The sequence below is a fragment of the Mesocricetus auratus genome, unplaced genomic scaffold (genome assembly GCF_017639785.1).
Source record: "Mesocricetus auratus isolate SY011 unplaced genomic scaffold, BCM_Maur_2.0 Super-Scaffold_4256, whole genome shotgun sequence".
Lineage (NCBI taxonomy): Eukaryota > Metazoa > Chordata > Mammalia > Rodentia > Cricetidae > Mesocricetus > Mesocricetus auratus.
Genome location: NW_024429182.1, coordinates 94,192,993 through 94,319,656, shown reverse-complemented (window position 1 = coordinate 94,319,656; position 126,664 = coordinate 94,192,993). Strand labels below are relative to the sequence as shown.

At 42.4% G+C, this 126,664-nt stretch overlaps 5 protein-coding genes and 2 pseudogenes across 8 annotated transcripts; 1 reads left to right on the top strand and 6 right to left on the bottom strand.

The window, feature by feature from the left end:
- Positions 1-7,277: 7,277 nt before the first annotated feature.
- LOC101823628 (tripartite motif-containing protein 34A-like) lies at positions 7,278-18,668 on the top strand. Its single transcript, XM_040757321.1, has 8 exons — positions 7,278-7,801; positions 11,068-11,686; positions 12,425-12,520; positions 13,121-13,351; positions 14,943-14,965; positions 16,739-16,839; positions 17,123-17,149; positions 17,529-18,668. Exons 2-8 carry the CDS (start codon positions 11,264-11,266, stop codon positions 18,086-18,088), a joined length of 1,461 nt encoding a protein of 486 aa, XP_040613255.1. The 5' UTR covers positions 7,278-7,801; positions 11,068-11,263; the 3' UTR covers positions 18,089-18,668.
- Positions 18,669-23,717: 5,049 nt separating this feature from the next.
- On the bottom strand, positions 23,718-23,817 carry LOC121135568 (annotated as a pseudogene).
- A 134-nt stretch (positions 23,818-23,951) lies between these two features.
- LOC101822541 (tripartite motif-containing protein 30A) lies at positions 23,952-39,150 on the bottom strand. 2 transcript variants are annotated; one of them, XM_005087277.4, is made up of 8 exons: positions 39,059-39,150; positions 33,485-33,957; positions 31,815-31,910; positions 30,588-30,818; positions 26,782-26,804; positions 25,473-25,573; positions 25,216-25,242; positions 23,952-24,990 (listed from the first exon to the last, which is right to left on the bottom strand). In XM_005087277.4, the coding sequence occupies exons 2-8, from the start codon at positions 33,899-33,901 to the stop codon at positions 24,386-24,388; spliced, it is 1,500 nt and encodes a 499-aa protein (XP_005087334.1). In that variant the 5' UTR covers positions 33,902-33,957; positions 39,059-39,150; the 3' UTR covers positions 23,952-24,385. The 2 variants fall into 2 exon arrangements, with proteins under 2 accessions (XP_005087334.1, XP_021079372.1); XM_021223713.2 differs by having other exon boundaries at positions 38,948-39,067.
- Positions 39,151-43,052: 3,902 nt separating this feature from the next.
- LOC101822815 (tripartite motif-containing protein 30A) lies at positions 43,053-59,501 on the bottom strand. Of its 2 annotated transcripts, XM_040757244.1 has the most exons (9): positions 59,335-59,501; positions 54,317-54,438; positions 52,586-53,061; positions 50,028-50,123; positions 49,154-49,384; positions 45,956-45,978; positions 44,411-44,511; positions 44,114-44,140; positions 43,053-43,869 (listed from the first exon to the last, which is right to left on the bottom strand). In XM_040757244.1, exons 3-9 carry the CDS (start codon positions 53,003-53,005, stop codon positions 43,271-43,273), a joined length of 1,497 nt encoding a protein of 498 aa, XP_040613178.1. In that variant the 5' UTR covers positions 53,006-53,061; positions 54,317-54,438; positions 59,335-59,501; the 3' UTR covers positions 43,053-43,270. The 2 variants fall into 2 exon arrangements, with proteins under 2 accessions (XP_040613178.1, XP_040613189.1); XM_040757255.1 differs by lacking the exon at positions 54,317-54,438.
- A 2,422-nt stretch (positions 59,502-61,923) lies between these two features.
- On the bottom strand, positions 61,924-77,023 carry LOC101823081 (tripartite motif-containing protein 30A). The gene is made up of 8 exons (XM_040757232.1): positions 76,819-77,023; positions 69,806-70,284; positions 69,033-69,128; positions 68,177-68,407; positions 65,071-65,093; positions 63,549-63,649; positions 63,249-63,275; positions 61,924-63,001 (listed from the first exon to the last, which is right to left on the bottom strand). The coding sequence occupies exons 2-8, from the start codon at positions 70,223-70,225 to the stop codon at positions 62,409-62,411; spliced, it is 1,491 nt and encodes a 496-aa protein (XP_040613166.1). The 5' UTR covers positions 70,226-70,284; positions 76,819-77,023; the 3' UTR covers positions 61,924-62,408.
- Positions 77,024-87,653: 10,630 nt separating this feature from the next.
- On the bottom strand, positions 87,654-106,023 carry LOC106022651 (tripartite motif-containing protein 30A). 2 transcript variants are annotated; one of them, XM_040757223.1, is made up of 9 exons: positions 105,860-106,023; positions 100,328-100,449; positions 98,583-99,058; positions 96,369-96,464; positions 95,527-95,757; positions 91,269-91,291; positions 89,854-89,954; positions 89,558-89,584; positions 87,654-89,309 (listed from the first exon to the last, which is right to left on the bottom strand). In XM_040757223.1, the coding sequence occupies exons 3-9, from the start codon at positions 99,000-99,002 to the stop codon at positions 88,591-88,593; spliced, it is 1,617 nt and encodes a 538-aa protein (XP_040613157.1). In that variant the 5' UTR covers positions 99,003-99,058; positions 100,328-100,449; positions 105,860-106,023; the 3' UTR covers positions 87,654-88,590. The 2 variants fall into 2 exon arrangements, with proteins under 2 accessions (XP_040613157.1, XP_040613152.1); XM_040757218.1 differs by lacking the exon at positions 100,328-100,449.
- Positions 106,024-108,502: 2,479 nt separating this feature from the next.
- On the bottom strand, positions 108,503-120,456 carry LOC106022655 (annotated as a pseudogene).
- Between the last annotated feature and the right edge of the window lie 6,208 nt (positions 120,457-126,664).

Below are 126,664 nucleotides of genomic sequence, written 5' to 3'. Positions count from 1 at the left end.
AGCTTGCCTCAGTATCCCAAGTAACTAGGTTTACAGGCTTATGCTGCCTCTTCATCTCACCCCAGAACGTCTACTTTTGCACAAATTCAAGTTCTAAATGGGTGAGCTGCTATGATGTTGGTGGAGAGGTGCTACAAGCTTTCATATTCGACTGTGAAAAAGTTACAGATGTAAGGGTAAAAATTGATGTCGGGGAGACAGTGGCTTTTGAGCACTAATCAGATATACTGTAAGTGTAAAACTACACTCTGCATTTCCATAAAAGCAACGTAAAGTAATCTCACTAGTAACTGTATGACAATGATGATATTTTGGATGTATTAAATAAAACTTACTATGTACTTCAAATGTTTGTTTTATTTCAAGATGGAGTCTCACTCTATAGCCCATGTTAGCCCAAAATTAACCATGTAGCCCAGACTAGCCTCAAACTCGTGGTGGTATGGGCCTCCTGCCTTAGCCTTCCAACTGCTGGGGTTACAGGCATGAGCCACCACACAAAGCTTTCATTATACTTTTGTTTGCTTGTTTATTTGGTTTGGTTTGTTTTTAGTTTTTTGACACAGGGTTTCTCTGTATAGCCCTGGCTGTCCTGGAACTCGCTCTGTAGACCAGGCTGACATCCATCAAACTCAGAGATCCATCTGCCTTTGCCTCCAAAATGTACTACCACTGCCCAGCTCATTGTAATTTTATTTTTTTATTTTTTTTTTTTTTGGTTTTACGAGACAGGGTTTCTCTGTATTGTTTTGGAGGCTGTCGGTCCAGCCTGGCCTCGAACTCACAGAGATCCGCCTGCTCTGCCTCCCGAGTGCTAGGATCAAAGGTGTGTGCCACCAACGCCCGGCTATTTGTTTTCCTATTTTTAATCATGTGTACAGATACAGGCCGGGTTCATGCTGACCTGCACTGCTGAAGAGAGAATGGCCAGGTGGGCCAGGAGGACTGGCAGAGGTTCAGAGAGAAGAAAGGTCTGCTCAAGTAGTTACTCCCTTCTCATTTTTCTCATGCAATAAGTTCCAGGCCAAAGGAGTCAGTCCAAATCTCTAAACCTTAAATTGATTTGAAGGCTCCAAAGAGGTATCCATAAAGTGACCCTAGATACCAAAATAATTCTGTAAGCCTCGAGGAAGGCTTGCTTAAACAGGCCAGAGCAAGCTTCCAGCCCTAACCATTTCCAGGGGGATCTTAAGGCAGAAGTCTTCTCACCTTCGTCTTTCTGGGTTATGTTAAACTACTGTGAAAATGAAATGCATGTATCAAATGGTAACATGTTTTTTCTTTTTGGTTTTTCGAGACCAGGTTTCTCTGTGTAATAGTCCTGTCTGTCTTGGAACTCACTTTATAGACCAGGCTGGCCTCAAACTCACTGAGATCCACCTGCCTCTGCCTCCCGAGTGCTGGGATTAAAGGCGTGTGCCACCAACGCTCGGCTGGAATGTTATTTCTTATGTAAAGAAAATAGCATGCGTGTTGAGGTCAGCCCAAGCAATAGAGCAAGACTGTCTCTAAAAATAGGCATCGCCATGAGTGGCGGCACACCTTACATTCAAGACCAGCCCGGTCTGTATGGGGGGGGGGGTTCTATGACAGCCAAATATGTAGACTATCTCAAAAACCAAAAAGTAAATAAAAGTATAAAAGAGAGCCGGGCGTCGGTGGCACACGCTTTTAATTCCAGCACTAGGGAGGCAGAGGCAGGAGGATCTCTGAGTTCTGGGCCAGCCTGGTCTACAGAGTGAGTTCCAGGACAGCCTCCAAAACAATACAGAGAAACCCTGTCTTGAAAAACCAAAAACCAAAAAAAACTATAAAAGAAAGACAAGGGGGGCGGGGACAGGGGAGGAGGGAAATGAGAGGGAGCTGGGATTGACATGTGAAGCAACCTTGGTTCTAATTTAAATTTAAAAAATCTTTTAAAAAGTCTAATAAAGAAAGACAAGGAGAAAAGAATTAAAAGTCTTCTTAATGCTAGATCAAGTGTATTTCTTATTTTTCTACATATTTTATAATTTTAGGTCTTACATTAACCCCATGTTCCTCATTGAGATAATTTTCATAAATTGTGTAAGGTGTGGATTAAAATCCATCTCTTAGTTGGGCAGTGATGGCACACACCTTTAGTTTTAGCACTCTGAAGGCAGAGGCAGGTGGATCTCTGTGAGTTCAAGACCAGCCTGGTCTAACAAGAGCTAGTTGCAGGACAGCCTCCAAAGCCACAGAGAAACCCTGTCTGGAAACTGGCACCCCCCCCCAAAAATCCTTCTCTTTGTCTATGTAGATGCAGTTTTTCCAAAATCACTTGTTGAAAGCCTTTGTCCGCCAACTTGGTTATGCATGGGAGTCTATTTCAGACTCAAGGCTGCTCTGTTCATTTACTCAGCTATCAAGCTGCAAGTAGGCTCTATCTGTCACTCCCCTGTGTCCTGCAATAATATCCTTCTGGGGTATTGCAGAGATTAAGTAGCTCATAACTAATGGTCCAAAGTACTGTCAGTTATATTATTCTGGCTTTTCTCTGCAATTTAACATAGTAGTTTGTAGAATACAAATTAGTTTTCTCTAATTGTGGTTTAAGAGTGCACAGGTAGGCTGTGTTAGCATGTGTTAGGAAGAAGCTGGTTTTCATCCTGAACACCACCCAAAAAAATCAGTGGCAAGACAAAATTAAGACAGGGCCTGAAGAGATGATGGCTCAGCAATTAAGAATGCCTGCTGTTCTTGCAGAGGACCAACAGTCTGTTCCCAGAACTCATGCATCCAAACGCCCACAATCCCCTGTAACTTGCTCCAGAAGATTTGGAGCTTTTTACTGGCCTCCCTGCATTCAGGTGTACTAGCCTACACACAAACACAACATTTATATGTAACTAAAAATAACCAAAAATGGAGACTCGTGACTTTAATTCCACACTTGGGAGGCAGACACAGACAGATCTCTGGATTTAGCACCATCCTGGGCTGTATAAGGAGTTACAAGCCAGGGGCTACACAGTAAGACCCTTTCTCAATAATAACTGTTTTTAAATAAATTACTACATGTACCTTCTTTGGAAAAGAATTGCTTTATTACAGGGTGACTTAAATTTTATCTAAGTTTTAAAATAATTCAATGTAAAGAAATCTTAATTTTAAAGCAAAAATTTTATTATCATATTAATAGCTCCTCTTTTTAGTTTACTGACATACTACATAATTAAAGATTAATTTCAGATGGGTGGTGGTGGCACACGTCTTTAATCCCAGCACTCAGGAGGCAGAGGCTTGGTCTACAAGAGCTAGTTCCAGGACAGCCTCCAAAGCCACAGAGAAACCTGGTCTCAAACCACGCCCCTACCCCCATCTCCACCCTACCTCCTCACTCCCCCACCCCTAGCAAAAAAAAAATTAATTTCAGGAGGAATTCAAAGGAGAGACAGCATGCTCAAGGCCCTATATTCAGTTCCTTGTACCCGCTAATAGGATATTCTCTTTCCTGACAACACTACTGTTTGCTTTTTTAAAAAATCTATTCAACTGGATGTTATGCTTTGCGAACTTGTGATTTGGTGTTTGACTCTAAATATTCCTGCTCCCATCCCACCATCTTTATCCTTTTTCTGCCATTCCAGTGATGCATGTACTCTCTGGGGTTGTCTGCTTACAGATATGCTCCTTTCCCCCCTTTGCATTTTACTATGGGGAATTTCAGTTGCCATCTCTTTAAGTTCAGACTCTTCTTTGGCCATCCCCAGACAGGGGCTTGGGTCACAATACTGACAGGTAGTTTCTACTTGTCTGTTACACTGCTGCTAAGCACATTCAAGGTAGCTTTCATTCCTGCTACCTCAGGCTTGATGTCCAGCCCTCTTCTGTCTTAGACCCCCCTTGATGTCCAGCCTTCTTCTTTCTTAGACCCCCCCCCCATCTCTCTGCTTACATTCCACAACAGTTTTCTACACTTTTTACACTCTAGTCTTTGACATCTTAGTCGTCGCCAACAAAACTCAAAAAGGAGCTGCACCTCCCATTGCACCTTTGCAAGGCTGATCGATCAGCATGTCTGTGAGTGCTGCAAATTTGGTGAAGCAGTTAGCGGGGTTTTCCAGAGGGCCAAGAAAAAGAGAACTGAAAAACTGTGTGGTCTAGCCAACATGCTTACCTGGGGCTTTGCCATGTTGCCCAGTGAACGCCTTCCATTTACAGTTTCAGGACCATAACCTGATGAGTTGGGATACCCAGTCAGATTGTACTTCATCATATATGGAGACACAGATGTCAAAAAGGTAGCCCCATTGCACTCAGAGCTTGACCCTTGCATACTAACGTGCTGAGCCTGCATGCAGAGATAGTAAAATAAACTGTCTCTTACAAGAAAAAACTTGCCTGTCTCATTTTCCTCCAGGAGGAACTCTGAGACATTGGAGTGCTACAAAGTTCACAATCAAGTTATTTAGGGAAGTCTTTAGCCCTGTTCCTAGCCATGTACTGCCCGTCTCTGCACCAGACTTTGTGCCCATTGCATAAATGATTTGAAAAATGCAAACAGAAGCACTGGGTTTTCTAAGAGAGCAAAAGGCATGACGTCTGTAGCAGAGATTTCCCCTCTGATTAATCTGCCCACCTATTTGCACCAATGTATGTGAAAATGTATTGGTTTATTATTTTCTTTGTTCTGTTACTATAAAAACTTTATCAAAACTGCTTGCACATTGGAATATGGAATTTGGGGTAACCAAAATTGGTGTTCCTAAGCCAAGGTCACTCATCAATGGCTCCCGAATAAACCCTTAGCTCCTTTGTATCCACATCAGGGCTACTTTAGATCCTCTGTCTGAACTTCAAAGCTCTGGCAGAGCAGAGCCTGATGAAGCCGCTTCTCCCTTGCCGTGTTCCAGTCTCCCTGTGAACTAACTCCTCCTGACACAGGACTTTTCCCCCTTTTGATTTTTGGCATTTTCCTTGTACAGCTCATGTTCTAGGCGGTTATGATGGTGAGACTGATGCATGTAGCTACTCACAGTCCTGGGAGAGAGTCTCACAGCCAAGTCCCTGATCCTTTGGCTCTTACAATCTTTCCTTCCCCTCTTCAGCTGTGTTCCCTGAACCTTAGGTACAGGAGTGTTTTATAGATGTGTCAGTTAGTACTGTACTCCACAACTCTGCATTTTGATTGGTCGTTATTTCCTGTAATGACCTCCATCTGTTACAAGATGATGAGGAGTGAGTGTTAGGTCTCAGTTCATACATCCAGAAATGACAGTCCTAGCCCAATTCAAGCAGAGCCAGCATTCCTCAAGAACTTGTGAAAAGGACTGATTTCCCTTGGTCCCCACTGACTTACACCTGTGGCTGCATATCAAAGCCCACGCTGGCCTCCATGCTCCTGTAGTCCCTAGTCTCAAGTAACCTTAATACATTTCAAAGACCTCATGCTAGCATTCTGATCCTTTCTTGCTTCCCCAGGCTTACCCCTGCCCAGATACCTCTTTTTCTCTGTATAACTGGTTCCCCACCACTACCATTATCGTGCCATATCCACTATGCTCTCCTCCGGTTCTCCTTCGACTCCCTTCTCTCTAAGACACACGTGATCACGTCCAGTCTGTTTCTGCTCTGGATTCTTTCCAACTGCCTCTGAATGTTATCTCTTACCTATAACACAAACCTTCCCGTAACCATGAAGCAACCGTTGCAGTTTCTTTCCTGCACCCCTCGAATACAGCGAGGACTTCTTTTATCTGTGGGCAGAAGGACAAATGCTGAGATGTTGTTAGGGATTGTGCTGGGTTAGTAAAGTAGTGGTTGTAGCTTCTCCAAAATCTGTTATTTTTTTTTCTTTGTTTTTTCAAGACAGGGTTTCTCTGTGGCTTTGGAGACTGTCTTGGAATTCTCTTTGTAGACCAGGCTGGCCTTGAACTCACAGAGCTCTGCCTGCCTCTGCCTCCCGAGTGCTGGGTCTAAGGGCATGTGCCGCCAATGCCTGGCGATCTGTGACTTCTTTAGCACTGAGTAATTAGGTAAGTTTCCAATATCAGGGATGAGTTCCCTCTTGTTGAGTGGGTTTAACTTGGTAATTTTTTTGTATACAGAGCTGTCTCCGCATTTAGCAGCTTCTGCAGCTTGGGTTGCGGGGAGTGGAAAAGGTAAGAGTGTGGGAACACCAGACCTTGAGCAGAGACCCACTTCCCCTTCTGCCTGGGAGTTGGCAGCTGTAAGACAATCTAAAGACATGTTTGCTAAAAACAATACAATGCCTGGGGGCATTAAGTTCCTGGAAAAGGCCTGCCTACAGAAACCACCCTGACCTCGACCTTGTCCAAAGACTAACCGCCCCTTCTGCCACGCCCAGATCAGTTTCTGGGGTCAGAGCAGAACCAGCCAGGGGAGAGGAGAGAGCAGAAGCTTCTCTGGTGGGAGCCTTTCTTAGGAAGTTTTCTTGAACCTTTTTGGAGCCTGCTTAAAGTTTTCTTTACATCGTTGAACAAGTCTCTGTGTTGTCAATCCCCGACACCCTCCGCACGTTCTCGGACACAGGCCGCGCAGCAGACGCGACATAAGAGAGTTTATATAATGCTAAGGTAGCAAGACAAACCGTAGCCTAGAAGTAAGTCAGCTGGTTTTACCAGTTAGGCTGAGAGTCCTGCCTGTTGGTTAAAAACCACTATGCAGCCAGGTGTGAGTGGTGCATGCCTTTAAAACCAGCACTTGGGAGGCAGAGACAGGCGGATCTCTGTGAGTTCGAGGCCAGCCTGGTCTACAGAGCTAGTTCCAGGACAGTCTCCAAAACAATACAGGAGAAACCCTGTTTCGAAAAACCAAAAAAAAAAAAAAAAAAAAAAAACCCAAAAACCAGCACTCAGGTCTACAGAGCAAAGACACAACAGAACAGCTAGGGCTGTTACACACAGAAACCCTGTCTGGAAAAGAACAAAAAGTCACTATGCCTTGGGGGTGTGGGAGCCGGGACACTGTTACAGTCCACAACGAACATGCTGCAGATCCTATTTTCACTACCAAAAGGCTATATTGTAATCCAGAAACACCTATGCATTTTATGGCTACAAACTGTCTTCCTGTGAGTTCTGTTCCTGAAAACCTGCCTAACTGAATTAATTTCCTTTAATGACTAAGGAACTCAAAGACCACCCTCAGAGAGTGTAAGGGACTGTAAAGCTCGCTGGACCATTTGTTTTATTTTCGGTTCACACATTAATAAAGGTTTCTCCGCCTCTCCCGAGTTAGTGACTGCCTTCTTAACTGAATGGAATCTTCCCTTAACATGGCCTCTGCCTACCTAAAGTCAGCGACAGCCCTTGGCTACAATCACCAAACAGCTCTTGGCCACTAAAATTCCAACTCGTCCTCTGTTCCCCTCTGGATCACCAAGGTTGTTGCATCGCCCTCTATCGGCGGCCTAGAGTTTTGCCAGCCCTTGGGCCCAGAAGTTTCTTCCTCTTTCCTGCTCCCGCTGGTCTGGAGTTTCAGTTTCTTTTCTCCGGTATCGGGAGAGGGAGGGGCTGCTGATAGGCTGAACTCAGGTGCTGAGCAAAACCTGTCCTTGACTTTTCCTCACCGCTTCAGCCTGGAGGAAAGATTTCTCCTTCGGGCCCAGAAATGAGGGTCCAAAAGTGTCTGCGAAAGTTTGTGCAGGGCTGAGGGAGGGAGACCTTAGGAGGTGAGAACTCAGTGATGTTTGGGGGGAGATCTTTTCGTCCGCAGAAGCCGTTGTGATTTGAAGGGAGAAAAGGACTTAGGGGAGGAATCGTCTTGAAAGTTGAACAGGAAGACTTGTTTTCTGGAAGAACCCTTCTTTCTCCGGGTAAGCCCTTCCCATTTCCTCTTGCTCCTCAGCTGTGATATTCTACCTTGCAAACAGGTCTGGAATCTCAAGAGCTCTGCACCCTCTCCCCTCCCCCTTTCTCTCCCCTCCTCCCTGTCTTCTTTCTTCTCCCCTTTACCTAATAGACTGGGACTAAGAAGAGTCTCTACTCCCCTCCTACTCCCCCCTCCTACTCCCTCTTAAGGGTGTCAGTGACTTCCTGACATCCCGAGAGCCCTTGACCTACTTGAAAACAGCATGCTAAACAGAAGCAAGCAAGATGGGGGTAGGGGCAGCTACAGGCTTGCAGTCCCAGCTACTTAGGAGGATCATGCAGGATGATATTTGCGCCAGGAAAGCTCGCCACCCTCAGCAATGCAGTGAGTCTCAAAAATGAGTAAATGAGCCAGGAGGTGGTGGCGCACGCCTTTAATCCCAGCACTTGGAAGGCAGAGGCAGGTAGATCTATGTGAGTTCAAGGCCAGCCTGGTCTACAGGGCGAGTTCCAGGATAGGCTCCAAAGCTACACAGAGAAACCCTGTCTCAAAAAACAAAACAACAAAAAAAGTGACAGAGTTTAGTCATGACCAAACAGAAGATAATGCAGATTTGTGTATTTGTATCTTATACAAATAAAGCACATTTCTGGTATTTAAAAAGTGCAGTAAGCATCCATTCGACATTTACTAACTGAAATAAATATACAAGCTTACACTCTACCTAGGAATAACAATAAAAAATTAAGTAACTATACTAATGCTATGGGATAACAGATTTCTTGTTTGTTTTTTGTTTTGTTTATTTGCTTGTTTTGTTTCCTGGTTTGGTTTTGAGAGACAGGTTTTCTCTGTGTAATAGCTCTGGCTGTCCTGGAACTCACTTTGTAGACGAGGCTGGCCTCAAACTCACAGAGATCTGCCTACCTGTGCCTCAGAATCACAGTTTTCGAAGATTAAAGCTTTTCAACTTCAGTTTTCAAAGCAAGGAAACATAAGTAGACTCTTTGAGTGTGAGGAATTTGAAGGCTTTAATACAGGTTGGTTTTCCTTAGAATTGAGAGGAGGGTATTTCATTCCAGAGGAGTTGCAGGGTAAGAACCAGGAGGTGGGCATGGGAGATGCTACAATGAGACCATGCCTCGTGAGGAAGGCTGGGGAGGTCTCAAAGGCGGAGTGAGCCTGTAAGAGACCTCTGCCTGGTGTCTCTGGGTTCTTGCTGAGTCAGAGAAAGCATCCAGACAGACACTGTGAGGAGTCGCAGGAAGTTTTATTATAGAGAGTAAGTACACATTCAAGAGAAAGTGTGGGCTGAGTGGATGTCTATAGTCCTAGCACTTGGGAGGTGTAGGCAGGACGGTCAGAAGTTAAGTTCCAGGTCATGTTTAGTTATCCTGCCAGTTTGAGGCCTGGCCCAGGCTACTTGAGACCTTGTCTCAAAAGTACAAATTAAGCTGGGTGGGTGGCACACACTTTTAGTCCCAGCACTCAGGAGGCAGAGGCAGAGGCAGGAGGCAGGAGGCAGGAGGCAGGAGGCAGAGGCAGATCTCTGTGAGTTCCAGGCCAGCCTGCTCTACAAAACTAGTTCTAGGACAGCTAAGGCTACACAGAGAAATCCTGTCTTGAAAAAACAAAAACAAATAAAAAATTTAAAACTAATAAAAAGGAAACGGAGGATGGGGGGATTAGAGAGAGAAAGAATATGTGTGTGCTTTCGGAGAGCAGAAGAAGGTTTCAGACCCTGTGGCACATGAGTTATGGATAGTCGTCAGTCACTATATGGGTGCTGGGAATTGAACTTGAATCCTCTGGAAAGAGTAGTAAGAAGTGATCTTTACTTACAGAACCATCTGTCCAGACCTCTTAGTGATTTTTAAACTTTTCTGTTTATTAATGTACCAGCCAACAGGAGCTTGAACATTTATCTTATTATGCTTTTTCTTTTATTAACTTTTAAAGATAAAGCTGTGCGTTGGTGGTGCACACCTTTAATCACAGCACTCGGGAGGCAGAAGCAGGCGGATCTCTGTGAGTTCGAGGCCAGCCTGGTCTACAGAGAGAGTTCCAGGACAGCCTCCAAAACAATACAGAGAAACCCTGTCTCGAAAAACAAAACAAAAAATAAAAACAAAAAACTTTTAAAGATAATATATTTTGTTCTTTTAATTGCTTGCATTTCCACAATGTGTACAGATTATATGCATCCACCCCTCTTTTTTTTTTTTTCTCCTTTGGCTAAGATATTTTCAACTTGTTTATCCTTTCAAAGAACTCCGTTTATTTTTTTATTTTAAATAGTTTTTTAAGATTTATTTATTTATTACATATACAGTGTTCTGCATACATGCCGGAAGAGAGCACCAGATTGAATTGTGGATGGCTGTGAGCCACCATGTGGTTGCTGGGAATTGAATTCAGGACCTCTGGAAGAGCAGTCAGTGCTCCTAACCTCTGAGCCACCTCTCTAGCCCCAAAGAACTCCGTTTAATTGATCCTTTTTATTCTTCTAGTTTCCATCTCATTAATTTCATCCCATATTTCTTTCTGCTAATTTTGGCATTGGTTTGTTCCTGTTCTTAGTAAGATCTTGATTTGAAATATATTATTTTTAAAATTAAATTAAATTAGTAGATGCTAAGAAGGGCCTCTACTCCCCTCCTACTCTCAGTAAGGGGCTGTCAGAGACGTTCCTGACAGCCCAAGCCCTTGACCTGCTTGAGAACAGCAGGTTGGATAACCCTCTGTCACTTTTTTTATTTTGTTTTGTTTTTTGAGACAGGTTTTTCTCTGTGTAGCCTTGGCTGTCTTGGAACTTGCTCTGTAAACCAGGCTGATCCTGAACTCACAGAGACCTGCCTCTGCCTCTTGAGTGCTAGGATTAAAGGCATTCACCACCACTGTCCAGCTGTTTTTTGTTTGTTTGTTTTGGTTTTTTTTTGTTTTTTAAATAATGGAAGTAGGAAAGCATACTCCCAAACTTGCCAGATCCTAATCAGTGTGACACCAACACTGTTCTTTGCGGCCAAATTCTAGGAAGAAAAGAGAGACATTGCCCATTGATAGTGTACTACACAGCTCCCAGGTCTCCTGCAGAGAGACTGCACTTCTGCACAGTGCTTAGGCTTGTGTTAATTTTGTTTTCGGAGTTTCTCATTCTTCTTTGGTTTTGCCTCAGTCTGTATATTTTTTTTCTGTGCTGCCACTACATTCTTTATCTGGAGTATTTCTGTTCTATTCACCAAAGTAATATTGGTTTGTTCTTTGTTTCAGGTTCTATCTACTCAGAGCTGAAAAGTGCTTTCTGCCATCACGTCGCCCACCTTGAAGGATACATAATGGCCGTGCTGTTTTAAGTTGCCTTTTCAGACTGCTGTACCATTGTTTTCTAGTCTTCTCAGCCATCCAGTAGTCCTTAAGAAAGAAGAGTCTCAGAAGTTAGGACAAGAAAAAATAGGGCAGCAGTATAATGGCTTCAGCAGTTCCGATGAATATAAAGAAGGAGGCCATTTGCCCTGTCTGCCAAGAGCTTTTGAAAGTACCCCTGAGTCTAGGCTGTGGCCACAATGTATGCCAAGCCTGCATCACCCTGAGCAAGAAGAATGCAGGGGTCAACCGCAGAGGGAAAAGCAGCTGTCCTGTGTGTGGTACTAGATTCTCATTTAAAAACCTACAGGTTAATCGGCATCTGGCAGATGTAATAGCCAGACTTAAGGAAGTCAAGTCGAACCCTGGCACTGGGACAAAAAGAGATCTCTGTATACATCACGGGGAGAAACTCCTTCTCTTCTGTAAGGAAGACAGGAAGGTCATTTGCCGGCTTTGTATGCATTCTCAGGAGCATCGTGATCACGACACCTTCCTCCGGGAGGAAGCAGTCAAGGAATGTCAGGTGAGGCCATGAGGGAGCAAGATAGGGCAGAAACTGGTCCCTGGTGAGAAATTGTCCCCTCTCAGCCAGGCGTTGGTGGCGCACGCCTTTAATCCCAGCACTCGGGAGGCAGAGGCAGGCGGATCTCTGGGAGTTCGAGGCCAGCCTGGTCTACAAGAGCTAGTTCCAGGACAGCCTCCAAAGCCACAGAGAAACCCTGTCTCGAAAAACCAAAAAAAAAAAAAAAAAAAAGAAAGAAATTGTCCCCTCTCATCCTTGATTCACATTACCGTCATAGTATTGAGCCCTTACTTTATGTTTGATTCCGAATGCCTAGAAATGTCTTTTCTTTCCATTTATATAATGGGTTGGCCTGCAGTACACACAATCTCTTGACCAAGAGCAGGTTTCGGGGTTCCCTTTCCCTTGTGTTGCATGGGTGAGGAATGCTACCCTCTGCAGGGCCACCGCTGGGGAATACTGTGAACTGGTTGTGGGAAGAGCATCAGTGTGAGGGAAAGATTACACCTGCTACATGGTGTGTCCTTACTCTAAGGAAAAAGATGCAGGCTCTGGCTGGTGTGCAGGTAATGGCTCTAGGGATAAAGAATGCATTCTCTGCAGATGTTCGTCTGTGTCATAAGCGCTAAGCATCAACCTCACGACTTCTATACACTGATCTTTTCGGGAACAACCGGGTTTCTTTGTTAGCTCTCTGCCCAGGTGGAAAGCATGACAGATATGATTCCCTTTTCACAGGAAACTCTCCAGAAAGCTCTCAAGAGGCTGAGGGAGGAGCAGGAGAAGGCAGAGAAATTGGAAGCTGACATCAAAGAAGACAGAATCTCCTGGAAGGCAGGACATTCTTCCTGAGTGATGCTGAAAGGAACCCTAGCTTTTGGTCCTAATCCAATTAGGCCCCTCATCTTTGTTCCCTGGCATTCAATAAGTCCAAAGCTATCTATAAGTTCCCTTTTAGGGATGAGGGGTGGGGAGCAGACTTGTAATTACATGTAAACATTTGGAATTGAAGGCAAAGATAAACTGTATAAGGCTGAAGGCTGGAAGAGTCTTCCTTCTTCTCTTTTACCCTGAGGCTCTGATACTTCTGCAGGAAGACACTGGGCAAAAAAAGTTATCTCTAGGTTTCAAAACCAGGAGTGCTAATTCAAGGAGCCATGAGTACCCAAGACATTTGTCTACAATCTGAGTTTTATTCCAGCCTTGTATTATTTTGGAGGTTGCCTAGATAAGACAAGAAGAGGGTTGTTTGGTTTTTGTTCCTATTTGGAATTTGTTTGTAATAAGGGGAAAATAGAAGATAAAATAACATCCCCAGATTGCTGTTCTATTTCAGTGTTTGCCCTGGTTTGAAGGGCTACTATCTTACACCGACATCTTACCCCAGCCTGACAGACTCATCACATCTCTCTCTCTCCCTGTCTGTTCCTGCAGTATCAGATCCAGACTGAGAGACAAAGGATACAAATGGGGTTTAATGAGCTTAGGAGAATCCTGAACGAGGAGGAAAAGAGAGAGCTGAGAAGACTGGGGGAGGAGGAACAGCTGATAGTGGACAGCCTGGCGGAGGCGGAGGCTGAGCTGGCTCAACAGAGCCAGTTGGTGAAAGAACTTATCGCAGATCTGGAGCGTCGGTGCCAGTGGTCAGCGACAGAGCTGCTGCAGGTAGGAATGAGCACCTTACCTCAGGGCAGAGACGCTGCCTCTTCCTGTAGCTAGGAACGCTCAGTGTTGAGTGGAACTTGTGGAAGAGAATGTTCTTGCCTCTTTTCCAGTCTTAAGGGAAACCAGTTTTCTGCCATTAAGTATGATATTAGCCGGTGGGTTTATACATCTTTGACAGGCTGAAGATGCTGCTGCCTTCTAATCCTGCCTGCTCTCTTTCTTGTTTTTATATCAATGGAGGTGGAAGTTTGTCAGATGCTTTTTTTTTCACCATCATTAAGATGGTGTGATTTTATTCTTCTATTAATTTCTATTAATCTGGTCTATCATATTGACTGATATATTTATGTTGAACCTGACCTCCATTTATGGGATAAATCTTATTTGGTCATGATTATAATGGCCATAAGTTTTAATTTCTGTTTTTGGGATTTAATTTTTTGTTGTTTGTTTTTTTTGTTTTGTTTTGTGTTTTGTTTTTCGAGACAGGGTTTTTTGTAACTTTGGAGCCTGTCCTGAAATTCTCTCTGTAGATTGGGCTGGCCTCAAACTCACAGATTTGCCTGCCTCTGCTTCCTGAGTGTACTACCACTCCCAGTTGGGATTTAAAAATTTTAATTGCATTGTGTGTGTGTGTGTGTGTGTGTGTGTGTGTGTGTGTGTGTGTGTGTACGAGCACATGCATGCATGTATATGTGCTCTAGCCCACATGAAGAGATCAAAGGACAAGTTGTGGGAGTCTGTACTCCCCTTTTACCACATGGGTACCAGGGACTGAACTCAGGTCATTGGGTTTGGCAGCAGGCGCCTCTACCCACTGAGCCATCTTGACTGCCCTTTTTCATTTTTGTCCCCAGCACTCTACTGCCAGGCTGTATCCCCAATCCCATGGTGCTTTTGTTGCTTCTTCTTGTGATGCCTTAACAATTTCAGTGTTACATAAAGCCATTTTGTATTTTTTGGAAGAATTTTAAAGGTTTTACTTATCCTTTTAAACTTTTAGGAAAGATTCCATTTTTTTTTTTTATGGGACAGCATCTCACTATGTAGCCCAACTCCTTCTTCTGCTTCTGAAGTGAGATTGAAGGCACATGCCACCACAATTCTTTTTTAATTTCTTCAAGGTTAGTAGCAGTGTCTGTCTCATCTTTTTATCTTTTTACCTTTTTTTTTTCTTTTTGAGCTTGTCCTGGAACTCTTACTCTGTAGACCAGGCTGACCTCGAACTCACAGAGATCTGCCTGCCTGTGCCTCTGGAGTGCTGAGAATAAAGGCGTGTACCAACACCTCCTGGCCAATGTCTCATCTTTTCTTCCCCATTTGAAAATTGCACCTCTTTTTTATTTTTTCCTAGTTTTGTTACCAGTTTTGTTGATATTTTGACATAACTTTTAAAAAAGGAGAAGGAAAGAAACCATATTTTTAGCCGGTTTTGCTGGAGGTTATCTGTAACCTTGGCACTGAAGCTATCTGGAAAGCAATACACATAAAATAACTTATTCTTGATCCCCTCCTCCTGCTTTGCATTTTTCACTAACCCTGCTCTGATTCTCACACTCCCTGACTTGTGTTTTTATTTTCTTCTCCCTAGGATATGAGCGGTGTCTTGAAATGGTGCGTATGGGTGACTCCAAGTAGTGCTTTTTGTGTACTAACGACAGATTAGTAGTTGTTCCTATTAGTTTTGTTTTTTTGATAGTTTGACACAAGCTAGAGTCATCTGAACAAAGGGAACCTCCATTGAGTAAATGAACCTATTAGATTGGCCTGTATGCAAGCCTATGGGACATTTTCCTTATTAATGGTTGATGTGGGTTGTATCGTATGGTCCTGGGTTGTATAAGACAGCAGACTGAGTGAGGTGTGAGGATCAGGCAGCATCCCTCTGTGGTCTCTACTTCAGTTCCTGCCTCCAGGTACCTGCTTTGAGTTCCTGCCCTGATTTCCCTTCATGATGGACTGTGATCCAGACATGTAAGCTAAAATAAACCCTTTCCTCCTCAATTTGTTTATGGTCATGCTGTTATCACAGCAATAGAAACCTTAACTAAAACAGGAGCCATTATCAATATTTTTTATACCAGTGGGGAAAAGCTTTCCAAGATCAAGGACATATGGATGCCTCATTACCTAGAACTGCTGGTCCTAGGTAAAGTCTTGATTCGTCTCGTCCCCACAGAGAATGAACTAGACTCAATGGTAGTGAATGTGGCATTAGAGATTTCAGAGTAGTCATTTTCCTGTGACTTAATGTCACCGTTTCACATTCCCTTCCTTCTGCCAGTCCTGGATCTCCTAACTCATAGGTGTTTTGTACCCAGAAAGCCTGACAAAGGCCTAAGACAGGCCACCTGCTCTTCACACCTAAGGCAGGCCAAGAGGACTGCTTTTCACTCCCAAGTCAGGCCATGGGGATTATTCTTCACACTTATTCACTGAAAATAGAAGATTTCTACTGACTTTTAAAAACAGGCACATACCTAGGGCTTTGCCATTTTTATCCAAGTTTCCAATAATCAATCTCTTGTTTGGCAAGGTTTACATACTCTGATGTTAAAGTATAATCCTTGAATCCGTAGTTGCCAATCTGCTAGCATCAACTTCCTTTAAATGCACCTGAAATTAGAACTAGGCTCATTTGGGGGTCTGTTTTCGGCTTTTTGAGACAGGGTTCCATACAGCCAAAGCTGGTCTTGAACTTGCTGAGTAGATGAGGTTGGCCTTGAGCTGCTGAGCGTCCTGCCTCTGCCCTCTGTGTGCTGGGATTGCAGGCAGGAGCCACTATAACTGGCTGGCAATGCTCATTTTAAGCCGTAACATTTTGTTTTTTGGTTTTTTTTGGTAAATTTTCCCCACTACAATCTGTTATTACAGATGTAGGTCACCACTGGAGTTCAGATTTTGTTCTTCCACTAACCATCTTTTCTCCCTAATGTGGGGGCTACCACTGGAATCCAGGCTTTGGACTGCTCACAAACTCACCAGCTGTCTGTGCAGTGTCCTACGTAATAGTCAGGACCTGCAGCTTTGTTCTTAATTTCCTTGAGGACTCATGTGTCCGCACTCTACCTTCAGTGAGGCAGCCAAATCTTCCCTTTGCTCTCCACCCAAATTTGTATTATTTCTATGAGATTTCAAGGGTGGTGAAAGTTACCCTGTATTTAGGGGAGGCAACTTTGATCTCAAGAAGTATAGATCCTCCCAGTATCCACACAGCATGTAAGTGGGACATTTCACAGAGGCCTAGGGCTTCTATTCAGAGTCAGGGCTTTCCCTGAGGCTCCTCTTGTATCAAGTACACCAATGCTGTGGAAGGGGATAAAGGCAGTGTGTTTGAGAGACAGCAGCTCAACAGATGTAAAGGTTAAAACATTTCTTCATCCATAGGAGTCAGATCTGGACACTGAAGAAGCCAAAAGTGGTTTCTAAGAAACTGATGAAGGTGTTCCAAGCTCCTGATCTGAGCGACATGCTCCGAAAGTTCAGAGGTGAGTGAGGAATGCTGCGGGGAGTGTGCATATAGGGCTCCGGTGGCATCAGGGAGCAAGTTTAAAGGGAAAGGTGAAGAGAGCCAGGGGGTCAGGGAGGGGCACTCTGTGAGGATGAAGATGCAGTTGTGTCTGTAGGAGAACTAACTGTAAAGGATCTGGTTTGTCCTCTCATTTACCAGTTTATAGCTTCACTATATCAGCCTTTCCTACCGCTAGAGAGAAGTGTTGCTTTCCACATGTTTGCTTCTCATGAAAGTCACCAAATCTTTTATCGTTTCAGAGCTAACAGCTGTCCGGGGCTACTGGGGTAAGAAGCTGGATATCTTCAAATCACTGCGCTGTGGTTATCTTTCCAAAGTATTGCTTCACTGAGGTCTCATCACCTCGTGTCCCGTGTTCCCACATACACATACTATGTTCCTCCAGGGCTCCGTATGGTGGTACATGCCTATAATCTGAGCACTAGGGAGATGAGGCAGGAGAATTGCATGTCTAAGGCTAACCTGGGCCACTTAACAAGACCCTGCCCTAAAAACAACAACCATATAACATGTTTTACCATCTCCCACAATCAATCAATATTATTTTCTCCTAACCCTTCCAGTGTTTGCTTTTCACAATGTCATCAAATAGGCTACCGCTGTATCTGTCACCTGATCTTTTTCTTTCTTTTTTCCCCCTTACAGTGGACTTCACATTTAATCCAGAAAACCTAAATTTGAATCTGATTCTTTCAGAAGACAACAGACAAGTGATATCTGTGCCCATTTGGCCATTTAAGTGTTATAATAATAGTATCTTGGGCTCCAAATGTTTCTCCTCAGGAAAACATTACTGGGAAGTGGATGTGTCTAAGAAGAGGGCCTGGACCCTGGGAGTTTACGCTAGAAAATGTACTTTAAAGTTTGATGTTCGACGAGGCAAAAATCAGTCAAATGTTCACCACAGATACAAACCTCAGAATGGCTACTGGGTTATAGGGCTACAGGATGGATCAAAGTATAGTATTTTTGAGGATTCTTCCAACTGTGATCCTGCAGTCCTGACCCCCTTTGTGGCTGTCCCTCTCCATCGGGTTGGGGTTTTTCTTGACTGTGAGGAGGGCATAGTGTCCTTCTTCAATGTCACGAACCACGGGTCACCCATTTACACGTTCTCTCACTGCTGCTTTTCCCAGCCTGCTTATCCATACTTCAATCCTTGGGACTGCCCAGCCCCCATGACCCTGTGTCCTCAGAACTCCTGAGTTTTCTCATTCATCCATTTCTGGAATTACTTCCCGCCTTGAGGCTCCCCTCCATCTGGACATACCTGTGCCATTCAGGCATCTTTTCCTGTGGCCTCTCTTCTGCACTTAAAAACTTGTGGTCATGCTTAGATGTGGTGAATCTGGAATCATTTAGGAGAGATGCTTATCCGCTCTTGTTAATAGCCTCAAAGACAGCTAATCAAGCCGAAAGCTAGCTAGATCAATCAGTATAACATCCATGCTCTCCAACTTCTGTATTTCCCTCTGTCTTCAAGAAATGTGACAAAGCCTGCAAGCCACTCATCCCTATTACTTAAGACAATTCATAAGAACTGGCCTGCTGGCCATCACTAATGAGAATATGGTGATTTGCCCTAGGATATCTCACATTCCACAGCAAATCAAAGAATAGAAAACAAGCAGTAATGTGTAGCCTAGAGTCGGTGTTATGTCTGGTATACAAATTCAAATTCTGCCTCTTATAAACTGTAATTTACTCAGAGGTTTTTTAAACTGAAAGTTGAAATGCATCTAACTTAATGTAAGAAACTAAGTATCAGTAAATATAAAATGCTCATTTGACTGTCTTGTGTTTAATGTTTATGATTTTTGAACATTATAAGTCATGCCTGTTTTATGTAATAGTTTTGTGCCCTTCTGAGCAATTACTGAGATTTCAGCTTGTAAGTTCTGAAATTTTGCTCTCAGCTCTCCTGGTTTTAGTTTCTTTTTTAGTAACACATTCATTTGTCTATTTATTACTCAGGTGTGCAAGCCACATCCTTTTTTTACATTTGAATCACATTTATTTATTTATTTTGCCATTTCTCCTCCCAGCCCCCAGCTGTCCGGCTTCTCACCTACTCCCGTCCTTTTCCACCCTTCCTCCTCCTCCATTCAGAAAGAGGCAGACCTCCCGTGGGCTTGAGCAAGGCATGGCACATCAAGTTGAGGCAGGACCATGGCTGGGCAAGGTAATCCAGCATGGGGAACAGGTTCCCACAAGCCAGCTAAACTCCAGGAAGAGGTCTTGATCTCATGCTAGGAGTCTTACAAAGAGACTAAGCTACACAACTGTCACACACATGCAGAGGGCAAGGGCAGTCCCATGGAGGCTCCCTAGCTGTCATTCCAGAGTCTGTGAGCTCCTATGAGCCCAGGTCAGCTGTCTCTGTGCCCCTCCCCCATTATGACTATCCCTGCTCATACAATATCTCCTCCCTTTCTTCAGCAAGACTCTAGGAGCTCAACCGAGTGGCAAGCCAGATCCTTGTGTGAAGGTCAGAGGACGACATGCTGACAATCAGTTTCCCCCTTCCACTCTGTGAATCTGAGGGTTGAGCTCAGTTGTCAGACCTGATGACAAGTGCCTTCACCGTCTGAGCCATCTTCCCAGCTCACTAGTTTTATTTTGCAAAGCTTTTTGTACAGATGTTAGTACATTCCTAAGGCCCTTTTTTAGGTTTTAAAAACTGCATAAGTGTGAGCTTCCATCTTTGTTTGAGTAGATGGCACCATACTTAGGAACAGCTGCTACAAGGGATGGTTCTCAGTGTTCAGGGCTTGACCTTGTAAAACACTTGTGTACACTCTCGTTAGTTACCATAACCTGTGCACTTGCCTTTCTTTTGAGACTAAGTTAAAACCTGAAATGAGTAGTAACAGACTCACTGAAGATAACAACAGCCCCAACCTTTTTGGTGAGTTCTGCTCTGTAGATTAGGACAGTAAGTATGCTTTATACAGTGTTTTTAGCGCAACAGAGTTTGGATTCGGAGGAGATGCTGATCCAGACTAGACTGCAGCACATACTCTTCCCCTCCTCCTTAAACAGCCAAGATACAAGCCTTTTTAAAAAAATCTACGACTAAATTCACTTCTAGGTGTTTTATTTATTTTATTGGTAATGGAAATGACATTATTGTCTCAGTTTCCTTTTTGAATAGATTTTTTAAAAAGATTTATTTATGTATTATGTATACAGTGTTCTGCCTGGGTGAATGCCTGCACACCAGAAGAGGGCACCAGATCTCATTACAGATGGTTGTGAGTTGCCCCATGTGGTTGATGGGAATTGAACTCAGGATCATTGGAAGACCAGATGGTGGGTACTCTTAACCGCTGAGCCATATCTCCATCCCCAGTTTGTTATTTCTGTAAGTTTTACATCTTTAAACTTTATTCAAACAGTTCTAGTCTTAGTTTCACTTCCTGTTGCTGTGACAGATCACCCTGAGAAAAGAAAATTTAAGGGAGAAAGGGTTTTCTTTGACTCCAATACAGCCCATTATTGCAGGAAAGTCAAAGAGGGTGTTGTAGAATATTTGTGAAGATGTGTCTATGTTTTGCCTCACCTTCCTAAGGCACCTGATTGGTTTAATAAAGAGATGAATGGCCAATAGCTAGGCAGGAGAGGATAGGTGGAATTTCCTGGGAGAAGGAGAGGAAGAGATGAATCTAGGCACACAGGAGATACCACCAAGATGTAGAGCAAGTCAGACATACAGACTAGGAGAGAGGTAAAAACCACATGGCAGAACATAAATTAATAGAAGCAGGTTGATTTAAGTTATAAGAGCTAGTTGATTCTCAATAAATAGTAAATATAACTAGTAATAAAAGAAAAAAGAAGCCAGCATTGGTGGTGTATGCCTTAATTCCCAGCACTTGGGAGACAGATGCAGGAGGATCTCTGTGAGTTCGAGACCAGCCTGGTCTACAAGAGCAATTTCTAGGACAGCCTCCATAGCCACAGAGTAATCCTGTCTCGAAAAAACAAAACAAAACAAAAACAACAACTAAAAGAAACAGAAAAAAAAAAAGAAAAAAGGTCTAGTTGGGAATGAGCCTAAGCTAAGGCCAAGCTTTAATAATTAATAAGTCTCTGTGTCATTATTTGTGAGTGGGCAGCCCAAAAGAAAGCCCCACTACAAAGGAGCTTGAGATGGCAAGACACATCTGTTTTTTGTTTGTTTTTTGTTTTTTTGTTTTTTTCTCTGTGTAGCTTTGGAGCCTGTCCTGGAACTTGCTCTGTAGACCAGGCTGGCCTTGAACTCACATAGATCCACCTGCCTCTGCCTCCCGAGTATTGGGATTAAAGGCATGTGCCACCAATGCCCAACTTCCAATGATCTTCCTTGCCAGTTTGATCCCATATGTATAACCTCATGTGGAGTAGTTCTAATTTCATCTGTCTAATTTGGTAGATATCTAATCGAATCCAGATAAGATATATCTAGTATTTTATTACTAGTTTTATGATCATAGTCCCATTAGACCAGTACATTACTGGCAAGTTGATGAAGTTGAGAAACTCTATCCATGCCTGAGTACTGTAGAGAGGCTATCTGACAAAATGTACATTTCTCCCAGTAGCTCAGAACTGTTGGGGAAGAGCTGGAAATTAAATGTTAAAATACATGGACAACCATCTAGCCCTGTGTGAGCTTCTCTGCAGACACAATTCTCCTGTCCCTGTAAAGGAAACAAACTTTGGGCTGGGGAGTTGGTTCAGTGGTTAAGAGCACTTGTTTCTGGAAAGGACCTGGGTCTGATTCTCAGCACTCACATGGAGGCTCGCCACCTTCACCGGCACCAGGCATGAAGGTGGTGCACAGACACACACGCAGGTAAAACAATCATACATCCCAAATAATTAAATAAACCTTCAAACGACAGACTTTGTCCTTCAGGTCTGCCATCAACCTGTAACCTCTGTGAAAAGGCTGAGGGTGACCAGACAACCACAGCCACACTGTCCTTGAGAAGTACCAGAAATGCATGTGATTCTAACTGTGCACAATACACACTGAAGTTTATTACAAACAGAGGAAAGTGATTCCCATGAAACACAATTACTGAAGAAATATTTAAATAAAAGAAGATGGGACAGCTCTGGAGTTAAGAATATTTTTTTAATAAACAGAAACATTTATTTACAAATTGTGAAAAAATCTGGGGTTTTGCAATCTAGTTCTATTTCTTAAAACAAAGTGGAGTAATGGTTTTGGAGTAAGCATATATATATATATATATATTTTTTTTTTTTTAAAGGAATCTTACCCTGTATTCGAGCCTGGTTTCAAATGCGTAGCAATTGTGCCACAACCTTCCAGGTGTAGGGATGGCACACATGAGCTACCATGAAAGGTTCTGATACACAATCTTAATAATCATTTATTTTAGTCACAGTGATAAGGGCTAGTCCCCCTGGAATAAGACACCATGCTGGATTGCTGAAACAAGGCAAGACTCTGTTGTTAATGGGCCTTTCTTTCTTTCTTTCTCTTTTTTTTTTTTGTTTTTGTTTTTTTTTTTGTTTTGTTTTGTTTTTTTCGAGATAGGGGTTCTCTGTGTAGCTTTGATGTTGTTTATGTTTTTTTTTTTAAGATTTATTTATTACATATACAGTGTTCTGCCTACATGCCAGAAGAGGACATCAGATTGAATTGCAGATGGTTGTGAGCCACCATGTGGTTGCTGGGAATTGAACTCAGGACCCCTGGAAGAGCAGTCAGTGCTCTTAACCTCTGAGCCATCTCTCCAGCCCAATGTTGTTTATGTTTTACAATACACTGGAAGATAAATTTGCCAATATTGTCATCATTACTAAAAATAACCTGAATATCACAAAATTTAGTAGTTGATAAGACACTAAATTGCCCTTAAGTGTGAAAAAGAAGCATACATATACATAGACAGTAATGAAAAATCTGAAGTTATCCTGTCATAATAGTATTTATCCAGGAACTAGGAATAAGACTTGTAGAGAGCCGGGCTTTGGTGGCTCATGCATTTAATCCCAACACTCAGGAGGCAGAGGCAGGCGGATCTCTGTGAGTTCAAGGCCAGCCTGGTCTACAGAGCAAATTCCAGGACAACCTCCAAAGCAATACAGAGAAACCCTGTGTCGAAAAACAAAACAAAACAACAATAATAATAATTAAAAAAGACTTGTAGACAGACAACCCTTTTCCCCATTTGCCGATGGGTTCCTGGGACACTAAAATACAGTGTGTATCTCTGGTAAGTTATAGAACAAACACTGAGATACTTCAGCAGATCCTCCATACTTACCAAGTTTCTAATTTTAAAAAATTGAATTTATTTATTTTGTGTTTATGTGTGTCTGGGCCTCTATATGCCACAGTGTGTGTGGAATTCAGAGCAAAGGTTGCAGGAATATGGGCTCAGAGGATTGAACCCAGGGGCCCAGGTTTGGTGACAAGGGCTGAACTGTATCACCAGCTTCATATTTATTTTCTTACGTGGGCTTGAGGCACCTGCAGTATTTATGGCAAAATTATAAGAGAATAAGCACATCTGTCAAATGTGTTATTCATGCTGGGACTGCTGGCTTGCTTATTAGAACCAGGACTTGAACTCAGGTACTCTGGATACACATTGTCTACGCTCTCTCAATCTGTGTAAGATGTTTTAGCACATTAATGGCCTTCAAAAATACGGAACATGTGCCAGGCAGTGATGGCACTTGCCTTTAAATCAGCACTGGGAAGGCAGAGGAGGCAGATCTCTGTGAGTTGAAGGCCAGCTTAATCTGATCTACAAAGTGAGTTCCAGGACAGCCAGAGCTGTTACACAGAGAAACCCTGTCTCAAAAAACCAAAGGAACACTTCACACTTCATGAATTTATGAGTCATCCTTGGGCAGGGGCCATATTAATTTTGTTTGTATCATTCCACTTTTGGGAGACATGCTACTGTCTACTTTCAGGGTGTATCACTTGTGATGTTTTCTCCTTAATTCCTTGATGAAGAAGCACCATGATGTAAATGGCCTACTGCAACGGGTGCATTTCTTTACCATGGACTCCCACATACAATGTTCAACACTAAAAGACAAGTTGTTGAAAACTTTATTTCATCTTCTTCCATGGATGAGTAGAATGAGGTTACAGAGACATGGCAGAGGTGAGGCAAGCGGCTCAGTGGTGGCGCAGCTCTTCAGTGTGCACGAGGTCTTGGGTTCCGTCTCTCGCATGGAGAATAAAAGAAGAAGTTGGCAGTAGTGTTGTCTTACACAGTGAGGACTCTATACACTCGTCTTTGAATATATGGGAAATGATTTACTATTCTCAACCAAAAAAAACACAAAGAACTCAGAATATGGCCCAAAGAAATGAATATATCCTCTTTAGCAGTGAAAGATGTTCATACAGGAAGATCAGGGACAGCAAATATATGTATATGTTAAAGGCTAAAATGCTACCCATGAGCTCAGGCATATGAGATACGCACCAGAGCCAGAGGCCCTGCACAGAAACAGGTGAAGGTTTAAGAGTCTGGCCAGCCTACTGTCATTGGCTCTGAACATCCTATAGGATTAAAATATGGAAAAACCCTATCAGGAAAGGAACCTACACAGAATCTATAGATGAGAGTCCCAAGGTGGGAAATATTGTAAAACGAGAGAGTGCCAGCTTCATAGTCCAGGAAAATACCAATGCGGCAGGGAGGAACCATCAGGGAAAGGGTCAAGACTCTGGGTTTGCCTGTGAAAGGACACTCCTCAAAAGCATTATACACGCACTTGTTCCACAACCCTATGACCCAGAAGCCATATTTAGGTTGATAATGTGAGTCATTTCTGATTCCCAAACGAAATAAGGGATCTAGGCGTCTTTCAGCATTTGAACGAAATATCGGATTGAAGAGGTAGCTTCCATCACTTAATCCCAGAACCCAGGCACCTTTTCCAGACACATCTACTTCCCAATACTGCTTTCCTGATTGGATAGCTGGGTAGCCCAGGACACCTTCATGACAATTCTCACTCCCAGATGCAGAATTTTTTGTTTGATGGTCTTCATATCTTATTTGTCTCCTGTCCGCAGTAATGGCAATGTTTGGATGGTTGTTTTGAACCAATGTCACTTGAACTGCACAAAAATGACAGGAGTATCATGAGGACAGGAAACAGCCTTATTTGTGATGTTATGAATAGAAGTTTGAGAAGGGATGAACTTTGTGTGGAAATCACAGTAGAGGCGGATTGCAGAAGCATAGTACATATCTTGGGAGAGGCAACACGAGCTCTAACAGAAGCATAAGCTCTGCAAGACAGTGAGAAGGGGGTGGCTTATGGTTCTGTGTTTTCTCCTTACCCCAGTAGCGTTGGGCTTCTATGAGCTCTGAAATGATAAAAATTCACAATATTAAATACAAGCAAAGGTATTCTAAAGTCCATTTCTTCTCTAGATCGGGAGGGGGGGAGTAGAGTTGAAAACCACAACAGGATCAAGGATGGCCAGGTCCCATCAGAGATGGTTAAATCATCCATACGTAGTATCTACCCTTCCTTGTTCATATCTAGAAGCCACTAGAATCCCAAAGCCAAGTCATGAAACATAACTCTCCTCACCTTGCAGCACTTGCAGCATGCCTTTTAGATCGGGGGCTCGGAACACTCTTCTTCGTTCCTTGGGGACGGTTTTGGGCTTTGTGAGTGAAAAGGCATGACTCCTAGGGATAAAAACAGTTGACCTCCAGTCCCTCTTAAGGACCTCCAACCACCACTGACTTCCTCTCATTTCAAACCACAGACACACTTGAGCTCTCTTGAGGATATGGAAAATACAACCATGTTTCCCTCCAACTTACTTCCAGTGTGGTGTTGGGAAGGCTGTATGGTCTCAAAATCATGGTTCTTGCCATCTAAATTTAAGGAATTTATTTTCTCCTACTCTGCTTCCTTGAACTCACAAGAGATGATGAAATAATAAAATCTTAAAGCAAACCAAAACTAAGCTACTTGGGTAAAAATGTGTGAAAAAATATTTTCATGAATGTGAGTTCTTGGGAAAGGATCAAAAAGCAGGGTACAGAACCCACACCCAGATGCTCAAAGCAAATCAAGTATAGGGAATACATCTGGAGAAGTCCAGTGTCTTCAAACCTTTAGCTAATATAGAGAATCATAGATAACAAGAATAGGTAATATATCTGGAGAAGTTCAAAGTCTTCAAAACCTTTAGCTAATATAGAGAATCATAGACAACATCTGATTTTTTAGGTTCTCTTGGAAAAATTACAAACAGCTGGAAAAGATGAAGACATCAAACTAAAGCAAATGCGATCCCTGTATCTTAGGAAAATCCTTTGTGTGGCCATGCGGGTGTGCTATCTAGACACAAGGATACTGTCTTTCCACACTTCTGTAGCACATAGGATGGAAACAGGTGAGTTGCTCATGCCTGTATCAAAGTGTTACGTGCAGAGATTCAAGACTATTTTTGTAAACCTAAGTACATCCAGAAAGACTGAATGTCTTTTAGTCTCAGGAGAAAATAATGTGAACACACAGGAATTTTCCCAAGGACAGTTCTGTGTACTTTGCAGACATCGAAGCCACCTCTCATCTACCATAAACCAAGCACCTGTTAAATCCAGATCCACATGCAGGCACACGGGATGAGTAAATGCTGAAATTACAGTGGAGGTAAGAGGAGCCTAATCTTTTATCCCGAATCCCACTGCTGACCCAAACGGTTCCCCACAACCCATTTCTCTATCATAGACTCTAATCTTAGTGGCAAAACACTCAGTCACTGTTTTTAGTCAGAAATTCAATACCTCATCTACATTGCCCCAACCTGGAAGAAATTATGTTTTACTTGAAAACTAAGTCATTTTTACCACACAGAAGGACTGCCACTGGCAGCCATACATACCATTTTATGATGCCATCTACACCCTAGATAGGAAGAGAAAAAACAGGAGTTACGACTTTTCATTAAGATGGCCGGTGAGAATCCTTGCAACTGAAACTCTGAAAGAAAACAGTCATGGTAACACATGAGGAGCAATTTCCTGCAAGTGGTAGTCTGTAAATGATCTGATTAAGGCAGCAGAGATCACACAAATGGACTCCCAGAGCCAAGTCCACTACCAGAGTGCATACCAAGCTGGAAAAATGAAGCTGCCCACGGCAAAGAGTCGGACACTACTAGGACCAGAAGACATCATGCTGGAGTGCAGGGGTCTGAAGGAACCACTTGGGAAGGAGTTAGAACATATCCTTCCTCACACACCAGAATACAGGGAACATGGGAGCTGCAAAGATCTATGTAAACCACTAGCTGCTCTGACACAGCACCAAGTAGAACTTTCTAGAGCCAAAGGGAATCTGAGAAGCTCATCTTTCAGATCAATACAGCTGTGTCAGAAATTCACTCCAACAGTATTCTTTTTACTTATTTTCTATCATATATTCCATTCTTTCATATGCCAGACTATGGCTTGGTTTTTATCTGTGACTTTGTCAGTTAGGCTTTGAGATTGTTTTTTCTCCACACAGTCTACTCAATCACATTCTTTGCAAGATTTTTTCACCCACTTCTCATGGGCTTCCCTTCTTATTCCTATTTTTTCTTTCTCTCATTATTATCTCTCCTATGTGTGTTTTGCCTGCATGTATGTCTGTGCATCACATGTGTGCCTGCCTGGTGCCCATGGAGGTCAGAGAGTGTCATGGTTCCTGGAACTGGGGGTGGTAGTGAGTTACCCTGTGGGTTCTGGGATGGAGCCTAGGTCCTTTGCAAGAGCAGCATGCATGCTTAATGACTGAGCCATCTCTCTGGGCCTGCATTTTTACTTCTTAATTATAGCCCTTCATAGCTTTAACAATGTCTATAATCTGTGGACTCTGACATTATCCCAACAGATACTTTTCCAGCTTGGGTTTTTTTTTTTTAATTTTTAAAAAAACTCATACTTGAACTGGAGAAATGGTTCAATGGTTAAGAATGTTTGTTGCTATTCCACATGGTGGTTCATAGCCATCTGTAACTTCAATTCCAGAGGACCCAATGACCTCTTCAGGGCTTCAGAGGTACCAGGCACATGCATAGAGGCAGGCAAAGCACTCACACACATAAAATAAAAGCCACATTTATATAAAAAATTATTCACTGGGCGTGGTGGTGCACACCTTAATCCCAGCACTCAAGAGGAAGAGGCAGGTCAGGAGTTCACGTTCATCCTGGACTGCATATTGAGTTTCAGGACAGCCAGGGTTATAACATACTGTTTAAAAAAAAAAACCAACATACTCCCCCAACCTGTGTGTGTGTGTGTGTGCATATTTTGGATAATGAGACAAGATCTTGTTCTGTGGCTCAACCTGGTGCCTGGGGTCAGAGGAGGTCAGAGGGTGTCAGATCTCATGGAATTGGAGTTATGGAACTTACTATGAAAACCATACTGGCTTGGAATCTGTGTCAATTCTCTTGTTTTGTCTCCAAAGAGCTAAAAATAGGGATGTGTGCTAGCATAGCTGGTTACAGTAAATGTAACATTATATATATAATATATCCCTAATCATTTCAGTTGCAGCTAAATTCTGGAGTGAAAACATCCTATCCTAGAGCCATTTAAACACTTGTGTCTCCTGAAGCATTATATCAATAGCTGATATATGGACTCAACCTCAGCAGAAACCAATCGCTGAATGGACAAAAATAATGTGGTACACATACACAAGAGAGTACCAGACAGCTTTTATAAAACAGAAAGTGCTATCATTTGTGGTAACATGGATGAACCTATAGAGTTTGCTTCACATGAAACAAACCAGGTTCAACCAAATAAATACTTCATGATATCATGTGACTATGTGGAAGGTATAAAAACTGATCTCATAGGAGAATAGAATGGGAGTAGACAGTAGTTGGGTAGGGGGATAGATATTGCTCAAAAGATAAATTTCCAGTATTGTACAGTACAGTGAGTGGGTATAGTAAATAATATATTCTTCAAATTACAAAAAGACTCCAACTGCTGCCATCTCATACAAAAAAGCACTGTAACGATGTATGCAATGTATTTGTGAATCAGCTCCATGGAGCTATTTCACAATGTACACATATTGCAAAATACTACCTGATATTTACTTTTTAAAATTCAGAAGAACACAATAGGAAAGTAAGAAATTGAAAAGATGGTGAGGATTTCCTGTAGCCAACATTACCTGTAAATATTACATCTTAGATGGAAGAAACACATTCCCAAGGAGACATATAAAACCAGAAAATGATGCAAGAAGCTAACTCTAGGCTAGCAAGATGATCAGCTGGTGAAATTATTTGCCATATAAGCATGTGGTTCAATCCCAGGAAGTCATGTAAAGGTGGAAGGAGAAAACAATCTTTCCAAAGTTGTCTTCCAACCTATACACTGATACATAAATCACACACACACACACACACACACACACACACACACACACACACACACACACGTTTTCGTGAGACAGGGTTTCTTTGTGTAGCCCTGGCTATCCTGGAACTTGCTCTGTAGTCCAGGCTGGCCTCAAACTCATAGAGATCCATCTGTCTCTACCTTCTGAGTGCTGGGATTAAAAGCATACACCAACACCACCTGGTACATAAAATATTTTTAAGGCATGTAAATGACCTAGATAAATGTGATACAAAATAAAATGTTTACATTTCTTTAAATAGCAAAACAAAACAAAAACTACAATGTGTAGTGCCTTAATTAGTTGAAATGATTTTTAAAAAATAATACTAATTTATCTTTTTTAACTTTTGTTATTAATTTGTACATATGAACATTTGCTTGCACATATGTTTGTGCACTACTAACATGCCTGGTACCTGTGGAGGTCAGGAGGTGTCGAATTCCCTAGAACCAGAGTTACAGGTGGGGTTTTTTGTTGGTTTTTGTTTTGTTTTGGTTTGGTTTGGTTTGAGACAGGGATTCTCTGTATAGCTTTGGAACCTGTCCTGGAACTCGCTTTGTAGACCAGATTGGTCTGGAACTCACAGAGATCCACCTGCCTCTGCCTCTCTGCCGCCCGACTGTGAGATTAGAGGTGTGCATTACAGATGGCTTTGGACCACAGTGTGGGGGCTGGGAACTGAACCCGGGCCCTCTGGAGCAGCCAGTGCTCCGAATTGCTTAAACACCGCAGATGGGGGAACCCTCAACTCATCTTATAGTGGACAACACAAACATCTCTCATACAAGAAGCTCCTTGTTTGCCAGTGACTAGCTGGAGTTAATAAAAGTACATGAAGCCGGGGGGTGGTGGTGCACGCCTTTAATCCCAGCAGAGGCAGGGGGATCTCTGTTAGTTTCAGGGCAGCCTGGTCTACAGAGTAAGTTCCAAGACAGGCTCCAAGGCTAAAGAGAAACCCCGTCTAAAAAAAAAAAAGTACTTGAAGCACACACAGCTATGTGAAGAGCTGACATAGATGCCCACACATCCAACTGATCTCCTCCCCAAACTTCATCTTTTGTGCTGCACTTGACAAGCTAAATGAAAATGGAATTCCCCTCCTTGACATTTATACATGCAACGATTCCCCAGCCTCTAAAACTGGCTCAGGAAAGAGTTCAGGGAGGGCACAGAGAGCCCTGTTGTCATCACCAGGAAGTCCACAGCAGCACAGAGGGAGGGCAATGGCTTCCAGGTCTCCTGACTCTCAGATGCTGGGACCTCCTGCAGTCTTACCTGCAGCATTTCCATGGTTGAGCACTGCAACTGATGCTCCACATCTGAGATGAGGTCTCCTAGCAACTTGCTCTGCTGGGCATGCTTATCTTCAGCCTCTGCAAGGCTGTTCATGATGTCTTCCTTCTCTTGCATCAGCTTCTGCAGCTCACTCTTCTCCTCGGAGTCCAGAATGTCTCCCAGCTTTCTAAACTCTGTCTGAACATTTTCTACATCTTTCTGTATTTGATTCTTCAGAGAGAAGAAATAGGAGAATTATTCAGTCTGTTAAAATGTCCTCCGTGGGAGGTTTTTTGTTTGTTTTCCTAAGGGTTTCTCTGTGTAGTCCAGACTGTTCTGGAACTCACTCTGTTGAGAATGGGCATGAGTCCTGGGATCTGTGGTGGGATCCATTAAAATCAGAGATCCATCTGCCTCTGCCTCCCGAGTGCTTGGACTAAAGGCACATGCCACTAATGCCCAGCTAAAAAGATAAACCAATCTTTAATTAAAAAACAAATTTTAAAAATGTTTTTATTTTATTTTATGTTTGTGTGTCTTTTGCCTGCTTGCATCATGTGTGTGCCTGGTGCCCACAGAGGCCAGAAGAGAGTACTGGGTGCCCCAGAACCGGAGTTACCGATGGTTATGATCCACCATGTGGGTAAAGGGAACTAAATTCAGGTCCCCTGCAAGAGCAAGAAGTACTCTTAACCACTGAGCCATTGTTCCACCCAAATCTTGGGTTTTGTTTTGTTTTTTGGTTTAATTTTTATTTTAAATTTTGAGACCCATCCTCACCCTGTAGCCCTATTTGGCCTGGAACTTGCTGTGTACACCAGATTGGCTTTGAACTCACAGAGATCTATCCACTTTTGCCTCCCAAATGCTAGAATTAAGGCACATGGCCACCATACCTGCATCTTATTCCCTGGCAGAAACTGAACCCGAGTACATATTCATGATCCAACCATTCCCAAGCACCTTAGCAACAGTCATAGTTCCAGAAAACACCACAGGAGCGAGACCCAGGACTCAGTGCCCATTCTCACCAGGCCCCTCCATGGCTTCAGTTCCTCACAATATCCAGGCTCAGTTGTGAGGCACTCACTGTGCAGCTCCAGGTCCAAGGAAACAGATAGAGAGGACTGGCCTTATCAACTACCAGGGAATGAAGAGCCAGGGAGCTTCTTGCCTAGGTCCCCCCCAAGCATCAGCTTAACTCCCTCAGGAAGGGTCCCCACTTGCCTCCCAGGAAGCTCTCTCTTTCTGAAGATCATCTTTCCAGTTGTCTAATTCTTTCTTGTCTTCCATCAGCTTCTTCAGAGCTGCCTGAAGCTTCTCCTGTGGGAGAGGAATTACAGCAGAATCAAACTGTGTGCTTAGTAGGACATCTATTCCTAACCAAAGGTCAAGAAACCCTTCTGGAAAGACAGGATACCTTAAGGCTGCTATATTTTTTTAAAAGAATGTGGTATAAATTATGTATATAGAATGTATACACATATATACATACAAACATACATATAGGGTTTTTTTTTTTTGACAGGGTTTCTTTTTTTTTTTGGTTTTTCAAGACAGGGTTTCTCTGTGGCTTTGGAGGCTGTCCTGGAACTCGCTTGGTAGTCCAGGCTGGTCTCGAACTCTCAGAGATCCACCTGCCTCTGCCTCCTGAGTGCTGGGATTAAAGGCGTGCGCCACCAACGCCCGGCGAGACAGGGTTTCTTTGTGTAGCCTTGGCTGTCCCAGAACTCGCTCTGTAGATTAGGCTGTCCTTGAACTCACAGAGATCACCTGCCTCTGCCTTCTGAGTGTTGGGACTAAAGGCATGCACCACCACAGCCCAGCTACACATATAGTTTTTGTCTATTATAAACAAATAGACGATAAACATTAAAAATAAGGCAAATGGACAAAATCAAGTTGGTCTCAGCAGAGTTTGCAGAAAGAGAGAGAACGGCAACTAGAACTTAGGAGTTGCAAAAAAAATAAATAAATAAAGTAACCATCAACTCAAAAACATTCCCTATCCTCCCATTCTCTTTTTAAAAGGAGGTCTCAATTCAGTTATGGTGGTGCATACCATTTTAATAATGGCACTCAGGAGGCAGAGGCAGGCAGGTCCCTGAGTTCATGGTTAGCCTGATCTACAAGAGTTAAGTTCCAGGACAGTCAGGACTACACAGAGAAAAACAAGCAAACAAACAAACTAATAATAATGTGGCCTCATTATGTAAAGAATCCTTGTTCCTCTTGCCTCAGAAATGTTGGGGTTACAGGCATCTGCTACCACACCTAGATAACCTGATTTATTTTGGCACTAATGTGTAAAAAAGAGGAAACTGATAGCAAGAAAAGAGGAAATGAAGTGTAACAATGAACCTCATTTAGTCTTTTGAATTAACAAATTTTGTATGTCAGTGTACATATGTGTGTTTGTGTGTGTCGGGGGGGGGCATGTGCTTATTTATGTATACCCAAACTTATGCACCCCAGGTATGTAGAGATCAGATAACAACTTGCAGAAATAAGTTCTTGCTTTTAATTGTGTGGTTCCTGGGTTCAAACTCAGATCATTATGCTTAGCAACAAGCCATTCAGCCATTTCTCCAACCCTCTTCTTATTTACTGTGATAACTAAAGAATAATCAGAGCTTTTCTTGGACATAAAGTCTCAGCAGGATACAGCAGCCTGTAAAAACATTTGCTCTTGTTCTAGGGTTTGAACCCAGGAAGACTCTCTTATGATTAAGCCCAGTGGATAGTCCTATTCTTTCAGGCCTCAAAAGGGAAAAGGATGGAATGAAACCCCAGGCCTCTATTCCATGATAATCAAGTAGCATGAATGCTCAAAGGAGCATAGATTTCACAGCAAGTACTGTCTCTTGCTCTGTGTCCTACACCCTCCCACTTCTTACCTTGTACTCATGGGCCACCTCTTCCATGAGAACTGTTTGGTGTCCTCGGTGCTCCTGAGATCTCTCACAAAGCCAACAGATGGCCACCTTGTCCTTCTCACAGAAGAGCTGGAGTTTCTCTCCATGCTTTGCACAGTGAAACACCTGCTCTTCCTCTGGGCTGGACTTGAACCTCTTCAGCCTCTCCACTATGTTGGCCACATGTCGATTAGGCCTCAGACTCCCAAATGGGTAACTAACTCGGCACACGGGGCAGATGAACTCTCCCTCTTTGCCTTTGATGGACTCGTAGTTCGGTGTGATGCAGGCTCGGCAGAAGCTGTGGCCACAATCTGCACTCACAGGTTCCACCATCAGGTCCAGGCAGATAGGACAGGTCACCTCCTCCTTTACATTCACCATGAATTCTGAAGCCATAATTTCTGTGATTCTATGCCTGCCTGTCCTGACTTCTGACACCCCTACTCAGGTGCCTGCATGATTGGAAAGACAAAAAGAGGGCCAAGTAAGAAAGGGAGGAACAGAATGAACATTGATTATGCAGAGATCAAGGATGGGCCATGACCACAATAGTACAAGGCAAAGAAGCGAAGGGAGAAAAACAGTATGGACAACTAAGATAAAAATGCAAACGTAACATGCATATAAACATTTAATTGGGACAGCTATCATAATATCTTGAATTCGTTATATATTTTGGGTATTACACTGGTATCAGATGTGGAGTTGGTAAAAATCTTTCTCATTCTGTAGGCTGATGCTTTGTCCAATTGGCAGTGTCCTTTGCCTTACAAAAGCTTTTCAGTTTCATGAGGTCTCATTTATTAATTGCTGATCTTAGTGCCTGTGCTATCAGTGTTCTATTCAGAAAGTTAAACCTCTGAGTTCAAAGTTATTCCCTACTTTCTCTTCTATCAGGTTCAGTGTAACTGGTCTTTGATCCACTTGAATTTAAGTTTTGTACAGAGTGATGGATATGGATCTATTTGCATTATTCTGTATGCAAATATCCACTTAGACCAGCACCATTTGTTGAGGTGCTTTCCTTTTTTCATTGTATATTTCTTGCTTTTTATTTTTAATTAAAAATCAGGTGTCCATAGGTATGTTGATTTATGTCTGGGTCTTCAATTCAATTCCATTGATCAACATGTCTATTTTTATGTCAATACCATGTGGTTTGTATTACCATAGCTCTGTAGTACAGCTTAAAATCAGGGATGGTGTTACCTCAAGTTCTTCTATTGTTCAGGATTTGTTTTCCCATATGAAGTTGAGAATTATCTTTTCAAAGTCTGTAAGAGTTGTGTTTGAATGTTGGCAGGAATTTGTTGAATCTGTAGATTGTTTTTTGTAGGGTGGCCATTTTTACTATGTTGATTCTATAGATCCATGAACATGGGAGATCTTTTCATTTTCTGATACCTTCTTTAATTTCTTCAAAAACTTAAAGTTTTTATCATACAAGTCTTTCACTTGCTTGGTTAGAGTTTCCCCAGCATATTTTATATTATTTGAAGCTATTGTGAAGGGTACTGTGTCCCTGATTTCTTTCTCAGTCTGTTTGCCATTTTGTATTGAGCTCTTTTTCATTCCTGAATCTATGATGGTGCTCTACCCTGCTCTGCTACAGAGTCAGAGCATAGGTAGCTACATTCCTTCTCCTTGGACCTGAGTTGCTATGGTGAGCCTGAGGGTCTCAGGTCATGCTTTGTAGTAATCTTTATCTGTTGTGATTTGAAAAAAAAAAGGCCCCCAAAGAAAGTAGCACTATTTGGAGGTGAGGCTTTGTTGAAGAGGTGTGGCCTTCTTGGAGGAAATATGTCACTGTGGGGGTGGGCTTTGAGGTCTCCTTTGCTAAAGCTATATTCAGTGCAGTGGACAGTTTACATCTTGTTGCCTGAGGATCAAGATGTAGAACCCTCAGCTCCTCCTCCAGCACCATGTCTGCCTGCACAACCCCATGTTTCCCACCATGGTGATGATGGACTAAATCTCTGAAACTGTAAGCTAACCTCAATTAAATGTTTTCCTTTATAAGAGTTGTCATGGTCATGGTGTCTTTTCACAGCAAGAGAAACCCTAATGAAGACACCATCTATTGCCATTTTGGTGGTGAGAAACTCATGAAGCAGTTAACACATGCCACAGTGGCTCATTTCACACATCCCTGACCACACAGACACTCTAAGCACATACCTAAGAGAGGCTACAATTGGCCTTCATGCTTTGCAAAGAGAAAATATCAAGTCTCCTACAATCTTCCTACTGAGGATACTAACAAGCTGCATGGGTGCTGCGGCTGATGTCATAAATGTCTGCATATCAGGCCATGGAGACACTTTCAGACTTGGCAAGTACTAAGCCTTGCTGAGAGAACCGTATGAAGAAACTACCCCTGTACACACTTAGAACTAGAGCCACCACACCTAATCAAGTGTCACCCTTATATGGAATGTGTAAGTCCTTCCCCATAAACTCTAACCAGAAAAGTTTGGAAGAGTTAGCTGCTCCATAGTATGCAGGCATTAACACAGGGACATACATACAGACACAGACACCTACCACAAACAAAAAAATGAGCACCATACAAAACAAAAACATCAAAAAATGAGAAATATTACTTTATAAAAGTATTATCATATTACTATTATCATATTCTAGTAACTAACTTCAAGGGATAGAAATCATGAATAACCCAGATAGGAATTCAAATAACAATTAATGAGGAAAACCAGAAAATCAATAATTCAATAGAAAAGAATGCTGTAAGTCTACAGTCTAATGATTCAGTGAATGAAACTGACCCTGAAAGGGAGAGCTTCAACAGCAGACATACACACAATTGAGCAAAAAGTCTATCAGCTTAAATTAGCTCACCTGAATGTATCATGTCAAAACAAACAAATCAGTAAGAGTAAGACAAAAAAGAAAAAATACCCTACAAACAAACAAATGTGGAATCCATTTGTGTTGACCAACTATTCCAACTTGCCTTGGAGTGTCACTCATATACCCAGTGAGCATTGGAGAAAACTGATTTTCAGTATTACAGGAGGAGGGCATGAAGTTGGGTGGGTAGAAAGGAGTGGAGAATCTGGGAGAAGTTGGGGAGGGGAAAGGATATGATCAAAATTTTTAAAATATCTTTTAAAATAAAAAGATTCCCAGCACTCGGGAGGCAGGGGCAGACAGATCTCTGTGAGTTTGAGGCCAGCCTGGTCTACAGAGCTAGTTCCAGGACAGCCTCCAAAACAATACAGAGAAACCCTGTCTCAAAAAACCAAAAAAAAAAAAAAAAAAAAAAAAAAAGATTAAATAAATAAACCCATCCATCTCAAAGCAGCATGTCAAAGACAGAGGTCATGGAGACAACAAAGATGCTGGTTTATGGGGCACTGTTCAGAAAATCAGTGTACTCATTGTAAGTACTCCACAAGGAATGAAAGAGAGAGGGGGCACATAGGAAATCACTAAGGAACTGATCTTGAACTAACCCAGCCACATACACAACACTCACACCAATGATGACAGCACACACATGAGAACACTGTTCTGGAAAGATAACCCCTGGGGCTACAAGAGGTTCTAATAATGTAAGAACACTGAAATGATATGAAATATCTTTTTAAATCACAGTGATATGAAACTAGAAATCAAAGTGGGGTCTGGGAAAAACTCACAAACACATAGAAATTTAACATTCTCTAAACTAATGATCAAAGAAGAAACCAAAGGGAGGTATTTTTTTAAAAAATGAAATGACAATGGAAGCAAACAATTCAATGCACCCCATTGGGCACTCCAGACAGTCTAACAGGAGACCCTGCTAGGATAAAACTTAAAATTAAAAAACAAACAAACAAACAAAGACCTATCTCAAATAACTTCATTCTTGGCCTCAGGGAAGTAGAAAAAGAAGAACAAACTAAGCCAAAAGTTATCAGAAGGGGAGAAAATGAAGAAAACAGAAATACAACAAACAGAACAGAAAGACCGTAGGGAAATGTAAGGAATCATCTGAATTGTTGTCATTCTCTTTGTCTCTGCCTCTCTCAGTTTCCCTCTATGTCTCACCCTTGGTCTCTCTGTCTCTGTATCTCTCTCAACTATTCATTTATCTTGAGGACAGGATCTCACTATGCAGCTCTGGCTGTCCTGGAACTTCTATGTAGATCAGGCTGACCTAGAACTCACAAAGATCTTCCTGCCTCTACCTTTCTAGTATTGGGATTGAAGGCATGTGCCATCTGCCCAGCCTCTCTGAGTGGTCATCTAACAGTATGCATATGCAATAAAGTAAACAAAACCAACAGAATCATGGGAAGGTTTGTTGATGTCTTCTGGGTGCCTAGGTTAGCTTGGGTAAAGGCATGGATATCCTTGATCAAACTGGTTTCTCTCAAGGTTCTCATGATCTCTTTATCATTAGACATTTTCCATATAAATCAAGAATCTAATTTTCACTATTTAAAGGTAGAGAAAGGGGTGGCAGCAGTGATGTGCACCTGCCACTCCAGTGACAGGAGGTGGGGGTGAGGGCTGATTGAGGAGTCGAAGACCAGCCGAGGCAATACAAAATGTATCATGTCTCCAGGAAACACTAGAAAAGCTGTCACTTCTGGGAAAACCTTCAGAAGTGCATCTCTAGCATTCTCCTAGTCCTTTGTTTTCCCATCTTCAATCACCCTCTTGCCCCTCACTTGGAACTTAACCCAAGGCTTGAAAAGTGCCCTATCACTGAGCTAAGTCACATTTAAAAAAAAAGTTTTATGAATGAGTCTTACTGAGTTGCCCATAAAGGCCTTCAGCTTATGATCCTCTTGCCTTCTGTGTAGCTGGAATCTCAAGCTATGTTGAACACTACTTCAATTTTCAGGAAATGGCTGAAGGGGAACGCAATAATAGCAATCATTTCTTGGCTTGGGTCTATCACACAGGGTCACACTCCTAAACACAGAGTTTCCCTAGAGCAGTGGTTTTCAACGTTCCTAATGCTGTGACCATGTAATACAGTTTCTCATGTTGGGGTGACTCCCAACCATATAATTATATTTGTTGCCACTGCATAACTGGAATCTTGCTACTGTTACAAATCCTAATGTAAATATCTGATATGTAGTCCCAAATGGGTCACGACCCACAGGTTAAGAACCACTGTCTTAGCATATGCAGAAGTGCCACATACATTATCATATAAAAACACATTACAGAGCGCTCACTTAGCTTAGCTGTAGGGGAAGGGACTGTGTTAGAAAACAGAGTTCCGGATCTCTTTGACAAAGTACAATTCAAAATTATCGCCCATTATGAAATGGCAGGAGGCGACTGGATCTGGCTAAAAGCAATCTTTAAAGCAGCCCCGTTTCCAGGCAGCACCCTCCTCAAGTTTCTCCATTTGCATTTTCAGACAGAGGCTGGAAGCCCCTCCCTTTCCAGCCCCCTTTTAGACGACAAACTCACCCAAGCAAAATCAAAGCTTTTCTTCAAGACTCCCTCAAACTCTGCACCCTAATATTGCCCAACCAACCATCAGACAACCCGAAAGTGGTAAATTACGGAGAATTAACGCACCAATCCAGAACTTCAAGGTATTTCCGACTCCAGGCTAGAGAAACGAAAGTTTGAGCTCAGGAAAAGAAAGAGAAACTTACAGGGGGACAGACCAATGACATGCCTCCGCATAAACATGCCTGACTCCACCTCTGTAGGAGTTGCCCTCTGATCAGCTCGGCCTCCATATGGAGAGTGTGCACAATCAACTCTCAACCCTTAACGGGTTTTTTAAGACAGCTCTGGAATTTCCTAAACCAGTTGTTGAGGTTCAGGTCAGATTTACCCACAAGATCCCGACCTCCTGGAAAGCTGCCCGTGATGGAAAGAAAGCCTTCTACTGGATTCTTCTCGCACCTAAGCCCCGGGCTGGGTTTTGCTCTGGGTGGCAGGTGTGGGTCAAAGGGAAGGAAATGCAAGGCGAGGGACAGAACTAGAGTGTTTCTCTGGAGCTGGACTTGGACTCTTACAGGATGAGAACAGGAAGGAAGCTGCATTCAGGGCAGCTGCTGCACTATCAAGATTTCCCACCCAGCAGGGACAGGATGGGGAGGATTCCCCTGCAGAGCCATGCAGAAACACTTCCCCACACTGACAGCAGTGAAACCAGCAAACTGCAGAGGCTCTCCAGCTGCCCAGTGCTGTCCTACAGATTATATCTTCTGTTGCTGAACAGACCAAGTCCTCTTCACACTGCTGATGGGACACATCCACTGCATCCAGGAATCCCTCACCGGAATGTCTCAGGTGTCCCCATTTCAGTTAGGATTTCTATTAAAGACTTCCGATATTTCTTCAGCACCCCTCAATTACAAGCTGAAAATGTATAGAGCTGAGAATGAAGGTGAGTTGGGGCAGTCTGTGTCTAGCACAGTAGAGTCCTGGGGTGGATCCTTAGCTCTGTACTAGCAGGGGTGTGGTGACACATGCATGTAGTCTTACTCTTCTATTGCTCTCATAAACACCCTGACCGAGGCACCTTATAAGGACAGTGTTTGAATTGGAACTTAGAGTTTCAAAGGGTTAGCGATCATGACCACCACAGTGGGGAGCTTGGCAGCAGGCCGAGAGGCATGGTGCTGCTGCAGGTGAGAGGTGACACTTGAGACACAAACCTGAGGCAGAGATAGAGACACTGGGAATGGCCAGAATGTATTGAAATCTCGAAGCTCACACTCATGTCACATATTCTCCAATAAATGCCGAACCTTCAAATCTGTCCCAAACAGTCCCACTCACTGGGAACCACGTATTCAAAGATAGAGCCTATGGAGGCCATTCTTATTCAACTTATTCAAACCATGACAGGATCCCACTGCCTTGGAACTGGCAGCAGGAGGATCAGGAGCTCGAAGCTCACCAGTCTAAGCTACAGGGGACTTTGATGCCAGCAGCCTGAGAATCTTTCTAAAAGAGGAAGTATGTAGGGGAACAACAGGGAAGATCGTGCAGTCGCCATTTCCAGTCTCACCCCCCTACTCCTATCCTGCTGTCTCTTTTGCTCCTTATATTCTTAGATCTACTGAAGTATGACATAAAGAGTGACACAGCAGAAAGGACACTGCAGTTTGAGTTTTAACATACTTGTCTTCTCATCCTACTCTTATTCTTTAGAGACAGGCTCTCACAGTACACCCCAGCCTGACTTCTGAGCTCTAACTCCTTCAGGCTACCCAATGCTGTTTTTTTTTTGAAGATTTATTTATTATTTATACAGTGTTCTGTCTGCATGGATGATGTCTGCAGGTCAGATTAGAAGAGGGCACCAGATCATTTAACAGATGGCTGTGAGCCACCATGTGGTTGTTGGAAATAGAACTCAGGACCTCTGGAAGAGCAGCCAGTGCTCTTAACCTCTGAGCCATCTCTCCAGCCTTCAGCTGTTGTTTTAGTTTGCTCTTTGCACTTCAGGGATTGAACCCAGGACCTTGTGTTCCATCCTACACTCCTAGCCCAAACTTCACATCTTGAGGTCAAAAGACTGAACTGTTGTTCTTGCTGTGGACACAATGGCTGTCAATGAATGTTATGATGTTCTCATTTTTCTCTATATTTAACAACTATGTAAAATTCTTTGCAGTACTTGTTTGGTGTTGTTTTTGAGGCAGGAATTTTCTGGACATCCCAGATCCCAGACTGGTTTGGAACTCACTAGTTAGTGGTCAGGGTGGTCTCTAACTCCTGGCAATTCTTATCCCTCAAACTACAGAGGACAGGGGCTAGAGGGATGTGGCACCATGTCTTTGTCTTTCAAAGCCTGTTTGATATCTGTCCTCTGGCCCTAAGACTTTAGAGTGCATGGGTGGTCTTAGGACCCAGCAAGAACAGAGGCTAGCGTGTAGGATGGCTGGTAATATGTATTAATAAAAAAACAGCTAGGAAGTCTGCCACTAGACAGCTTGTTTACTGGGGGAAACAGGCTAGTTTATTGGTAGCTTGAAGCCAAAGAATAAGCAAAATATTGAGGGCAAGCAGGGGTTATCAGTTCAAATACCAAAGAGTCTCCAAGCAGGGGGAAGTCCAGGGAGGGAACAGCGATGTCACAGAAGCAGAGATTGCAGGTCCCTTAGCTGATCAGCTGGCAGGCTGCCAGCGGGGGGAAAAAAAAAACCATGTTGGCACCAGTTTTCTGCCAGGGAGGAAAAGAGTTGCTGGCTTTTTAAAATGATATGCTCTTTTGTCCTTATGAGGTGGATCCAGGTTTTCCAACCTGAGCCAGGAATAAATAAGGCCTGACTCCTACTCAAATCTGAGAGATTTTGGGGTACAGGCAGACTTCATCAGTCTGTTGGGTTTGGAAATCCACAAAAATAAAAAACAAATACTTATAGTTATCTACAACATATTAGAGTAGGCTTGATGGAAGTTCCCAGGCCCTAACAGTAAGACACTAGGAAAGGCAAATATTAGTCAACCCCACCCCTGCTCAGTTGCCCAGTGAGGCATGGAAACCCAGTACACCACACCACACCCCCAGTTAACATAACCCATTACTGAGTGTGAAGTTGATGCGTACTTCCTAGTGAGTCTATTCTCTTTTTAATACTCACATAATTCATTTTGCATTTGTGTATAGGGCAGCATGTGTGGGATGTGGCGGATAATCTGAAGAGTTGGCTACCTCCTCCTGCCAGGTGGATTTGAGTGACTGAACTCCGGGCTTCAGGCTTGCTTTTACCCTCAGAGACTTAGAACGGACCCCACATCTATTTTCTTACACTAACCTAGAGTATAGGTAGGTGTACTCTTTATATCAAAAGCGTAAAAATAGCTGGGCATTGGGGGTACACACCTTTAATCCCAGCACTCGGCAGGCAGAGGCAGGCGGATCTCTGGATTTCGAGGCAAGCCTGGTATACAGAGCGAGTTCCAGGATAGCCTCCAAAACAAAACAGAGAAACCCTGTCTCGAAAACCAAAAAATAAAATAACAAAAGCATAAAAATAAAAGCACAGGCTGTTGAGGATGGTATTCAGTGTTACACTACTGTGTGGAGTGGCAGGAATAGGACCAGGTGCTATGAACACACAGTCTTAGTGGGTACCATTGGAGATGTTTCTAGTTTAAGTTTGATGAAGCACAAGCATTGCTGTTTTTTTTTTAAAGATTTATTATTTATTATGTATACAGTATTCTGCATGTATGTGTCCCTGCAGGCCAGAAGAGGGCACCAGATCTCATTATAGCTGGTTGTGAGCCACCATGTGGTTGCTGGGAAGTGAACTCAGGAACTCTGGAAGAGCAGTCAGTGCGCTTAACCACGGAGCCATCTTTCCAGCCCAAGCATTGCTGTTAAACTGACCTACCACTAAGGGCTCATTCCCAAGCTAGAGACTCCTACATAGAATTTTCAAAATGAACAGTTGAGAGGAAAAGACCTTTCTTTCATCTTTTGTGGGTGACAGAAGGAATGGGCTTGTGACGACACGGCAGAGCTGAGACAAGTGTCTCAGTGGCAGAGCATCTCCTCAGCATGTACAAGGCCCTGGCTTCCATCTGTGGCACCACAGAATGAGAGGGGGAGGGTAGCGGAAGTCTTAGCTAATGGGGCAGAGTCATTTCTTTGGGAATGTGGGGAATGACAAACAACTGGATGAAGGAAAAGAACCCCACACTGGTTTGTATGAGAAGTGAAGGTCCCTGAAACGGAAAGACCAAAGGTAGAAAGAGCGAAAATGATGCTAGAAAGCTCAGGCCCATGAGATCCAACAGACATCAGACATGGGCGAGAGATTAGGAGGGTGGTCCACAGACTGTCATGGGCTCTGATGATTCCATAGGATTAAAATATGGATAAACTGCATCAGGGAAGGAAGGTTCATAGAATTTATAGATGAGAGCTCCGTGGTTGGAAACATCATAAAATGAGAGAGTGCAAGCTTCTCTGTCCAGGAAAACTCCAACACGACTGGGAGGAAGAGTCAGAGAGAGGACCAAGACACTGGCATTGTGGGTGATAGAACACTCTTCAAAGGCATGATATACAGACCTATTCGTCATGCCTATAACCCAGTAGCCATGTTTAGGCTGATAATTTACATGTGGATCATCATCAGAAGTATATTTGACTTTGATGCCCTTTTCATTCACTGCATGAATTTGGGGTTTAGCACATTTTCCATCATTTAATCCCAGAAGCCAGGCATCATTTCTATACACATCTACTTCCCAGTAATGTTTCCCTGAGTGGATAGCTGGATATCCAAGGACGCCTAAATCTTGGGTCTCAGAAATTTGCAAATTCCTTCTATAACCATTTTGACATCGTATTTGTCTTTTGTCCTCATTAATGACAACGTTATTATCTTGGACTGGAGACAGGGTCACGTGAACTGCAGAAAAATGAGATATATGTTAAGAGTCACATGAGAGGCAAGGTATAGTGTTATTTGTGAAGTAAGAAGCAGAAGCCTAAGGGGAAAGTGAGAGGGAACTTGGAGGAGCCATGTTTGAAGTTAAGGAGAGGTAGATTGCTATGTATATAGGGAGAACTAACATGGATCAGGCTAAATGGAGATATAAACTCTGAAAGGCATTAAGAAGAGAGAGGCATATAGTGCTGTGATTTCTCCTTACCCCAGTACTGTTGGGCATCCATGAACCCTGAAATGATGAAAATTCACAGCATTAAATGGAAGCAAAGGAACCAAAAAAAAGTCAATCACCTCTGTAGATTAGGGGAAGGATTGTAAATTGTGATATAGGATGGGATGGATGATTATTTCTCATTAAATGTGGTGACATCGCTGGGACACACTATCTGCTCTTCTGAGTCCTCTACCCATGTGCAGAAGCATCACTGTCTTCCCAGAGAGTGTAGCCCCAGCCCCAGCTGGAATCCCCCAGTTAACCACAGAATGCAGCTGCTCTCACCTTGAAACACTTGCAGCATGCCTTTCACATCTGGAGCTCGGAAGATCCTTCTCTGTTTTCTTGGGACCATTTCAGGTTGTTTCACTTTTAAGGCTTGGCTCCTGGGGACAAAAGGTTGACCTTCATGGCTCAGATAGTGTGACCTTGACCACCATTGGCTCCCTATCATTCTAACTACAGACATACTGGAGTTCTCTTGAGATTTCTGAGAAGGGAGAGGGAAGGTAGGCTACTAACTCTGGAGACATGAGAGATACACTCATCACCCCCCACTTACTTGCTGTGTGATGTTGGGAATGCTTTACTTCTCAGATGCAGAACTAATCAATCACTTGTACAGTCAAACAACTTGCTACACCACTCTCCCTTATACCCCTCCCCCCACCAAACACTTAAGAAAAGATGAATCAGTGATGCTTAAAACAAACCAAACTAAGGTACAAGAAAAAAAGTGTGGGCCTTTAATCTTTGCACACAGAAGGCAGAGTCAGGGAGATGTCTGACTTCAAGGTCAGCATGGTCTACAGAGTTGAGTTCCAGGACAGCCAGAGCTATACAGAGTAACACTGTCTCAAAAACTAAAACTAAAATTAAAAATAAATAAATAAATGAAGAAAGCCAGACAGAGAGGAAGGAAGGGAGGGAGGAAGGAAGGGAGGAAGGAAGGAAGGAAGGGAGGAAGGAAGGAAGGAAGGAAGGAAGGAGGAAAGCAGATGTTGGTTTTCAAGGACTCGGTCTAAAGTCTGGAATGGAAAGTTTCTCCTTGGTATAGAGCGTGGGAAAGCCATAGGAGAAAGTCAAGAGTTAGAACCCTGCTGTCAATAAGGACACTGTTAGCCAACATCTGATTCTTCTGATACGTCAAGTTCTTTTGTTACAATAACAAAATTTGGCCAAGGAAACAGGAGCACCAAATTAATAATAACATGAGCCCCATATGTTCGGAACGAGCCTGATGCCGGCAGCCTGGGTGTGACTCTTTACATACAAGGGCACAGCTTTCCAGTCTTCTGAAGTATGTGACTCATGTGGAGCAGCGGGACCCACAGACTCAAGTCTGTTTGTGAAAAAGCTAAGCACAACCATAAAGGAACTCTGGATCTCTCCCATCCCACAAGAAACACACAGATCCCCAGGAATTTTCCCAATGTGCAAATCTGTGAACATTGCAGCCAAGGAAGACACAGCCTAGCTAGGATGAATCTATGAATCAAGTCTTGTTAACTGCAGACAGCCAGACACAAGCACACAGCGTGGACAGAATGATGGAATCACAGGAGTCTGAAAGCACCTGAGACTCCATTTGCCTCATCCCACTGCTGAGCCTAACTCTGGACTTCCCATTACCCAGTCCCCTAAAAGAGAATCAATCTGTTCTCAGTAGTTACAAAACAGACAGACCCCGACTCTCCCCCCAACCCCCTGGAACTTCAGAATAACACTTTGTCTAAATCCCCCCAAACCCATGACACTTTTATTCTAGTTGGACACTAAATCATTTTCACAACACAACAGGGCTAATCTTCCCTGTCAGCCCACACATACCTTGTTAGGACAGAATTCACACCCTAGTGAGGAGAGAGAAAACACAGTTAATAACATCTTCTGCATGTTCTTGCACATCCTGGTCATACTCTCACAGGTTACAGAGACAAAGTCAAAATTAATCAAGACATTTCCCCCACCAGTTCTCCAAGAGATGATATAAATATGATGCATAGCTTTTACTTGATTTACATGTAACACAATAGACTACAAGGCTTTGGAGACCAAAGATAAATAAACAATAGTTTGAAAGCTTCCATAGGTTTTGCCGTGTGTACAACTAAACACATGGCTTTTCACCTGCTCCATGTTAGCTATCCATTACCTTACTTGCAACTAACATGTTTGAGAAGCTGATTTTTAAATTATTTTAGACATTTAGACACAATTTAAGAAATTAGTGATGAGGAAGCCACAAGGACCAGAAGCTTAGATTGGTCCAGAAGCTTAGATTGTCTGATACCTTAAACCAAACCACCACATCTCCCTTTCTCTTTTTCTTTTCTTGCTGTAATTGTACTGGCAGGAAAAGAAGTTAATCTAAAGAGACATGTGTTCTCTCTAGTTGACAAACAATGACTCACATCCCCAAATAGTAAAGTCTCCAGAAATCACACACTGGGAAATGGAAAATAGCTCTAGATGGAGGGAGAGCTGGGCTCCTAAAATGATTCAAGTAGTTTTAACTACTTGCTTAAAGTACAAGTCTGTATCCCAGATAATGATGGACACTCAAAGAAACTGAAGATGGACAGAGGAGTTTTTTAATCACTTTCTCCATTTTCCAAATGTGGCCACATTAATAAATATCCTTTTTCTGCTTCCCAATATTAATTTGGCTCTTTTATATGGGAGAGATATCAAGACCTGGCCCACCAGAGCCACTTAGTATGTTAAGTAGACACCTCAGTTAGCCATTTGTCCTGAGCTTGAGATTTAACTGTATGCAAATGTTCTCACAAGTTTGGGTTCCCCAAGATATTGGTAGAATTAATTAAAGTTACATTCTCAAGAAATGTGACCTTTCTCTTAAGAGCTAGCAATTGCCAGGAGCTCCTTGGGGGTGGTTGTACTTCCTAAGAAAGCCCCCGTTCCATAGTAGAATTTGGTGTCGCTTACGTTTGCACAGGTCTTGGGCTTGGTGAACACCAATTACAGTTCAAATGTTTTGACACTAAGCTATGTCCAGAAGACACTGTTTTCCTTGTAGACCTTCATCTCCTCTAACCCCTACACTCCTGCTCCTTCTTCTCTAATATACCCTGGGCCTTTAAATTAGAGGTGGTATATTATTCCATTTAAAGCTGAACATTCTGTAGTCTCTTACTGTCTCCAACTTGGCCAATTGTGAGTTTCACTATGTTACCCTACAGGTCTGGAACTCACTATATAGACCAGGCTAGCCTCATTTTCTTCTATTACAACCACTGGATTTAAAGGAGTGAGCCAGCACACCTGGCTATAGGTCGGGAAGCTTGTATTTCATTGTCATTGTTATACACTTCTCGTGTGTGTGTGTGTGTGTGTGTGTGTGTGTGTGTCTGTGTGTGTCTGTGTGTGTAGCTCTCAAATCCTGGGGTCACAGGCAGTATATACTTGGCTACACATGGCTTTATTTAATATAATATAAACCAACAACAGTAGATCCCATAGTTAAAGGAATTCTTGGGACAACTAATTATTCAAGTTATAGGTGAATTCTGATGGTCAAATTTGTCCTCCTAGAGACATCTGTATGATCATGTCTACTGAATCATTATCACAGTAGATAAAATAGACAACTGGGAACTAATCAACAAATGAATAGATAAAAATGATATGATAAGCATGTATGTTGAGATATTCGATATTCAAAGCAAGAATTATTGCCACTTGTGGTAACTTGACTGAAGTTAAAGAATTTATGTTACACTAAACCTGCTGGACACAGGGGAAAAAAACACTTAAGTAGTAGTATTTAAATATGTGTCATGTACAAATTGATCTTATAAAGATTAGATTTTGGGTCATCAGGAGCTGGAGGCAGAGAAAGGTGGGCAGAGTCTTTGGTCAAGTGGTACAATTTGAGACTTGTAGAGTATAGGGTCTGTAGTTAGTATCTGTGTGAACTATCTTAGTTTAGCCTGTATCTGTAATTCCGACTAATTAGGAGATGAGTTTTCTCAATAATAATTCATGCAATGGAGACACTGACAATTGAAAGAAAAAAAAACAAATTCCTACAGAGATATTCATCACCAAAATACGACTTTGGTTTAAATTACTTAAAAATGTGATAGAGATGAAATACAACACAGACTTTACACCTGTAAGGATAAAGAAGACACCTTTCATCTCAGCAACTCAAAGATACTGGATAGTAACTCCTCTCCCACTGGAATCAGGGGCAGTGGGGGTGAAAGGCTCCATACATCCAAAGGAAGAAATAATTTCTACTAATTTCAAATTCAGGTGCAGTAATAATGACAGCTGAAAATGTGCTTCACATATGCTCAGCATTGCAGCAGGGTAGAAACTACCCATGATGCAACACATCTTGTCTACCAGGTTCTGCATCTGTACTCTACTTGATAAGCTAAAAAATGCAATTTCCCCTTGCCATCCATGCATGCAGTGATTTCCCAGACTCTGAAACTGGCTCAGGAAAGAGTTCAGGGAGGGCACAGAGAACCCTATTGTCATCACCAGTGTTGGGAGCGATCATTGTTATTTAGAACCTCTTGTAAATATTGCCAGCCTTTTTTAAAGAATAGTTCATCCCCTCCCCAGCTTCCTAATGAATAGAACTTGGGCTCACGGAAATAGCCAATGGCAAAAAGGAAACATTCCACAATTAGATCACTTAACCCCTCCTTCTGCTACCCTTTTATCTTGCCAACACCTGTTATCTGATCACCTTCAGTGGCCTGGTTACTAGGCAACCGCCCCTCTCCTTTGATTACTCAACCCTACCTAGTTTTCCTGCCCTAAACCACTATAAAACATGCCTAAGGAAAATAAAATCTAGCAGGTATCAAGCCATGTTGTCTTGCTTTCCACTTCCCTTGTCTCTTGTCCCATCATTCCAGGTTCCCATGGGCTAGACCATTGTTGTGTTCTGCTGGCCAGGGAAACCAGGAAGATCTTAGCAGCACAGAGGGAGGGCAATGGCTTCCAGGTCTCCTGACTCTCAGATGCTGGGAACTCCTGCAGTCTTACCTGCAGCATTTCCATGGTTGAGAAGTCCAAGTGATCCTTCATATCCAAGATGAGGTCTCTCACTGAATGCCTCTGAATTTCCACCTTGTTGTAAAACTCTACCAGACTGTCTGTAATGTCACACCACTTTTGCTTCAGTTTCTGTAGCTCACTCTTCTCCTTAGAATCCAGGAAATTCCGCAGTCCTTTAAACTCCATCTGAACATTTTGTACATCACTCTGCATTTGGTTCTTCAAGAATAAGAAAGGGGAGAAGGGTTCAGACGGTGCTAATGGGACTGAAGACAGAAAACCACTGTTGTGATGGGGTCTTCTCACAAGGAACTGAGCTTGGGGAAGGGAGTCTTAGGAAAGCATGTGTCTCTTTTCAGTGTCTGTTCATGAAATTCCAAAACAAAGACCTTAGGTCACTTTTATCAAGGCCAATTGGGCCAAAGTGGGATGCCTGGGTGTGGCTCAGTTTTTCACACAGCTGCCCCAGACTCCTATTCCTGCCTACGATACTCCTTTCTCATCCCATCTCTGAACCCCTCAGATAATTTAACCCAAAGAATAGAATTGTGAGTGCTCCCAAGATCTTCCCAACAGTCATAGTTCCAGAAACCACCACAGGAGTGAGACCCAGGACTCAGTGCCCATTCTCACCAGGCCTCTCCATGGCTTCAGCTCCTCACATAGCGAGGCTCAGTTGTGAGGCATGCACTGTGCAGACCCAGCTCCAAGGAAACAGGTAGAGAGGACTAATCAAGGCCCCTTGGCCTCATCAACTACCAGGGAGTGAAGAGTCAGGGAGCTTCTTGCCCAGTCCCGCCCCCCCCCATCCCTCCATCCCCCAGGCATCAGGCTGACTCCCTCAGGAAGGGGCCTCACTTGCCTCCCAGAAAGTTCTCTCCTTTTGCAGGCCAACTTCCCATTCATCACATCTTTTGTTATTTTCCATCTGCATCTCCATAGCAGCCTGGAGCTTCTCCTGTGGGAAAGGAATTACATCAGAATCAAACTGTGTGCTGGGCAGTACTGCTGCCCCTAATCAAAGGTCAAGAGACCCTTGTGGAAAGACAGCAAGCCTAAGACTGTCCTCTTTTACAAACCTGTGCCAGGATTTATGCACAGAAAGTATGTAAATCTTCTTTCTCCACCTCAATCAATCATGTATTTATACATACACAATGCCCATACAGAGACACAGAAATCTCTCTTAGTCAATCATCCTTCCACGTCAAACCTGTTACTTTGATTTTGGCATCATAATTGTGGGATAATTTTGCTAGCTTTTTTGGTTTTTCATATAATTATGTACATACACCACATGGCCTGCGACTGACACCTGCACATTCTTTTTGTTTGAAACTGGGTCTACTATGTAGCCCTGGGTGGCCTGGAATTCCTGTGTCTACATGTGTAGCCTCAAAATCATCAGCTGGCAGAGTTCTGCGATTGAGCCAGGCCACACTACACTGGCCACATGCACATTCTTCTTATTTATTTATTTTTTCCTTGGTTTTTCGAGACAGGGTTTCTCTGTATTGCCTTGGAGGTTGTCCTGGAACTCGCTCTGTAGACCAGGCTGGCCTTGAACTCACAGAGATCCGCCTGCCTCTGCCTCCAGAGTGCACCCAGCAATCACATGCACATTCCTTTGTCATTCTTTGTCTTGTTTTGTTTTTTTGTTTTTCTTGGAGACAGGGTTTCTTTGTAGCTTTGGAGTAACCGCCTGGCTATCCTTTTTAATTGCAGTCTTCTTTCTGTATTAAGATTGTCTTTCTTCACTGAATATATTACTTTTAATAAAATGTATTGTGATTACAGATGCCCCTGCCCCCACTCCTCCCAGTTCCTCTCTACCTCCCTTCCCATTCAGATCCACTCTTTACATCTCGTGTTACAAAACAAATGGGCATCTAAGAAATAATAACAGAATAAAAGTAATATAATAAGAACAAAAGGTCAATACATTGGAATATAAAAAAAAACAGAAAAGGAACTAAATAAAAAGCACAAGGAATGCATAGTGATGCAGACACAGCGGTTTCCAACACACATGTGTTAGGAATAAGGCAGCACGTGTCGAGGATCACAGTTCTGGGGAGGTGACGGTTGGCGAGTGGATATGACTCATACTGGAAGTCTCTTATTGAGGGAGGTAAGAAAATAAGACACAGAGACACAGAGACAGGAAAGATGAGAAAGGGGGACTGGAGAAGACAGGAAAGGTCCTGCCTGCATTTCAGAGAAACAGTGGTAAAAAGGAACGGAAGTGAGTGGACTTTTTCTTTAAAGTGCCAGTGTACATACACCTGCCATGTGCCGCAGATGGGTGAGAGGCAGGGTCAGGTTTGCCTGGATTACAGCAATATGAATCTCATAAAAACCCAAGCTTTGACACAAATGCAAAGAAACTGTAAGGTAGAAAAAGCAAAACAAACAAAAAAGCACAGAATAAACAAACAAAAACACCCCATGTATCATTTGATGTCAGTCCTAGGTGCATTGGTAGAGAATCTCACCAACACGCTGTGGTTTCATTTCCCTAAGGAGCAGAGAAGGACATTCCTCGTGGGAAGGACTGACATCCAGCTAGCTCACTCCAGTTACTTTATTCAAACACATACAAGGTTAATAGGAGCTGGGAAAGGTTCCAACTAACAACCTTATCTTGCTCTTGCTGCCTGTGAGAACAGACAACCCACACAAATCTCAGTCCCCTTTGACTATGGCAGCCATAATCAAAAGTAACAAAACTCCAGGTCAGCCAGGAGTGTCTGAGGACCAAGGTTGGGGCAGTTGCAAGCTCCCACATAGCACCAAGTGCAGCCTCTCCAGAGAGACAACATTTCTTCAGGTTTTAAACATTCTCAAAACAATTTCTCAGCCTCTACTGATTAACAGCTACAACAGCCTCTATGAGTTTACTTACATGTGGGCTGAAACACAAACAACAGAAAGCAAAGACCCAACGCAGACCTTGCCTGTGTATCTCATTATGGAATTCTTTACCCTCTTCCCAGATGTTAACTGCCAGATGCGTATTCTCTTTGCTGCTTTATGTCATTCAGCTACTAACTGCAGTATTGATGGTCACTAGACTAGATTTTAGGTACTATGAATGAATCTGACATAAGCATTAGAAAAAGATAAATATGGGATAAATTAGCAGTTCTGCTCTTGGCTTTTCATGGTCCTGACTCCAATTGACAAGCACAGTACCATGACACTTCTTTCTATCCTAGTATTTGTAGTTTAAGCAGATTCTCATATGATTAAGTAGAATAAATCATCATGCAATTTTAGGACTTTAAATGCAAGAAAGGAAGGAATGATATATCACACTTTAAGTCTATGATGTCCAGGTAATTGACCTGTCACTCCAACTGGGGATGTCCCATCTGTTACTGTCTCCTGCTCTGTGTCCCACATGCTCCCACTTCTTACCTTGTACTCATGGGCCACCTCTTCAATAAGAGCTGTTTGGTGACCACGGTGATCCTGAGATCTCTCACAAAGGTTGCAGATGGCCACCATGTCATTCTCACAGAAGAGCTGGAGTTTCTCTCCATGCCATGGACAGTAAAAAACCTTCTGCTTCTCCTCTGGGCAGCACTTGAACCTCTTCACCTCTTCCACTATGTTGGCCACATGTCGATTAGGTCTCAGATTCCCAAATCGGAAACTAACTCGGCACACAGGACAGATGCCCTCCCCTTCTTTACCCTTGCTGGACTCATAGTTCAGTGTGATGCAGGCTCTGCAGAAGCTGTGACCACAATCTGCACTCACAGGTTCTACCATCAGGTCCAGACAGACAGGACAGGTCACCTCCTCCTTGATCATCAGCAGGACTGATGAAGCCATTGTTGCTGTGACCCTGGGTCTGTCTGTCCTGACTCCTGACTCTTCTCCTCAGGTATCTGTGTGATTGGAATGAGGAAAAGGGGGACAAGTAAGAAAGGGAAAATGAGCATGGACACTGCAGAGATAAATGAATGACCCTGATGATAGGGAAATGAACAGAAAGAAGTTTAGTGACATGGCAAAAGGAGCATTTTGTCAAACTTTCAAGTCCTCTACTGTATTTCGTTCCAAATGACAAATTTCAGATGCAGGACAGTCATTTCCTTTTACTGGAGAGCAGAAAGGAAGTGTTTCCTTCCAACAGCCTCGTGTAACCTACCTTCTCTCCTTCCCTCTCTTTCCCAGCACACAACACATCCCCAGAGTAAAAGCATCAAACTACTCATGTCTCCACTGCTGTACTTCCTCCTCATCAGTACCAGGGATCCAGGGATCCGGTACTCAGGTGGGCAAAGAGTCGTCGAGTGACAAACAGACACAACACAAGAGTGCCGGATCTGAGTGTAATTTTTCAAAGCATGCATCTGACTTTTATAATCATTACATGAGCAAATAAGGAAGTTAATCTTATACCTATGTCAAGGTACAAAGAGGTCTGCAAAATCGACACACAAAGCACATCATGAGACTAAAAGTTCCAAACAGGAAATCAAATGCATGAGAACTGGCAGTAGACAGACAGTGGTTACAATATGCTAACATCAGCTCTGTCTGAGGTCAACCTATTCTTAGAATTACTTCCCCTGTCTCATGAGCTAATGCTCCAGCCATAGTCCCAAATCTTGGTCCAGTGCTTAACCCACCATTGGCCTGCCTTCTCTAGCTTTCAGATTATACCTGTTTTGCTGTGCCTTGGATAACAGACATCAAGAGGGTCTGGCTCTAGCAAGCCTTTCCATAAAATTCAGGATGTAGTATAGCACACATTTTCCTCCTATATTTACCCACCTATTATCCTCTTCATCATAAATTCCAGTATAAGGAAGGGGAGCAGCCATTGGCCTAAGCATTCGGGAAGATTCCCTATTTACTAGAGGAGCCCACCAACACCCCTGATTTTGTAATGAATTCTGCCATATATAACTGTAATGGGAATTCCTAGATTACTCATTTGAATTTTCCTGAACTTTCTGATTCCCTTCCTTTTAACTGTAATGTCTTGATTCTTTAACTATCAGCTCTGTGTCTTTCATAAACACCTCCTGCTGCTGTAATTCATTAAAGACATCCCCTAATGTCTGATTTTCCTTATAGGGAATTTTTTTAACACGTCTTTCAGCAATGGAGGCAGTTCATCAGAATAATTAATACCTGTTCTAAATTCCAGATTCAAAGTTGGTTCTGTTTCTGGCAAGGAAGTTGGATCATCAGAGGAGGAACATCCAATTTTACTGGACCTTCAATCAGATTGGACCCTTGAGGCACACTTGTTCCTACAAAAGAAATTGATACCAAAAAAGATAGGGTACAGAAACATCCACCGGTTACTGCTAGAATAAATCTGGAACACGTCCTTGATAGGGGATGCCAAGGACCTCCAGATCAGTTTCCATGAAAATCTTGCCTCAGGCCTCAGTCCAAGTTTTTAGGATTGTTAGGCAGCCCCTACTGGAGTGGGTGGGTGTGGCATCTCTCTGATCCTCTTCCTACAGTTTCTTTCCAGAAAGGCTGGTGCTCACCTGGACTGTATACAGTCCCATCTCCTGGTGCACTTAGGCAATGATTTCTCTTGTTGACAATAAATGTCAGCGGATATGTTTGTACACATAGATAAGCTCTGGAATAGATATATAGAGATGGCCAGTTTCAAGGATCATTTATCTTCAATACACTGAAAGGGATTTGAAGCCATCCCTTTAGCATCTTTCAGAGGTCCCTGCTCTACCCCATAGAGTTCACCAAAGAAAAAAGAGGTGACAGTCAGGACAGAATTGATAGCCAGAACATTGTGTGTATGGAATTATATCTCCAAGCCCTGTGGGTTCTGAGGAATCTTGTGTGTGTAAATGTTGAAAACTTATCTTGTGTTGTTTCTCATCAAATGTAGTGTCTTGCCCCTTAAACAACTGTTGTCTTAACAACCACAACTCCTCAGCTACCAGCAGTAGTCAGGGCCCAAGGACCACAGCCTGCAGGAATTCTGTTCTTTCATGCTCTGACTCTCTCAAGACCACTAAGGGAAGCTTTGTCTGGATCTCCACAACTCTACTGAAGTCAGGATTCAAAGGGTGAGGGGAATTCTGCTCTCTCAGAGGCTGAAGAGCAAGTAGCTAGCTTTGTCTCTGTGTTCTGGCTCCCACAAGCACTGAGTCCTCTTGCTGGGTTCACACTTAAGAATCCTGGCCACATACAGCTCCTCCCTACCACTTCCTGTCAGCTGACTCAGCCTCTTGACGACAGGTTAAAATTTTATGTCATCAAACAAATGCACCATGCCTTTGCATTTTTAACAAAAGCAGTAGGAAATCTTTTTTGTTTTTGTTTTTTGAGACAAGGTTTCTCTGTGGCTTTGGAGCCTGTCCTGGAACCAGCTCTAGTAGTCCAGGCTGGTCTCAAACTCACAGAGATCCACATGCCTCTCCCTCCCAAGTGCTGGGATTAAAGGTGTCAGCCACCAATACCCGCTCAGCAATAAGAAATTTAACACACCTTAAAATAATATTACTCAACAATCTTGGTCTAGAAATTTGACCAAGAAATTGATAGGAGACTCTAGTTACAAATGCCAGCAAGATACTGAGCTGGGGGTTGGAAAGATGGCTCAGTGGTTAAGGTCACTGACTGAACTTTCTGGGGACCTGGGTTCAGTTCCCAGCATGCATGTGGCAGCTAAAGGTTGTCTGTAACTCTAGTTCCAGAGTCAGACTTCCTCATATAGACATATATGCAGGCAAAAAACAATGCACAGAAAATAAAAATAAATAATTAAAAAAAGATACTGAGTTCAAAACCACATGAGAAATTATACTTCAAAGTACACTAAGTTCCCCTAATAACAGGCACTATCAGTTCAACAGACAAAAGCAATCGACAACCTACACCTTATCAGCAAATTAAAGATAAGATTCTGCCTATTCTTTGCATCAAACTATTTGACAATACACACCATTGTTTCAGGAATATAAATTCTACAAATGCTTAGGTAGAGACATAAATTTCCTTATTTAAAGCCACACATGAATATCCCACTGCTACTCTCATAAGACATTTAGGGCAATGGAAATTCCTTTTGTAAAGTCTGCATAAAACAATGGTGCTTAATGTTGTCATTTCTTGGAAACACAGCAAGGACAGGGAAGCACCTGCAACACAAGAAGACTGGAAAAATAAATAAATAAAAGGTATACCTATTAGAGTTTTTTTTTTTTCTTTAAAGACAAGGCAGTGTGTAGTACAGCCATTCTGGAACTAACATTGTAGACCAGGGTGGCCTTGAACTTACAGAGAGACACTTCTCTCTGCCTTGTGACTGTTTGAACAAAGGCTTTTTTCACCACCACTAGGTCACATTTGTTTTCCAGATGAAAGAAAAGGCAGCAAGCTCAGTGAAGATTCACATGCAATATACAGTATAGAAAAGTCACAGATAGTGAAGAATCTGAAAAGAAACTAAGAAGCTGAACTGTTGCTGCTGGCCTCTAAACCAGGATTCTTAGGAAGCTGATGCCACAGGATGGCAAGTTCAAGTCTCTATAGGCAAACAGTGTTACATCTAGAAACCAGAAAGGGCTGGAGGGAAGGCTCAGTGGTTGAGCACCACCTGTGGTCACAGAGGATACCCAGTAACCAGGCATCCGATCCTTATCAGCTTCCATCGCACTAGGCTGCTATATCACCCTTCAAATGCTCCCCATTCCAGCAAATACAGAGACACCAAAAGCACTAACTAGGTTTGTTCAATTCAAAGAGTAAGGCTGCAGACAGCTTGTTTCTTTTGTGATTGGGGTAGGTGATGGCTAAGGAAAATTCCATTGTGTGTTGGCACCCATTCTAAATTTCTAAAAGCAGCTCCTCTCAGCTCTCCCTCCTCGCTATGATCCCCTAAATTGGAAAGCACTATGAGATAATTAACTGCTTCCTCTGGCTTTGTGACCCAAGTTCTCTACTCTGGGGCAGGGAGTGAGAGCTCCTCACAGCTGAGGGGAGTACAAGCAGTTTCTCAGTCAGCTATACATTCCACACCAAGGAGACAGCCTGAAAATCCCCTCCTCCAGCCTCTTCTGTGTGACAAGCCTTTGATTTGTCTTTAAGGCTGTTATTGACCTGCTAGCAGTAATTAATAAACTCATTTAACTATAATTTGAGTCTATGGTCTTTTCCTGGTGGATCTGAATTCTGTTACAAGTAAACTTTTTTTTTTTGTTATGTGTTCCTTTTTTTGTGTTTATATCTTCCTCTCCTCCTAGTCCTACTCCCAGCCTCTCCCCCTCCCACCCACCCCCAACAAACCTCCTCCAGTTCTCTTCAGAAAAGGGCGGGGCTCTCATGTTTATTAAGTAGCCATTGCATATCAAGTTGCAGGTGAAATTTTCTTTAAGGTTGATGAAACTTAAAGTATTGCTGTCATAAGGAAATGGTACCTTTTCCAAATAAGCTGGGGAATGAATTGTCCCTGATCTCATTTACTAAGTAGTGTTACCTGAAACAACTTAATTTGTACTCCCTAGATGTTGGCAAATTTAAAATCTGCACAACTCTACTGTGCGCACTGTAGTACTTCGTAAGATATGGCTGTTGCTCTCTTCTTAAGTTGTTTGTGCCTTTTATGCCACTGCTGTCCCAAATCAGAAACTGCAACTCCTCTGCTATCAGCAACAGTTAGGTTGCAATAGTCACTGCCTGAGGGAATTCTGTTCCCTCAGGCACACACTCTTTCAAAGCTAAGGGAACTTATCTAAATCTCTGTCCTCTAAAGAACTCAAAATTCAAAGGTTGAAGTGGAACCCTGCTCCTCAGAGAGGCTGAATAGCAAGTAGCTCACCTCAGGTCTTTCTGTCTCTTCAGAAGCCCCTGTGCTTCTCCTCACCCAGACTTAAAATCCCTTCTCCATCTGGCTCCTCCCTACCACTTCCTGTCAGCTACTTGCTGACCCAGGCTCCTGACTGCAGGTGAATTTTATTTAATCAAACACATATGTGAATCATTAGACAAATGTTCCAGAACATAAACTAAAGCAGCACACCTTAAAACCATATTCTATGATATACAGAAGTAAAGAGAGTGAATGCCTAAATTCAGAAGAGGTGTCCACACTGACCAAGAGCAGGAGAGAGCAAAGGGAAAGAGGATGGGCTCAGGACAGTCCTGAATGTCAACCTGGACACAGGAGGCCTGGCCTGTGTCCTCTGGTGTCTACACCAGTGTGTGTGAAGCTGGGATTCCCTGCTCCCTGTGCTTCCTTTCCTGGCTCTCAAGGTCTTCCTACCAGCAGACATCTTTCAGTTTTCACACCATTAAATCCATCAGGAGCTGTGCTGATCCTTGAAAAGTAGAAAAGTCCTGGGGTGCAATGTCCCCCTGTAATACAGTGTCTGGGCAGGGTGACAGGACAGTTACATGAGGTTAGCCTGTGCCATTGTTGGGTATCATGTCCCCAAGGAAACGAAAAGCTTTCACGTGTGCAGTCCCAGTGTTCTCACAGAGTTTCTTTTCTTTCCCTGTCTCCTCCTTCTCTGTCTTTCCTTGTGATCGAATCCTGGACCTAGAGCACACTTGAAAGTGTGACCCCATCCCCAAGAAGCATCCCAAAAAGCAACACCACTTGCATGGTCTTATTGTGCCCCACACAACTATCTTTGCAGTTGGAATTCATAGTCTGGGCTGCTTTTCATTTTGGCCTGGCACACATGGACCAAGGAAAAGGCTGGCAAATGTAATGACTTTCAAGTAACATTAGCAATTCACTACAGATTTGAGGCTGATCATAGAACAAGTAAACATAAAATAGGCTGCAGATAGATTGGTACTTCTAATCACAGAGACAGAAGCAAAGGGAATGAACCTATTGAGTCATGGGTAGATACACTGTTACACAGAGAGACCTTAACTAACACCGTTCTGGTTTCACTCCTTCAGATAGTTGGGGAGGGGAGGACAAGGACAGGGACTAGTGTCTGTCTGGCAACAGGGGCTTCTTGGTGCAGCTAAAAATTAAACATTCGGAAAGAAGAGAGTGGACTCCAACTAGAGAAATACCTGGTCTTCTCTTGATCTTGAAACCTGTCTTTTCTCAAGTCCCTGCCTCCATCGTCTCCTCAACCCTAGTGGGCTCAGCAGGAGGCCAGCAGCCCCTCTTTTCCAGTCCCTTCTCCGTTTCAAATTTAACTCACCAGAAGGAAGAGTGTGTTCTTTTAAATTCCTCCAAATTCTGCCCTCCAAAATTGCTCTCACACCCTCAGAGGCCAACTAAGAGATCCTGAATCTGGAGAGGAGATAATGGTGGCCAGGGCACATGGGCGGAAATGTCCTCAGGAGAGCCCGGAGACAAATGAAACTCAAGACTTTGAGGGCTGGAACAATGAGAAACTGCTGAGCTCCCAGCCAATAGGGTGCGAGCATGTATCTGAGATCCTAACAGTAGAGGGAGCCAGTCACCTTGGGTCAGCAAACCCAGGATTTGCGGACATTTTTCAGTGCCACAGCAACTTGTTATGTCACCTGTTCAGGTTCATGTCACAATCACCCTAAAAGATCCTGACCCTCGGGAAAGCTGCCCCCAATAGAAAGAAAGACTTCTCCATGGGCTCTTCTTGTACCTGAGCTCGTGGCTGGGTTTTGCTTTGGGTTGCGGGTGTGGCCCAAAGGGAAGGAAAAACAAGCTGAGGGACAGAGGACTGCAGTGTTCCTCTGGAGTTGGACTTGGACTCTTACAGGATGAGAACAGGAAGGAAGCTGCATTCAGGGCAGCTGGCACACAATTAAGATTTCCCACCCAGCAGGGACAGGATGGGGAGGATTCCCCTGCAGAGCCATGCAGAAACACTTCCCCACACTCACAGCAGTGAAACCAGCAAACTGCAGGGCTCTTCAGATGCCCAGTGCTGTCCTACAGATTAATATATCCTGTTGCTGAACAGACCAAGTCCTCTTCACACTGCTGATGTGATGCATTCATTGTATCCCTTCCAGGAATCCCTCACTAGAATGTCTTAGGAGTCCCCGTCAGAGTTACGATTTCTATTTATGACCTCGGATATTACCTGAGCATCCCCTGAATTAGAAGTTGAAACTGTGTAGATTTCAGAGTGTGGTTGAGCTGGCACACTTCCTGCCTAGCACTGTAGAACCCTGCAGTGGATTCTGAGAAGTGTACAAACCCAGGTGTGGTGGCACATGTATGCAGTCTGTCTTAGTTACTCTTGTGTTGCTATGATAAACACCAGGGCTCAGGCACCTCATAAGGACAGTGTTTGAATTGCAGTTTCAAAGGGTTAGAGGTCATGACCTCCAGAGTGGGGAGCATGGCAACAGGCAGAGAGGCTTGGTGCTGGTGCAGAAGGTGAGAGGTCACACTTGAGACATATACTTGATACATAGAGAGACATTGGGAATGGCCAGAATTATTGAAATCTCAAAGCTCACACTCATGGCACATATACTCCAATAATGCCATCCCTCCAAATCTGCCCCTAAACAGTCCCTTTAATTGGGAACCAAAGTATTCAAAGACAGATCCTATGGAGGCCACTTTTATTCAAACCACCACAGGATCCCCCTGCCTTGGAGCTGGCAGCAGGAGGATCAGGAGCTCAAAGGCCATCCTCAGCAACAGGGGACTTTGATGCCAACAGCCTGAGATACATGGGAATCTTCCTAAAAGAGGAAGTTGTGTAAGGGAAACAATAGGGAACAATGAGCAGACACCTATTGTGCATGGAACATCTCACCAGTAATTAACAGAGCAACCATCTACTGAGTGTGAAAGGGCCGAATTATATGCATTGAACTTCATCTTATTTAAAAATTACATAATTCATTTTACATTTGTGTGTGTGTGTGTGTGTCTAGGCCTGTGTGTACTGCAGCATGTGTGTGAACATAGAGGTTAATCTGTAGGAGTTGGCTCCTCCTTCTACCAGGGGTTTAAGTGACTGAACTCAGGTTACTGGGCTTAGAGGAAAATGCTTTTACCCTCAGAGCCTTCTAACAGATTTTCAATTTATTGTCTTGTACTGACCTATAGTATGTGTACAAGCTTCATTGTGAAATTATTAAAAAAAAACAACAACAAGCAATAAAAACGAACCAAACAAAGAACCACAACCAAAAAAAAATTTAAAAATCCACAAAGAGTAGGCTTTGGGGGTGGTATTCAGGGTTATACTGCTATATGGAGGGGCTGGAATAGAGCCAGGGTACTCTGAACAGTGTTAGTGGGGTCCACTAGAGCTGTTTCCAACTTAACTTTTTTTTTTTTTTTTTTGGTTTTTATGAGACAGGGTTCTCTGTATTGTTTTGGAGGAGCGCAAGCATTATGGTTAAACATTCCTACTACTAAGGGTTCATTCCTAGGCTACAGACTCCTACATAGAATTTTAAAACTAATAGAGGAGCTGGACAAGACTTTCTTTCATCTTTTGTCAGTGACAGAGGAATGGGGCTGTGATGACAGGGCAGAGCTAAGGCAAGTGTCTCAGTGGCAGAGCACCTCCTCAGCATGCGCAAGCCCCTGGCTTCCATCTGTGGCACCACAAAAGAGGAGGTGGAGGGTAGCAGAAGTTTTACCTCAGATAGTGAGGAAGATGATGAGTTATTATCGCCTTGTTGACAGACAAGTAACTGGATGAAGGAGAAGAATGCATTACTGATGCATATGAGAAGTGAAGATTATTAAACAGAAAGACAAAATGTAAGTGCCAGTGCTTACTGACTGACCAAGGTCACCTGAACTGGCTGCAAGGAATTAAACCAGGCTTAGATTGGAGGGGCCACAGCAAGATTGAAGCTGTGACAATTTTATTGAGCACAATCAGACTTTTTATACCTTTATCAGAAACAGAATATGATGGTAATTTCCAGCATCAATACAGTGGCAGTTGCCAGGAAACAATGAAGGTTGAATATCATACAGGGTACACAAAATTAATGTCTAAGACTAATTGTCCGGTCAAGCTTTCATGCTTCCTTGACTACTAAGGGAACATGAAGAGAAGCCTAAAATTGCCTGAACACTTCACTGCCTGAGGGAGTGCATTGGTCTCTTAGGAACTGGTTGTCACATTGAACTCCAGGAGCCATGGACTCTAACTGAGAAACCTATGACACATGCTTCTCAAAGCAGCTGGGCCAAGGCAACTCCATGGTTCCCTGTACCCAAAGATAGAAAAAAAGTTATAATGATTCCATAGAGCTAAGGCATATGAAATATACCAGACAAGGGGGCACTGTGCAGATAAGTGACAGTTTAGGATGGTGGTCCACAGACTGTCATTGGCTTCAATGATTCCATAGGATTAAAATATGGATGAACTGTATCAGGGAAGAAAGGTTCATAGAATTTATAGATGAGAGCTCCGTGGTTGGAAACATCATAAAAAGAGAGAGTACAAGCTTCTCTGTCCAGGAAAACTCCAACACGACTGGGAGGACGAGTCAGAGAGAGGACCAAGACACTGGCATTGCGGGTGACAGAACACTCTACAAAGGCATTATATACGAACCTATTCCTCATCCCTATAACCCAGTAGCCACATTTAGGTTGATAATTTTCATGTTGTTTATCGTGAGAATTATACATGCTGCCCATTTGATTTATTGAATGAAGTTGGGCTTGAGCACATCTTCCATCATTTAATCCAAGGATCCAGGCATCACACCCAGACACGTCTACTTCCCAGTAATGTTTCCCTGACTGCATAGCTGGAATTCCAAGGACACCTAAATCAGAGGTTTTATAATCTTGCAAAGAACTTGTATATCTGTATTGACGTTGAATTTGTCTTTTTTCCATGTTAATGGCAACATGTTTATTACGCACTTGACGCAGGGTCACATGAACTGCAGAAAAATGAGACATAGAAGTTAAGTCACACGAGAGGCAAGGTACAGTATTATTTGTGATGTAAGGAGCAGAAGCCTAAGGAGGAAGTGAGAGGAAACTTGGAGGAACTGTGTTTAAAGTCAAGAAGATGCAGATTGCTGTGTTTATTGGCAGAAGTAACAGGAAACATCAGGTTTAATGGAGATATAAACTCTGAAAGGCATTAAGAAGAGAGTGGCATATAGTGCTGTGATTTCTCCTTACCCCAGTAGCGCTGGGCATCCATTTGTCCTGAAATCATGAAAATTCACAGCATTAAATGCTAGCAAAGAAATCAAAACATTAAAGTCAATCTCCTCTACAGATTAGAGGAAGGATTTTAAATTGAGATGAACGATGGGATGGATGATGATTTTTCATTTAATATGATGATATCACTGGGACACACTATCTGCTCTTCTGAGTCCTCTATCCATGTGCAGAAACATCACTCTCTTCCCAGACAATATAACCCCAGCCACAGATGGAATCCCCCAGTTAATCACCGAATGCAGCTGTTCTCACCTTGAAGCTCTTGCAGCATGCCTTTTACATCTGGAGCTTGGAAGATCCTTCTCTGTTTTCTTGGGATCATTTTGGGTAGTTTCACTCTTAAGGTCTGACTCCTAGGGACAAAAGATTGACATCCACACCTCAGACAGTGTGACCTTGGCCATAACTGACTCTCTTTCATTCTAACTAAAGCTGTCCTGGAGCTCTCTTGAGAAATCCGAGAAGGGAAATAGTTGATAGGCTACTAAGTCGGCAGACATGAGAGACTCACTACCCTCCCCATGCCCCACTTACTTGCTGTGTGATGTTGGGAAAGCCCTACTCCCCAGGGAGCAGACCTCCTCAATTTGTAATCAAAAACTTGCTCCCCTACTCTCCCTCCCAGAGCTCTTATGAAATGATGAATTCCGAGTTTAAAAAGAAATGAACAGAAGGTAGCTAAAAAATGACGTGTGGGCTGAGCGTGAAGTAACAATCATTTAATCCCTGTGCTTAAGGGATAGAGTCAGGAGGATCTCTGAGTTTGAGGTGAGCCTGGTATACAAAGTGAGTTAAAGGCAAGCCAAGGCTACACAGAGAAACCCTGTGTGAAAACCAAATGAGAGAGAGACAGAAAGACAGAGAGACAGGAAGGAAGGAAGGAAGGAAGGAAGGAAGGAAGGAAGGAAGGAAAGAAGGAAGGGAGAAAGGGAGAAAGGAAGGAAGGGAGAAAGGGAGAAAGGAGATGGGTTTTCATGACCAGTCTAAAGCAGGTGATTCAGAAGCTGCTCCTGGGTAATAGAGTCATGGAGTGTGAGAAAATCATCTGAAGAAAGCCAAAACATCAAACACTTTTTGCCAATATGGACACTCTTGCCAGCTCCTGAATCTTCAAGTTCTTTTTTAAGATGACAATTTTGGCAAAGGAGGAACACCAAATTAATAATAACATGAGCCCCATATGTTCAGAACGAGCCTGATTCCGGCAGCCTGGGTGTGACTCTTCACATACAAGGGCACAGCTTTCCAGTCTTCTGAAGTATGTGACTCATGTGGAACAACTGGACCCACAGACTCAAGTCTGTTTGTGAAAAAGCTAAGCACAACCACAAAGAAACTCTGGATCTCTCCCATCCCACAAGAAACACACAGATCCCCAGGAATTTTCCCAATGTGCAAATCTGTGAACATTGCAGCCAAGGAAGACACAGCCTAGCTAGGATGAATCTATGAATCAAGTCTTGTTAACTGCAGACAGCCAGACACAAGCACACAGCGTGAATAGAATGAGGGAACCACAGGAGTCTGAAAGCACCTGAGACTCCATTTGCCTCATCCCACTGCTGAGCCTAACTCTGGACTCCCCATTACCCAGTCCCCTAAAAGAGAATCAATCTGTTCTCAGTAGTTACAAAACAGACAGACCCTGACACCCCCCTCCCCCTCCCTCCCATTTGGAACTTCAGAATAACATTTTGTCTAAATCCCCCAAACCCTTGACACTTTTATTCTAGTTGGACAACAGGTCTAATCTTCCCTGTCAGCCCACACATACCTTGTTAGGACAGAATTCACAGCCTGGAGAGGAGGGAGAAAACACAGTTAACAACATGTTCTGCATGTTCTTGCACATCGGGGTCACACTCTCACTGGCCAAAGAGACAAAGTCAAAAGAGAATCAAGCCAGCCACCCTTCCCCCACACTCCAGTTCTCCAAGACATGATGTTATGTGATGCATCCCTCTTTACTTGAGCTACATGTAACCTAATGGATTATTTTCTGTCTCTTACTACAAGACATGGAGATCAAGGATGAATACACAATAGTTTCAAAGCTTATATACATTTTGCCATGTTTACAAACTAAACACAAAAACACAGGACTTTTCACTTGCTCCATGTTAGCTATCCATTACCTTACTTGCAACTAACATGTCTGACAAGCTGATTTCCAAATTATTTTAGTCAGTTAGACACAATTTAATAATTTAGTAATGAAGAAGCCACAAGGAACAGAATTTTAGATTGTCTGATATTTAAAATCAACTAAACATATCTCCCTTTCTCTCTTTTTTCTCTCTCTCTGTCTCAGCAGAAAAAGAAATTAAAGAGAAATGTGTTCTTTCTAGTTCACAAACCATTTAAACAATGACTCCCATCCCCAAAATGGTAATTTCACTAGTAATCTCATACTGGGAGAGGAAACCAAGTCTAGCTAGAAGGAGACCTGACCTCCTAAAAAGATTTCAAATCGTTTTAATTACTTGCCAGCCCACCTTAAGTCCAAGTCTACCCCAGATAACAATGGGGTAAGAATGATGGACAGGACCACACCTTGACCTGGAATACTCATATGTACATACTCTTTCTGTCTCTGTTTAAACTTTGATCTTTCTTAGGGAAACTGAAGATGGACAGAGGGTTTTTTTTAAAATCTTCGTCTATCTTTGAAATGCAGTCAAAAATATTCTTTTTCTGGTTTCTAATATTGGTTCTTTTATATGGGACAGATATCAAGACTTGATCCACCAGATCAACTTTGATATATTATGTAGGCACCTCAGTTAGCCATTTGTCCAGGGCTAGAGACCTAACACTATTCTTGCATTTTTGGTTTTCAGTGGATATTGGTAGACTTTAGTAAAGTTACATTCTTTAACAAATGTAAACTTTCTCCTAATTGCTAACAATTACCAGGAGCTCCTTGGGTGTGCTTGCAATTTGTAAGGAAGCCCACTTTCCATAGTAGAATTTGGTGTGGTTTAGGTTTGCAAAGGTCTTGGGTTTGGTGTCACAACCAATTGTAGCTCATATGTGCTGCTGCTAAGCTATGCCTAGAATACACTGTTGTCCTTGTAGACCTTCATCATCTCTGACTCCCACAGTCTTTCTGCCCCTTCTTCTGTAATGATCTGTGGGCCTTTAAATTAGAAATGGTGTATATAAATTCCATTTAAGTCTGGACATTCTGTACTCTCTTACACACTCCACCTTGGCCAGTTGGGTGTTTGACTATGTACCCCCGCTGTCTTGGAACTCATTTTAAAGACCAGGGCTGTTCTTGAACCCATGTAGCTTCGTTAACTTCTGCATTCCAACTGCTGTAATTAAAGGAGTGAGCCAGCACACCTTGTATATAATTTTCATTGTTACATGCTTCTCATGTTTTTCTGTGTGTGTATGAGAAGTTCTCAAGTTCTGGGATCACAGGCAATAGAGGCTTGACTACACATGGCTTTATTTTTTATTTTATATAACATAAACCACCAACAGTAGATCCCATAGTAAAAGGAATTCTGGGGAGGACTAATCATTCAAGTTATAGGTAAATTCTGATGCTCAAAGTTGTTTTCATAGTGACATCTGCATGAACATTTCCATTGAGTCATTACCATAGAAGATAAAATGAGACAACAGGGGAACTAATCAACAGAGGAGTGGATGAAAATGATATGGTAAGCATGTATGTTAAAATATTAGACATTTAATAAGAAGTATTTACATTTGTGGTACTTTGACTGAAGTCAGAGAATTTAGGTTACACTAAACCAGCTGGGCACAGGAAAAACCAACACTAAGTGCTATAAATTAAACATGTATGATGTACAAACATTAATCTCACAAAGTGAATATTAGAATTTGGGTCATCAGGGGCTGGAGGCAGGGAAAGGTGGGCAGATTCTTTGGAGAAGAGATGTAATTTCAGGCTTATAGAGCATAGTGGCTATAGTTAGCATCTATATGAAGTAGCTGAGTTTAGTCTGTATGGATAACTGTGTCTAATAATGGTGATGAATGAATGTTCTCAATAATTATTAAATCAACACAATGAAAACCAATAAATTAATGCAGCGTGAGAAGTTCCTACAACTGCCAAGGTCTATAACATCGACAATTGAAATAAAAGAAACATTCCTACAGAGATATTCATCACCAGAATATGGCTTTGGTTTAAACAATTTAAAAATGTGATAGAGATGAAATATAATACAAACTCTACACCTGTAAAACTTTACACCTTTCATCTAAGAAATTCAAAGATAGAGGCAGGGAAAACTTTCTGAGATATTGAATGGATATTAACCTCCCACTGATCATATCACTGGTCTCAGAGGCAGAGATGGTGAAAGTCTCCAAACATGCAAGGGGAGAAATAATTCCTACTAATTTTAAATTCAAGTGAAGCAGTAATGACAGTTAAAAATGTGCTTCACATATGCTCGACATTACAGCAGCATAGTAACCACCCATGAAGCAATACATCTTCTCTCCAAGCTTCAGCTTTTTTTTGTTTGTTTGTTTTGTTTTTTTTTTTGAGACAGTGTTGCTCTGTGGCTTTGGAGGCTATCCTGGAACTAGCTCTTGTAGACCAAGCTGGCCTCGAACTCACAGAGATCCACCAGCCTCTGCCTCCCAAGTGCTGGGATTAAGGCGTGCGCCACCAACGTCCGGCCAAGTTTCAGCTTTTGTACAGTATTTGATAAGCTAAAAACACAATTTCTCCTTGCCACCCATCCATGCAATGATTCCACAGCCTCTGAAACTGGCTCAGGAAAGAGTTCAGGGAGGGCACAGAGAACCCTATTGTCATTAGCACAGAGGGAGGGCAATGTCTTCCAGGTCTCCTGACTCTCAGATGCTGGGACCTCCTGCGGTCTTACCTGCAGCATTTCAATGGTTGAGCACTGCAACTGATGCTCCACATCTGAGATGAGGTCTCTCACTGCCTCCCTCTGCTTCTCCAGCTCAGTTTGAGACTCTGCCAGGCTGTTCATGATGCCTTCCTTCTCCTGCATCAGCTTCTGCAGCTCACTCTTCTCCTTGGAGTCCAGGAATTCCTGCAGTCCTTTAAACTTCATCTGAACATTTTCTACATCACTCTGTATTTGGGTCTTGAGGGATAAGAAAGGGGAGAGGAATTCAGACTATCCTGATGGGAGGGGATGACAGAAAACCACTGTTGTGATGAGAACTGTTCACAAGGAACTGAGCGTGGGGAGGGAAGGGAGTCTTAGTGAAGCATGTGTCTCCCTTTCAGGGTCTGTTCATGACATTCCAAAACAAAGATCTTCGCTCACATTTACCAAGGCCACCTGTATCAAAGTGGGATTCTTGGGTGTGGCTCAGTTTTCCACACAGCTGTTCCAGACTCCTATTCCTGCCTGCAATACTCCTCTTTCTACCTCTGAACCCCTCAGATTAGTTAACCACAAGAACAGAACAAGTGACTGTTCCAAAGTATCTTCCCAAAAGTCGTAGTTACAGAGAACACCACAGGAGTGAAACCCAGGACTCATGTCATCAATCACCAGGATCCTCATGGTGTTAGTTCCTCACATGGTCAGGCTCAGTTGTGAGGCACTCACTGTGCAGCCCCAGCTCCAAGGGAACACGTAGAGAGGACTAATCAAGGTCCCTTGACCTCATCAACTACCAGGGAGTGAAGAGTCAGGGAGCTTCTTGCCCAGGTCCCTCCCAGACATCAGGCTAACTCTCTTAGGAAGGGTCCCCACTTGCCTCCCAGTATGTTTTCTCCTTTTGAAGATAATCTTCCCATTCATCACATCTTTTCTCATTTGCCATCTGTGTCTGCAGAGCTGCCTGGAGCTTCCCCTGTGGGAGAGGAATTGTAGCAGAGTCAAGCTCTGTGCTTAGTAGGATGGTTGTTTTAACCAAAGATCAAAGATCAAAAAAACAAAACAAAACACCCTTCTGGAAAGACAGGACACTTAAAACAGTTTTCTTTTTATAACTTGTGTCATGATTTATGCACAGAAATCATGTAAATCTTCAGTTTACAGCTCACCCAACTCTTGTATTTATACACACAACCTCCATACAGACAAAGACACAGATGTCTTAGTCAGTCATGCTACCAATTACAAACCTGCCACATGCATATTCTCTTCACTGCTGTATGTCATTCATTTACTAACCCAGTGCTGATGGTAACTGGATGGACTTTAGGTAATGTGAGTGAATCTGACATTGATGTGGAAAGAAGATAAATATGGAATAAATTAGCAGTTCTTCTGCTCATGGCTTTTCTTTGTCATCCTCTCTGCTTCACAGGGACACTTAAAAACTAATTTTTTAACCTAGTATTTGTATTCCAGGCAGATTCTCATATGATTAAGTGAATCATCATGTCTTTCTAGGACTCTAAAGGTCAGAAAGGATGGACTGATACCTCAAGCCTCCCATCTATGATGTCCCAGTAAGTAACCAACTTGGCATTTCCCAACTTTTACAGTCTCCTGCTCTGTGTCCTACATTCTCCCTCTTCTTACCTCATACTTATAGGTCACCTCTTCAATGAGAGCTGTTTGGTGACCACGGTGATCCTGAGATCTCTCACAAAGCCAGCAGATGGTCATCATGTCATTCTCACAGAAGAGCTGGAGTTTCTCTCCATGTCGTGCACAGACGTTGACCTTCTGCTCCTCCTCTGGGCTGGACTTGAACTCATTGAGTCTCTCCACTACATTGGCCACATGTCGATTAGGTCTCAGATTCCCAAACAGGTAAGTAACTCGGCACACAGGGCAGATGCCCTCCCCTTCTTTGACTTTGCTAGCCTCATAGTTCAGTGTGATGCAGGCTCTGCAGAAGCTGTGGTCACAATCGGCACTCACAGGTTCCTTCAGGAGCTCCAGGCAGATAGGACAGGTCACCTCCTCCTTGATCATCACCAGGACTGATGAGGCCATTGTTGCTGTGACCCTGGGTCCGTCTGTCTGTCTTGACTACGGACACACTGCTCAGGTTCCTGTGTGATTGGGATGACGAAAAGGAAATCAGAAAGAATGGGAAAATCAGGAGGGATATTGTGCATAGCTAAATGAAATACCTCATGATAAGGGAAAAGAGCAAAGTAGAGAAATATGCGAAGAAATTTAGTCACACAGCAATCATACTTTCACGTCCTCTAATATATTTCATTCCAAATGACAAGAAAATACAAGAAGCCTGTTGCTGGGATCGGTGATTGGAATATAGGACCTCTTATAAATGTTGCCAGCTGTGGAAGGTACTAAATAAGGATAGCATAATAACAACCATCTTTATATTCATTCCTACTGCATTCTTAGAGACTAACACAGCTAAGCTTCTATGTCTCTGTGTCTGCTTATCTTCCTGTATAGCATACTTTCAAGGCCTGCAGTCCAGGCTCTACCACCCCTCTGCCACCTGGCCTGCAATCCAGACTCCTCCAGCCACAGACTTGTGTCCTTGGAACATATCCTGCCAAGACCAAGCTCCCTGCTTCAAAGCAATAGCCTCTCCCACCTAACCCCCCTGCTCTGCCAAGCTTCCTGCTTCAACCAGTATAAGAATCCTTGTGAGAAAATAAAAAATTGCAGCTTTATCAGAGAGCCTGTCTTGTTGTCCGTTCTTTGTGTCTCTTGTCCCTTTCATTCCAGGTTCCTGTGGGCTAGACCTTTCTTGTGCCCTGCTGGCCAGGGCAGCCTGCCCATCCCCCAGCCCAGCCTAAAAATTCAGCTGGAGAAATTAAGAAAAGGTTTGTCTGGTTTAAATGCGTAAATATGGTCCCTGAATGTTTATTTATAAATTTATGACTCAACAATGTTCAATGCATCCTGGCTGCAGCCCTTACAGCCTAAACTTAAAATTTACCTCTGGATGCTCTGGTTATTAGATCTGATACAATAAGATTTACTACTACTACTACTACTACTAATATCTTAAAATTATACTATAAGTTCTTTCCTCAGGAATTGTTGATTGCCCATTGAATATGGTTTAAAATCTATTTAATTTATAATAAAATCTGGCTTTAAACTTACAACAAATGTCTTATAATTAAATAATTTCATACCAGTATATATATGTATATGTATATGTTGTATATGTGTATATATATAAACTCCTGTATAATATATTTAAGATTTAACTATATATAAAGATAAGTTGCATTTAAATATGTATATATGTGCTTACAATTTAGATCCAACTATTTTTTTTGTTTTGTTTTGGTTTTTGAGACACGATTTCTCTGTATTGTTTTGGAGGCTGTCCTGGAACTCACTGTGTAGACCAGGCTGACCTCAAACTCCAAGCGATCCTGCTGCTTCTGCTTCCCAACTATTGTTTAAAAAAGCACTTTATATAACACTTCTTAGTCTTAATAAGTTCTCTATGCATTTTGTCTTCTTGTAGACTAAGGAAGCAATAAGTCTCAAATGTTTTGGATTGGTATGGACTTCTATATGATGATGAAAATATATGGTGAGAGCTGTTACAACATATACTGTATAAGTGATTCAACTGTGATCTAGAAAATACTCTATGTGCTGATAAAAATGTAAAGTTATATAGGGCCTGAAAGTTCCACTTGTAATTGTGTTTCCTTTAAATTCCTAAATGTTAACTTTTGTCTCCAGTCTATATCTGTTTCAGCAGGTTTGCCCTCGGGTGACAGTCACATCCAGGCACTAGCTGCTGACTTAAAGCTATGAGCCCTGGACTTGCTAAAAGCTGATATGGACCAACCCCGCTGATATGAATGTTCCTTGTCTCCAGCTGGGTCAAATTAAACACCTCAGGTAAGGGCCCCATTGCCTAAATTCCCTCTGCACCTTTAACTACCCTTTTAGGCTTCCTGGACCTGACCATCATTTCCTGGTTTCAGCTTGAAGCATCTATAGAAGAGAGTACATCATCCCCGACCCAAAAAGGGCTAAAAAAAGGCCAAGTCAAAAACAAACAAACAAACAAAAACAACAACAACAACAACAAAAATTCAACAAAAAACGTTCCCTAATAATCAACAAAAAACGTTCCCTAATAAAGGGGAAAATTATCTACCTGTAATGTAATGCCTGTTGACGTACCAGAAAAATTATCTGTTACACCCAATAGACCCAACTCTGCCAACAGATAGAGTCAAAACTAAAATAATTCTGTAATATAATAAGACACTCAACCTACTCTCAATAAAATAGAGAGGTTGTTAAATGACCTTAAGAGGATCAAAATGAATCTAAAATTGATTTTGGTAGTAACACAAGAGTGGAAATGAAGGGTCCAGGAATATAAATATTTAAAACTGTAAGCAGAAGCACATTTTAGAAGAAATAATATAAAGCTGGCAGCCATTTAACCTTTAACAACCACTGTCTGCCTTAAGAGCAGACATCCTGGCAGCCACTGTATACAGAGGTAAACTTATAACAATTGTCTCCTGCCTCCCAGATTCCCAGCTAGGGAGGTAACCTTGCAGACAAGGTTAGCTGCTAACTATGGCCTCTATGAGACCCGCTGTGTTGTGGATCCTTAATTTTTAACTGTCCTCCTATGTGGCTCTACTCTCTGCCTTGCATTCTTTCAAGGACAGTGGAAAGTGGCTGTGTCAGTCACAGGCTTTTGCAAACATCCTTAGTTAACATCCTAACATCCTATAAGCAAAAGTTGTAAAATTTAAAATATAATATGACTTTAAGCCTGACCTCAAAGTTGTAAAAGTTCTTTGACACATAGCTGGAGCTTGATTTTAGTATAAGAAGAGGCTCCAAACTGGCCCACATTGCCAAAGTTTCAGAAACCTGATTTCTGGCTGTGTTCCCAGTTAACTGGTAAGCTTTTGTGCCCTGTGGTGATTTTCTTTTAATAAAGTATGCTTCTGGTATTATAGATTTCAGTGGTCTTTCCCCCATTGTTTACATGTCCCTCAGACCCCATGAAAATGTAACACACTTTAAAATAATATTCCTCAGCAATCTTGGTCTAGAAATTTGACAAAGAAATTGATGGGAGATCCCAGGTTTGAATGCCAGCAAGATACTGAGTTCAAAACCCCATGAGAAATTATACTTCAATGTACACCAATTTCACCCAACAACAGGCGATATTAGTTCAGTATGAAAAAGCAATACACACCGCACACCTCATCAGAAATGGAAGATACGAAACCCTGCCCATTCTTTGCATCAAAATATTTGACAATACACACAAGTGTTTCAGGAATAAAAATTCTATAAATGTCTAGCTATAGAAATAAGTTTCCTTATTTTAAAGCCATACATGAATAGCCCACTGATAATCTCATAACAGATTTAAGGCAATGGAAAGCCTTTTCTGAAAAGTCATGCATAAAACAATGGTGCTTATTTTTTTGTCATTTTTAGGAAACACAGCAGGGACAAGAAAGCATCTACAACAGAAGACTCGAAAAATAGATAATATGTGTGCATATTAATTATTTTGTCGTCTTATGTCAATAAAGCACTGTTGAGCCAATAGGGAACCAAGATAGGAGGGACTAGGAGTCCAGGAGGACTCTGGGAAGGAGAAACACAGGAGAGTCGAGATGTAATGCCATGGGGTAGGAAGCCCGGAAACTTCTCCGGTAAGAGACATACTTAGATTAATAATTATGGGGTAATTACTTAAGTCAGAGCTAGTCAGTAAGAAACAAGCAAGGTCAACAGCTTCATAATTAATATAGCCTCCTGTGTGTTTATTTGGGACTGATGAGGCTCTAGAACCAGGCTGGTGGGAAGGCTTTGTCTCAAAGAAAAAGCTTCTCTCTTTTTTTTTTTTTTTTTTTCTGAGACAGGGTTTCTCTGTGGCTTTGGAGGCTGTCCTGGAACTCGCTTGATAGTCCAGGTTGGTCTCACAGAGATCCGCCTGCCTCTGCCTCCCGAGTGCAGGGATTAAAGGCATGCGCCACCAACACCCGGCAGGAAAAAGCTTCTCTTAACAGTTGTTGGTTTGTTTTTGTTTTTCAAGACAGGGATTTGTGTATTACAGTCGCCCTGGAATTACTTTGTAGACCAGGCTGGCCTTGAACTCCAGGAGTTCCAACTCTCTCTTCCTCCTGGGTGTTTGGATTAAAGGCTTCTGCCACTACCACCAGGTCACATTTGTTTTCCAGATGAAAGAAAAGGCAGCAAGCTCAGTAGAGATTCACATGCAATACACAGCACAGAAAAAAGTCACAGATAGTGAGGGACCAGAAATGAAACTAAGAAGCTGGGCCTGTTGGTGCTGGCCTCTAAACCTGGATTCTTGGGAAACTGATGCCAGAGGACAGCAAGTTCAAGGCTCTATAGCAAAACAGTGTTACACCTGGAACACAGTGAAAGGGAGGTGGGAAGAAGGCTCAGTGGTTGAGTGCAACCTGTTGTCACAGAGGATACCCAGTAACCAGGGAGCCAGTCCTGATCACCTTCTATGGCACTGGGTTGCTATATCATCCTTCAAATAGCCCCACTCCAGAAAAATACATCTTTTTGAAAGGACACACCAGGGAACACTATGTTTTTTCAGTTCAACAATAAGGCTGCAGACATCTTGTTTCTTTTGTGACTGGGGTATGTGATGGCTAAGGAAAATCCATTGTAAATTCCTAAAAGCTCCTGGCAGCTCTCACTTCTTGCTACCCTCACCCAAATTATAAAAGCACTGTGAGATAATTGACTGCTTCCCCTGGCTTTTGTGACCCACTTAGTGCTGGGTGGCAGGGAGTGCAAGCTTCTCACAGCTGAGGGGAGTACAGCAGTTTCTCAGCAAATACACATTCAGAAAGGAGACAATTGTGCTGCCACCAAAAACAAACAAACAAAGAAAAGAAGCAAAAAAAAAAAAAAAAGAAAGAAAGAAAGAAAGCCTCCTCCAGTCTCTTCTGTGTAACAAGCCTTAGACTTCTCCATGAGGCTGTTGTTGGCCTACTAGCAGTCATTAATATAGTTTGTGGTCTTTTTCTGGTGGATTTGAACTATGTACCAGGTAACTTTTTTTTTTTGGTATTTATTCATTCATTTATATTTGTTGGTTTTTTTGTTTTTATATCCTGACCCATATTTCCCTCCTCTCCTCCCAGTCCTATCCCCAACCTCTCCCCTCCCACTCCCATCAACTCCTCCTCCAGTTCTCTTTAGAAAAGAGCAGGGCTCCCATGGGTACCAACCAACCAAGGCATGACGTTTTCGATAAAACTTGTATCTTTAAGGTTGCTGAAACGTCAAAATATTAATGTCACAAGAGTAATGGAACTTTTTCCAAATGGGCTAGGTGAAGAATTTGTCCCTGGGCTCATTTACTAAGTAGTATTATCTGGAACAACTTTATGTGTATTCCCTATTTGTTGGCAAATTTAAAAACTGGACAACTGTAATGTGAGCATTGTAATATCACATAACGTATGATGGTAAAGACAGTCAATGCCTAAGTTCAAAAAAAGAGGTGTCCACAACTGACTAAAAGCAGGAGAGAGCAAAGGACAATCCTCAAAGTCAACACAGGGCAGGCCTGTGTCCTCTGGTGATTACATTAGCTTGGGTGAAGCTAGCTTTCATGGCTCTCAAGATCTTCCTAACAGAAGACATCTTTCAGTCTTTACAGTATTAAAGTCCATCAGGAGCTTTGTTGTTCCTTCAAAGGTAGAAACTTCCTGGGGCTGCGCTGTCTACCTGTAACTCCAGTGTCTGTGGAGGGTGACACAGGGCAGTTTCACAAGGTTAGCCTGGGCTATGTAAGGGTATCATGTCCCAGAAGTAGAAAAGTTGTCATTTTTTAGAAAGTGTGCTCTCCCAGTGTTCTCATACACTGTTTCTTTGTTCCCATCACCTCCTTCTCTGTGTCTTTCTTTGGTATTGAAACCTGGGCATAGTACAAACTTGAAATCGGCACCTACACCCCACTAACTGCACCCCAATAAGCAACACCCTTTTGGTATTTTTTCCTTTGGACGTGGTCTTATTGTGTCTTCTGGCAGGTCTTGGCTTTGAATCTTCCTGCACCAGCTATCTTTGTAGTTGGAATTACTTGTCTGGCCTGAATTTTATTTAGGCATGGCATATATGGACCTAGGCAAATGTAATGATTTTTAAGTAACATTAGAAATTCCCTACAGACTTGAGGCTGATCATAGTACAAGTAAATGTATAAGAGGCTGCAGAAAAGATTGGGACACCAGTCACAGAGACAGAAGCAAAGGGAATAAACCCATAGAATCATGGATAAATACACTATTACACAGAGAGATCTTAAACTCTGCTTTCATACACCATTATCACTTTACTTCTTCAGTGGTCAGTTTGGGAAACAGACATGGACAGCAGTGTCTCTCTTGCAGCAGGAGATACTTGGTACTACCCAAAAATAAACATTAGGAACAAGAGAGTGAACTCTATCTGGAGAAATAATTGGACCTGTCTGGACTTTGAAACCTCTCTTCCTCAAGGCTGCCCTCTCTGTCTTCCTCCTGATTTCTAGAGCACCCAGCAGGAAGCAAGCAGTCCCCCATTACCCACCCCTTTTTATTTTCAAATTCACTCACCAGAGTACTGAGAGTTTTCTTCTAAATTCCTCCAGACTCTGCCCTCTAAATTTGCTCTCACACCTTCTGATGCCAACCAAGAGATCCCGACTGTGTGTAGAGGAGTAAATGGAGGCCACACTGAGAATTCGGTCCTTAAAAAAATTCTGGTGAGCCAGAAGAGAAGCGAGAAAGTTAAGACTTTGAGGGCTGGAACTGAGAAAGAGAAACTACAGACCGCCCAGCCAATGAGGTGTCACCACATTGATACGTGTGGTTCTACCATCAGAGGGAGACAATTGCCTTGAGTCAGGAGCTTGGCACATTTTTCAGTGTTCCAGGAACTAGTCACTTCTTTAGGCTCATGTCACAATCACCCTAAAAGATCCTTACATTCAGGAAAGAAAGCCTTTTCCATGGGCTCTTCTTCCACAAGAGCCCCAGGCCGGGTTTTGCCTTGGGTGCCGGGTGTGACCCAAAGGGAAGGAAAAACAAGCTGAGGGACAGAGGACTGCAGGGTTCCTCTGGAGTTGGACTTGTGCACTTACAGGATGAGAACAGGAAGGAAGCTGTATTCAGGCAGCTGACACACAATCAAGAATTGGCACCCAGCAGGGACAGGATGGGGAGGATTCCCCTGCAGAGCCATGCAGAAACACTTCCCCACACTCACAGCAGTAAAACTAGCAAGTGCAGAGGCTCTCCAGCTGTCCAGTGCTGTCCTACAGATTATATCTTCTGTTGCTGAACAGACCAAGTCCTCTTCACACTGCTGATGTGACACATTCATTGTATCCCTTCCAGGAATCCCTCACTGGAATGTCTCAGGAGTCTCCACATGAGTTAGGAGTTCTATTAAAGATGTATGATATTGCCTCTGCACCCCTCAATTAAAAGCTGAAAATATGTAGACCTTGGGATGAGGTTGAGTTGGCATAGTTGGTACCTAGCAGAGTGGAATCCTGGGGTGGATCGTCAGCTCTGTACAATACTACTTGTGGTGGCACAGTTACTTTTTATTGCTGTGTGTCTTAGTATAGTTTCTATTTCTTTGAAGAGACACCATGTTCACATGAACACTCACAAGTGAAAACATGTAATTAGTGCAGGCTTACAGTTCAAGGGTTTCTTAGTCCATTATCATCATGCCTGGAAGCTTGGCAGCATTCAGGTAACATGGAGTTGGAGATGTGCCTGAGACTTCTACATCAGCATCAGTAGGAAACAGGAAGAGAGTAAGTCACTAGGCATGGCTTGAGCCTAATGCCCACCCCTTCTGACACACTTCTCCAACAGGAAGGTCATACCTCCTAATAGTGCCCACTTCTTATGAGCCAGTTTTCATTCTAACCGTCAGACTGTGTTAAACACCATGACTGAGGCATGATTTGGGGCTTACAGTTGGAAAAGGTTAGAGATCATGGACGACATAGTTGGGTACATGGCAGCAGACAGGGAGGCATGGTGCTGGTATAGGAGATGAGCGTCCACCCTGGAGATTAAAATCTGAGGCAGAGATAGAGAGACACTGGGAATGGCTAGAATGGATTGAAATCTCAAAGGTCACATCCATGCTGCATAAACTCCAATAATGGCTCACCCTCTACATGTGTCCTAAACAGTCCCACTAATTGGGAATCATTTGTTTAAGGATATGAGCCCATGGAGGCCATTCTTCTTCAAACCACCACAGCTCCCATGCCTTGGAGCTTATAGCAGGAGGATCAGGAGCTCAAAGGCCATCTTCAGTAACAGGGGACTTTGATGCCAACAGACTGATATATGTAAGAATCTTTCTTAAAAAGGAAGTTGTATGAGGAGAACAATGAGCAGTCACCATTTTCAGTTTCTCCTCTCATTCCTGTTTATTCTCCTTTCTACTAATATTTTTCATAAGTAGTGACAGCAGATATGATACTGGAGTTTTTAAGTTTTTTTTTCATTTTACATACCAACCACAGTGCCCATCCCTCCCCATCTTCCCACTGTTCCTCCACCTCCCCTTGCCCCATCCACTCCTCAGAGAGTTCAGGGCTTCCCTTGGGGAGTCAAGGATGTCTGGCATACCAAATTGAGGCAGGAACAAGCCCATCCCTCCTCATCAATGTTAATCAATGTATCCTATCATAGGGAATAGACTCTAGAAGCCAGTTTATGCAACTGGGATAATCCTGGTCCCACTGCCAGGGACCTCACAAGCAGATCAAGCCATATAACTGTCACCAACATTCAGAGGGCCTTGTTCAGTCCCATGCAGGTTCCTCAACTGTCAGCCCAGAGTCTGTGAGCTCCCACTAGCTTGGGTCAGCTGTCTCTGTAGGTTTCCTGATCATGATCTTGACCCTCCGTGCTCATATGAACCCTCCTCCTTCTCTTCAACTGAACTCTAGGAGCTTAACCGAGTGTTTGGCTGTGGATCTCTGCATCTGCTTCCATCAGTTACTGGATGTAGGTTCCATGATGACAATTATGGTAGTTACTAATGTGATTACAAAGGAAGGCCAGTTCAGGCACCCTGTTCTCTATTGCTGGGAGTCTTAGCTGAGGTCATCCTTGTTGATTCTTGGGAATTTCCCTAGTACAAGTTTTCTCCCACACCCGCTAATGGCTCCCTCTCTTAATATATCTCTTTCATTGCTCTCCCTCTGGGTCCCTTACCCAATTTTTCCATCTGGACCTCACATGTTCCCATTTGCCTATCTTCTCCCTTCTATCCCTCCTCCAAGCTTACCCAGGAGATCTCAACTATTTTCCCTTCCTGGGACCCTCCTTGTGTGTCCCTCTAAGGGACCACCTTTTAACCTAGTTTCTCTGGGTTGTGGATTATAGCCTGGTTATCCTTTTCTTTGTGTCTCGTATCCACTTATGAGTGAATACATACTGTGATTGTCTTTCTGAGTCTGGGTTACCTTACTGAGGATGTTTTTTTCTAGTTCCATTCAAATTTCATGATATCATTCTTTCTTACCACTGAGTAATACTCCATCGCAAATGTACCACATTTTCCTTATCCATTCTTCAGTTGAGAGGAATCTAGGTTGTTTTCAGGGTCTGGTTATTATTAATAATGCTGCTGTGAACATAGTTGAGCAAGTGTCTTGTGGTATGACTCAGCATCCTTTGGCTATGTGCCCATCAGTGATATTGCTGGGTCTTGAAGCACTTTGATTCCCAATTTTCTGAGAAACCACCATACTCATTTCCCAAGTGGCTAAACAAGATTGCACTCTGACCAGCTGCAGAATAGTGTTCCTCTTATTTCATATCCTCTTTTTTTTTTTTTTTTTTTGGTTTTTTGAGACAAGGTTTCTCTGTATTGTTTTGGAGGCTGTCCTGGAACTCATTCTGTAGACCAGGTTGTCCTCGAACTTACAAAGATCCACCTGCCTCTGCCTCCCAAATGCTGGGATTAAAGGCATGCGCCACCAATGCCTGGCTACTTCATATCCCCTGTAGCATAAGCTGTCATCAATGATTTTGATCTCAGCCATTATGAAAGCCATTTTGTAAGAAGGTATCTCAGAGTCATTTTGATTTGCACTTCCCTGATGGCTAAAGCTGTTCAGCAACTCCTTCAAAGTGTTTTAGCCATTTGAATTTCCTCTATTGAGAATTCTCTGTTTAGATCTGTATCACAGTTTTAATTGGATTATTTGGTATTTGGAGGTTTAATTTCTTGAGTTCTTTATATAGATTTGATATCAACCCTTTGTCAGATGTGGGTTGGTAAAAATATTTTCTCATTCAGTAGGCTGCCTTTTTGTTTTGTTGACCATATCCTTTGTCTTACAGAATGTTCCATTTATTCAGTGTTGCTCCCAGTTTCTGTGCTACAGGTATTATATTGAGGAAGTGGTTTCCTGTGCCCATGCATTCAAGGCTACTTCCCTCTTTCTCTTCTATCAGATTCGGTGTGACTGGATTTGCATTGAGATCTTTGATCCTTTTGGACTTGAGGTGTGTGTGTGTGTGTGTGTGTGTGTGTTTCTGTGTGTGTGTGTGTATGTGTATTTGTGTGTGTGTGTGAAGATATGGATCTATTTGTAATCTTCTACATGTTGACATCCAGTTAGGCCAACAGCATTTATTGAAGATTTTTTCTTTTATCCATTGTATAATTTTGGCTTCTTTGTCAGCAATCAGGTGTTCATAGTTGTGTGGATTGATATCAGTGTCTTCAATTCGATACCATTGATCCACATGTCTTTTTCCATGCCAATAGCTTTTGGTCAGGGATGGTGATGCTTCCAGAAGTTCCTTTATTTTACAGGATTATTTTGGCTAGCCTGTGTTTTTGGTTTTCCATATGAAGTTGAATATTTTTCTTTTGAGGCCTGTGAAGAATTGTTCTGGGATTTTTATGGGGATTGCAATGAATCTGTAGATTGCTTTTGGTAAGTTTGCTTTGTTTCCGCTATTGTGACCCAACCTATCAAAGAGCATGGGGGATTGTGACCCCCCGGAGGGGACCCCCGACCCTCGAGGATGAGGTGATGAGGGTCGCTACTAATTTGGTGGGCCTTCACGAGCAGATCCGATCTTAAAAGTAAACTTCAAGAGGTTAAGGGAAGAAGGCTCAAGACAACTTTTGCTGATCAAGAGCATTTATTTTTGGGGCGAGCTGGAACTTATAGAGGAAGAACCTCAGGGGGTGGTACAAGCATGTCAATCAAGTCTCAACTCAAATATACACCAAATACAGTAAAGACAAAGCTATAATTTTTCAGCAGTCATCAGTTGCATTCCACAAATGCTTGTCAGCGTAAGTCAGGTGCAGGAATTAGGGAGGGGTAGGAAGTATTCAAAGGAACACTTTAACCTTTTGTTAACGAAGACAATTGCTCTGTAAGGGTTACTTCCCCCTGGCTAGGCGGGTGGGCTGCCCTGTGTAAATTTAACTTTTACGGTTAGCCTTTTCCTTTGTCTCAAGGGCATGTGTGCTCACAGTCACGTAAGCAGAAGGCCAAGAAATGGTTGACAGACTCCATTTTGTTCAGGGTTCTAGCAGTCCCCAACAGGGGATCATTCCATTTCCTTTTGTCTTCTTCAATTTCTTTCTTTAAAGACTTAAAGTGCTTGTTATACACGTCGTTCACTTGTTTGGTTAGAGTTACCCCAAGATGTTTTTATGTTATTTGTGGCTATTGTAAAGAGTGATTGTTCTCTGATTTCTTTATCAGCCTGTTTACCGTTTGCATATAGGAGGGCTACTGGTGTTTTTGAGTTAATCTTGTATCCTGAAGGTGTTTCTTAGCTGTATGATTCCCCTTGTAGAGTTTTTTTAATTTCATTTATGTATACTATCAAATCATCTGCAAATAGTGAAAGTTTGGCTTCTTCCTTTCCAATGTTTATACCTTTGATCTTCTTTTGTTATCTTATTGCTCTGGCTAGAAGTTAGTACTATCTGAAATAGATATGGAAAGAGTGGGCAGCCTTGTCTTGTTCCTGATTTTAGTGGGATCACGTTGAGTTTCTCTCCTTTTAGTTTGATGTTGGCTGTTGGATGCTGTATATTGCCTGTATTATGTGTAGGTACGTTTCTTGTATCCCTGATCTTTCCAAGACTTTTATCACCAAGTTGCTTTTGCCCAAGGTTTTTTCAATGTCCAATGAGATGATCATATGGGATTTTTCTTTCTGTTTGTTTATGTGATGGATTATATTGACAGATATTCATATGTTGAACTATCCCTGCATCTCTGGAATGAAGCCATTTGGTCATGGGGGATGATTTTTTTTTCTTTTTATCTTTTTTTTTTTTTGGTTTTTCGAGACAGGGTTTCTCTGTGGCTTTGGAGGCTGTCCTGGAACTCGCTTGGTAGTCCAGGCTGGTCTCGAACTCACAGAGATTCGCCTGCCTCTGCCTCCCGAGTGCTGGGATTAAAGGCGTGCACCACCAACGCCCGGCTCTTTTTATCATTTTTTATTTTAATTTTAAATAGCTTGTTTTACATGTCAATCCCAGTTCCCTCTCCCTCCCCTCCTCCTGCACTCCCTTCCCCCCCCCCACCCTATTGCCAAATCCTTCCACATAGGGGATATCTAGAGTCTGTCATTTCACTCTGGGTAGGGTCCAGGCGCTCCCCTAAGAATCTAGGCTGAGAGAGCAGGGGGATGATTTTTTGATGTGTTCTTGGATTTAGTTTGCCAGTATTTTATTGAGTATTTTTGCATCAATGCCATGAAGCAGATGGATCATTTTCTTTCTTAATTGCATCTTTGTGTGGTTTGAGTATCAGGATAAATGTAGCCTTGCAAAAAGAGTTAGCAATGTTCCTTCTATTTCTAGTGTGTGGAACAGTTTGACAAGTATTGGTACTAGCTCCTCTTAGAAATTCTGGTAGGATTCTGTGCTGCAACCACCTTTTCCTGGGCTTTTATTGGTTTGGAGTCTTTGGATGACCCTTTCTATTTCCTTCAGGGTTATAGATATATTTAAATTTGTATCTGGTCTTGATTTAATTTTGGTAAGTGGTACTGATCCACAAAATTGTCCATTTCTTTTACATTTTCCAATTTTGGGGAGTACAAGTTTTCAAAGTACAACCTAATGATTCTCTGGATTTCCTCAGTGTCTGTAGTTATTTCCCTCTTCTTTTTCTGATTTTATACATTGGATATTCTCTCTCTGCCTTTTGGCTAGTTTGGAAAAGGGTTTGTCTATCTTGTTGATTTTCTCGAAGAACCAACTCTTTGTGTCATTGATTCGTTGTATTGCTCTCTTTGATTCTATTTTATTGATTTCAGCTCTCAATTTGATTATTTTCTGTCATTTATTCCTTCTGAGTGAGTTTGCTTCTTTTTGCTCTAGAGCTTTCAGGTGTGTGGTTAAGTTGCTAATGTGGGATTTCTCCACATTCTTTTTGTAGGCAGGTAGTGTTATGAACTTTCCTCTTGGCACTGCTTTCACAGTGTCCCAGAAGTTTATGTTTGTTGTGTATTCATTTTCATTAAATTCTAGGAAGTCTTTAATTTCTATTTTATTTCTTCCTTGACCCAGTGGTGATTCAGTTGATCATTTTTCAATTCCCAAGTGTTTGTAGGCTTTCTGTAATTTGTGTGTGTGCTGAATTCTAACTTTAAGCCATGGTGATCTGGTAACATACCTGGGGGTCTGTTGAGGTATTTATCTGTTGAGGTTTGTTTTGTTACTGACTATGAGGTCAATTTTAGAGATGGTTCCATGAGGTGTTGAAAAGAAGACATAATCTTTTGTGTTTTGGTGAAATGTTCTATAGATATTGGTTAAATGGGTTTGAGTCATAGTATCTGTTAGTTTCCTTATTTCTCTATTAAATTTCTGTCTGGTAGACCTGTTGAGTGATGAGAGTGGGTTTTGAAGTCTTCTAGTCTTGGTGTGTGTGCTCTGATGTGTGATTTAAGCTTCAGTAACATTTGTTTTACAAATGTTGGTGCCCTTGTATTTGGGGCCTAGACATTCAGAATTGAGAATTCATCTTGATGAATTTTTCCTACAATGAATATGAAATGTCATTCTACATGCCTTTTGATTAATTTCAGTTTGAAGTCTATTTTGTTAGCTATTCAGATAGCTATAAGAGCTTGTTTCTTATGTCCATTTGACTGGAAAATCTTTTCCCAACCCTTTATTCTGTGGTAATATCTATTAGCCTGTGTCTTTTTATAGACAGATTGAGTTCATTGGTTGAGGGATATTAATGACCTGTGGTTGTTAATTCTTGATACTTATGGTTTTGTTGTTTGTGGTAGTATGTATATGTTTCCCTTCTTTGGGATTTGTTCCCATCACTTCTTCCAGTGGGTGTAGAAATATCCTCTTCTTCTCCTGGTGGGTAGGCAACCAGGGTTCCCTTTTGGTGGCTGCAAGCAAATCCAACACTCTCTGTCCTCTGCTCTCTGCCCTCTGTCCTGAGTGTGGGCAGGAGTGGACCTTCTCTTTCTGCAGGCTCCTGGCTGTTTGGTTGTCTGTCGGGGTGTGTCTACCTGGCTGTGGTCCTGTGAGTGGGAGGAATTCAGGTCTAAGATGGGGACCCAGAGCTTATCTCTGCCTTCTGCCCTGAGTGTGGGCAGGAAGTGGACCAGCTCTCCCTGCAGGCTCCGGGTGGCTTGTCACCAACACTCTGCACTAGAGTAGAACTGTCCGCATGATAAATGATTCTGAAAGAATCTCTGTCCTCCTATATCCACCCACACTCAGGGCAGAGGGCAGAGGTAAACTCTGGGTTCCCATCTTAGAGCTGAATTCCTCCTGCTCACCCTCTCTTGGATCCCCTGACCTGGGGAGTGCAGCCAGGTCAATTTGCCTCCAGACTCTCTGGCAGTGGGATTGTAAGCTGGCACTCACCTGCTTCATGTCGAAAATCCATATATGAGTGAGTACATACCATGTTTTTCTCTTTGTGATTGGGTTACCTCACTCAGGATGGTTTCTTCTAGTGCCATCCATTTGCCTGCAAATTTCAAGATTTCATTGTTTTTTCTGCTGAATAGTACTCCACTGTGTAAATGTACCACATTTTCTCTATCCACTCTTCAGTTGAGGGGCATCTAGGTTGCTTCCATGTTCTGGCTATTGCAAATAATACTGCTATGAACATAGTGGAACAGATGTCCTTGTTGTGTGAATGGGTATCTTTTGGGTATATACCTAAGAGTGGAATTGTTGGATCTTGTGGTAGACTCATTCCCATTTTCCTGAGGAATCTCCATACTGTCTCCAAAGTGCCTGTATGAGTTGGCACTCCCACCAGCAGTGGAGGAGTGTTCCCCTTTCTCCACATCCTCTCCAGTATAAACTGTCATTGGTGTTTTTAATTTTAGTCATTCTGACAGGAGTGAAATGATTATCTCAAATTTGTTTTGATTTGCATTTCCCTGATGGCTAAGGATGCTGAGCCGTTTTAGACTCCTCTATTGGGAATTTTCTATTTAGTCCTGTACCTCACTTTTTAATTGCATCCATTGGTGTTTTGGAGACTTGCTTCTTGAGCTCTTTGTAGATTTTGGAGATCAGCCCTCTGTCAGATGTGGGGTTAGTGAATATCTTTTCCCATTTTGTGGGCTGCCTTTTTGTCTTGTTGACTCTGTCCTTTGCCTTACAGAAGCTTCTCAGTTTCAGGAGGTCCCATTTATTAACTGTCAATCTCGGTGTCTGTGCTACTGGTGTTATGTTCAAGGAAGTGGTCTCCTGTACCAATTCGTTCAAGGGTGCCTCCCACTTTCTCTTCTAAGAGGTTCAGTGTGGCTGGATTTATGTTGATATCTTTGATCCATTTGGACTTAAGTTTTGTACATGGCAATAGAGATGGATCTATCTGGTCTTCTACATGCCAGCATCCAGTTATGTTAGCACCATTTGTTGAATCTGCTTTCTTTTTTTCCACTGTATAATTTTAGTTTCTGGGCTCTGTCCCTGTTTCAGTCCCCAAATAACACACGGAGACTATTAGTTATAATGCTGTCCTGTGTCACATGTTTGCCTCCTGGCTGGAATCAGTGAGCCTGGCTGCTTTGAACCTATCCAAAGCCCCATCATAAAAAGTGTAAGAAGAGTCTTGTTCTTCTTCCATAGGCAGCTGATGCTCTCCAAACATCCCTCCATTCAGTCTTCTCTGGTTATGGGGCCTGAACTCCTCTTGGAACCCCCCACCCATGCTGTGCCCCCTCTGTCTCTCTATTTTTGGCAGTATAACTCCAAATAAACTCCTTATTGCCCAGTTTTCCTCACAATGTGCCCTTGAACCAGCACCCTCATCCAAAACCTGGCACATTTCCTATATAAAAGCAAAACAACACAGAACAGGGTCTGACTCTGTAACTGAGCCTGGACTTATATACACAGCAACGTGGTATCATTATCATCACTATTCACTATAAATGGAAACTCAGAGGATTTAACATAGTTGATAAGAACTAAATAGTACCACAATACTCACCCTCTCAAAAAATAAATGTGAAACCTGTTTGATAGCTGTCCTCTGTCCCTAAGACTTGGAGTTGCAGTTAGCTACCACGTCAGCGCTGGGAATTGAACTTGGGATGAATGGAAGAGCAAGCAGTCAGTGCTATGAACTGATAAGCCATTTCTCTATCTAGGGTATTCTAATTCTTTTTTTTTTTTTTTTTTGGTTTTTTCGAGACAGGGTTTCCCTGTATTGTTTTCAAGGCTGTTGGTCCAGCCTGGCCTCGAACTCGCAGAGATGGGTATTCTAATTCTTAAAACACAGCATGGATCAGGTTCGTACCTGATGCAAACTCTGCCAGCATGTAATGCTAGAATCTCAAATCTACCTGCTGCCCTGTAACTGCCTTTCTATGGTTACAGATAGAGACATGATGGAGTTCTCCTCAAAATGAGTCCCCAGTGGCTGCTTTGCAGGTGCCACACTAACCTAAGTGAGTGTTTATGAAAGGGTGCCCTGTCCTGTGTCACATGTCTGCCTCATGTCTGGAATCAGAGAGCCTGGGTATTGTGAGGCTACTCCCATTCCCATCATAAAAGATGTTAAGAAGAGTATTGTTCTTTTACCATAGGGCAGCTGATGCTCTCTAGACATCCCTTCATTCAGTCTTCTATGGTACCAGGGCCTGAACCCTCCTGGAACCCCTAGTATAGTTGGCCCTTTATGTATCTCTGTCTATTTATGGCAATTTGACTCCAAATAAACTCCTTATTGCCCAGTTTCCCTCATTGTATGCTGGTTAACCAACACCCTCATTCAAATCCTGGTACATTTCCTCTGTAAAAGCAAAATAACACAGAGCAGGGTCTGACCCTGTAACTGAGCCTGGAGTCAGATGCACAGCAACCTCCTGTCTTTGCCTCCTGAGTGCTGGGATCCCATCCAAAGCACCATGCCAGGCTCTGGTACTCAATCTCAACAATCCTTTATTACAGTCTCAGTGAGAATATGACAAAACTGACACCATGGTGGATACCATTTACATGCATAAGTTCCTAGAAACATTCTATTGTTTACATTTCACAACACACCACAAAGTTTACTGGTATCATTGTCATCACTATCATTCATTGTAAAATGGAAAGCCACAGGATTTAACATATTTGATAAGAAACAAGTAGAGCTGCCTTCTTCTATCATGTGGTTTAAATGACTGAACTCAAGTCCCTGGGCTTAGAGGAAAATGCTTTTTCCTTCAGAGCTTTCTAATAGATTTCAACTTCATTTTCTTGTACAGACCTACAGTATGTATGCACTCTTCACAGTAAAAGTGTAAAAAACAACCCTGCCCCCCCCCACAAAAAGAAACCCACAAAGCTTTTTGAGCTTTTGAGGATATTATTTAGGCTGACCTTGCTATGTGTAGTGGCAGGAGTAGAACCAGGTACTCTGAACACACTGACTTAGTGGGTACCATTGGAGATTTCTTCTTAAATTCTGATGAAGCACAACATTGTGGTTAAACTGACCTAACACTAAGAGCTCATTCCTAGGCTAGACACTTCTACATAGAATTTTCAAAACTAATAGAGGAGCTGGAGAAGATCTTTCCTTAATGTTTTTGTCAGTGACAAAAAGAATGGGGTTAAATCCTCAGCATGCACAAGGCCCTGGCTTCCATTTGTGTCACCACAGAATGAGAGGGGGAGGGTAGCGGAAGTCTTAGCTAATGGGGCAGAGTCATTTCTTTGGGAATGTGGGAAATGACAAACAACTGGATGAAGGAAAAGAACCCACACTGAAGTGAAGGTCACTGAAACGGAAAGACCAAAGGTAGAAAGAGCAAAAATGATGCTAGAAAGCTCAGGCCCATGAGATCCAACAGACATCAGACATGGGCGAGAGATTAGGAGGGTGGTGGTCCACAGACTGTCATGGGCTCTGATGATTCCATAGGATTAAAATATGGAAAAACTGCATCAGGAAAGGAAGGTTCATAGAATTTATAGATGAGAGCTCCGTGGTTGGAAACATCATAAAATGAGAGAGTGCAAGCTTCTCTGTCCAGGAAAACTCCAACACGACTGGGAGGACGAGTCAGAGAGAGAACCAAGACACTGGCATTGTGAGTGACAGAACACTCTACAAAGGCATTATATACGGACCTATTCGTCATCCCTATAACCCAGTAGCCATGTTTAGGCTGATAATTTACATGAAGTTTTTTATCAGAATCATCTTTAACTTCATATTTACACTGATAACCATACTGTTTATTATCAAAATCATATTTGTGTCTAAAGTCAAAGGCATATTCATGCTGATAATTTACATGTTGTTCAATTTCAGAAGCATATTTGCTTTTGATGCCCTTTTCATTCAGAGTATCAAGTTGGGGTTTAGCACATTTTCCATCATTTAATCCCAGGAGCCAAGAGTCACATTTAGATACATCCACTTCCCAGTAATGTTTCCCTGCATATAATTCTGTAAATCCCAGAACACCAAAAATATAGGTCTCAGAAATTGGCAAATTTCTTCCATAACCATTTTGACGTTGTATTTGTCTTTTTTCCATGTTAATGGCAACATGTTCATTACGCACTTGACTCAGGGGCACATGAACTGCAGAAAAATGAGACATAGAAGTTAAGTCACACGAGAGGCAAGGTACAGTCTTGCTTGTGATGTAAGGAGCAGAAGCCTAAGGAGGAAGAGAGAGGGAACTTGGAGGAGCTGTGTTTAAATCAAGAAGATACAGATTGCTGTGTTTATTGGGAGAAGTAACATGGATCACATGAGGGTTAGTAGAGAAACAAATTCTGAAAGGCATTAAGAAGAGAGTGGCATATAGTGCTGTGATTTCTCCTTACCCCAGTAGCGCTGGGCATCCATGAGCCCTGAAATGATGAAAATTCACAGCATTAAATGGAAGCAAAGGAACCAAAAATAAATGTCAATCTCCTCTGCAGATTAGGGGATGGATTGTAAATTGTGATATAGGATGGGATGAATGATTTCTCATTAAATGTGATGAAATCACTGGGACACATTATCTGCTCTTCTGAGTCCTCTGCCCATGTGCAGAAATATCACTGTCTTCCTCAACAATATAGTCCCAGCCCCAGCTGGAATCCCCCAGTAACCCACAGAATGCAGCTGCTCTCACCTTGAAACACTTGCAGCATGCCTTTCATATCTGGAGCTCGGAAGATCCTTCTCTGTTTTCTTGGGACCATTTCAGGTTGTTTCACTTTTAAGGCCTGGCTCCTAGGGACAAGATTGACCTTCACAGCTCAGATAGTGTGACCTTGACCATCATTCTAGCTATAGACATCCTGAACTTCCCCTGAGAATTCTGATAAGGGGGTTGGAGGGTAGGCTACTGACTCTGGAGACATGAGAGACACACTCATCACTCCCCACTTACTTGCTATGTGATGCTGGGAATGCTTTACTTCTCAGAGGCAGAACTCCTCACTTGTACAGTCAAACAACTTGTTACACCATTCTCAAGCCCTGCCCCAAAGGCTTAAAAAATAATGAATTAATGAACTTTAAAACAAACCAAACTAAGGTACCCAAGTATAATGTGAGGGTCAGGCATGGTGTCACAAGTCACATGCCTTTGATCCCTGAACATAGGAGGCAGAGTCAGGAGGATTTATAAGTTCGAGGTCTCGAATGAGTTCCAGGACAGCCAGGGCTACAGAGTAATCTAAAAAACTAAAGTCTCAAAAAATAAAGAATAGATAAATGTAAGAAGGGAAGAAAACAGGTGTTGGATTTCAAGAACTTGGTCTAACAGTCTGGAGTGTGGAAGCTGTTCCTGGGTATAAAATGTGGAAACGCCTTAGGAGAAAGTGAAGAGTTCAAATCCTGTTTTCAATATGGACACTCTGGGCTAGCATCTGATTTTTTTGATACTTCAAGTTCTTTTGTTACAATGACAAATTTGGCCAAGGAGACAGGAGCACTAAGTTAATTAGAATATGGGACCCCAAAATTCAGAAAGAGCCTGATGCCGAGAGCCTGGTTGTGACTCTTTACATACAAGGGCACAGCTTTCCAGTCTTCTGAAGTATGTGGCTCACCTACTTCAAGTCTGTTTGTGAAAAATCTAAGCACAACCACAAAAGAACTCTGGATCTTTCCCATCCTACCAGAAACATATAGATTCCCAGGAATTTTCCCAATGTGCAATTCTGTGAACATTGCAGCTAGGATGGATCTATGAATCAAGTCTTGTTAACTGCAGACAGCCAGACACAAGCACACAGTGTGGACAGAATGATGGAACCACAGGAGTCTGAAAGCCCATGTGACTGCATTTGCCTCATCCCACTGCTGAGCCTAACTCTGGATGCCCCATTACCCAGTCCCCTAAAAGAGAATCAATCTGTTCTCAGTAGTTACAAAACAGACAGACCCGGCCTTTCTTTCCCTGCCTTCTCCTCCTTCTCACTGTAACTTCAGAATAAATTTGTCTAAATGCCCCAAACCCATGACACATTTATTCTAGTTGGACCCTAAATCATTCTCACTATACAGTAGGCTTAATCTTCCCTGTCAGCCCACACATACCTTGTTAGGACAGAATTCACACCCTAGGGAGGAGGGAGAAAACACAGTTAATAACATGTTCTGCATATTCTAGCACATCCTGGTCACACTCTCACTGGCCGCAGAGAAAAAGTCAATAGAGAGTGACGCCAGTGCCTCCCACCCCCCCAGTTCTCCAAGACATCATATAAATACAATAAATCAATTTTACTCGACTTACATGCAAACTAATAGACTATTTTGTGTCTCCTACTACAAGGCTTTGGAGACCAAAGATAAATAAACTATAGTTTGAAAGCTTCTATAGGTTTTGTTCTACTAAACATATAAACACATGACTTTTCACCTGCTCCATGTTAGCTATCCATTACCTTACTTGCAACTCACATGTCTGAGAAGCTGATTTCCAAATTATTTTAGTCATTTAGACACAATTTAGTAAATTAGTAATGAAGAAGCTACAAGAACCAGAAGAATAGATTGTCTGATACTTAAAACCAACTAAGGATATGTCTGTCTCTTTTTTTCTCTCACTGTAATTGTCCTGGTGGAAAAAGAAGTTAGTCTAAAGGGACATGTGTTCTCTCAATTTGTCAAACCATTTAAACAATGACTCTCATCCCCAAAATGGCAATTTCTCCAGGAATTCCACTCTGGGAGAAGAAAACAGCTCTAGCCAAAGAGAGCTAGCATCCTGAAAAGCTTTTAGGCCATTTTAATTACTTGCCAGACCACTTTAAAGTACTAGTCTGTATTCCAGATACTGATGGAAGAATGATGGACAGGACCACACCTTGACCCAGACTACTCATTCGTGCATAACCTGAGCTATTTAAACTTTGATCTCACTTAAGGATGGACAGAGAGGGTTTTAATACCTTTTTCCATCTTTGAAAAGTGACCACATTGAATAAACATCTTTTCTCTGCTTTCCAGTTTTTTTACTCTTGTACATGGGAGAGGTATAAAAGACCTGACCTGCCAGGTAAGTTGCCTCCTCAATTAGCCACTTGTCCTGGGTTTGAGACCTAAGGCCCTGCCAATAGTGTTGAATGTGTGGTTTTCCCTGGATATTGGTAGATTTAACTAAAGTTACATTCTTTGACAAATGTGACCTTTCTCCTAACAGCTATCAATTACCAGGAGCTCCTTGAGGAGCTTTCCATAGTGGAATTTTGTGTGGTTTAGGTTTGTACAGGCCTTGCGTTTGGTGTCCCAACCAATTGTAGTTTTATATGTGCTGCTGCTAAGCTGTGTCCAGAAGACACTGTTGTCCTTATACTCATCCACCACCTCTGGCTCTTGCATGCTTTCTGCCCTTCTGCAATCTTCCCTGGGCCTTCAAATTAGATGTGGAGTATGTACGGTCCATTTAAAGCTGGACATCCTGTAGTCTCTTACTCTCTGTACCTTCTCTGGGTCCCTATGTAACCCTACTGGCCTGGAGCCCACTATATAGACCAGGGCTGGCCTTGAACCTATGTAGTTTCATTTGCTTCTGTATTCCAACTGCTGGGATTAAAGGAGTGAGGCAGCACACCTGGCTATCCATTGGGAAGCTTATACATAATTTTCTTTACTATGGGCTTCTCATGTTTTTTTTTTTCTATGTATGAGAAACTCTCAAGCACTGAGATCACAGGCAATAGATGCTTGGCTATACATGGCTGTATTTTCTATAACATAAACCAACAACAGTGGATCCCATAGTAAAAGGAGTTCTGGGGAAAACTAATCATTCAAGTTATAGGTGAATTCTGATGGTCAGACTTGTCCTCATAGAGACATCTGTATGATCTTGTCCACTGAGTCATTATCAGAATGCATAGAATAGAGTCAACTGGAGAACTAATCAACAGAGGAATGGATAAAAATGGTGTGATAAGCATATATGTTAAGACATTAGGCATTCAAAGTAAGACGTATTGCCATTTGTGGTAACTTGCCTGACCCAGAGAATTTATGTTAAACTAAACCAGCGAGGCACAGGAAAAAACACTAAGTGATGTGTGTCATGCACAAAAATTGATCTCACAAAGTAAAGATTTGAATATGTGACATCAGGGGCTGGAAGCAGAGAAAGATGGGCAGATTCTTTGGTCAATAGATACAATTTTAGGCTCTTAGAGTATGGTGGCTGTAGTTAGTAACTATGTGAACTAGCTTTGTTTAGCCTATATGTACAATTCAGTCTAATACAGGTGACGAATGGCGTTCTCAATAATAATTAAAAGAACACAATGGAGTACAAAAAGTTCCTACAACTACCAATTTGTCTTATACATTGACAATTGATATGAAAGAAGCAAACTACTACAGAGATATTCATCACTAAAATATGGCTTTGGTTTAAAGGATTTAAAAAAATGTAATAGGGATAAAATACAACACAAACTTTATACTTGTTTCCAACAATAAGCTAGACGAAACTGGTGTGAAGCTGCCGTGCAATGCTATCAAACAGTCCAATTGCCACCTAGAGAATTGCAGGTTGGAAGCCTGTGAGCTAACTGCTGCCTGTTGTGAGGACCTGGCTTCTACTTTTACTCAGCATAAGATCCTGTGGTGACTCAATCTGTTACAGAACGTCTTGGACCACAGTGGGTTGGCTATGCTGTGCAACACTCTGAAACAGCACAGGTGGACCCTGCATGCACTTGGAGTGGCTAAAAATTACCCACTTTGATAAGGAAACCCAGGAGTTTCGGTTTGCCAAGGAGAAAAATCCCTGCTTGACGATCTTTAGCAGTGTGTAAGTTGGAGTGGAAAACGAGAGTGGACATCCTAGTGCAAGAAACATGGGCATATTCTGAGCCCAAAACACCTCCAAAAGAATGGGATTCTACTTTTGACCCACTTGCACACAAAAACGAACAGATCTCTAACATTCCAGTGAGACAGGATTTCTTTGTCCCTCCCCCATCCAGATGTTCCATTAAGATCAATGTGTTTTGTTTTGTGGGCCTTTCAACCACCTATGTTCTAAAAATGACTACATAATAGTGACATTGTTCACACTGGTTTGTTAAGCACCCAATAAATTGCTTTACCTTTAAATGCTTTGGAGATCTCTTAAAATGAGATTTGCCTGTGGGTGGATTACTAGAGTCATGAAGGTTATATAGGCAATAATGGTACCCTATAAGGTTATTGGAGGAAATTTTAATTGGCTATGCATGGCAAACCTTTAGGAAAGAACCTACTCCAACCAGACACTCATTCAGATAAACGGAAACTGTTGCTGTTTTGTATTTTGTATTAAATAATAATTTAAGCATTTCTCAAATCTACTGACTTCTAGTCTCAAATTTTAAAGCATACATGGTCATGTCTTTTTTCTTTTTACTTTTTAAAATAAATATTCTGGGTTACAATAGAAATTATTTACAAAAAATGTGAAAGAGATAAAATATAATACAAACTTTACATCTGTATGATAAAGAAGACACAATTCATCTCAGAAACTCAAGACAGGACAAACTTTCTGAGATCTTGGATAGTAAATTTCCTCCTACTACCACACCACTGTAATCAGAGGCAGTGGGGGTGTGATGCGGAAGTCCTGTGTATATGTCAATAAAGCACTGTTGGCCAATAGGGAAACAAGATAGATGGGATTAGAAGTCTAGGAGGATTCTGGGAAGGAGAATCACAGGGAGTCACGATGTAGCCGCCATAGGTATAAAAGTCCGGACCCTTTCTCCGGTAAGAGAAATTGTTAGATTAACAATTATGGAGTAAATACTTAAGTCAGAGATAGCCAGTAAGAAACAAGCAAGGCCAACAACTTCATAATTAATACAGCATCTTGTGTATTATTTGGGGACTCCAACGTGGCAGAACCCAGGCAACTGGTGGGGAAAAACCAAAGAGAATGGAGGGTCACGTTGCTCTCAACAGGGGTGAAAGACTCCATACACACAAAGGGAGAAATAATTTCTACTAATTTCAAATTCAGTTGCAGTGATAATGACAGTTGAAAATGTGCTTCACACATGCTCAGCATTGCAGCAGGGTAGAAACTACCCATGATGCAACACATCTTCTCTACCAGGTTCTGCATCTGTACTGTATTTGATAAGCTAAAAAAAAATGCAATTTCCCCTTGCCATCCATGCATGCAGTGATTTTCCAGTCTCTGAAACTGGCTCAGGAAAGAGTTCAGGGAGGGCACAGAGAGCCCTGTTGTCATCATCAGGAAGATCACAGCAGCACAGAAGGAGGGCAATGGCTTCCAGGTCTCCTGACTCTCAGATGCTGGGACCTCCTGCAGTCTTACCTGCAGCATTTCAATGGTTGAGCACTTCAGCTGATGCTCCACATCTGAGATGAGGTCTCTCACTGCCTCCCTCTGCTTCTCCAGCTCAGTTTGAGACTCTGCCAGGCTGTTCATGATGCCTTCCTTCTCCTGCATCAGCTTCTGCAGCTCACTCTTCTCCTTGGAGTCTAGGAATTCCCGCAGCCCTTTAAACTCCATCTGCACATTTTCTTCCTCACTGTGTATTTGGTTCTTAAGGGAGAAAAAAATCAGACTCTCCTGATGGGACTGGAGGACAGAAAACCACTGTGGCGATGAGAAGGTCTCACAGGGAACTGAGCTTGGGGAGGGAAGGGAGTCTTAGGGAAACAGGTGTGTCCTTTCAGGGTCTGTTCATGACATTCCTAAACAAAGATCTCAGGTCACCTTTACCAAGGCCACCTGAGCCAAAGTGTGATGCCTGGATGTGGCTCAGTTTTCACACAGCTGCTCCAGAATCTATTTCTGCCTGCAATACTCCTCATTCTACCTCTGAACCCCTCAGATAATTTAACCCCAAGAACAGAATAGTGAGTGTTCCCAAGATCTTCCCAATAGTCATAGTTCCAGAAAACACCACAGGAGTGAGGCCCAGGCCTCAGTGCCCATTCTCACCAGGCCCCTCCATGGCTTCAGTTCCTCACATAGCCAGTCTCAGTTGTGAGGCATGCACTATGCAGCCTCAGTCCCAAGGGAACAGGTAGAGAGGACTAATCAAGGCCCCTTGGCCTCATCAATTACCTGGGAATGAAGAGTCAGGGAACTTCTTACCCAGTTCCCTCCTAACCATCAGGCTGACTCCCTGAGGAAGGGTCCTCACTTACCACCCAGTAAGTTAGGGCGTTTCGATAGTCATCTCCCCATTCTTCACATCTTTTCTCATTTGCCATCTGCATTTGCAGAGCAGCCTGGAGCTTCTCCTATGGGAGAAGAATTGTAGTACAGGTAAGCTGTGTGCTTAGTAGGACTGCTGTTCTTAACCATAGGCCAAGAAACCCTTGAAGAAAGAGAGAATGCCTAGGAGTGTTTTCTTTTAAAAACTTATGCCAGGATTTATGTACATAAAGTATGTAAATCTTCAGTTCCTTTCTCAATCATCTGTTTATACACACACAATTCCCATATTGATAGAGACACAGAAATCTCTTAGCAAACATCCCACCATGTACAAACCCATTCCTGAAATTCTGGCATCAGAAAACTGGGATAATTTTGTTATCCCACCACATGCTCCCAATTGACACCTGCACATTCTCTCTCTCTCTCTCTCTCTCTCTCTCTCTCTCTCTCTCTCCACCTTGACCACATGCACACTTTTGTCATTTCTTTTACTTTTTATTAATTGTCCTTGTTTTATGTAGCTAAGGTTTTTCCGTCACTGAAAATAGATTTTTTTCTTAAAGTATATTGTGATTACAGATTCCCTTGCCCCTACCTCCCCTCCTAACTAGATGCATACCCTTTATATCTGTTACAAAAGAAACAGGTATCTATGGGATAATAAGAGAACAGAAGAAAACACAATAAAAGAGATAAAAAACCAATACACTGGAATATGACAAAACAAACCAGAAAAAGAGCTAAATAAAAAGTACAAGGAAGAAATATAGATGCAGAGAAATGGACGTTTCCAGCATATGGAAATCCCATAGAACCCAAGCTTTAATATAAACGAAAAGAAACAGTAAGGTAGCAAAAAGTAAAACAAAACAAACAAATAAACAAAAACACCCCATGTATCATTTGATGTCAGTCCTAGGTGCACTGGTAAAGAAGCTCACCAACACGCTATGGTTTCATTTCCCTAAGGAGCAGAGAAGGACATTCCTCGTGGGAAGGACTGACATCCAGCTAGCTCACTCCAGTTACTTTATTCAAACACATACAAGGTTAATAGGAGCTGGGAAAGGTTCCAACTAACAACCTTATCTTGCTCTTGCTGCCTGTGAGAACAGACAACCCACGCAAATCTCAGTCCCCTTTGACTATGGCAGCCATAATCAAAAGTAACAAAACTCCAGGTCAGCCAGGAGTGTCTGAGGACCAAGGTTGGGGCAGTTGCAAGCTCCCACATAGCACCAAGTGCAGCCTCTCCAGAGAGACAACATTTCTTCAGGGTTTAAACAGTCTCAGAACAATTTCTCAGCCTCTACTGATGATCACAAACAGAGCAGAGGCTTTGCTTAAACATTCACTACAAGTGAGACATGAAGGTTTCACTTTACATATCAAGACAGCCCACATTTAACATTATGAGAGAAAGAACCTCTACATGTGGATTCGCTTCATTTTCTGTGGTCATCCACCTACTGCTAGGGATGGGGCCTTTCCTTAAGGATGGTTCATTTCCCGGTTGAGACTCCTTTGGAGAAAATAACTTTTTAATTATAAATAGCTATCTATTGGAAATGGCTTCTGGGTTAGGGGTGGGTCATTACCCACCTCTTCTAGTTCTAGGATCCCATCTGGTGTAGACCCCCGCAGGCCCTGTGCATGCTGCCTTAGTCTCTGAGGATTTACATGGGGGCTCAAAAACAACAGAAAACAAAGACCCAACACAGACCTTGCCCCTGTGTCTTTCCTTATGAACTGCTTTCTCCTCTTTCCCAATGTTTCAGTTGCCATACATACATTCTCTTCCATGCTGCCATTCATTCATTTACTAACCCCACTGTTGATCGTCACTAGATGGATTTTAGGAACTAGGAATGAATCTTACATAAGCAATGAAAAAGGATAAATATGGAAGAAATTAGATGTTCTGCTCTTGGCTTTTCTTGATCATTGACTCAAACTCACAAGGACAGTTTCATGACATTATTTTTTCTATCCTAATATTTGTAGTTCAGGCAGATTCTCATATGATAAAGTAGAATAAATCATCATGTCCTTTTAGGACTCTAAAGGTAAGAAAGGAAGTAATGATATATCAACCCTTAAGTCTATGATGTCCAGGTAAATTAACCTGTCACAGCAAGTGGGGATTTCCCATTTGTTACTGTCTCATGCTCTGTGTCCCACACCATCCCATTTCTTACCTCATACTTATAGGCCACCTCTTCAATGGGAGCTGGTTTGTGATCAAGGTGATCCTGAGATCCCTCACAAAGGTTGCAGATGGCCACCATGTCCTTCTCACATAAGAGCTGGAGTTTCTCTCTATGCCACGGACAGTAAAAAACCTTCTGCTTCTCCTCTGGGCAGCACTTGAACCTCTTCAGCCTCTCCACTATGTTGGCCACATGTCGATTAGATCTCAGAGTCCCAAATCGGAAACTAACTCCACACACAGGGCAGATGCCTTTTGCTTTTTTGCCTTTGCTAGAATCATAGTTCAGTGTGATGCAGACATGGCAGAAGCTGTGACCACAATCTGCACTCACAGGTTCTACCATCAGGTGCAGACAGACAGGACAGGTCACCTCCTCCTTGATCATCACTAGGACTGACAAGGCCATTGTTGCTGTGACCCTGGGTCTGTCTGTCCTGACTCCTGACTCTTCTCCTCAGGTATCTGTGTGATTGGAATGAGGAAAAGGGGGACAAGTAAGAAAGGGAAAATGAGCATGGACACTGCAGAGATAAATGAATGACCTTGGTGATAGGGAAAAGAACAAAGGGGGACAAATACAGAAAGAAGTTTAGTGACATGGCAAAAGGAGCATTTTGTCAAAATTTCAAATCCTCTACTGTATTTTGTTCCAAATGACAAATTTCAGATGCAGGACAGTCATTTCCTTTTACTGGAGAGCAGAAAGGAAGTGTTTCCTTCCAACAGCCTCGTGTAACCTACCTTCTCTCCTTCCCTCTCTTTCCCAGCACATCCCCAGAGTAAAAGCATCAAACTACTCATGTCTCCACTGCTGTACTTCCTCCTCATCAGTACCAGGGATCCAGGGATCCGGTACTCAGGTGGGCAAAGAGTCGGCGAGTGACAAACAGACACAACACAAGAGTGCCGGATCTGAGTGTAATTTCTCAAAGCATGCATCTGACTTTTATAATCATTACATGAGGAAATAAGGAAGTTAATCTTATACCTATGTCAAGGTACAAAGAGGTCTGCAAAATCGACACACAAAGCACATCATGAGACTAAAAGTTCCAAACAGGAAATCAAATGCATGAGAACTGGCAGTAGGCAGACAGTGGTTACAACATGCTAACATCAGCTCTGTCAAAGACGAAACTATTCTTAGAATTACTTCTCCTGTCTTATGGGCTCATGCCCCAGCCATAGTCGCAAATCTTGGTCCAGTGCTTAACCCACCATTGGCCTGCCTTCTCTAGCTTTCAGATTATACCTGTTTTGCTGTGCCTTGGATAACAGACATCAAGATGGTCTTGCTCTAGCAAGCCTTTCCATAAAATTCAGGATGTAGTACAACACACGTTCTCCTCCTATATTTACCCACCTATTATCCTCTTCATCATAAATTCCAGTATAAGGAAGGGGAGCAGCCATTGGCCTAAGCATTTGGGGAGATTCCCTATTACTGGAGGAGTCCACCAACACCCCTGATTTTGTAATGAATTCTGCCATACATAACTGTAGTGGGAATTCCTAGATTACTCAATTGAATTTTCCTGCACTTTCTAATTCCCTTCCTTTTAACTGTAATGTCTTGATTCTTTCACTATCAACTCTATCTGGGCCTTTCATAAACAGCTCCTGCTGCTGTAATTCATTAAAGACATCCCCTAATGTCTGATTTTCCTTATAGGGAATTTTTTTTTAACACAGCTTTCAGCAATGGAGGCAGTTCATCAGAATAATTAATACCTGTTCTAAATTCCAGATTCAAAGTTGGTTCTGTTTCTGGCAAGGAAGTTGGATCATCAGAGGGGGAACATCCAATTTTACTGGACCTTCAATTAGATTGGACCCTTGAGGCACACTTGTTCCTACAAAAGAAATTAATACCAAAAAAGATAGGGTACAGAAACACCCACCGGTTACTGCTAGAATAAATCTGGAACATATCCTTGATATGAGACACCAAGGACCTCCAGGAGATCAATTTCCATGAAAATCTGGCCTCAGGCCTCAGTCCAAGTTTTTAGGATTGTCAGGGAGCCTCCACTTGTGGGGACACCAGTCCTTGAGCAGAAACCCACTTCCCCTTTGGCCTGGGAGCAGGCAGCTGTGTAATGTTTACTGAAAACAATTCAGTGCTATAAAGCTCTTGATAGGGCTCAGATAAGGGCTTGCTCACTGAGATACCATGACTTTCACACTCCCTAAGGCTGGATGCCTCTTCCTGTTCCTCCCTGGGGCTGGAGATTAAACCACCAGCCAGGAGGGTGAGAAGTCTGGAAAGAATTGTATGTAGATGGATGACAGAAGTCCTTAAAAAGGGAAGCTCTTTTTTCCTGGAGAGACTTCTCTATCCTAAGCAGACTTGGAATCTCCTCCTAAGCTGACTTGGGAAGCATAAAGTTTTTCTTAAAGCATAAAGTTTTTCATAAAGTTTTTCTCTGTGTCATCTATCCCGACCACCTCGCTGCATTCTCGGATGCAGGCCCCACAGCAGGTGCGACATCCACTGGAGTCAGTGTGGCATCTCTCTGATCCTCTTCATACCAGAAGGTAAGAAGTTTCTTACCAGAAGGCCTGGTGCTCACCGGGACTGTATACAGTCCCATCTCCTGGTGCACTTAGGCAATGATTTCTCTTGTTGACAATAAATGTCAGCGGATATGTTTGTACACCTAGTTAAGCTCTGCACTAGATATATAGAGATGGTTAGTTACAAGGATCATTTGTCTTCAATACACTGAAAGGGATTTGAAGCCATCCCTTTAGCATCTTTCAGAGGTCCCTGCTCTACCCCATAGAGTTCACTAAAGGAAAAAGAGGTGACAGCCAGAACAGAATTGATAGCCAGAACATTGTGTGTATGGAATTATACCTCCAAGCCCTGTGGGTTCTGAGGAATTTTGTGTGTGTAAATGTTGAAAATTTATCTTGTGTTGTTTCTCATCAAATACAGTGTCATGTCCCTTAAACAACTGTTGTCTTAACAACCACAACTCCTCAGCTACCAGCAGTGATCAGGACACAAGGACCACAGCCTGCAGGAATTCTGTTCTTTCATGCTCTGACTCTCTCAAGACCACTAAGGGAAGCTTTGTCTGGATCTCCACAACTCTACTGAAGTCAGGATTCAAAGGGTGAGGGGAATTCTGCTCTCTCAGAGGCTGAAGAGCAAGTAGCTAGCTTTGTCTCTGTGTTCTGGCTCCCACAAGCACTGAGTCCTCTTGCTGGGTTCACACTTAAGAATCCTGGCCACATACAGCTCCTCCCTACCACTTCCTGTCAGCTGACTCAGCCTCTTGACCACAGGTTAATTTTATGTCATCAAACAAATGCACCATGTCTTTGCATTTTTAACAAAAGCAGTAGGAAATTTTTTTTTGTTTTTGTTTTTCGAGACAAGGTTTCTCTGTGGCTTTGGAGCCTGTCCTGGAACCAGCTCTAGTAGTCTAGGCTGGTCTCAAACTCACAGAGATCCGCATGCCTCTTCCTCCCAAGTGTTGGGATTAAAGGTGTGAGCCACCAATACCCCGCTCAGCAATAAGAAATTTAACACACCTTAAAATAATATTACTCAACAATCTTGGTCTAGAAATTTGACCAAGAAATTGATAGGAGACTCTAGTTACAAATGCCAGCAAGATACTGAGCTGGGGGTTGGAAAGATGGCTCAGTGGTTAAGGTCATTGACTGAACTTTCTGGGGACCTGGGTTCAGTTCCCAGCACGCATGTGGCAGCTAAAGGTTGTCTGTAACTCTAGTTCCAGAGTCAGACTTCCTCATATAGACATATATGCAGGCAAACAACAATGCACAGAAAATAAAAATAATTAAAAAAAGATACTGAGTTCAAAACCACATGAGAAATTATACTTCAAAGTACACTAAGTTCCCCTAATAACAGGCACTATCAGTTCAGCAGACAAAAGCAATGGACAACCTACACCTCATCAGCAAATTAAAGATAAGATTCTGCCCATTCTTTGCATCAAACTATTTGACAATACACACCATTGTTTCAGGAATATAAATTCTACAAATGCTTAGGTAGAGACATAAATTTCCTTATTTAAAGCCACACATGAATATCCCACTGCTCATAAGAAATTTAGGGCAATGGAAATTCCTTTTGTAAAGTCTGCATAAAACAATGGTGCTTATTGCTGTCATTTCTTGGAAACACAGCAAGGACAGGGAAGTACCTGCAACACAAGAAGAGTAGAAGAATAAATAAAGGAAAGGTATGCATATTAGAGGTTTTTTTTTGTTTTTGTTTTTTTGTTTTGTTTTTTTTTTTTTAGACAAGGCATTGTGTAGTATTCTGGAACTAACATTGTAGACCAGGATGGCCTTGAACTCAAAGAGACACACTTCTCTCTGCCTCCTGGGCATTTGGATTAAAGGCTTGTGCCACCACCACCAGGTCACATTTGTTTTCCAGATGAAAGAAAAGGCAGCAAGCTCAGTGAAGATTCACATGCAATATGCAGTATAGAAAAGTCACAGATAGTGAGGAATCTGAAAAGAAACTAAGAAGCTGAACTGTTGCTGCTGGCCTCTAAACCAGGATTCTTAGGAAGCTGATGCCACAGGATGGCAAGTTCAAGTCTCTTTAGGCAAACAGTGTTACAGCTAAAAACCAGAGTGAAAGAGCTGAAGGGAAGGCTCAGTGGGTGAGCACCACAGAGGATACCCAGTAACCAGGCATCCAATCCTTATCAGCTTCCATTGTACTAAGTTGTAACCAGGCATCCAATCCTTATCAGCTTCCATTGCACTAGGTTGCTTTATCACCCTTCAAATGCTCCCCATTCCAGCAAATACAGAGACACCAAAAGCACTAACTAGGTTTGTTCAACTCAAACACTAAGGCTGCAGACAGCTTGTTTCTTTTGTGATTGGGGTAGGTGATGGCTAAGGAAAATTCCATTGTGTGTTGGCACCCATTCTAAATTTCTAAAAGCAGCTCCTCCCAGCTCTCCCTCCTCGCTATGATCCCCTAAATTGGAAAGCACTATGAGATAATTAACTGCTTCCTCTGGCTTTGTGACCCCAGTTGTACTCTGGGGCAGGGAGTGAGAGCTCCTCACAGCTAAGGGGAGTACAAGCAGTTTCTCAGTCAGCTATACATTCCACACCAAGGAGACAGCCTGAAAATCCCCTCCTCCAGCCTCTTCTGTGTGACAAGCCTTTGATTTGTCTTTAAGGCTGTTATTGACCTGCTAGCAGTAATTAATAAACTCATTTAACTATAATTTGAGCCTATGGTCTTTTCCTGGTGGATCTGAACTCCGTTACAAGTAAACTTTTTTTTTGTTATGTGTTCCTTTTTTTTGTTTTTATATCCTCCTCTCCTCCTAGTCCTACTCCCAGCCTCTCCCCCTCCCACCCACCCCCAACAAATCTCCTCCAATTCTCTTCAGAAAAGGGCAGGGCTCTCAAGCAGCCATTGCATATCAAGTTGCAGGTGAAACTTTCTTTAAGGTTGATGAAACTTAAAGTATTGCTGTCATAAGGAAATGGTACCTTTTCCAAATAAGCTGGGGAATGAATTGTCCCTGATCTCATTTACTAAGTAGTGTTACCTGAAACAACTTAATTTGTACTCCCTAGATGTTGGCAAATTTAAAATCTGCACAACTCTACTGTATGCATTGTAATATTTTGCAAGATATGGCTGCTGCTCTCTTCTTAAGTTGTTTGTGCCTTTTATGCCACTGCTGTCCCAAATCAGAAAGTACAACTCCTCTGCTATCAGCAATAGTTAGGCTGCAATAGTCACTGCCTGAGGGAATTCTGTTCCCTCAGGCACACACTCTTTCAAAGCTAAGGGAACATATCTAAATCTCTGTTCCTCTAAAGAACTCAAAATTCAAAGGTTGAAGTGGAACCCTGCTCCTCAGAGAGGCTGAATAGCAAGTAGCTCACCTCAGGTCTTTCTGTCTCTTCAGAAGCCCCTGTGCTTCTCCTCACCCAGACTTAAAATCCCTTCTCCATCTGGCTCCTCCCTACCACTTCCTGTCAGCTACTTGCTGACCCAGGCTCCTGACTGCAGGTGAATTTTATTTAATCAAACACATATGTGAATCATTAGACAAATGTTCCAGAACATAAACTAAAGCAGCACACCTTAAAACCATATTCTATGATATACAGAAGTAAAGAGAGTGAATGCCTAAATTCAGAAGAGGTGTCCACACTGACCAAGAGCAGGAGAGAGCAAAGGGAAAGAGGATGGGCTCAGGACAGTCCTGAATGTCAACCTGGACACAGGAGGCCTGGCCTGTGTCCTCTGGTGTCTACACCAGTGTGTGTGAAGCTGGGATTCCCTGCTCCCTGTGCTTCCTTTCCTGGCTCTCAAGGTCTTCCTACCAGCAGACATCTTTCAGTTTTCACACCATTAAATCCATCAGGAGCTGTGCTGATCCTTGAAAAGTAGAAAAGTCCTGGGGTGCAATGTCCCCCTGTAATACAGTGTCTGGGCAGGGTGACAGGGCAGTTACATGAGGTTAGCCTGTGCCATCGTTGGGTATCATGTCCCCAAGGAAATGAAAAGCTTTCACATGTGCAGTCCCAGTGTTCTCACAGAGTTTCTTTTCTTTCCCTGTCTCCTCCTTCTCTGTCTTTCCTTGGGATCGAATCCTGGACCTAGAGCACACTTGAAAGTGTGACCCCCATCCCCAAGAAGCATCCCAAAAAGCAACACCACTTGCATGGTCTTATTGTGCCCCACACAACTATCTTTGCAGTTGCAATTCGTAGTCTGGGCTGGTTTTCATTTTGGCATGGCACACATGGATCAAGGAAAAGGCTGGCAAATGTAATGACTTTCAAGTAACATTAGCAATTCACTACAGATTTGAGGCTGATCATAGAACAAGTAAACATAAAATAGGCTGCAGATAGATTGGTACTTCTAATCACAGAGACAGAAGCAAAGGGAATGAACCTATTGAGTCATGGGTAGATACACTGTTACACAGAGAGACCTTAACTAACACCGTTCTGGTTTCACTCCTTCAGTTAGTTGGGGAGGGGAGGACAAGGACAGGGACTAGTGTCTGTCTGGCAACAGGGGCTTCTTGGTGCAGCTAAAAATTAAACATTCGGAAAGAAGAGAGTGGACTCCAACTAGAGAAATACCTGGTCTTCTCTTGATCTTGAAACCTGTCTTTTTTCAAGACCCCGCCTCCATTTGTCTTCTCAACCCTAGAGCACTCAGCAGGAGGCCAGCAGCCCCTCTTTCCCAGAGTCTTCTTGGCTTCAAATTTAACTCACCTGAAGGAAGATTGTTTTCTTTTAAATTCCTCCAAATTCTGCCCTCCAAAATTGCTCTCACACCCTCAGAAGCCAACTAAAAGATCCTGAATCTGGAGCGGAGATAATGATGGCCAGGGCACATGGGCGGAAATGGAGTCAGTCCCGGGTAGGGCATGTGGGCGGAGAGTCATCAGATGAACCAGCAGAGAAATGAAACTCTACACTTTGAGGGCCGGAACAATGAGAAACTGCAGAGCTCCCAGCCAATGGGTTGCGAGCAAGGTATCTGAGTTCCTAACAGTAGAGGGAGCCAGTTGCCTTGGGTCAGCAACGTCTTCCAGGATTTTGGGACATTTTTCAGTGCTGCAGTAGCTTGTCATGACACTATTTCAGGCTCATGGCACAATCAGCCTAAAAGATCCCTAACATCGGCAAAGCTGCTACTGATGGATAGAAAGACTTCCTGGGGACTCCTCTTCCATCGGAGTCACAGGTGGGTTTTACTTTAGGTAGCAGGTGTGACCCAAAGGGAAGGAAAACCAAGGTGAGGGACAGAGGACTGCAGTGTTCCTCTGGAGTTGGACTTGGGCACTTACAGGATGAGAACAGGAAGGAAGCTGCATTCAGGGCAGCTGCTGCACTATCAACATTTCCCACCCAGCAGGGACAGGATGGGGAGGATTCCCCTGCAGAGCCATGCAGAAACACTTCCCCACACTCACAGCAGTGAAACTAACAAACTACAGACGCTCTTCAGATGCTCAGTGCTGTCCTACAGATTATATATCCCGTTGCTGAGTAGACCAAGTCCTCTTCACACTGCTGATGGGACACCTTCATTGTATCCAGGAATCCCTCACTAGAATGTCTCAGCAGTCCCCGTCTGAGTTATGATTTCTACTTATGACCTCGGATATTGTCTGAGCATCCCCTGAATTAGAAGTTAAAAATGTGTAGATTTCAGAGTGTGGTTGAGCTGGCACACTTTCTGCCTAGCATTGTAGAACCCTGCAGTGGATTCTGAGAAGTGTACAAACCCAGGTGTGGTGGCACATGTATGCAGTCTGTCTTAGTTACTCTTCTATTGCTATAATAAACATCAGGGCTGAGGCACCTTATAATGACAGTGTTTCATTTGGGGCTTAAAGTTTCAAAGGGTTAGAGGTCATGACCACCACAGTGGAGAGCATGGCAGCAGGCAGAGAGGCTTGGTGCTGGTGCAGGAGTTGAAAGGTCACACTTGAGACACAAACTTGATACATAGACACTGAGAATGGCCAAAATGTATTGAAATCTCAAAGCTCACACTCATGTCACATATACTCCAATAATGTCATACCTCCAAATCTATTTCAGTCCCTGAGCTTAGGATGGCTAGATCTCCTGTTCATGGATTGGTTGGTTTTCTGCACAGGGTTAGGGTCAGATTTGGCTCTGATTTCAGGGCAAAGTGTGTCTCTTTCTCTGGTCCTTTTTAGCCATTTGGCTCTGGTTTTAGGGCCAGGGTGTATTTCTTTCACTGGCTCTGATTCCAGGGATAAAGTGTGTTTCTTTGGAACAGGTTTCAGAGTCTGGATACATTTTTTTTTTTTTTTGGTTCTGGTTGCAGGGCCAATGTGTATTTCTTTGGCTTAAGGTGTGTTTCTTTGGGACCACAAACAGGAGGTAGAGGGTAGCAGAGGTTTTACTTTACCTAATGAGGAAGATGATGAATTACTATTGTCTTGTAAACAGACAAACAACTGGATGCAGGAAAAGAATACATTACTGATTTGTATGAGAACTGAAAGTTATTAAATAGACCAAATGTAATTGCCAGTGCTTACTTACTGGCCAAGGTCACCTGGATTGGCTACAAAGTATGAAATCAGGCACAGGTTGGGTGGGCCAGAGCAAGACTGAGACTGTGCCAGCTTTATTGAGAGCAATCAGACTTTTTACACCTGTATCAGAAATAGAATACAATGGTAATTTCCAGGATCAATACAATTGCAGTTGCCAGGAAACAACGAAGGTTGAAAATCATACAGCATACACAAGATTAATGTCTAAGTTCAATTTTCTTGTCAAGCTTCCATGCTTCCTTGACTATTAAGAGAACATACAGAGAAACCCAAAATTGCTTGAACACTTCACTGCCTTAGGGAGTGCATTCCTTTTTCAGAAACTGGATGTCACATTGTGTCCTAGGAGTCATGGACTCTAAACTGAGAAACTTGTGGCACATGCTTCTCAAAGCAGCTGGACCAAGGCAACCCCAATGTTTCCTTGCAACCAAAGACAGAAAAAAAGTTATAATGATCCTATAGGGCTCAAGCATATGAAATATACCAGACAAGGGGGCACTGTGCAGATATTGGTGAGGGTTTAGAATGGTGGCCTACAGACTGTCATTGGCTTTGATGATTCCATAGGATTAAAATATGGATGGACTGTATCAGGGAAGGAAGGTTCATAGAATTTATAGATGAGAGCTCCATGGTTGGAAACATCATAAAATGAGAGAGTGCAAGCTTCCCTGTCCAGGAAAACTCCAACACGACTGGGAGGACGAGTCAGAGAGAGGACCAAGACACTGGCATTGTGGGTGACAGAACACTCTACAAATGCATTATATACAGACCTATTCCTCATCCCTATAATCCAGTAGCCACATGTAGGTTGATAATTTACATGTTGTTTATCGTGAGAATTATACATGATGCCCATATGATTCATTGAACATAGTTGGGGTTGAGCACGTCTTCCATCATTTAATCCTAGGAGCCAGGCATCACACCCAGACACGTCTACTTCCCAGTAATGTTTCCCTGACTTCATAGCTGGAATTCCAAGGACACCTAAATCAAAAGTCTCATAATCTTGCAAATTTCTTCTATACCTGTATTGAAGTTGTATTTGTCTTTTTTCCATGTTAATGGCAACATTTTTATTGTGCATTTGACGCAGGGTCACATAAACTGCAGAAAAATGAGATATAGAAGTTAAAACTCACATGAGAGGCAAGCTATAGTCTTGTTTGTGATGGAAGGAGCAGAAGCCTAAGGAGGAATTGATAGGGAACTCGGAGAGCTGTGTTTAAAGTCAAGAAAAGACAGACTGCTGTATGTATTGGGAGAAGTAACATGGATCACATGAGGGTTAGTAGAGAAACAAATTCTAAAAGGCATTAAGAAGAGAGTAGCATATAGTGCTGTGATTTCTCCTTACCCCAGTAGCGCTGGGCATCCATGAGCCCTGAAATGATGAAGATTCACAACATTAACTGCCAGCAAAGGAATCAAAACATTAAAGTCAATCTCCAATGTAGATTAAGGGACGGACTATAAATTGTGATATAGGATGGGATGAATGATGATTTCCTATTAAATATGGTGAAATCACTGGGACACACTATCTGCTCTTCTGAGTCCTCTACCCATGTGCAGAAGCATCACTGTCTTCCCAGAGAGTGTAGCCCCAGCCCCAGCTGGAATCCCCCAGTTACCCTCAGAATGCAGCTGCTCTCACCTTGAAACACTTGCAGCATGCTTTTCACATCTGGAGCTCTGAAGATCCTTCTCTGTTTTCTTGGGACCATTGTGGTTAGTTTCACTCCTAAGGTCTGGCTCCTTGGGACAAAAGATTGACCTTCACATGTCAGACTGTGACCTTTGACCACCACTGACTCCCTTTCATTCTAACTACAGATGTTCTGGAGCTCTCCAGAAAATTCCAAGAAGGGAAAAAGAGGGTAGACTACTAACTGCAGACTTGTGCGACATACTCTTCACTCCTGGCTCACCACTTACTTGCTGTGTGATGTGGGAAAGTCTTGCTCCTCAGCAGCAGAGCTCCTCAATTTACAGGCAAAAACTTGTTCCCCCACTCTCCCTTCTAGCATTCTTATGAAATGATTAATTACTGAGTTTTAAGAGAAATCAGTGTAAGGTAGCTAAAAAATGATGTGTGGGCTGAGCATGAAGTCACAACATTTAATCCCTGCACTTAAGGGGTAGATTGAGGAGGATCTCTGAGTTCGGGGTCAACCTGGTATACAGAGTGGGTTTCAGTCAAGTCAAGGCTACACAGAGAAACCCTGTGTGAAAAACAAATTAGAGACAGAAAGGAAGGAAGGAAGAAAGGAAGGAAGGAAGGAAGGAAGGAAGGAAGGAAGGAAGGAAGGAAGGAAGAAGGTGAGTTTTCATGAACAGTCTAAAAGTGGGTGATACATAAGTTGTTCCTGGGTAATAGATTCATGGGTTGTGAGAAAACCATCTGGAGAAAGCCAAGAGTTCAAACACGTTTGTCCATATGGACCCTCTTGCTAGTTTTTGAATCTTCAAGTTCTTTTTTAAGATGAAATTTTGGCAATGGAGGAATACCAAATTAATGATAACATAAGCTCCATATGTTCAGAATGAGCCTGATGCCAGCAGCCTGGATGTGACTCTTCACATACAAGGGTATAGCTTTCCAGTCTTCTGAAGTATGTGATTCATGTGGAGCAGCTGTGCCCACAGACTCAAGTCTGTGAAAAAGCTAAGCACAACCACAAAGGATCTCTGGATCTCTCCCATCCCACGAGAAACACACAGATCCCCAGGAATTTTCCCAATGTGCAAATCTGTGAACATTGCAGCCAAGGAAGACGCAGCCTAGCTAGGATGAATCTATGAATCAAGTCTTGTTAACTGCAGTCAGAGCCAGACACAAGCACACAGTATGATGGAGCCACAAAGAGTCTGAAAGCACCTATGGCTCCATTTGACTCATCCCACTGCTGAGCCTAACTCTGGACTCCCCATTACCCAGTCCCCAAGTAGAATCAATCTGTTCTCAGTAGTTACAAAAGAGTCAGACCCTATCCTTCCCCTCCTCCTTACTGGAATTTCAGAATAACACTATTAAAATCTCCCAAACTCATGAGACATTTATTCTAGTTGGACACTAAATCATTCTCACCATACAACAGGGCTAATCTTCTCTGTCAGCCCACACATACCTTGTTAGGACAGAATTCACTCCCTAGTGAGGAGGGAGAAAACATCGTTAATAACATGTTCTTGCATATTCTGGTCATACTTTCAATGGCCACAGAGACAAAGTCAAAAGAGAATGAAGCTAGCTACTCCCCCCCCACTCCAGATCTCCAAGATATGATGTTATATGATACTTGAATGACATATAACCAAACAGATTATTTTCTGTCTCATACAAAATATTTTGGAGACCAAAGATGAATACACAATAGTTTGAAAGCTTAGATACATTTTTCTGTGTGTACTACTAAACACATAAACACATGACTTTTCACTTGCTCCATGTTCGATATCCATTACCTTACTTAGAACTGACACGTCTGAGAAGCTGATTTCCAAATTATTTTCGTTATTTAGACACAATTTAATAAATTGGTAATGAAGGAGCCACAAGGAACAGAATCATAGATTGTCTGATATTTAAAACCAACTAATGATATCTCCCTTTCTCTCTTTTTTCTTTGTAATTAATTGTCCTGGCAGAAAAAGAAATTAATCTATAGAAAAATGTGCTCTTTCTAGTTGACAGGCCATTTAAACAATGACTCCCATCCCCAAAATGGTAATTTCACCAGGAATCTCATACTGGGAGAAGGAAAACAACTCTAGCCTGAGGGAGAGCTGGCCTCCTAAAAAGAGTTCAGTTACTTGCCAGCCCACCTTAAAGTACAAGTCTGTAACCCAGATAATGATGGCAGAGTGATGGACAGGACCACACCTTGACCTGGACTACTCATATGTGCATATTCTTGGCTCTTTATTTAAACTTTGATCTCTTAGGGAAACTGAAGATTGACAGAGGGGGGTTTTAAATCTTTGTTCATCTTTGAAATGTGGCCAAAAATAAATATTCTTTTTCTGCTTTGTTATATTAACTTGGTTCTTTTATATGGAACAGATAACAAGACTTGGTTCATCAGATATGTTAAGTAGGCATCTCAGTTAGCCATTTGCCCTGGGTTTGAGACCTAATATTATATAAGTAATCTTGCTTGTTTGGATTTCGATGGATATTGGTAGATTTTACTAAAGTCACATTCTTTGAGAAATGTAACCTTTCTCCTAAGTGGTAACAATTCCCAGGAGCTCCTTGGGCATAGTTGCACATCTTCAGGAAGCCCACTTTTGATAGTAGAATTTAGTGTAGTTTAGGCTTGCACAGTTCTTGGGTTTGGTGTCACAAACAGCCTTAGTTTATATGTGCTGCTGCTAAGCTGTGTCCAGAAGACATTGTTTTCTTTGTAGCCCTTCATCATTCCTGTCTCCTACACTCCTTCTGCCCCTTCTTCTGCAATGATCCCTGGGCCTTTAAGTAAGAGGTGGGGTATATAAATTCCATTTAAGCTTAGATATTCCGTAGTTTCTTAAACTCTCTATCCTGACCAGTTGTATCCCTGCTGCCTTGAAACTCATTATATAGACCATGGCTGGCCTTGAACCCATGTAGCTTATTAACTTCTGCATTCCCATTACTATATTAAAGGAGTGAGCCAGCACACCTGGTTGTAAGATGGGAAGCTTATATATCATTTTCATTTTTACATGCTTCTCATGTTTTTCTGTATGTATATGAGAAGCTCCAAGTCCTAGGATCACAGGCAGTAGATGCTTGGCTACACATGGCTTTATGTTATATAACACAAACCAACAACAGTAGATGCCATAGTAAAAGGAATTCTGGGGAAGCCTAATCATTCAAGTTATAGGTGAATTCTGATGATCAAACTTGTCCTCATAGTGACATCTGCATGAACATGTCAACTGACTCATTATCATAGTAGATAAAATAGAGGCAACAGGAGAACTAATCAACAGAGGAATGGATATAAATGATATGATAAGCATGCATGTTAAAATATTAGACACTTAATAAGAAGTATTTCCATTTGTGGTACCTTGGCTGAAGTCAGAGAATTTATGTTACAATAAAACAGCTGGGCACAGGAAAAAACAACACTAAGCGATACAATTTAAATATGTATCATGTATGAAAAATTGATGTCACAAAATAAAGATTACAGTTTGGGTCATCAGGGGCTGGAGGCAGGGAAAGTTGTGCAGATTCTTTGGGAAAGAGATATAATTTCAGGCTTGTAGGTATGGTGGCTAACTTAGTATCTATGTGAAATGTCTGTGTTTAGTCTGTATGGATAACTCTGTCTAATAATGGTGATTAATGAATATTCTCAATAATTATTAAATCCACACAATGAAAACCAATAAATTAATGCAGTATGAGAAGTTCCTACATCTACCATGGTCTATACCATTGACAGTTGAAATAAAAGTAACAAATTCCGAAGAGGTATTCATCACCAGAATATGGCTTTGGTTTAAATCATTTAAAAATGTAATAGAGATGAAATTTAATATAAACTTTATACCTGTAAGGAAAAATAAGACACCTTTCATCTAAGAAATTCAAAGATAGAAGCAGGGAAAACTTTCTGAGATATTGAATGGATATTCACCTCCCACTGATCACATCACTGGTCTCAGAGGCAGAGATGGTGAAAGTCTCCAAACATACAAGGGGAGAAATAATTTCTACTAATTTTAAATCCAAGTGAAGCTATAATGACAGTTAAAATGTGCTTCACATATGCTCAGCATCACAGCAGCATAATAACTACACGTTAAGCAATAAATCTTCTGTCCAAGCTTCAGCTTAGTACAGTATTTGATAAGCTAAAAACACAATTTCTCCTTGCCACCCATGCATGCAATGATTCCTCAGCTTCTGAAACTGGCTCAGGAAAGAGTTCAGGGAGGGCACAGAGGGAGGGCAATGTCTTCCAGGTCTCCTGACTCTCAGATGCTGGGACCCCCTGCAGTCTTACCTGCAGCATTTCAATGGTTGAGCACTTCAGCTGATGCTCCACATCTGAGATGAGGTCTCTCACTGCCTCCCTCTGCTTCTCCAGCTCAGTTTGAGACTCTGCCAGGCTGTTCATGATGCCTTCCTTCTCCTGCATCAGCTTCTGCAGCTCACTCTTCTCCTTGGAGTCCAGGAATTCCTGCAGTCCTTTAAACTTCATCTGAACATTTTCTACATCACTTTGTAGTTGGGTCTTGAGGGATAAGAAAGGGGGGAGGAATTCAGACTGTCCTGATGGGACTGGAGGGCAGAAAACCACTGTTGTGATGGTGACTTCTCACAGGGAACTGAGCTGGGGGAGGGAAGGGAGTCTTAGGGAAACAGGTGTGTCCTTTCAGTCTGTTCATGACATTCCAAAACAAAGATCTTAGGTCACCTTTACCAAGGCCACCTGAGCCAAAGTGTGATGCCTGGATGTGGCTCAGTTTTCACAGAGCTGCATTCAATACTCCTCATTCTATCTCTGAACCCCTCAGATAATTTAACCCCAAGAATAGAATTGTGAGTATTCCCAAGATCTTCCCAACAGTCATAGTTCCAGAAAACACCACAGGAGCGAGACCCAGGACTCAGTGCCCATTCTCACCAGGCCCCTCCATGGCTTCAGCTCCTCACATAGCCAGGCTCAGTTGTGAGGCACTCACTGTGCAGCCCCAGCTCCAAGAGAACAGGTAGAGAGGACTAATCAAGGGCCCTTGGCCTCATCAACTACCAGGGAGTGAAGAGTCAGGGAGCTTCTTGCCCAGGTCTCTCCAGACATCAGGCTAACTCCCTTAGGAAGGGTCCCCACTTGCCTCCCAGTATGTTTTCTCCTTTTGAAGGTCACCTTCCCATTCATCACATCCTTTCTCATTTGCCATCTGTGTCTGCAGAGCTGCCTGGAGCTTCCCCTGTGGGAGAGGAATTGTAGCAGAGTCAAGCTGTGTGCTTAGTAGGATGGTTGTTTTAACCAAAGATTAAAAAAAAAAAAAAACAAAGAACAAGCCCCTTCTGGAAAGACAGGACACTTAAGACTGTTCTCTTTTTACAACTTGTGCCATGATTTATACACAGAAATCATGTAAATCTGCAGTTTATAGCTCACCCAAGTCTTGTACTTATACACACCCAACCCAAATAGAGACAAAGACACAGAAATCTCTCTTAGTCAGTCATCCTAGCAAATACAGACCCGCCCCATGCATATTCGCTTCACTACTGTATGTCATTCATTTACTAACCCAGTGCTGATAGTAACTGGATGGACTTTAGGTAGTGTGAGTGAATCTGATATTAACATGGAAAGAGGATAAATATGGAATAAATTAGCAGTTCTTCTGCTCATGGCCTTTTTTTTGTCATCTTCTTAACTTCACAGGGACACTTCTAAAACTATTTTTTAAACTAGTATTTGTAGTCTAGGCAGATTCTCATATGATTAAGTGAAATAAATCATCATGTCTTTTTAGGACTCTAAAGGTCAGAAAGGATGGAATGATATATCAAGCCTTTGATCTATGCTGTCCCAGTAATTGTCCTGTCAAACCACCTGGGGAATTCCCAACATTTACAGTCTCCTGCTCTGTGTCCTACACCCTCCTTCTTCTTACCTTGTACTGATAGGCCACCTCTTCAATGAGAGCTGTTTGGTGACCACGGTGATCCTGAGATCTCTCACAAAGCCAGCAGATGGCCACCATGTCATTCTCACAGAAGAGCTGGAGTTTCTCTCCATGTCGTGCACAGACCTTCTGCTCTTCCTCTGGGCAGGACATGACTCCCTTGAACCTCTCCACTACATTGGCCACATGTCGATTAGGTCTCAGATTCCCAAACAGGTAAGTAACTCGGCACACAGGGCAGATGCCCTCCCCTTCTTTGACTTTGCTAGCCTCATAGTTCAGTGTGATGCAGGCTCTGCAGAAGCTGTGGTCACAATCGGCACTCACAGGTTCCTTCAGGAGCTCCAGGCAGATAGGACAGGTCACCTCCTCCTTGATCATCACCAGGACTGATGAGGCCATTGTTGCTGTGACCCTGGGTCTGTCTGTCCTGACTACTGACACTCTGCTCAGGTACCTGTGTGATTGGGATGAGGAAAAGGGAAACCAGAAAGAATGGAAAAATCAGCAGGCATATTGTGCAGAGTTGATTGAATGACCTCATGATAAGTGAAAAGAAAAAAGGAGATAAACACACAAAGAAATTGAATCACATGGCAACCATACTTTCAAGTCCTCTATTATATTTCATCCCAAATGACACATTTCAGATGCAGGATTGTTATTCCTTTTACTGAAGAACTGAAAGGAAGTGTTTCCTACCTTCTATCCTTCCCTTTCTTTTTCAGGACAATATCACAACTTCAGTTAAAAGCATCCAACCATTCATGTCCCAGCCACTGTAGTTCCTCCTTCATCAGCAACAGTCAGTGTGACTCTCTCTGATCCTCCTCCTACAGTTTCTCACCAGAAAGCCTGGTGATGACCTGAACTGTCCACTGTCCTATCTCCTGATGCACTTAGGCAATGATTTCTCTTATTGCTATTTAATAAATGACAACATATGTGTTTGCACACATGTTAAGCTCTGATCAGATTATACAGATGGCCACTTATAAGGCTCATTTGTCTTCAGTACACTGAAAGGGCATGAAAACTGATGGGTCCAGGAATATCAGAATATGAAATAATAAGCACAAGCACATTTTGAAAAATATAATATAAAGCTGGGAGCCACTTAACTTTTAACAACCACTTTCTGCCTTAAGAGCAGGCACCCTGGCAGCCACTGTATACAGAGGTAAACTTTTAACAATTGTCTTCTGCCTCCCAGCTTCTCAGCTAGGCAGTTACTGCAGACATGGTTAGCTTCTAACTATGGCCTCTATGAGACCCTCTGTGTTGTATTTCCTTAATTTTTAACTGTTGTCCTATGTGACTCTACCTTCTGCCTTGTATTCCTTCAAGAACAGTGAAAAGTGTCCGTGTCAGCCACATGCTTTTGCAAACATCCTCAGTTAACATCCTAACATCCTATAAGCAAAAGTTTTAAAACTTAAAATGTACTGTGACTCTAAGCCTGACCTCAGGGTTGTAAGAGCTTTTTGACAAGCAGTTGTCAGGCCACAAGGCCCTTAGCCTGTAGGAATTCTGCTCTCAGGCTCTGGCTTTCTTAAGACCACTAAGGGAAACTTTGTCTGGATCTCTACCCCTTTACTGAACTAAGGATTCAAAGGGCGAGGGGAATTCTGCTCTCTCAGAGGCTGAAGAGCAAGTAGCTAACCTTGTCTCCTTGCTCTGGTTCCCACAAGCACTGAGTCCTCCTGCTCTGTTCACACTTAAGAATCCTTGCCACACAGGGCTCCTCCCTACCACTTCCTGTCAGCTAGTAACTGCTGACTCAGCCTCTTGACCACGGGTTAATTTTATTTCGTCAAACAAATGGACTATGTCTTTGCATTGTTAATAAAAGCGGGAGGAAAAACGTAGCACACCTTAAAATAATATTCTTCAATAACCTTGGTCTAGAAATTTGACAAAGAAATTGATGGGAGACTCCAGGTTTGAAAGCCGGCAATATACTGAGTTCAAAAACCCATCAGAAATTATACTTCAGTGCACACCAATTTCACCTGACAACAGGCAATATTATTAGCTCAGTATGCAAAAGCAATAGACACTGCACACCTCACCAAAAATGGAAGAAACCCTACCCATTCTTTGCATCAAAATATTTGACAATACGCACCAGTGTTTCAGGAATACAAATTCCACAAATGTCTAGGTATAGAAATAAATTCCCTCATTTTAAAGCCATACATGAATAGCCCACTGCTACTATAATAAGAAATTTAGAGCAATGGAAAGCCTTTTCTGTAAAGTCAATAAACAGCTTATTGTTGTCATTTCTAGGAAACAGCAGGGACAAGAAAGCACCTGCAACACAATAAGACTGGAAAAATAAATAGATAACACGAGTGCAAATAGATTTTTGTTTTTGTTTTTTTTCAAGATAAGGCTTTGTGTATTACAGTCACCCTGGAACTTACTTTGTAGACCAGGCTGGCCTTGAACTCCAGGAGTTCCACCTCTCTCTTCCTCCTGAGTGTTTGGATTAAAGGCTTCTGCAACCACTCCCATCACCAGGCCACATTTGTTTTCCAGATGAAAGAAAAGGCAGCAAGCTCAGTAAAGATTCACATGCAATACACTGCATAGAAAGTCACAGATAGTGAGGGACCAGAAATGAAATTAAGAAGCTGGGCCTGTTGGTGCTGGCCTCTAAACCTGGATTCTTGGGAAGCTGATGCAAGAGGACAGTAAGTTCCAGGCTCTATAGCCAAACAGTGTTACATCTGGAACACAGTGAAAGGGCTGAAGGGAAGGCTCAGTGGTTGAGCACCACCTGTGGTCACAGAGGATACCCAGTAACCAGGCATCCAATCCTTATCAGCTTCCATTGCAATAGGTTGCTATATCATGCTTCAATGCTCCCCATTCCAGTAAATCCATCTTTTTTTTTTTTTAAAGAGGCATCAAAAACACTAACTAGGTTTGTTCAATTCAAACACTAAGGCTGCAGACAGCTTGTTTGTTTTGTGATTGGGGTATGTGATGCCTATGGAAAACCCAGTCTAAATTCCTTAAAGAGAACCTCCTGGCAACTCTCACTCCTTGCTACACTCACCCTAATAGTAAAAGTGCTAGGAGATAATTAAGTACTTCCTTCCCCTGGCTTTTGTGACCCACTCAGTGCTGTGTGGCAGGGAGTGAGAGCTCCTCACAGCTGAGGGGAGTACAGCAGTTTCTCAGTCAGGTACACATTCAGAAAGGAGACAATTGTGCTGCCACCCTAAAACAAAACAAAATAAAAAAAACCTCCTCCAGCCTCTTCTGTATGACAAGCCTTTGACTTCTCCATAAGGCTGCTGTTGGACTACTAGCAGTAATTAATAAATTCATTAAATTATAATTCAAGTATAGTGTGGTCTTTTCCTGATGGATTTGAACTCTGTACAAGGTAAAACTCTTTTTTTATTCATTCATTTATATTTGTTGGCTTTTTTGTTTTTATATCCTGACCCATATTTCCCTCCTCTCCTCCAAGTCCTATCCCCAGCCTCTCCCCTCCCACACATATCAACTCCTCCTCCAGTTCTCTTCCAAAAACGGCAGGGCTCCCATGGGTACCAACCAGCCATGGTATGACAAGCTTTAGGTAAAACTTGTTTCTTTAAGGTTGATGAAAATTCAAAGTACTGATGCCATAAGAGAAATGGTACCTTTTCCAAATAGGCTGGGCAAAGACATTATCCCAGGACTCATTTTCTAAGTAGTATTATCTGGAACAACTAAATGTGTATTCCCTAGATGCTGTCAAGTTTAAAACCTGGACAACTGTAGGTGAGCATTTTCATATCACATAACAGATGGCAGTAAATAAAGTCAGTGCCTAAGTTCAGAAGAGAGGTGTCCACACTGAGTAAGAGCAGGAGAGAACAAAAGCAAAGCCAATGGGCTCATGACAATCCTGAACACATCCTGGACACAGGAGGCCTCGCCTGTGTCCTCTGGTGACTACATTAGCTTGGGAGAAGCTGGGATTCCCTGCTCCCTGTCCTTCCTTTCATGGCTCTCAAGATCTTCCTAACAGCAGACATCTTTCAGTCTTTACACCATTAAATCCATCAGGAACTTTGCTGATGCCCACCTCTAGCTCAAGTGTCTGTGGAGGGTGACACAGGGCAGTTACACAAGGTTATCCTGGGCTATGTAAGGGTATCGTGTCCCAGAAGTAGAAAAGCTGTCACTTTTAGAAAATGTGCTTTCCCAGTGTTCTCATACACTGTTTCTTTGTTCCCATTACCTCCTTCTCTGTGTCTTTCTATGGTATTGAATCCTGGGCATAGTACAAACTTGAAATCGACACCCACACCCCACTAACTGTGCCCCAATAAACAACAACCTTTGGGTACTTTTTTCATTTGGACATGATCTTATTGTGTCTCCTGGCAGGTCTTGGACTTTCAATCTTACTGCATTAGCTATCTTTGAAGTTGGAATTACTAGTCTGGCCTGAATTTTATTTAGGCATGAAACACATGGACCTAGGGAAAGTCAGGCAAATATAATGACTTTTAAGTAGCATTAGGAATTCCCTACAGACTTGAGGCTGATCATAGTACAAGTATATGTATGAGAGGCTGCAGAAGGATTGGGGCTCCTAATCACAGAGACAGAAGCAACTGGAAGGAACCCATAGAATCATGGGTAAATACACTATTACACAGAGAGACCTTAAACTCTGCTTTCATACACCACTCTCACTTTATTTCTTCAGTGGAGTGGTCAGTTTGGGGAACAGGGATGGGCAGCAGTGTCTCTCTTGCAGCAGGAGATACTTGGTACAGCCCCAAATTAAACATTAGGAACAAGAGAGTGAACCCCATCTGGAGAAGTAACTGCACCTCTCTGAACTTTGAAACCTGTCTTCCTCAAGGCCACCCTCTCTGTCTGCCTCCTGATCTCTAGAGCACCCAGCAGGAAGCAAGCAGTCCCCCATTACCCACCCCTTTTTATTTTCAAATTCACTCACCACCAGAGTACTGAGAGTTTTCTTCTAAATTCCTCCAGACTCTGCCCGCTAAATTTGCTCACACCTTCCGATGCCAACCAAGAGATCCCGACTGTGTGTAGAGGAGTGAAAGGAGTCCACACTGAGGATTCGGTCCTTAAATATGATCTCTGGTGTGCCAGAAGAGAAACGAAAGTTGGAACTGAGAAAGAGAAACTACAGAGCTCCCAGCCAGTGAGGTGTCTCCACACTGATACGTGTGCTTCTACCACCAGAGGGAGACAGTTGCCTTGAGTCAGCTCTGCCTCCTGGAGCTTGAGACTTTTCTTTAGTGCCACAGGAACTTGGTAATGTCACTTCTTCAGGATCACCCTAAAAGATCCTGACCTTCGGGAAAACTGCCCAGATGGAAAGAAAGCCTTGTTCATGGGCTCTTCTTCCACAAGAGCCCCAGGCAGGGTTTTGCTTAGGGTAGCAGGTGTGGCCCAAAGGGAAGGAAAACCAAGGTGAGGGATAGAGGACTGCAGCGTTCCCCTGGAGCTGGACTTGGCACTTACAGGATGAGAACAGGAAGGAAGCTGCATTCAGGGCAGCTGCTGCACTATCAAGATTTCCCACCCAGCTGTCTCTGTGGGTTTCCTGATCATGATCTTGACCCTCCGTGCTCATATGAACCCTCCTCCCTCTCTTCAACTGAACTCTAGGAGCTTAACCGAGTGTTTGGCTGTGGATCTCTGCATCATGCTTCCATCAGTTACTGGATGTAGGTTCCATGATGACAATTATGGTAGTTATTAATCTGATTACAAAGGAAGGCCAGTTCAGGCACCCTCTTCTCTATTGCTAGGAATCTTAGCTGAGGTCATCCTTGTTGAGTCTTGGGAATTTCCCTAGGACAAGTTTTCTCCCACACCTGCTAATGGCTCCTTCTCTCAATGTATCTCTTTCATTGCTCTCCCTCTGGGTCCCTCACCCAGTTTGGCCATGTGGACCCCACATGTTTCTATTTGCCCATCCCCTCCCTTGTATTCCCCCTCCCAGCTCACTCAAGAGATCTTAACTGTTTTCCCTTCCTGTGACCCTAAATGTGTGTCCCTCTAAGGGACCACTTTTTACCTAGTTTCTCTGGGGTTGTGGATTGTAGCCTGGTTATCCTTTTCTTTGTGTCTCATATCCACTTATGAGTGAATACATACTGTGTTTGTCTTTCTGGGTCTGAGTTACCTTACTCAGGATGATTTTTTTTCTAGTTCTATGCAAATTTCACATTACTGAAGGTGTTTGTTAGCTGTAGGACTGCCCTAGTAGAATTTTTTATTTCACTTATGTATTCTCTCAAATCATCTGCAAATAGTGAAAAATTGACTTCTTCATTTCCAATGTTTATACTCTTGATCTCTTTTTGTTGTCTTACTGCTCTGGCTAGAACTTAGTACCATATGGGATAGATATGGAGAGAGTGGGCAGCCTTGTCTTGTTCCTGATTTTATTGGAATCCCTGTGAGTTTCCTTTTAGTTTGATATTGGCTATTGGCTTGATGTATATTGCCTTATTATGTTTAGATATGTTCCTTGTATCTCTGATCTCTCCAAGACTTTATCATCAAGTGGTATTGGTTTTGTCCAATGCTTTTTCAGCATCTAATGAGATGATCATGTGGGTTTTTTCTTTCAGTTTGTTTTTGTGGTGGATTACATTTTCAATTTGAGGAGTACTGGTATTAACTCTTATTTGAAATTCTGGTAGAATTCTGTACTGAAACGACCTGTTCCTGCGCTTTTGTTGGTTTGGAGTCTTTGGATGACTCCTTCTATTTTCTTACGGATTTTAGGTCTATTTGAATTTGTATCTGGCCCTGATTTAATTATGGTAAGTGGTACCAATCCAGAGAATTGTCCTTTTCTTTTACATTTTCCAATTGGGATGGAGTACAGGTTTTCAAAGTACAATCTAATGATTCTCTGGATTTCCTCAGTGTCTGTTGCTATGTCCTCCTTTTCTTTTCTGATTTAATACATTGGATATTCTCTGTCTGCCTTTTGGTTAGTTTGGAAAAAGGTTTGTCTATCTTGTTGATTTGCTCAAAGAACCAACTCTTTGTCTCATTGATTCGTTGTGTTGTTGTGTTTATTTCTGTTTTATTGGCTTCAGTCCTCAATTACGTAATTTTCTGTAGTCTACTCCTTCTGGTTGAGTTTGCTTCTTTTTGTTCCAGAGTTTTCAGGTGTGCGGTTATGTTGTTAATGTGAGATCTCCCCCCATTCTTTTTATAAGCACTTAGTGTTACGAACTTTTCTCTTAGCACTGTTATCATAGTGTCCCAGCAGTTTGTGTTTGTTGTGTATTCATTTCCATTGAATTCTAGGAAGTCTTTAATTTCTTCCTTATTTCTTCCTTGACACAGTGTTGATTCAGTTGATCATTTTACAATTTCCAAGAGTTTCCCAGGGAGTTATTTGATCCCATAATATACACGTTTTCTTCTTTTTTTCTTTTTGTATCTGTTGAGATTGGTTTGTTACTGAGAGTGTGGTCAATTTTGGAGAAGGTTCCATGAGGTGCCGAAAGGAAGATATAATCTTTTGTGTTTGGGTGAAATGTTCTATAGATGTTGGTTAAATGCATTTGAGTCATAATATCTGGTAGTTTCCTTATATATCTGTTAAATTACTGTCCGGTAGGCCTGTTCAGTGGTGAGAGTGGGATGTGGAAATCTAGTCTTGGCATGTGGAGTTTGATGTGTGACTTAAGCTTTAGTAATGTTTCTTTTACAAATGTTTGTGCCCTCATATTTGGGGAATAGACATTCAGAATTGAGAATTCATCTTGATGGATTTTTCCTGCAATGAATATAAAATGTCCTTCTTTGTCTTTTGATTAATTTTATTTTGAAGTCTCTTTTGTTAGCTGTTAGGATAGCTATAACAGCTTGTTCCTTAGGTTCATTTGCCTGGAAAACCTTTCCCAACTCTTTACTCTGTGATAATGTCTGTTAGTCTGTGTCTTTTTATAGGCAGATTGAGTCCATTGATTGAGAGACATTGATGACCTGTGATTATGTCTTCCTGATACTTTTGGTTTTGTTGTTGGTGGTTGTGTGTGTATGTTTCCCTTCTTTGGGATTTACTGGTATGAGATTATCCATTGTCTGTGTTTTCATGGGTACAGATAACTCATGGGTTGAAGTTTTCCTTCGTGTAATTTATGTAGGGCTGGATTTGTGGATTGTATTGTTTAAATCTGGCGTTGTCATGGAATATCTTTTTTCTCCTTCTATGGTGATTGAAAGTTTTTCTGAGTATATTAGTCTGGGCTGACATACATGGTCTTTGTGTGTCTGTAGAACATCTAATCACCACCTTCTGACTCAGAGTTTCCAATGACAGGTTGGATGTAATTATGATAGGTCTGCCTTTATATGTTACTTGGCCTTTCTACTTTGAAGCTCTTAATATTATTTATATTCTTTCTTTATTCTGTATGGTTAGTGTTTTGATTATTGTGTGGTTAGCCAGTCTACTTTGTGTTCTGCCAACTTCTTGTATCTTTGTAACACAAATAAATAAAAGACCCAGAGAATTTGGGTTCAGGCTACAAACTGGAGATCAGAAAAGCAAAGCAGCTGGCCACCAACTCTTAACTCTACGTCAGGCTGAAAGGTGATCCAGGCTTCACAAACATCAGACTGAAATCCCAGACTTCTGTCCACTCCTCAATATGGCTGGAGAATCCTGAGACTTCAGTGTCTTCCTATCCTCAATATGACTGCAGAAGAAATACCTTACCATCCTCAATGTTATTGGAGAATAAATCTTGATACTGGCTACTGAAAACCCTGATCCTATCTTTTTTTTATTATTTTTTCTTTTTAAATTTAGATTTAAATTAGAAACAAGGTTGCTTCACATGTCAATCCCTTTCCTTCCCCTCCTCCCACGCCCTCCTACCAACGTCGACCAATATCTCCTCATTTCCCCAGGGAGGGTGAGGCCCTCCGTGGGGGTGTCCATAGTCTGTCATTTCATCCAGGACAGGGCATAGACCCTCCCACAAGAGTCCAGGGTGAGAGTGCATCTCCCATTGTTGGATGGGCACCCAAAGTCCAATAGATTGCCTAGGCCTCCTAACTGACACCCACATTTAGGGGGTCTTGATCAGTCCCATGCTGGATTCCCAGCCATCAGTCTGGGATTCAAGAGCTAACCCTTGTCAGGTCAGCTGTTTCTGGGGGTTAAACAAACCCAATCGTAACCCCTTTGCTCATCAGTCCTCCCTTCCTTGAGTTCAGCTCAGTGTTTAGCTGTGGGTGTCTGCCTCTGCTTCCATCAGCCATTGAATAAAGGTTCTGTTTCCCAGACTTTCTGGCCATGGGATTGTAGGCTGGTACTCCCCAGATCTATGTCTAAAATCCATATATGAGAGAGTACATACCATGGTTCTCTTTTTGTGACTGGCTTACCTCACTCAGGATGGTTTCATCTAGTGCCATCCATTTGCCTGCAAATTAATTTCAGGATTCCATTGTTTTTTCTGCTGAATAGTACTCCATTGTATAAATGTACCGCATTTTCTCTATCCACTCTTCTGTTGAGGGGCATCTAGTTTGCTTCCAAGTTTTGGCTATTACAAATAATGCTGCTATGAACATGGTGGAACAGATGTCCTTGTTTATGAATGTGCATCTTAAAAAATGGGAATAAGCCTACCACAAGACCCAGCAATTCCACTCTTAGGCATATATCCAAATGATCCTATCTTTTATACCCCTTTAGTGTTGGGATTAAAGATATGTGACCCCAGGTACTGAGATCATTGTATGAGCTGTTTCTCTTTAGGACTGGATCAGTATTGTGTAGATCTGGGTGGCCTTGGACTCACAGAGATCTGTCTATCTCTTAATCCTGCGTCCTAGGATTAAAGGTGTTTACTACCACCCCTAGCTTCTGGGTGCTGGAATTAAAGATCCCCATTGCCTGAACTCAGTATTTGAGGCTCACTTTTTTTTCTGAATTCTCAGGTAAGCTTTAATAAATTAAAGCTTTAATAAATTATGAGTAATGTATCACAATATACCTTCATAGGTATGTCCTTCTTTAGGTTGGGAAAGGTTTCTTCTATGATTTTGTTGGATATATTTCCTGTGTGTTTTAGCTGAAATTCTTCTCGTTCTATCCCTATTATACTTAGGTTTGGTCTTTTCATGATGCCCCAGACTTCCTGAAATTTTGTATTAAGAATCTGTTGGATTAAACATTTTCTTTGACCGATAAATCTATTTCCTCTATTGTATATTCAATGCCTGAGATTCTCTCTTCCATGTGTTGTATTCTGTTATGCTTGTATCTGTAGTTTCTGTTCATTTACCCAGATTTTCCATTTCCAGAATTCCCTCGGTTTGTGTTTTCTTCATTGCCTCTATTTCAATTTTCAAGTCTTGATTTTTTCCTTCAGTTCTTTGATTGCTTTGTCTTGGCTTTCTTTAAGGGATTTAAAAAAATTTCTTTCAATATTTTGTTCATTTTTTCCTCTTATTTTAAGGTAATTTTTCATTTCCCATTTAACAGCCTGTATCATATCCATAATGTTATTTTTAAGGTTGTTTTCTTCTGCTCCATCTGCATTGGGATATTCAGGTCTTGCTATTGTAGACCCACTAGTTTCTAAATGCGTTCTTACACTGCTCTCTACCCATCTCTGTCTCCAGTTGAGGCAGGTGGAGTCTCTGTCTCTGGGGGTCTTTCTTCTTTCAATTGGTAAAGGTGGATCATGTGGCTGGATATGAGTTTTGTGTGACATGTTTGTTATCTCCTCCTCTTCTCTTCTTCTTTAGAGACAGGTTCTCACAGTGCATGCCAGCCTGACCTCTATCTGATATCTAACTCCCTCAGCTTCCTCAGTGAGGAGACCATGGGCATTTGCTGCTGTTGTTTTATTTTGGTCATTGCACTTCAGGGATTGAACCCAGGACCTAGTGAATGCTGGACTAGTGCTCCATCCCTGATCTAAACCCTTAGCCCAAACTTCACATCCCCAAATCCAATCTCCTTTGTTCAGGTTTTTTTTCCCTAAGCAATACCAGTAATGAATTTTATTCAACCCCACTAAATAATGACAAATATCCACAACTACCCACAACACTTTTTAGTATGTAGATGTTAAATTCTTAAAATTGCTTCCTGTTCTCTGGGGGTGACAGCATCTATAGGGGACCCTAAAACAAACTGGGATAATTGTCAAGTCCTGGGAGAGCTAGCTATGTTATTTGATGTCCAATCTCTGGGTAATGGGAAGTCCAGGGCTTGTCTCAAGTCATGGCTAGAGTAGTTTGTGAAAGTGGACCATTTCATGCTATCCACCTCAAAATTGAG

Coding starts and splice junctions, on each gene's coding strand:
- LOC101823628 (XM_040757321.1), top strand. CDS start 11,264: ATGGCTTCAGCAGTTCCGATGAATATAAAGAAGGAGGCCATTTGCCCT. Junction 11,687..12,424: donor AAGCAGTCAAGGAATGTCAG/GTGAGGCCATGA, acceptor CCCTTTTCACAG/GAAACTCTCCAGAAAGCTCT. Junction 13,352..14,942: donor CAGCGACAGAGCTGCTGCAG/GTAGGAATGAGC, acceptor TCTTCTCCCTAG/GATATGAGCGGTGTCTTGAA.
- LOC101822815 (XM_040757244.1), bottom strand. CDS start 53,005: ATGGCTTCATCAGTCCTGCTGATGATCAAGGAGGAGGTGACCTGTCCT. Junction 49,385..50,027: donor AGGAGAGAACTTTCTGGGAG/GCAAGTGAGGCC, acceptor TTATTCTTGAAG/AACCAAATGCAGAGTGATGT. Junction 44,512..45,955: donor GTGAATTCTGTCCTAACAAG/GTATGTGTGGGC, acceptor TTTTGTCCCCAG/GAGCCAAGCCTTAAAAGTGA.
- LOC101823081 (XM_040757232.1), bottom strand. CDS start 70,225: ATGGCCTCATCAGTCCTGGTGATGATCAAGGAGGAGGTGACCTGTCCT. Junction 63,650..65,070: donor GTGAATTCTGTCCTAACAAG/GTATGTGTGGGC, acceptor TTTTGTCCCTAG/GAGTCAGACCTTAAGAGTGA. Junction 63,002..63,248: donor GGATGCCCAGCGCTACTGGG/GTAAGGAGAAAT, acceptor ATTTTTCTGCAG/TTCATGTGACCCTGCGTCAA.
- LOC101822541 (XM_005087277.4), bottom strand. CDS start 33,901: ATGGCTTCAGAATTCATGGTGAATGTAAAGGAGGAGGTGACCTGTCCT. Junction 31,911..33,484: donor AGGTGGCCCATGAGTACAAG/GTAAGAAGTGGG, acceptor CCTCTCCCACAG/GAGAAGCTTCAGGCAGCTCT. Junction 25,243..25,472: donor CATGCTGCAAGTGCTGCAAG/GTGAGGAGAGTT, acceptor TTATCATTTCAG/AGCTCATAGAAGCCCAACGC.
- LOC106022651 (XM_040757223.1), bottom strand. CDS start 99,002: ATGGCCTTGTCAGTCCTAGTGATGATCAAGGAGGAGGTGACCTGTCCT. Junction 91,292..95,526: donor CAACCATTGAAATGCTGCAG/GTAAGACTGCAG, acceptor CCTCCTCCCTAG/GGTGTGAATTCTGTCCTAAC. Junction 89,310..89,557: donor GGATGCCCAGCGCTACTGGG/GTAAGGAGAAAT, acceptor ATTTTTCTGCAG/TTCATGTGCCCCTGAGTCAA.